The sequence below is a fragment of the Ictidomys tridecemlineatus genome, chromosome X (genome assembly GCF_052094955.1).
Source record: "Ictidomys tridecemlineatus isolate mIctTri1 chromosome X, mIctTri1.hap1, whole genome shotgun sequence".
NCBI lineage: Eukaryota > Metazoa > Chordata > Mammalia > Rodentia > Sciuridae > Ictidomys > Ictidomys tridecemlineatus.
In genome coordinates, this window is record NC_135493.1 from 72,284,323 (window position 1) to 72,428,501 (window position 144,179).

Consider the following 144,179-nt stretch of genomic DNA (forward strand, 5'->3'; position numbering starts at 1 on the left):
ACAGGTGGTAAGATGGGCTGCCGGACAGCTGGACAAGCCGACGGGTCAGCTGGCCTTCATCAGAGTGCCTCGGGCCATGGCTGTCTTCCCAGAAGTAATGATATGCTCCCAGCTGACAGCTCTGCAGTGACTGACATTTTGTAAAGACTCTCTAGCAGGTTCTCCGGGTAAATCCCCACTACCATCCCGTGAGGGAGGCATTCTTTTTTGGGGGGGTTGGTACCAGGGATTGAACTCAGGGGCACTCAACCCCTGAGCCACATCCCCAGCCCTATTTGTATTTTATTTAGAGACAGGGTCTCACTGACTTGCTTAGTGCCTCACTTTTGCTGAGGCTGGCTTTGAACTCACAATCCTCCTTCCTCAGCCTCCCAAACTCCTGGGATTACAGGTGTGTGCCACCATGCCCAGTGAAGGAGGCATTCTTAACCTGAATTTTTTTTTTTCAGATTAGGAAACTGAAGAGGTTCAGAGAGGCAAAGACACTGGAAAGAAGACACACAGACTTTTTTGAACTATGCTAATAGTGTGCTCTGTCAACACTACCAAAACCCCAACTTCATATGAAGGCCAATTTCTTGGCATATGAAATGGAGTGGCTGTTGCAGCTGAGAAATCTCCACACAAGAAGGTAGTAGGCCAGGCAAGCTTTTTACACACAGGGATGTAGGTGGGCCTACTTGTGTGTCTCTTAGGTATGGTTGCTATGGGAAGAGGGTGGGAAAGCTGCTGTGGTCACGTTTCCAGAGGTTAACCTCACCTTCCCGCTGGGCTATGGGCCCCTCCTTCCCCCTTAGCCCGACATTATAGCCACTGCTCTAAGGATAAGGAGCTCTCTCAAGTACCACCCACCCCTTTCTCTTTTCCCAGATCTGGTCCTACCCAGTAATGGCCCTGGTTATTCTCTGTGGAAGCCTGTTCTATTTGAAACCAAGCCACCAGGTTCTCTTCTCCAGAGCATCCTCAAGTCAGAACTGAAACCTGGAATCCCCTTTGAACAAGTCCTACCAGTGGATCCTCCATTTTTGACTGAGCCAAGCTGGCTCCTAGGCCCATGTCCCATGACCCCTGTACCAGAGAAAGCCAGGCTAATGACTTGAAGCCTCTTGGTTTTTTTCCAACATCATCATCCTGCAGAACATCTGGCCTTTCCCAGTCCCACAGCATCATGCTCCCAAGGCCTTTCTTTCCACCCTGCACCCTGCAAGCTTGGTGGATGACGTCAGCATTCTCATGGACTTTTGCTCACCCTGACTCTTATTCATCCCACAACTTCCATGACTTCCATGTTATTTCTGTGCAAGTTCCCCACTGGCTTAGACAGATCTTGAGCCTTGACATTACTTGTAGGTTTCAGCACCATGATTTCCAACTTTTAATTCCCCCAGCCCTACACTTGAGATGATTGGCTCCCTCATGGCACCTGAGCCTGGTCTTGGTCCCGGAACTTAGCACTGAGCTCTTAAGTAATCACATATTGAATGAATTAAAAACATGAATGGGTATCCCCACCCTCAAGCTCTGAAGCTCCTCCTTACCATCCCAGCCCCATTCCCCCAGCCCATAGCCTTCTGCCGGACTCCTTTACTTTCCTGTTTTATCCACTCTAAACCTCGGCATTGGTAATGACCTTCATGACTTGGAGCCATTCAAGCTTTGTGCACCTTCTGCTGGTCCTGCCTTCTGCTGTCCCTAGCCCTGGCCATTTAGCTACTAGCACTTAGAAGTATGCCAGCCTCAGCAGGAAGCCCCCACTGATGTTCCAAAAATCCTTTGGAATCATCTCAAGGAGACCGCCATTCCCATCTTTCACTTTTCCTACATTCCAGCCCCACGACGGCACCCTCCTAATGTCTGGCTTTCAATTGTTCTAAGATTAAAAGTGTTCATCTCAGAATCTCTCTGTATGTTCTCTCTCCCTCCCTCCTTCTATCTCTCCTCCCTCCCCTTTTCCCTCCTTCACCGTCTCTTCCTTTTGCCTCCTGGGAAGATGTGTCTATCCTCCTCTCCATACCCAACCTCTAACTCCATCAATTATATCCTTTCTTTTATATCTCCCCCTCTCCCCCTTGTATGAGTGCTATTTCCTCCTCAGCCTACAAGGATTTCCAGCTCTCCCCCATCCTTCAAAGGAACCCGCCCTTGACCCTGCCTCCTCTTGAAGCTCTTGCCTTCTCTCCCCTTCCCTACTCGGTCAAACTTGTTGGAAGGATTGATTCCTCTCACTGGCTCGGCTTCCTGGCCTCCCACTCTTTCTTGTTCTCTGCAATATGTCCTCTCCGTCTCTCCCCTGAAATTGCTCTTTTAAAGGTCACCAATGACTCCCTTGTCGCCAGATGGAGTGACCTTTTCCCATCTTTATATCTGGCCCTGCCAACTGTCCCTTCCTGCTTGCCATACTCTCTTCCCTTGGCCTGGGAGTCACTGAATGTTCTCTCCCCTCTCTTCCTGCATCTCGTGGCCCCTTTACTCGTCTCTCTTGCCATATAGGCACTCATTTTGTTCTGTATTCTGGCTTTAGTTCTCTTTTATCTCTACGTTCTTTCCAGAATAGTGAAGTCCAGTCTGGCTCTCTGTCATTGTGATGATGCCCCACTCTCCATTGCTAGCTCTATCATTCTTGAGTTCCACCCTTGGGTCCCAATGTCCCTACTAGTTGTGTCTATTTTATGTTAGACAGGATCTTCCAACTCAATGCATCAAGTGAAAAGAATCTAGTAATGTTATCCCCAAAGCTGGCCCCCTCCCATATTACCCAGGTATTTTGTATATCTGTGTTACTGGGGATTGAACCCAGGGCTTCAAGAATGCTAGGCAAGAGCTCTATCACTGAGCTACACCCCCAGCCCCCCATATCATCCTGTTTAATAACTGGTACAACTGCTTAGCCCATCAGGCTCCAAAATTGGGGGTCATTACTGCCCCTCCTTCCCTTACCCCCATATCCTGTCCTTCAGCAAGTCTCATGGAATCTACTTCCTCCATCTCGCCAATTTATCCTCTTCTCTCCAGCCCCATGTTTTTAAATTCATTGAGCCATTCATTCAACAAATAACTGTTGAAATCTTTGTAACAGTCACTGTGCTAGACTCTGGAGTGACCGTGCTGAGTAAGAGGGTCAAGATGTCTCCCTCATTGCACTTGCATCCTGAAGAGGGAAATAGGCAAGAAACAAACCAATATATAAGGAGCCACTGAGTGGGTAAAATAGATCACTGTGCTAGAGACTACTAGGAGAGATGTATTTTACATGGGATGTTCAGGGAAGGCCTTTATAGGGAGATGATATTTAAGCTAAGATCTGTAGGCCCACAAAGGGTCAGCAATGGGAAAGTCTGAGGAAAAGCACTTTCCAGGCAAAAGAAACAATTGCTAAGATCCTGAAGCCAGAAAGGGCACTATGTAGTGTGGGAAAGACCAGGAAAGTGCCAGTGTGGTTACAGTGGGGAGAAGAGGGCCAGCGGCACAAGATAGGGTCAAAGAGGCAGGAAGAGACCACACCTCTTGGGAACAGCTTGCATTTGGTATTTTCCTGTTGTTACTGTGCCTGGTGCTGGGGATTGAGCCCAGGCCCTCATACTTGCTAGGCCTGGGCTCTTCCACTAGGCTACAAACCCAACCCCTTGCATTGGATTCTAACCACACTCAGTAACCACTGCTAGTCTTGAAGTTAGGGAGAGATGTGGTTTTATATATATATATATATATATATATATATATATATATATATATATATATATATATTGGAAAAAACAGTTGCTCTGATGATCGCAAAGAGACTAGACTGTAGCAGGGGAAGAGGAAGCAGGCAGAGGGGTGAGGAGGCCTACACTTGTCCCCAAGAAAAGATGGTCATGGTGGTGTGGGTAGAGGGTGTGGACGGATGAGATGTAATCGAGCTAGTACTGAACTTGTGGATCAGAATGAATGTGGAGACAGAGGGGAAGAAAAGAATCAAGGGGGACTCCTGGGGCTTTGGCTTGAGGAACTAGTAAATGGTGCCATTACTAAAACAGGAAGCCTGGGGAAGAACAGGCTTTAGGGTGAATCAATACCACCTATTTAGACCTGTGAAGTTTGGCCTATTCTTGAACTACTGAAGTAAAGATATTGAAGCAGGTTGTTGGTTCAATGAGCCTGGAGATCAGAGAGGCTTGGGATGGACATGGATGTTGGGGAGTTAGAAAGGTATCAGTGGCATTTGAGGTCATAAGAAAGGCTGAGCTCACTGAGTGCAGGTAGAAGAGGAGAAAGGTCAGAATTTTTTTTTTTTGTACTAGAGATTGAACCCAGAGGTGCTTAACCCCTGAACCATATTCCCAGCCCTTTTAAAATATTTTATGTAGAGACAGGGTCTCTCTGAGTTGCTCTGTACCTCACTATGTTGCTGAGGCTGGCTTTGAACTCACAATCCTCCTGCCTCAGCCTCCCAAGCTGCTGGGATTCCAGGTGTGCATCCCCACCCCCAGCCAGGATGGGTTTTTAGGGAATTCTAGTATGTAGAGGTTGGATAGCAGAGTGAACTGAGGGCCCATGAGAGTAGGAGAAGGAACAGGAGAGTGTTTTCACAGAGCAAGAGAAGAGATTTCTCATGGAAGGAAGAAGTTGGTTAACACTAGGGAAGTCTGCTGAGAAGTCAAGTCAGATAGGAGCCATAGAGGGAACTAGCCTGTATAGCACACCGCCATGATACCAAGCACTATGCTGAAGCACTTACTGTGGGTTAGCTCATTCAAGCCTCACACCAACACTCAGAGGAGAGGGCTATTATTATCATCTCCACTTTACCCATTAATAAATCAAGTCTCGGGGCTCGGGCTAGTGCTCAGTGGTAGAGTGTGTGTCTAGCACCTGCAAGGCTCTGGGTAAGATTCTCAGCACCACATAAAAATAAATCATAAATAAAATAAAGGTATTGTATCCAACTACAACTAAACAATAATAATAGTTTTTAAAAAAGAAAGAAATCAAGTATTATGGTGACACTATCAAGGCCACATAGTTCATTGGAGGAAGTCAGAATTCAATCAGAGGCAGGCTGGCTTGCTCCAGAAGCCATAATCTTAGCAACTCAGTTCTAATATCAGCTCTTAGAACCGCCCACTGGAAGCCAGGCACTGTGCCTGTAATCCCAGCAGTTTAGGAGCTGAGGCAGGAGGATCGTGAGTTCAAAGCCAGCCTCAGCAACTTAGCAAGGCCCTAGGCAACTCAGTGAGACCCTGTCTCTAAATAAAATATAGAAAAGGGCTGGGGATATGGCTCAGGGGTTAAGTGCCCCTGGGTTCAAGGCTTAATACCAGAAAAAAAAAGTGCCTGTTGGATTTGGCTACCTGGCCGTTGTTGGTGATTCTCTACAAGAGGGGTGTTAGTGAAGGGGTGACAGTAGAAGGGAGAATGGAGTGGCCAATGGATGAGTGGGCGGTGAGGAAGTGACAGTGGAGGGGAGACAGCTCTTTTGAGATGTTTTCTGGGAAGGAGAGCATAGAAATGGGGCCATAGCTGGAAGGAGACATGGGTCAAAGAAAGCCTTGTCTTTTCTTATATTGTCATTTATTTTTGCAGTGCTGGGAATGGAACCCAGGGCCTTGTAAATGCTCAGCAAGTACTCTACCAGTGAGCTACACCCCAGCCCTTCTTTTCTTTTCCTCCTTTTTGTTTCAATTCTTTTCTTTTATCCCTTTCCTGTCCTTTTCTTTATTGATTTTTCCTGTCTTGTCCTGTCCTGTAAAGACGTAAGATACTGAACTTTTTTTTTTTTTTCTTAAAAGGGAATGAGTCAACAGAGAGAAAAAGGAGTTAGGTGAGAGAGCCTCAGGAAGGTGTAAAGGATGGGCTGTGGAGTACATTATGAAAGAAGCATCTGGAATCTGAGAAAGCCTCCATCTTCCATCTTAAGAGGAGGGAAGAAGGGACAGTGGGCTGATGGCAGTAGGACTGTAGGATTTGTGGGGATAAAAGGAAGTTCCTTTCAGATGGTACATGCTGTCCTACTAAGGTGAGGTTATCAGTGGTGAGAGGTGGAGACTAGGGAAGAAGGAGAGGATTGAGAGAACCAAGTCCCCATCAATTGCCCCCTGAATACTGCAGACCTTGACATTGCCAATCTACCACCTAAGCTTCCATGCTTCTGGATGCAGAGGGCTGACTTTCAACCCAGGTGTCAGCCTCTATAGGTCAGCAACACCATAAAGTGAGTGGCAGAGTTGAGATTCTAACACGGGCCTCTCTACTTTCAGAGCCTGCTCTTTGAAGCACTCTGCTGGATGCTGACCACTCACAGTGCTATTGACTTTGGCTGCACATAAGACTCACTTGAGGAACTTTATAAATTATTGATCTCCCCCAGAGATCCTGACTCAGTTGTTCTGGAGTAGAGTCTGGTCCTTGGGGATTTCTTCAGTGTTTCCCCCAGAAGATTCTACTGCGCAGGCAGGATTGAGACCCATTGGCCTAGAAGTCCAGTCCTTAGGTCCAAAGCTAATGCTGACGTGAGCAGGCTACCTCAGTGTTAGTGGGTTTGGGGGATACGAGTGTGAGTGGGGCTGGGAATAGAGGCAGGACAGTGGGCAGGTTGGGGTAGGTGGGTGTGATAGGAAGCGTATTTGGAATTCTTCTTGTTCTACAGGCTGTAGTGCCTAAAACTGGCAGAGATTCCTAGATCAACTTGTTTATATTGTAACTTCCTCACTAACCCCAGCTGTACACAGGTCCTGTTTGACTCTCAGCAGAGTGCATCTCTTCCCTACAGGCTTGTGCTCTGTCCAAAGCCCCCACCCAAAGCCTTGCCAGTGGCCTTCCAGATCTGGAGGCTACTTCCTGCATGTTCAAGCCCTCATTAAAATGCTGTTGTCCAACTCGGAACATCTAGATTCTGTGCTCTGTTGCCAAAGACAGTCATATTATCCCTGGACCTGCCCTGACATGGAGTCTGATCAAGGTCAGGGGCTACGCTTTGTTGGTCCAAGCTTCCTGCCCTGGAATCACATCCTGGGCACAGTATCCCTAGAATCTGGCTTCCCCCTTTCCTACCAACCTTGGTGGCTAAGGTGCCTTGTACAGCAGCCCCATAAATTATTAATGATGGCCAGGTGCAGTGGCACATGCCTGTAATCCCAGCGGCTCAGGAGGCTGAGGCAGGAGAATCGCAAGTTCAAAGATAGTCTTAGCAACTTAGCAAGGCACTAAGCAACTCAGTGAGACCCTGTCTCTAAATAAAATATAAAAAAGGGCTGGGGATGTGGCTCAGTGATAGAGAGCCCCTGAGTTCAATTCCTAGTACCAAAAAAAAAGAAAGAAATATGAAATGCTGGAGTCAAGCAACCTTTCCCTAGAGGCCTGAAGTGCTCTCTGGAGGGCACTACCAGGCTAGGGTAGTCCTGTGCTCCCCAGACACTGGCTTCTGCATGTCTGTGTGCCAGGATGGGGTGCCCCTGAGGTTGTAGAGGGCCTGGTGGGGGTAGGAAGGCTGGGAGTTGCTGGGTGGGCCAGGTGGGTGTGGAGGAATTCTCTGTCCAGCTGCACATCTTTATTCATAATGCTTGATTGTTCCTGGCTAGGGAGCTGATCATGCTGTGTGTATGTGTGTGTGTGTGCGCACGAGCGCGCGCGTGTGCATACGGGGAGGGGGGGAGCCCCGGGCAGGCGAGTAGGCGGTGGGCTCACTCTTCTCCCTTCTTTTATAACTGCAGTGGGAGTGGGGGCGGCCACGAGCCCTGGGCTGTCAGGCTGCTCACAGCTGGTCCCGATTTGCGGACAATGGGAACTCGGCTTGCAGTGCATCCCATCCTAGCCCCAGCCCAGTCTGGGACTGCTTGAAGGCTTGCACAGGAATGTGGGGAGGAAAGGCTCTGAGGGCGTGCTGCAAAAGAGGCTGCAAGAAAAGGCCGCCGTGCCAGAGAGGGGAGTGAATAAGCGTGGGGGAGGCTGGCCAGCTGACCTCCCTGAGCTGGGGGGATCCTCGGCCGTGACCTCCAATTTTGCAGCCATCTCACTGCTGGGGAAGTTGCTGGGGGGAGTGCGCGGGGTGGCTGACCCCCATGTGGAGGCAGGACTCAGCTGAAGGCACATGGAATCCCTGGAAAATCTGGGGCTGGCAGCCAGTTCTCCCAACCCCAGGCCATACCCTTCCTGCTCTTGGATTCTACTATTCCCTGTGCTGAAGTCCTGGTCCCTCAGCTCCGTGGCTGGGCCAGCCTGAACTCCTGTGACCCTGCCCCACCCACCCCTAACCCCATGCCCTCCACAGAGCACAAGAGGACTCCCAGGGTTGATGTTGAACCCTGCAGTCCTGGCCCAGCAGGGCCTTCCTCCGTCCCCTCTGCTCTGCCAGGCAAGAGGTCACCTGGTAGCTCTGAGGGGGTTTGGATCTGAGCTGGGCCCAATGGAGTCGAGATGGTGTGAGGAAATGAAGGCGAGGAGTGCTAACCACGGCCCTACATATTGAGCACGTACCGTGTATGAGGCACAGCACTAGGGAACCTGATTGCGTCAGCCTCACAGATGCTCCGTACACTCATCAGCCCCATTTTACAGAGGAGGAAACTAAGGGCTAAATGGAGAGTTGACTTGCTCAAGGTCTCATGGCCAAGGATGGGTAGCAAACGTTTAAATCCAGGACCATCAGACTCCCAGATGAACATTCCTGCCACCAAGCTGTTTTTATGAATGCTTCCATCTGAGAGATCTTCTGAAAGGGCCCTGAGCTCACCGGCTCTCAATTTGTCCTTTGGAACTCAAGCAGGAGTGTGTGTGCCAGTCACAAGGGGCAGATTGAACCTCTGTTTTGAAAGACCCATCAGGAGCTGGTGGAGGCCCTGCCTCTCTGGATGGCATGAAACCCTATCATGCCTGGTCCCTGCCCTGGGGCAGCCAGGGGGAGCAAAGGTTACGTCATCCCCGCAGGAGGGAGACAGAGTCTCAGCTAGCATAAGGTGGGGTGGACATTCCAAGCCTAGGTCTTCTCATGTGCCCAGGGCCTGGCTGAAGTGGTGTGAACGGCAAGCTTGGCACGGAACTGGGCTCCTGCCTTGGGAGATGTGAGTTACTAAGAAACCAAGAATTCTAAGAGAGAAAGAAAGCTAGACTTAGTTCATTAGGGACACTTGGGACCTTTGTGGAGCCGCAGAGGCCTCCCTGCCCCTGGGCAGCTTTGTCTGTTGCCCAAGCAATAGTTCATGAAAGCAGCCCGGTGCTGTACCCCCCGCTGCCCCCCCCTCTGAGAACGGCTCAGAGGTGGAAGGCTAGCCAGGCCTGACCCTGGGAGGGCACAGCCGAGGGAGGCTTGCTTGCTGGGCCAAGACCCTCCTGAGCTCTGTCTGTGCCCAGGCACCCCTTAGGGTTCTTTGTACACACAGCTCCCCATTCTTCTGCTGGCCAGCCTTGCTCAGTTGGGCCTGGGCTTTCTCCTGTGACAAACTGGAAACTGAGGTCCCGGGAGGAGATTAGCCCAAAGCCCAGAGCTTGGGAGGAGCTGAGCCAGGACTGGAATCTAAGTGTGCTTGGTCCTGAGTGCCACAGCCCTGGGCACCGGAAGGCAGGCCCAGGCTTCTGGGCCTAAGTTGGACAGTGCCAGGCTGGTGCAGGGCAGGGCCAAGCGCGGGAAGCACGGGGCGCAGCCTGCCAGGAGGGAGAGCTGTGTGTGTTTGCGTGTCTTTTTTGTGGGCGTGCATGTGCCTGTGCGCTTGTGTGTGTGTGTGTGTGTGTGTGTGTGTGTCTCGGGCGGCTGTTCTGCTTCCTCAGCAAGCCTCTCCCTCCCCCTCCACTCGGGTTTTCTTTCTTCTTCTCCTTATTCCTCATTGTCGTCTTCTTTTTTTAATGAGACTTAATTAGCGTCGAGTTCCTCCTCCTGCTCCCTCCCCGCCCCCTCCCCGCCCCTGCCCTCCCCCCCTCCCCCCTCCCTCCCTCCCTCCTCTCCCTCCTCCCCGAGGTACAGGCCAAGCGATCTGACAAATGCACTTGAGAACAAAGCACCAGGCTAATTCGGGGCCTGCTCAGGAAGCAGGAGCTGAGCTGAGATAATGGGTCTGAAATAGCCCAGCATGATTATGCTTCCTCAGCCTGTGGCCGGGCGGGTGCAGGCTCAGGCCGGCAGGCGGACGGGCGGGCGCCGGACATTGCTTGCCCAGGGTGGTGAGGGCCAGGCTTTGGTGAGGGCCAGGCTTCGGCACCCAAGTCAGTCCTCTTCTGGCCTTCTCTGGAGCCTCTCACCTTCGGGGAGCCTTTGAGTCCTCAGTGAGGACAATCTGAGGGTCAGCCAGGATCACACACTCCACTACAGGAACCCCACAGGTTAAGAGCAAAGCTGAGGCCAGAATCCAAGAAGTCAGGCTCCCTGGCTTCACTTCTCCTGACTTGGCCATGCTGTGTCCAGTCTGAGTGGGTGGGAGGAATGGCTGGTGGAGACACAGAACAGGGCCTGGGATCCCTAGAGGGTCAGGCAGAGCCCTTCAGGGTGACCAGGGAAGGGGCAGCTGGGACTGTTCTGGCATGTTGAGCAAGACAGAACATTGGCATGATGCCCATCAGAGAAACGGGTCAGATGTCACTTGGATATCCTCTGCCTTGGCTTCCTGGAGCTTATCCAGAGCTTAACACCAGACTTAGGGGGAAAAGGAACAGGCAGGAGGACGAGCCTAGGATGCGCAGGAATCCCCCTCCACAGGCCAGTCCTCCCAGCCTGCCTCCCTGCCCCCACTGACAAGCCCTCACCCTGATGCCAATCATGGCCTGGGGCCTGGCTGTGAGGATATCCGTGAACCTTTACTCCTTGACCCAGTTGTCAAGTTGACTGTTCTTCCGAGACCCAGGTGTGAACATGTGTCCACTTGGCTTCTCTCATCCACCCAATCCGTTACCTGCTCCTGTAGAGCCAGGCTCAGAGGCTCTTAGTTTGGTGGGAGTGACAAAGAAACTGAGAGAAACCATGTCTGTGTGGTGACACTTGGAGTCCAAGAAGTCATGGGAGCTGATAAGATGTCAGGGCTTGGCATTACGGAAGGCCCTGCAGAGAAGGTGATATTTGAACTAGGCTTGAACAATCAGTAGGTGTAGATGACAGAGGATAGAAATGGGTTCCCTTCAGCCTTGGGAAAGCGGGAATATGTTTCGCTGTTCTAGTGATTATTCATAACTTTGGGATCCTGGGGCCAGAACAGGCACTTGCCAGACCAGGCACATGGGCTGGGCTGCACTTGAACGCAGACCCCGGTTCTCAACCACCTCAGGCAGTGACAGGACCTAAGACGGGACCATCAGCCCTTTCGCACCTGACTTCCCTATTCCTTTATCAATCGTGGGCCCAGACCACCTGATGTGACCTCAAGTTCAACACTGCACAGACTCCCAAGTCTTCCTTTGTTTTCTTTTTTGTTTTTGTTTGGTACTAGAGATTGAACCCAGGGGCACTTAAACCCTGAGCCACACCCTGGGGCCCTTTTTTTAAATATTTTATTCAGAGACAGAGTTTCAGTGAGTTGCTTAGGGCCTTGCTAAATGCTGAGGTTGGTTTTGAATCCTCCCTCCTCAGCCTCCGGAGCTGCTAGTACCATAGGCGTGCATCACTATGCCTGGCCCCAGGTCTTCCTTTGGTCTTCATTGTGAACCTTATCTCTCTCTGCCCATTGCTCCAATCTGTTCCCAACCCTGGACCCATTAACTACAGGAATTCCAGAGATGGAAGGCCCTTTCCATCTTCACATTTGTTTCAGATGCAGCCTGAAGATCACCTTCCTTTGGTGACTTTTCACCTCCTGAGCTGTTCCAGGACTTAACTATAACCTTCTTGGATTTTTCTTGCCATAGGGACTCCAAGTAGAATCCAGTCCCGGTTTTCTGAGCATGCTTCCCTAGGCTCAGCCAGGGCCACTGTGGTCCAGGTTGCAAACTGCACAAGGTTCCTGGCCAAGGGCGACTGGGGGCCGAAATCCGACCTGCCTTCTGCTTACCAACCCTGTGCCCGCTGGTCCAGATGGCCTCTGCCTACAGAGGGTGCCCTTTTCTAATGAGCACAAAGGTGCTGAACGGGTGGGTGGGGCCCTGGCTCCTCTTCCCACTCCCATCCGCACCACAGGGCCCCAGAGGAGGAAGGGGACTGGAGATGATGAACTCTGCAAGCCTGTCCCAGCTGAGAACCTGGGTTTGTGAGCTGCAACACAGATCTGGTGAGCCGAGCCAGCTCGGGACAGAGGCTGTTCCGGGCTGTGCAAAGGGACTGTGTGTGAGGATTAGTGAGAGGAAATGAAAATTGGGGATGGCCCTCGGGGGAATTGAGTACAGATGATGTCAGAGAGGAGGTGGCCTCCTGGAGAGCAAGGGACCCGGATGGCTGCAGAATGGCGTGGTGAGAGGGGGGCAGGAGGTGTGGGAAGGAGGGGCTCTCTCCACTGTCCCCAGCAGTGAGGCAGGCAGCTACCTTTAGGCCCCACTCAGACCACCTGGCTCTTTGACCCCTAGCCGCCTCCTAGCTCTCCTGGCGCCTGGGGAACTGGGGAGGTGCATTCCTGTGGAGGGCCTCAGGCTGGGAAGGCGGGGAGGAGGGGAACCTCAGGATGGCTCTCACCTTCTGGCAGCACACTTCGCAGCTTGCACAGGGCTGGCTTCTCCCCGCAGGGTCTCTGAGTCGCTTTGTACAGTGGGTCCTATCATTCCTGCTTTTCGGAAGAGGAAACTGAGGCTCAGGGAACTAGTAAGTCACCTCTTTCAGATCGCTCAGCTAGTCAGCTACAGAACCCCTATTTGAACTCTGAACCCCAAGCTTTTTCTGTTCCACCTGCCTTTGGCCATGAACATGAACTGAGGACCAAGGGTTACCTATGAATGATTTCAAAAACTCCAAACAGCAGCCAGCTGCTGTTGCATGCCAGTAGCTTGGGAGGCTGAGGCTGGAGGATTTCAAGTTCAAAGCCAACCTCAGCAATGGTTGGCTCCATCTTCCAGATGAGGAAAAGAGAGGCTACACAGAATAAGTAAGTGGCAGAGCTACAAGAGTTGCCAGGGATAGCCTTGGAGGTGTGTAGTGGAGGGGAGATAGATATTGAGAAAAAGAAAATGTGTGTGTGTGTGTGTGTGTGTGTGTGTGTTTATGCACACGTGCATGCAAGTGCTCATGGACAAGGACCTGGGCTGCATCATGGAGTGCCCCTGCAGCTGGGGAGAGGGATAGAGAGAGGGAGGCCCAGCTGGAGGTGGCTTCTGGATGGCTGGGAGGGGTTGGCTAGTGCGTGGCTCTGTGGTGTGGCTAGAAGGGGGTGCTGTGGAGAAGGCCCGGCTCCATTTAACGAGATTTTTTTTGCCCTGAGTTAGAAAATAGCTCTTTCTTCTTTTTCAGGGAGGCTGGGCTTTCTCTCCCAAGCACTGCCACAGCCTGCCCCCACTCTGGGGGCTCTGCCTGTCCCCAGGTCCCCAGCTGGAGCCCCCAGCCCTGCTCCCTAATTCCAGCGGGGCAGGCAGCATGCCCACATGCCCAATTGCCTCTCCGGCACACACAGGTAATTCATCTCAGCCTCCCTCCCCGGCCCCTGCCCCCAGATGTGCGGCCTTCCCAGCAGCCAGAGGCCAGCTCACCCCACCCATATCGCCGGCCAGCTGCAGCCCCTCATTTCCCGGGGAAGAGAGAACTAATAAAGGACAGTCTCTGAGCTGCGGCATCCCCCCACAATTCTTTCTTGCCACAGCCGCCCCATAAAACTGAGGAGAGAGATATAAAGGGAACAAGAGGGAGTGGAGATAGAGTTTCCGTCTGAGAAGGGGAGTGCAGCCGAGGGACGAGTGGGCTGAGGCTGGGGCCCAAGCAGAGGTGGCAGGCCCCTGGGCACAGCTGCTTGGGCCTGTGCTTCCTCTTCAGGAAGGGAGAGCAGTGATATGGGAAAGAAAAGGATGGTAAGCCCAGTGGTTAGAGAACGCCAGGTGTGCCAAGGTGGTGGGCTTGACGAGGGCACCAGAGGTTGGGGGGCCTGAAGGTATCCTTTGTGGCTTCTCTTCCCTGATTCCCAGCTTGAGCCCAGCAGGAGAGCAAGAGCCCTGGCCTCCAAGCTGAGCTTCCCCACTGACCTGCTGAGTGACCTTGCTCTTTTCATCTTTTCCCTGGGCCTCAGTCTCCTGAGCTGTGAAATGGGCTCCAAGCACTCTGCCTTCCAAATCACCTGCACGTGTATGACTTAGGGCCAGGATGTGCTGTTGGCTATGCTCCATGGAGTACAGGGGAAGCCCCCATGTTTCTCACCCGTTGGGCCTGGCAGGGCCTTTGGGAGAAGTCAGGGCTTTGCAGGGCTGTGCCAGGTGCTCTGCATTGGGCATCGAGTGGGAATTCTCTCTTTCTGCCAAGGAAAAGCAGGTGGGGAGATCTTAGGCTATAAAGCTGTCTTCTTTCCTCCTTATGGAGCTTCTCATATAACGTTGTCATTTATTGAACAGAATAATTATTTATCGAGTATCTTCTATGTGTCAGGCATTTTTGAAGAAACTAAAGACCAAGCAGTGAGCAAAATGCAAGAATTCTTGCCTTCATGGGACTGAGATAAATAGGGGACAGAGAAATAGGAAGCAGGTGACGTTCCTTAATAAGCCAGTTCATCTGGGTATCGGGTGCATACTGGCAACCCCAGTGACTCAGGAGGATGAAGCCAAAGGATCACAAACTGGAGGCTAGCCTCAGCAAGTTAGTAAGGTCCTTAGCAATTTAGTGAGACCTTGTCTCAATAAATAAATAAATAAATAAAAGGGCTGGTGATGTGGCTCAGTGGTTAAGCATCCCTGCGTTCAGCAATTAAAAGAAAAAAAAAAAGCCAGAGTAAGGGTTGATGGCAGGAAGCAAGGCCAGGCGTCTCTGGGTCATGCCAGGTTCTCTCCTCCTGGGTATGGCTCTCAGAGGGGAGCCCCTCTGCCCTTCCCCCAAAAAAGCCCCTGTGCCCACATGAGGCCAGCCAATCCCTGTGTCTGGGTCCTGGAAGGAAAGATGGCCACTTTCATTACTGGGAACACGTTCCTCCCCTGCCCACGGTGCTCTACCTGTTTGGAAGAGAGGTGCTGCCCTGTGAGGTGGCTCTGAGCGGGCCCTCATGTCAGTCCCGTGCTCTTTACCAACTTTCTTGATCACAGAGGGACTGAGCTGCTAGGGCCCCTGATGCCTGAGAGACATGGTGGGAAGACTGTGAATGAGGGCTCAGATGAGCCAGCTCTAACTCCTCCTGCCATTCACTCCCCAGCACACAGGGGGCAGGAGATGGATCACTGTTTACATTGCTTGTCAGGAAAATGGCAAATGCCATGATGTAGGAGAGACGACTTTGCAAATGGCAACTCTTCCAGACATTAGCGTCTATTAGCGTCTGTCGTTGCATTTTCCCAGGTTCTGCCTTGAAGTGGGACTTGCATAATTCTCTGTGGACTGAGTCCTTACTTTATGCAGCACCCCCGGGCTCCTTGACCCAGAGCCCCTGGGTTCCCAGTGCAGCTGGAGTGCAGACAGTCCAAAGCAGTGGGGGTTTGCTCTGCAGACTTGACCCTTTCTTTGGATCTGCCATTTGCCTCGTTGTATGTCCTGGGCCACAAGTCCTTTGGCTTCCTGAAGCTCAGGGAATATAGAGCCATTTTTTGTCCTCCCTCAAGGTTTAATTGGGACAATTATTCCCAGGGCCAGATTCAGGAAGGATCTGGCACAGCAGGAAGGGGACTTCCCAAGAAGAGCCAGGCCTGGTGCCACCAGCCAACCATCCATTCTGTCGTGGCTCAGCATGGCCCCCAGACATGGGTGGAAATCCCTGAAAGTGTCACTGGAGCATGTCCCAGAGATTCCTGCTCCCTCCAGGGAGAGGCGAGGTGAGGGTCATTCTCAGCCCTCACAGGGAGCACGGAGAGCAAGGGAGGGCAACTTGGAGAGGAGGCCAGATCCAGAGCTCAAGAGAGAAGAAGCCCCAGCCACTGAGAGACAGAGAAAGGTCAAGAAATGGATGTGGGGAGAAAAAAAATGGCATGAGGTGTGCAGACAAGCAGAGACTGGGGGAGTTGGGAGACTGAGCAAGGGATCAAGGCAAGAGAAGGATCTGGAAGAATGTTATATACTGATGTGTGTGAGACAGAGAGATGGAGAGAATGGGAACTCCTTTGAGTCATTTGTGCCATGGGGAGCAAGCATGAGTGTGAATGTTCCCATTAACGAAAGGCTGAGCTCGGCACAGCTGTGCTTACTTGTAACCCCAGTGACTTGGGAGGTTAAATCAGGAGGACCAAGAGTTCAAGTCCAGCTTCCAGCCTGTGTCAAAATAAGAAAATAAAAGGGCAGGGGATGTAGCTTAGTGGCAAAGTGTCCCTGGGTTCCATTTCTTAGAAAAGACAAAACAAAACAAAAAGACAACAAAGTAAGAAAGCCATGATGATGATTCCTTTGGCCTGCAACATGTGGTTGCATCCCACCACTGCAGTGAAAGATGGAGAGGGTGCTGGAAGGAAAACAGAGGTGGAAAGTGGAGGAGGGTAGAGCTTGGCACAGGTAGGGGACTCTGCAGGGTCAATTGCAGAGGTTCTTACCCCTCTGCTTGCAGGCTTTTTTTGCAGGGAATGGGGCAATGGAGATTAAACCCGTGGGTGCTTTACCACCAGACTACATCCTTAATTATTTTTTTTTGAGACAAGATGTCAGTAAGTTGCTAAGGGTTGCACTAAAATGCTGAGGCTGGCCTCAAACTTGTGATCCTCCTGCCTCAGCCTCCTGAGTGCCTGATTACAAGCTTGTGTCTGAGTGCCTGGTTCTGCTTGCAAGCTTTTTCAATGTTGCTGGAAAGCGGTTGGGATCTTCTGCCAGTGAATCTGCTGCCCCCCTGAACAAGCTGAGGCTTCTTCTGGGCTTAGGGCTTAGCTTCTGTGGGGCCCGGTTTCACCCCCTGATTGACCACTTGTCCTAGCCACACTGATGTCAGTCACCAGGATCAGGAAGATGGTGAGAGTTGGTGGTGATTGGCAGAGTGGGCCAGGTGGGAAAGGCTGACAGCTAAACCCCAGCCCTGTTGTCCTGCTGCCAAGGAGGCCTGGAGGATACCCCAGCAGCTGTCTCTGAGTGTTCCCGACCCAGGACAGAGGATCCAACACTCTTACTTTCCAGGTTCATGAACGAAGGCCACAGAGAGATCCCAGCCCCACTCTCGTCACTGTCTTCACTTGGCAGGCGAAGGTCATTCTGGTTGGCCTGGGGCCCCTGTCAGAGCATGCCTGTCCCCCAGAGGCTTTGTTTCTAGAAGGTGCCAGCTCCTTCCCCTTGGTTCTCCATCTCCCTTGAGGATCCAAAAGAAAAGTTGGTTCTGCAGCAAACAGCAAGACATGTGATAGTGCAGTGCCCAGCATGGAGGTGCGAACACTGCGTCTCAGGGCCCGGGTGATGTGTGCACAGTCACACAGCCAGGGACAGCTACAGCCAGGACAGAACCTCTGCTTGTGTCGCTCCAAATCTGCCAATTTTCTTGGTTGGTTGCTTTCTTTTGTTTCTTCATTTTTTTTTTGAGGGACAGAGGAAATGATAAAAATAATGCACACTTTCTATAGAGATTAGAAAACCACACACCAGGAAATAGAACCTAGAGTCCTACTAACCAGGGAAAGCCATTGGTAACTTTTTTTCTTTTTATTGGTCTGGGTACTCAAGAGTGCACTACCATTGAGCCACATCCCCAGACCTTTTCATGTTGAGACAGGACTGTGCCAAGTTGCCCATATTGGCCTTGGATTGGTGCTCCTCCTGCCTCTGGAGTAGCTGTACTAACAGGCATGTGGCAATGCACCCAGCTTAACTTTTTTTTTTTTTTTGGTACTGGAGATAGAACCCAGGGACACTCCACCACTGAGCCACATCCCAGCCCTATTTTGTATTTTATTGAGAGACAGGGTCTCACTGAGTTGCTTAGCACCTTGCTTTTGCTGAGACTGGCTTTGAATTTGAAATCCTCCTGACTCAGCCTCTAGAGCTGCTGGGATGACAGGCATGTGTCACTGCACCTGGCTAAAATCTTCCATCTTGCAGGACTGAAACTCTATACCCATTGCACAGCAGCTCGGCATGCTCCCTCTCTGCCAGTCCCTGCAGCCATCCTGTTCTCTGATTCTATGAGTTTGACTATTTCACATTCCTCATGTGAATGGGATCCTGCAGGTTTTGTACTGTGTGTGGCTTGTGACACTATGTCCTCAAGATTCACCCATGTTGGAGCATGTGACAGGATTTCCATCTATTTTAAAGTTGAATAATATAATGTTGCATTGTGAATGTGTGTATTTGAGAGAGAGAGAGAGAGAGAGAGAGAGAGAGAGAGAGAGAGAGAGAGAGAGAGAGAGAGAGAGAGAGACGGAGAGAGAGAGAGAGAGAGAGAGAGTCTGTTTCCACATCTAGGGTTCCAATATGTTTGGAGAAATCTCCAGAAGCAGGCTTGCTGGATCACCTGGTCATTGTATTTTTGTTCGTGGAACCTCCATACTGTTTCTAGGTGACTGCATCCTTGGACACTCCCAGCCACAGCCCTCCCTTTTCTCTTCGTCCTCCCCAGAGCTGGCCACCTTTTGCTCATTTTGATGGTGGCCCTCCGAACAGGGGCAGGGCGGTATATGATATTGGTTTTCAATTATGTTTCCCTTCCCATATACCTGCAGGGCATTCATTTCTCTTCTCTTGGACACCCCCTCTTGTACCCTGATGTTCCCATATGCCATCTACCACAAACATTTCTCCACATACTCTTTGCTCTGTGGCCGGGCGCAGTGGTGCATGCTGGTAATCCCTGCAGCAGCTCAGGAGGCTGAGGCAGGAGGACTGTAAGTTTGAGACCAGCCTCAGCACCTTAGAGAGACCCTGTGTCTAAACAAAATATTGTAAAAAGATGGAGCTGTGTATGGCTTAGTGCTTAAGCACCCCTGGGTACCCCAAAACAAAACAAAACAAAAAACTAGGGCTGGGGATGTGGCTCAATCGGTAGCGCGCTTGCCTGGCATGCGTGCGGCCCGGGTTCGATCCTCAGCACCACATACAAACAAAGATGTTGTGTCCGCCGAAAACTAAAAAAAATAAATATTAAAAATTCTCTCTCTCTCTCTCTCTCTCTCTCTCTCTCTCTCTCACTCTCCTCTCTCACTCTCTGTTAAAAAAAAAAAAACTAATACTGGTTCTATACAACCCTTTCCAGGAAATAGAAGAGTAAAGAACATTTCCCAATTCATTTTTTGAAACTAAAATCCTGATTCTAAGATCAGACATACACAGAACAAAAAATTAAAAACTAAAGAACAAAAATGCTGCTGGACACAGTGATGCACACCTGTCATCCCAGCGGCTCAGGAGGCTGAGGCAGGAGGATCGCAGGTTTGAAGCCAGCCTCAGCAACTTAGTGAGGCTATAAGCAACCTAGTGGGACCCTGTCTCTAAAAAAGATTTAAAAAGGGCTGGGGATGGGGCTCAGTGGCTGAGTACTCCTGGGTTTGATTCCCAGTACAAAAAAAAAAAAAAGACATTTTTTTTCTTTGCCCCTTCCTTCACCCTGAAGGCAGGGATGTGAACTTGGAGAGCCTAGAAGCCCTGTGACGCCTCTGTCAGTTCTGGCCCAGGGGCAGTGGGGTCAGGCTGCCAGGGGGAGAGGTGGGAATCAATCCAAGGCGGTCTCTGGAGCACTCAAGCTGGGAGGATCAACTCTGGTGGCAGACAATCCGAGGTTCAAGTCCAGATTTTGCCACTTGCAGGCTGCCCGGCTGTGGGCCAGTCCGTTTGCCCGCGACCCCTGGTTTTCCCATCTATAAGATAGAGATAATGGTGCCCTCCAGTTCCTGTCCCTTGTGTGTAGCCCTGCTTTAGCTAGTGCATGCCACAGCCTCACCCACAGGGAGGCCCTGTGGAAGTCAGCTGTTCTTACTGTGGGAATGGCACAGCCTGGCCAGTGCCCACAGCTCTCTTGCCTCCTTTTCTTCACTCCTGCTGTTGTGATGGATGCGGTCTTTGAGGCCTGGTTTTCTCGAGATCTCCATGAACAGAGGCAGGAGGGAGGCAGATGCTGTGGACAGGGTGTTTCTGCCTGTCTCCTCAATCCGTGTGTTGAAACCTTCACCTCCAATGTGATAGTATTGAGGCCCTCATGATGACATTGTCACCCTAAAAGAGACACCACCCTAAGGAGCTTGCTTCCTCTCTAACATCGTTCATGCGAGGATCCAATAAGAAGGCCATCTCCAGACCAGAAGGCAGGTGCTCAGCACACTGGGGCTGTCAGCTCCATGATCCTGGAGTTTCCGGCTTCCAGAACTGGGAGGTATCAGTCCACTGATGGGAGAGAGCCATGGGCAGAGATGGTAGGTGTGAGGCACGCAGGACCCGCCAGTCCTCCTTCTCCTTGTGGGTCAGCCTTGCTCCAGCAGCCCGTGTCCCTGGGGTAGAGGCTCATCTAGGCTGTCATCCAGCGGTGACGTGGTGGGGCCTCTGGCCAGAGAAGGGCTAGGCTGAGCTCCACTGCTCTAGAGAGCCATGCTGTGGGTCTGGGTTCCATCCATCAACACCCCGGGGAATGCAAGCATTGGATTTTGGCACCTGTAGGGAGAGTTACAGGAAAGGAGGAGGCCAGGGCCCCTGAGGCTGGGATCAAGCAGAACTGAGTTGGCCTCGCCCCATTTCAGAACCAGTTGCTGAACTTAGCTTTATAATGATAGAGGCAACATCTCATAAAGGATTACTGCCAGCTCTGCTCCCATGTTATAGATGACAAAACTGAGCTCAGAGACGGCAAAACACTTCCCTAAGGTCACACAGCTAGTCAGTAACCACAAAGCTGCAGACAACCATCACAGTACTTCCAGGCAACAGGGTCATCACCTTTGAGCTCGCCTCTCCGAAGATTTTTCTGTTGTAACTGTGCCAAGGTCAGTCTTGGAAACTGGCCCTCCTCTGGCTTGCAAGAAGAACTTCAACATGGGAGAGTGCTTGGAATATGTTGAATCTAATTCTTCCCATTGCACAGTTAGAGACACTGAGGCCAGGAGAGGAGGAAGGATCAGTGTACATGAACCCTCACTTCCATGTCACCAGTTAGGACGCAAAGGTGAGGAGTACTGCTCTAGCTTCTCTGGAGATCACAGGTAGAACTAAAGGGTACATGGGATATAGGTCAGATAAGAGGATGAACTTCCCTGCGAGGTCTATGATCATACAACCTTAGCATGTCCCCGCAGAAAGGAACCAGAGGAAGATTCTAAGGCATAAGTTTGAAAACAAGTTGCAGTCACTGCATCACTTGAATCCTATGCAGGGAACCCCACTCCAGCATCATTATCAAATAGCCTGTCCTGCACAGACACTTAAAGCTATGGCTCTGAGTCCATGTCCCTGCATCTCTGTATCCATTGCAAGAGTCTGCATGGACCCTGGGTGGCCGGCCAGCGGGCAGGGGATGGGGAGGGCATAGGCAGAGCCATGGCCAGGGCTCTGACAGCTGTGGCCATCTGGAGACACGGGCCTGGCTCCCCCTGCAGTCATGGTACTGTGCCCGGGGAACTGCTGTTTGTCTTTAGGCCATAAGGTACACTAAGGCAGGACATGTCAGTCCACACGGCCACCACCTCTGGGGCCAGCGGGCTCCTGCAGTCCCCGCAGGTGGTGCTGGGAATTGCTGACATGAACAGTGCAAGCAGGAGGCTTTGCATTCCTCATCAAGTTCATTCAATTACTTCCCCTCCCCGCCCCCTCTGGGCATCGAACCTAGGACCTCTGAGCACGTGGGGCAAGTGTTCACCGCTGGGCCACACCTCTCGCCCTAGGAGACCATTTTTCATCCTTCCTTCTTGAGGCCCAAGAGTGTCTGGGCCCCTTTCTCTGGGTCATATTCCAGACAGAGAAGGAGACTAAATTGGACAAACTGAGCACCTAGTATGTGCTGGGTTTTAGGTCAGGTGCTTCTCTTCTATGTTTCTCTTTCCTCCTCAAACCCATGAGGCAGGTGTGATGGTCCCCTTTTAAAGATGAATGACCCACAGCCTACAGGGGTTGGACACTCTTGTCTAAGGGCACCTGGAGCACACAACTGTCCCCAAGCCTTCCCCCACCTCCACCGCCCCTACTAAGAGGCGAGACCCAGCAAGCTGCACGGGGAAAGGGGAGTAGGAGGAGGAACAGGCTTGGAAGATGCAGAGAGCTGCCCCCAGCCCCAAAACGGCCAGTTCGGCCTCCTGCCCGGAGGGGTGTGGCTCTAGAGGGACCTTCAGGGAACAGAGAGAAATTCATTAGCAGATGTGCAAGTCCCCAAGTGATTAAAGATTTATACTCTGGGCTCCATCAGCAGGGGGTTTAGGTTTATTATCCAACTTGGCCCAAAGGCCACCCAGACCCACCTCTCCACACTTCTTTCCCCTCCTCCTGAGATGCTCGGGCCCACTCCGTCTGCCTCATCCCAGGCCTCTCTTTAATCCACACAGCCTAGGCCAGTTCCCAGGACAGACACACTGGGGATGGAAGTGGTGGGGAATGAGGGGTGGCAGGGTGCCAGGATTACCTCCTGAACAGCAGGCTCACTTGCTAATCTGAGCTTTGTTCATTTCAGGGACCAAAGAGGACTTCATTTCCATTTTGGGATAGGCCAGAAGGAAAGAGAGTGGGGTACTACAGCAGGAAAGATAAAGGATGGATAATAAGAGGAACTTCCAGTTGCCATCAAGCTTTGATTCCTGGACTGGGGTACACGTTCTGCTTGACTGTGGGAAAAGGGCTGGAATAGAAATGACAGAGGCTGGGCCTGTAGCCAATGGGAACTTCCCTGTAGAAGATGCCACTTAAAAGTGTTATTAAACCCTCAGGACTCTTAAAGCGGAGAACAAGGTAACTCGGAACACCCTTTAAAGAGATATTGAGAGTTCCCAAGAGACGGCCGTGTCTTTCTCACTTCCCCCTGCCTTGGGATGGAGACATGTGGCTCCTGCGACGTCCCCCTCCCACCAGTTTCTTCCCTGTCTTCCAGCCCAGCCCCTACCCACCCTGGGGCCTTGAGCCAACAAGTCTGCATTGATGCAGGGGCTTCTCTGGAGGAGAGATAGAGGCTGAGCCTGGCTCCGTCTGCCGCAGTTGGATTCTAGCAATTGAGTGGTTTTTGGGGGAAGAAAAAAAAAGCAGTAGTGACCATGGGCTTCCACCTCAAATCGGCAACTTTGACCTTGGGCTGGGAACATTCCTGGGTTCCATTGTCTCCAGACTAGTAGATTGGAAATTAGGTGGATGGCTACTCCTATAATCTTGGGAGCCAACAGAGAAATGTCACCCCAGCCTCTCCTTGCCTAGCTCTGATGTTACTTCCCCATCCATAGGGCTTCCAGCTCTTCAGTGCAGGAGACTGCAGAGTGCACTTGGCTGGCTGCCTCTGTGGGGAGTCTCACATTCTGGAAGTCCTTCTTGATGTCTGACATGAAGCCTTCTTGCTGCAACCAGCTCATTTTTTTCTCCTCATTCTGTCCACAGAACTATAAGAGGGAGTCTTCTTGTTGAAGATCACGCTGTGAATGGAACTGAGAAGACTGAGAAGCATAGGCCGGACTAGGAAGCCTAAAGAAACTCAACAGTCGGACTGGGGCTGTCACTCAGTTATAAAGCACTTGCCTAGCATGTGTGACACAGTGAGTTCAATCTTCAGGACCACATCAAAATAAATAAAATCAAGAGATTGTGTCCATCTACATCTAAAAATAAAAGTTTAAAAAAATGAAGAGCAGAGTCTGCTAGCGTGGGAGCCTCTCCTTAGCTTAGTGACTTTGAACAATGCTAAGCCTACCGTCCTCGGCATTGGCTCCCGGTTCAGCATGCTGTCACTCAACAGTCTCTCCTGCTACCATTAGTCCTGCCTGTTAGTCAATTATTCAGCCAAGGGCTGTGTGCTCCTCCCAACGCTTGGCACTACTGGGGGTAGGGTTGGCACTGTCAAGGAGGGGACCCGTGTGGCCAGGCTGTAACCTCCAGGGTCTCCCAGCCTAGCGGTCCTGGCTGGCCTCACCTCTTCCTCCACCCAGGCTGGGGGTGGGGGCGAGAGGTGCTTCCAGCGCAGCTGAATTGGATCATTAAAATCACTCCTCTACCCCTGACCGATGACCTCCAAGGTCCGTTCCAGTCCTATGATTCCATGATTCCAGCTGGGGGGATCCAATTAACCCTTGTCATGCTCGGCTGGCTGTGTGGGCTATAGAGTGGGAAGGGGTGGGGTGGAAGAGGCCTGAGGAAGGCCACTCTAGCACACACCAGCATACACTGTCCCCTTTCTCCTGTCCCTCCCCTTCTGCAACAGGCCATGCTAGGGTGCTGGCCTGGGAATTCAAGTGCCAGAGGAAGGAAGGACAAGACTCTCAGTGGTTGTGCGTCCAGGCCAGCTCTGGCCATGTGTGGGCTGCACCAGGCCTTTGGATCAGGCTCAGGCAGAGGGTGTCCCCACCTTTGAAGAACAGAGATAGGAGGAGGTGGGGGCTTTGGAAGGAAAAGAGAGAGCAAGATCCCTGGCCAGTAAACGGGCCATCAAGGGGCCTGGCATCTTGGACCATGTGTCGCCACCCATGCAGTGCAGGTGCCAGGTGGCTTCCTCCTGGTGGAATATTGTACCACTTCTCCAAGGGCATGACGTTGGGCAAGGTTTGGATTCTGCTCAGGATGCTGGAGGAGCTATCCATGTGCCAATGGTCAGAGCTGAGGTAGGCCCCAGAGACGGCCATAAACAGGCACCTTATGGGCCACTTAAAACCTTCTGAGTGTCTCCTTTGGCTCCCATCATGCCTACAGCAAGAACAAATGATTGGCCATCATTGAAAATTCAGGAGTTTTGTACATAAAAATCCAGATTTATAACTTTGAAAAAAAAAAAAAAACTCTTGACAATCTAGTAATCCTGGGCTCACACTCACAAGGCCATCGACAGCTGGAGCTGAGTGGCAGCTGTCCCCTGAGCCAGGGCACATACTCTCGGCTTCTCCATGGCCTTCACCTGCTTGAGTTTGCTCTTCTTGAGAAGAATGGGGAAATCAAGGCCCACAGAGAAAGGAGGGCCCTCACTGGAGGCTACCCCAGGGTGAGGGACAACCTTCCCCCTTCACCTTCCTCCCCAGAGCTTGGCCAGAGGCTACAAGGCCCCTCTGCCACCACCATCCCCCTCTGCTTTGGAGGACCGGCAGCCTCTGCGGCCAGGCTTTGTCTGGCTGCCTTCCTGCATAGCCCCCTCAGCCGCCCGGGCCCCAGCCCAGGCCCAGGCCCCCTTCGGGTAGGAGCAGAGGCGCTGCGGGGCCTCCACAGCTCAGCCTCATCTCCCGCAGCTTGGAACAAGAATATCATTAAGTGCAGGGGGCGCCGCCAGGCCTGGGGCGCCCTGACCACAGAGCTGGGGCTTCCTTCTGCAAACAGCCCTGACTGGCCCAGCTGGGCCGGCCCTGTGTCTGTGAGCCGAGGGGGCACTGCGGCCACCCATCCTGGCCACCCAGGCCTCTCTTGCCACCTCTGACTTCCTTGGCCCCTTCTTTCCTGTGACCACCCCAGTCCTGTTTCTCTGTCTCTCTTCCCTCTGCTGCTCCTCCTCTCTCTCAGCCAGGCTTGCTTTCTGCCTCTTTCTGTCTTGGTTTGGCCGTCCTCTCTGGCATGGGCCCTTGCTCTTCTTCAGGGTCCTGCCTGCTGGCTGGGTCTGTCCACTGCAGGGCCATCTTGCTGACCCACAGGGGTGCCTGTCCAGCGTCTGTCTCTTGCTCTCTGTCTCTGAGCTGCACCGTGTCTCTGCAGCTCTGCTGTCCCTCAGGTCTCCTGCACTGTGGGCCTCTGAGTCACCCGTCTCTCCCTCACTCCATCTCTCAAGGAGGGCTTCTGGGAGGTTGGCTGTGCTGGATCAACATGGCCCCAGCAGCAGGGTAGGAGCAATTCTGCTGACGGAGCTTGCCTCTGGGGTTGAGGAGGGGCAGTGTGAACCAGCGGCCAGAGGCCCCAAGGAGAGGGCAGTGTCCTTCCCCTGCCTGTGTCCCTTGCCCCAGCCAGCTCAGGGTATGTCCCCAGCTGAAGAAAAGGAATAGCCTCCAAGGGGCTGCTCCCCACCATTGCTTCCTCACCACTGATGCCCCCCAGAATAGACACAGTGCACACACTCCCGCCAGCACCTCCAGGCCAGCACCAACAGGATGGAATTCAGGCGTGTGTTTGCCCTTGCCTGGCCTGCCTAGGCCTCGATACCAGGGGCTCTGGGGAAAGCAAACCACCCAGGGGCCCCTGAAGCAAACCATTGGGTACAAAGAGCTCATGGCGGCTGACCCTCCTCTCCCAGATGACACCCTGCTCTTCACAACTATTCTAGATTGAAAGGCTCTGCTCCTGAGGAGGAAAAGTGTGTTGACTTCCCCTCTCACCTATCTCTGAGGCCTGATGCTACTGTGGGGCAGCAGGTGCCTGAGCCAAACTGAAATCCTTCCTGCTGAGGTTCAGGTCAACAGGGTGTGTGTGTGTGTGTGTGTGTGTGTGTGTGTGTGTGTGTGTGTGTGTGTAATGGGGGTGAGTCCATGTGCCTAGACAGAGTGGAAAAGCAATGGTCAATGTGTGGCTGTGTGGCAGGGACACAGGGTAAGATGGGGTATAGGGAACCCCGAGGAGAGACGATGGGTCCTGTGGCAGAGGGACGGAAGGGACAAGGCCTAGAATGACAGGAACACCTGTGGATGCAAATGCAGAGAGAGGAAGAGGATGGAGAATAAGATGCCAAATGATATAAGGCCAGAAGTTTCTTGAAGAAGAATCAGGAGGATTTGTGGGAGGAGTCTTCTACACCCCAAAACAATGTAGGAGTTCTGTGGGGTGGGAGAAAGTCTTCAGAGACACACAGTGGAGCCTACTATTTGCATGACCAGTGTGTCCCCGTTTGCCAGAGACCGTCCAGATTGGAGAACTGAAGCTCCCATTTCCCAAGAAACCCCTCAGGCCCCAGTGACCTAGGATGAGGGAGTCGCCCAGCTCCCTGCCACCCCTGCTCACCAGGCCGTGTGCACCCGGGGACAGCTCATTTCCACCTCCAACAGCCCTGGGCCACGGCTCACAGTGTGCAAGCCCCATTTGACAGAAGAGACCCTGTGAGGACCTGGCTCTAACGTCATGTGGAGAGTGGCCGCTGTGAAGTCAAGGTCTGCTGTCTGTCTGCCTTGGACTTTTTATCCTAGTCTCAGAGACCTTCAGGGACAAACTTAGTAACCTCCCTCCTCCCACACACACATTCCAACCTCAGCAGTTTCAGAGTCCTGACATGAGGCCTGTCATCTGGACCTACTGCCCAAGTTCCACTGGGGCTGCGGCTGGGAATGGGGGTGGGCTAGGAGAAGGGGGGCCTGGGTCCCCTTCAGCCCAAGGCCTCCCAGGGCTTCACTGGGGACTGCCACCTGTTGATTTTTTGGCTTCTCCCCCAGCTGGGGGCAGGACCAGCTGCTGGGGAGGGGGGGTGAGGGTGGGAGGCGGAAACTGGGGGGAGTGCTGAGGGGGGTGTCTCCAGGGTCTGGCTGGGTCCCTGGGCTCCAGGTGGTGGGTCTGGGGAGGGCTGGCCCAACCTCTGAGAGCAGGCTGGGGGCTGGCCCCTGGAGTCCCACGCTGTTGGTCAGTGCCTCCGGTGTGCTGGGGTGTGAGGAAGCGGCTACAGAGCAAACAAACAGAGCCTGTGAGGACAGGAAGCAATTACAGACCACCCGGCTTAGGCTGCTGAGGAGCCTGGAGTGGGGGGGGCAGGCTGAGGCCAGCCTAGGCCGCCAGCTAGGTGTGGCCTGGGGCAAGGCCAGCAGAGCACAGGGAGTAGGCTCTAAGCTGTGGAGATTCTGGGGAGGCCATAGCAGGTGTCCCCTGCCTGGGGATGCATCCCTTCCCCTTAGAAGCAACTCCAAGTAAGGGACGACCTTGATGAACTTGGGATACTGGTTTCCTGTCAGGAGACCTCGGTCCTAGGTCTAGCCATGGCCTTCATGAGCTTTGGGGATTATCTGTTCTGCCCTCTGAGTCTTAATGTGGCCAACTGTATAATGAGGTGATTGGAATAAGCAATCCTGAACAGTTCTCCCAGAGTTCATAGTCCATAATACCATAACGTTGCTGAGAGCTAAGGATTTTTTTTTGGCTACGGAAGATTTCTTGAGTGTTAGTTGGATGTATTCTCTGGCTTAATTAGCAGCATCAAGAGAAGGAATTATTTATCTACTTATTTACTTACTTATTTATTGGCAGTGGGGGCTTAATCCAGGGATGCTCTACCACTGAGCTACATCCCATCCCTTTTTATTTTTTTTTATTTTGAGATAGGGTCTCACTGTAGGGCCTTGACAAATGGATGAGACTGGCCTCAAAATTGTGATCCTCCTGTCTCGGCCTCCTGAGATGCTGGGATTATAGGCATGTGACTCTACCTGCCTATAGGTTTAGGACACAGGCTCTCTCCTTAAAGAATAATGTTATCTTTAAAAATACTATATGTTAGGCCAGGCACAGAGGTGCACACCTGTAATCCCAGCTGCTCAGAAGACTGACGCAGAAGGATCCCAAGTTCAAGACTGACCTGGGCAAGGTGGTGACACTGCGGTGGTACAGTGCTTGTCTAGCATGTATAAGGCCCTTGGTTCCATCCACAGAATGTAAAAAAAAGCCAATAGCTACACAGTAACTATTTACATGGGCTAGAAGTTTCACTGAAATTGTCTCATTGGGGAATTTTCTCCCAAATCCTGTAAAATGGGTATAATTATTATTGCTTTCTAGAGACAAAGAAACTATCACTAACAGGTGTTGAGTGATTTGCCTAGGTCTGCTGGTTGAGGAAGCGGAAACCACAATTGTACTTACCTCAACCAGACTCCAAAGGCAGCACTGTGAATCATGACTCTAAATGACTTCTCTGGCCGATGAGGAACCAGTAACTGTCCACATTCGCTATGGTGGACTTTCCCACTCAATAGCTTTGTTTGGCTTTACAATAGGCCCGTGCACCTGCCAAGATGATCCCCACTTTCCAGAGGGACATGCTTTTCCAGTTGGCGCTAGGCACCTTGTGGGCCAGCTCAGGGCTTTGACTGGACAGCTGACTGAGACAGAGGACAGTCGCCTAGGAGGGCATAGGGAAGGGAGGGTCCCAATGTGGACCTCCTCCCTCCTGCTCCCCACTGTTTCCTGGTGCTCCCACCAAAGTGAGGCACCAAGGATGTGACAACGTCCCCATGTGACAATAGGGGATATGCAACAGACCTAAAGGTATGGGGAAAGAGAAGTCTAGAAGGTTGGACAAGAAACTCTTCCCAGTGGCTATTGCTGGGTATTGGTAGAGTGGAGGAAGAGAAGTGAATTTTGGCTTATGCCCTGAGGCGTTCTGTGGACGTTTTTTTACAAAGAATGTGTTTCATTGAAAGAAAAATAGAAATGTTTTGAAAAGGAATCATTCCCTGTCTTTGGTGGGGAGTGTGGATCTCAGTTAAGATTTCAGACAGCACTTTGCAAATTGAGGGGCTGGGGTAATGGATGAGAGACATTTCCACCCCCTCTCGTAAAAAAGGCCCAGGCCATGTCCTCAGGCTGACTACCCCCAGCTCAGCACGCTAACTGACCTGAACCCAGGGAGGTGACCAAACTCAGCTTCCCTGGGCTCCTCAATTTACCCTGATCCCATCAGCCTCCTGGAGCCAAGCAGAGTTTGTACAAAAGGGATCTCGAGTTGTAGGCCTTTGCTGTGGCCCTGGGCATCAGTGACAAGCTGAATGGTATAATAAGTTAATTAAAGCTATCCCATATGTATGTGATACTAGGGCAGAGGAAGAGTTTTGACCAGGAAATCACATGGGACACCTTGACCCCTGAGCCCCAGACTCCTTGAAGAAACTTAGGCCAGTTTCTCCCTGTGTCTGCCTCAGTTTCCCCATCTATACAATAAGGAGGCCGGAAGACATGGTCTCTTTAGGCCATGCCAGCACTAACGTTCCAGGAGTCTCTAATTAAAATTGTCCCCTGTGTATTAATCTTCTTGTCAAGTTTTAATTAATGGCTGATGGAGTCAGAGCAGGCACCAGCTGCCACTCCCCTGCTGGGAGGCAGGGGACACCCACAGGATGCTTGACCTGATAATCACCGCTAAGTGGCCTTTATCCCCATACCCCCACCTCTCCACCTCAGACCTCTCCTTAAAGCTCAATGTTTTTTTTCTACTATGCTACACCACCTAGGGTTTGAGGCATTGTGTGTGTGTGTGTGTGTGTGTGTGTGTGTGTGTGTGTGCACGTGCGCTTGGTTTGTGGAAAAGGGTCTAACCTTCATCTCAACTCAAGCTACTAACTAGTTCTATGATCTTTTTTTTTTTGTAACTGAACCTCCCTGAGCTTTGTTTTCCTCTCCCATCAAATGGGAAGAGCATTTGGCCTCAAGTAAATAAAATAAAATAAAAGGCTTACATAATAAGCTCATTCATTATCCCACAGAAGTCCTCCATGAGGGTGTTTCAATAGTTGGTTTATTCAGAATCCAGGAGGCCAGTTCCCTCCATCCTTCTGTTCTTGACTTCTGTCCTCAAGCCTGTCTCCTCATAGTCATAAGGTGGCTAATCCGCTCCCAGGATGGCACTCTCATTCAATAAGACCCCAAGACAGGAAGAAGTCATGGCTTTGCTTTGGGTCACTTTTTCAGAACAAATTGACCTTGCCCAGTACATTCCAGCAGCTTTCTGTTAAAGCCTCTCACTGTATAGAATTGTCACATGCCAAACTGAAGCCAACCACGTGGCAAAGAAGTTACAATTATCTTGGCTGACTGAGATCAGTACTCTCCATCCTGGCTACCCATTAGAACTTCCTGGTATGCTTTAAAAAAAAAATACCAGTGCTCAGACTGCTCTCCTGGACCAATTTAATCTTTGGAAGTAAGGCCCAATTACTACTATTTTAAGAAAACCTTTGCAAGTGAGTCAAATATGCAGCCAGGGGAATGAACCACTGGCTGAGACTAACCAAGATCAAGCCCCCATAGTGCAGCCTCCCACATGATGGTTACTCAGATGAACAGATTGGGGTCTGAAAGGGAAGAGGAAGTGGTGATGGATGGTTAGCTAGTCCATATCCACACAGCCCCTGCTCCCTTGTTATCACAGCAGTAGGGTTGAAATTTGTGGAAATAGGTATCCTCCAGAGGTATTTCTTCCCAGGACTGGCCCTGCCTTTGGACTGGAAGACTCTGGCTACCCTAAGCAGTTATTTCTAAATCTGGCCACATGCCAGATTCTCCTGACATGCTTGTTAAAAGTAATGATCCCTGGGCTAGGGTGTGCTTCAATGGTAGAGCACTTGCCTGGCATGCATGAGGCTCAAGGTTCCATCCCCAGAACTCCCAATGAAACAACAAAAACATTAGTCCTCTCTGGGCCTGTCTATCATAGACCCAAACACACACACACACACACACACACACACACACACACACACACACACACGTTAATTGCTCAAGTGGGTCTTAGGCAGCCTGTCCATAGTGATGTTTTGAACTCACTGCTTCACAAATGTCCCTCATGGCCTTGAAATGGGCCTGGAACTCCATCATCAGGTCTGCTTTCCCAAGTCACCATTTCTATTACCAACTCCCCTGCCCCCAATTAACTCACCACATTCTTGATTTTTAAGGAAAGATAGTTGGGAAGATGCTGTGCCTCTCTTGCCTTTAGTTCTTTTTCTTGAAATGAGGGTAATAATGGTCGCCTCATTTGTAATTGCAAAGGGCCCATGAAACAGCAGAAAGTAGTTTGTCACCAGAACATGCAAAGGGCTGGTGAGAAAATACTTGTGCCCTGGGAGACTGGGGGTCAATACTCGAGTTTTGTCCCCAGGTCATCTGGGGTCAGACCTTTCTGTTCTCCCACCCCCTAAGCCCCTATGATAATTTCACTGACTCATGAAGGGCTTGGTCTGTGGGTGGAGTCTTCTGTTTTGCGGCATTCTGAGTAACAAGAAGCCCCTCTTCTACAGAAATCTCTTGGCACTTTAGCAAGTGGCCTTGCCCTGATGGGTAGGACAGAAGTCATCCGGGTTTCACAAGCAAGGGCAGAGGGGAAAGGCTGCACTGGGGAGTTCTTCTCAGGGGAGAAAGGCTGGGGTGGTGGTGGGGTCCAGGATGAGGGCTATTTCCAAAGACCCACGTCCCAGGCCTCAGGATTTCTGCTAAGAGTCTGCGGGACCCTTAGCTCCATTCGCTGGCATTCCCAATGTCCCTGCTCCAGAGGAAGATTTTTTTTCCTCCTTGTCTCCATGTGATCTATGGAACACCTACTATGTGCCAAGTTTTTGAGGGGTTCACCAGGTCTATGGATCCCAGCCATAGCCCCCAGGCTCTGCAGCCCCCCTCAAGTCCCTGGATCTCCCATTTTCCCACTTCTCTTTGCTCCGCATCTGGCTCTGGGTCAAATGTGGATCTCCTTTCAGCCTGAGAGCATCCATCTGTAGAGCCAGAGCCAGAGCCAGAGGCGGTCCAACAAGGAGCTCATCCATCAGCTGAGTCCAGGCAGGGGCTGAGAAAGACCACAGGGTGTCAGACCACCCAGGATGCTGAATGAAGAGAGGAGCTTCTGGATCTCCTGGCCAGGAGGTTGGTTCTGGCCCAAACATCCAAGGAGTGGGAGGATCCAAGACGGAGCATGAGGAATCCTGAGTCTAGTTCTCAGAGGACCAATAACGCTTTGTGTGACCTCAAACATTCCCTGCCTCTCTCTGGGCCTCAGTTTCCTCATCTGTAGCATGAACAAGTTGAATTCAAATGCCAGAGTCATGGACTCTCAGGGTCGAAAGTACCTTTCGAGGTCATCTAGCTGCAACCTCCACCCAGGGGTCAGTGGAGCTCTGCTGGCACACCTCTACTGATGGGAGGCTCCTTCCTTCCCCTGGCATTCTGGGATCAGTCATTCCAAGTGGTCTTCCTGTGGCTTCCACCAACAGGTTCAAACTAGCTCTGTCTCCTGCAGCTACACATGGCCTGTGCCCTGTGACAGCCCTTCCGATGGCTCAATCCCAAGTTGACTCTATTCCAAGCCAAATGGTCCCTTCTGCTCAGACTATTCTCACAGAGCCTGCTCCGTGGTTCCTCACTGGTTGAGGCCTGTCACTGGACAAAGTCTCCCAGGTATGGTCTCGGCAAGGACTCAGAGGGCTAGAACATCACCTTGCTCCTTTCAGACACAATAGGCCTTACAGCTTGTCACCTTTTTAAATATTTAGTTTCTAGTTATTTTTATTTATTTATTTTTATGTGGTGCTGAGGATGGAACCCAGCGCCTCGCACGTGCTAGGTGAGTGCTCTGCTGCTGAGCCACAACCCCAGCCCCAGTTTGTCACCTTTGAGGGGTCTCTTTGGGGGTCTCTTCTAGCTTAATAGCTCCATGGAGAATGGTTTTCTGATTTCTGTCCGTTATCCCAGTGTCTGGTTTAGGTATGTGTGCAGACCTGTATTTGGAACGTAAGCAACTCCTGGTTCAATCCCTGGTACAACAACAACAATAACAACAAAAAGAGACCTATGAGAGCCGGAGGCCTGTGGGTGCATGTGTGATCACACGTGTACGTGTGCATATGCTTGCCCCCAGAGGCAGCCTGAACTGCACGTGTGTACTGGGCCATGGAAGGCCCCAGACTACCCAGATACATCCAGGCAGCTCCAATACCTGCATTCCTGCTATATTCATCACACAGTGAGGACCTGGAATAGGGGCCTGGTAACACTGTGTTCATCAGTTCCCAAGTCCTGAAGAGGCTGGTTTCTATCTATGCAGCCTGGGACCCAGAGTGTCCCTTGCAATTCTATGTGCAACTGCCCATGTTGTTTATGTCTTCGAGAGGTGGCTGCGTCCCATCTGTTGGCAGGGGTGACGTGGAGATGTGTGTGAAGCTGTAGGAAATGACTGTGCCCTGTCAGTCGGCAGGCGTGTTCCTGGGTGGGAAGAGGAGGTAGGATGGAGGTGGAGCCCTGTCCCTTGATAGGGGTATTCCCAGCTTTCTGCATTGTGGGGGCGGGAAGCTGCCCTGGCAGGTGACTGGGGGATCCTGTCCATACCTGCTCTGACGTGGCTCATCGATGTGTGTCTGTGTATGTGTGTCCTTGTGCCACTCAGCTGTCATCAGCCCCAATCACCACAAGAGAAGTCAGCCTTGCCAGAACTCAAGGTCATAAGAAGGACACTTCAATTATTCCAATGTCATCTGCCTGGGTCCCAGTGGAGAGGACAGACTCAGGCTTCAGGGCTGGCTGTAGAGAGTGTGTGCCAGAGACGAACAGGGCAGATGAAAGGAAGAAGAGGGAGGGCCAGAAAGGGAGCCTATTGGCCATCTTGAGCAGAGGGAGCCAGCAGAGGCTGTCCAGACACACAGTCACAGATGGGGCATTCTCAGAGCCAAGAGACACAGTTGCTGGACTGGCAGGGGCAAGTGTGGGTTTAGGAGTCAGATAGTCCTGGTTCTGGCCTGGTTCTGCTGCTTTCTGGCCACTTGGCCCTTTTCTCACCTGTGAAATGGGGTGGCAGGGCAAAGGTGTGGCCTGTGGTACACGCCAGGAAATCCAAGGCCCCTTCCTGCCTTTCCCTCCCTCTGCGGCTCTCTGAGAGAGGCAGAGGGTGGCTGGCCATTGCCTTTTGGGGACCTCTACCACGCTTGTCTGCATTCTAGCCCAGAGTTTTGATTCTCTTGGCTCAGTCCCCTTGACTGGGAAGCCTCGTTGACATAGAATGAAGGAAGGGACCAGAGTCTCTGTGAGTGACTCCTTGGTCGTTTGGCTCACACTTGGGGATTACTGTCATTCCCCGCGTGTAGGATCTTTCTAGAAACTCAGCCAAAAAAGGCTCTTTCTTCTTCCATCCCTTCCCCAGAGGGGAGAATGAGTGTTGAAACCAATGAGGAAAATGAGGCTGTGCTCAGTGAGTTCTCTCAGGTCACACAGCTGTGGGACAGACACAGGTTTCGAATCTACCAGACCACACCCATTGTTCCTTTCATCTTCTATATCATCACGCTACTTCCCCCATCCCACCCCCAGCATCCGAGGCCCTGGCCACGACACACTGACTACTCAGGATTTCCAAAACACTCCCGGTGTTTTCCTGCTTCTGTGTTTTTTTCCTCACTCCAATTCTTTGGCCTGGAATGTTCGTTCACCCAGTGCTGCCCTGACCCCCCCACTTCCACCCCTTCTCACCTCCTGGGCCTGTGCAAATCCTCCTTATTCTTCAGAGCTGCAACGCCTCTTCTGATTCCTGGAATCTGGGGGACTTTCTGGGCTCCCAGAGAGCTTTGCTCCTCTCTTCTGTCACTAGACGCCGTGCCCACAGAACAAGATGAATCTTGAAGATCACTGAGTCAAACCGTCTCTGTGCTCGGAGAAGAAACCCAGGAGAGCCAGGGAAAAGAGGGGGCTCAAGGGCACACTTGCTCTTCTCCCCAACCCTCTGACCACTGTTTCAGTCTCTTACCTGTTGAAGGTCCTCAGGCCTCTAGGACCCCTCCCTCCTCTGCCTCCCTTCCCCCACCTCCCCTTCTCTCACCTCCTCAGCTCTCCTTTCCTTTTCCTAGCCCTTCCTTTCTTCTTTCTCTCCTTATTGGAAGTTCATCTATGATCAAGGCCTTAAGGAAAGTATTTCAGGGGTCAGGGGTACTAGGGATGGAACCCAGGGTTTCTGTCCATCTGAGCTACATCTCCAGTTCTTTTTATTATTTATTAATTAATTAATTTATTTATTTTTATTTTGGGATGGGGCCTCTCTAAATTGCTGAGGCTGGCCTCAAACTTGTGATCCTCCTGCCTAGGCCTCCTGAGTTGCTAATGAGATTTTGAAGCACACCCACATTTGGGCTCCAGCCAAGATAAATTAGAACAGAGCTTCTGGGCCTCGGGCCCAGGCAATGGCATTTTTATAAGCTCTCCAGGTGATTCCAATGTGAAGCCAGGACTGAGAATCTCCTCTTTGGGGAAACTTTAGAAGGATAGACCCTGAAGATATGTTCGAGTCACCTAGGATAGCTTTTGCCTTAAATGTCTGTTCCCCCTATCAAGCTCTGGGGCTTGCTGATCATTTTGGCAAGCCTGGCTGCTGAGTGTATGGGGTACCTCCCAGCCCTGAGAGGCCAGCTGTGCCCCCCTCTTCCCTCCCTTCCTTCCTCCTGCCCATCTTTGAAGGAGGAGGGGTGCTGATGCAGAAGAGGCAAGGGAGCTGAGAGCACAGCTGGGATTCCAATCACCTCCAACCACAAAAATCCATATCAAGCCATCTCTTCTCCCTCCCCCCAAGCTAGGCTGTACAGAAGCACCCCACTTCCTGAAAGCAGCCCAGAGGCCCCAAGTTGATACAGGGAAAGGGGCTCTGCATGTGGATATTAAGGAGAAGGGGAGGGAACCCCCAGCTGTCCCTTGTTTGGGGGGTGTGTGGAAAGCTCTCTGAGTACCTTGAATCTGATCAGCCCCTCAGTCCACACAGCCTCCCTGGCCAAGAAAAGGAAGGTATAGGGGCCATGAGGGAAGGGACAAATGTCACCCTTCCATCTAAAACAGCGACTTCCTGGGAGCAGATCGAGCTGAACTGGTTCCCTTCTTCTTGCCAAGATGGACCTAGGTATCTATCATGGAGTGCAGGCTGTCTCTTCCAGGAACACCCCTCCACCAGCCTCCTTTCCTTACCTTGGCTAGGCAAATCCAGATGACCAACTAGAAAATTCCATCTGATGCTGCTGGGTTACCAAGTGTTGAGAGCAAGGAAGGCCTGAGAAAGGAGGGGCACACTTTGATAGGACTCTTGGCCCAGGAAGATTTTGCAAAGCCAAGGGCTGCTGGGATTGGAGACTGGAGAAACCACAGTTCATCTAGGGTCTGCTCAGAACCTGCAAGGAAATGCATAGGCTAGGCCTGATCCTGGGCTTCAGGAAGATTCCTGGGGCCTCAATGGGCAAGCTGTGGCCAGAGGGACAGAGCAGGGGCAGAAACAGAAGGTGACAGGCAGATTCAACATCTTTATCCTGAAAGCCCTGGGCGGTACAGATGTGTAGGTGCTCCTTGACTTACAATGGCCAGGGCCCAATACACGCACTGTAAGTGGAAAAGAATCCTAAGTCAAATATGCGCTCACTGGGCCTCCAGAACATTGTAGCTTAGCAACACAGCACACTGTAGAGTATCAGTTGTTTCCTCTCATGATCATGTGACTGAGCAGAGGCTTCTGCTCACCGGCCCTGCCCAGCATCATGAAGGGTATTGTATTGCATACCACCATCCCAGAAAAAGATCACAATTTGAAGTGCAGTTTCTACCGAATATGTATCAGGTTTGCACCATCATAAAGCCAAAAAAAGCATTAGTTGAATCATCATAAGTTGGGAACTATCTGAACTTGAATGACAGTAGATAAGTGAGATGACAAATTGGAGATATATGTCTGGGTGTGCTGGTGCCCATCTGTAATCTCAGTGACCTGGGAGGCTGATATAGGTGGATTGCAAGTTTAAACCCAGCCTCAGCAACTTAGTGAGAGTGGTCTCTAAATATAAAAAATAAAAAGGGTCTGGGATGTGGTTCAATCCCTGGTCCCATATTTTATTTATATATATATATAAACATTTTTTTTTGCCTTCATGGTTTTCTTGGTTGAGGCTGGCTTGGGGCATGAAGGGTTGAAGACCTGAAGATGAAGTACCATCTGCAGACTGGCACAAAGGTCTCAGTTCATAAGGTTGGTGAGACAGTCATGAAAGAACTAGAATTTTTTTTTTTAAGCAGAGATTGTACCCACGGGTGCTTAACCACTGTACCACATCCCCAGCCCTTATTTATTTTTTTTATTTTTAAATTTTGAGACACAGTCTCACTAAGTTGATGAAGTTGCCCTTGAACTTTAGATCCTCTTGCCTCAGCCTCCTGAGCCACTGCCCCTGGCTTAATGAAGCAGTTTGAATGTCAAGGTGAGGAAGACTGGGCAATCTTTTGGATATTTATGGCACAGTTTCACTTGCTCACTTAACATGTTCTAATGGCTCCCAGCATTCTTAGGATACAGGCTAAATTCCCTCCAATAGCCAGTAAGGCCTAGGTGCTCAGGTGCCTAGCGATTTCTGCAGGCTCATCTCCTACCAGGTAAGACCCTATCCCCCAATTTATAGCTTTGCCTCTCTATATCCACAGCATCATGTGATCAAGTTTCTCAATTGCTGAACGTTCTCTTTTACTTCTGGCCTTTGTACATACTCTTAGCTCTGTGAGAGGACTTCAATGATCCACATACAGGATTTGATTAATCCCTTCCTTCCTTCCTTCCTTCCTTCCTTCCTTCCTTCCTTCCTTCCTTCCTTCCTTCCTTCCTTCCTTTCCTCTTTCCTTTTTTGGTGATGGGAATTGAACTCAGGGATACTCTACCACTAAGCTACATCCCCAGTCCTTTGTATTTTGTATTTTAAGACAAGAGTCTCACTAAGTTGCTGAGGCTGGTCTCAAACTTGCCATCCTCCTGCCTTAGCCTCTTGAGTCACTGAGATTACATACATAACCATTGTGCCTGGCCCAATACTCTTCTTCTGGATTCCCTCAGCCCCTGGGATTACATCCATCTCAACTTCTTGTCAACTGATCAGTGATTTTCTGGTTACTTATTGGATGAGACTATAAATTGAAGTGGGTGCAGGGATTGTGACTTGCTCACTGCTGTCCCCCAAAAATGATGTCCGGCTGATAGGTGGTGACATTATTCCTAGAGTCCAAGGATGAATTGTGTTTTAGGAGTGGGGCTGTGGGGAAGGGGAAAGAAGAGCTTTGCTTTAGAATTAGTTGAGCTGGAGGTGTCTGAGGGTCACCCTGGAGGACACGTGCAGGAGGCTGTCCACTCTGTGGGCCAGGAGCTCAAAAGGAGCAGTTTGGACTGGAATGGTCTGCTGAGAGGTGAGAGCTAAAACTGTGGGAATGAATTTGAAACTTGATGTTTTTGATTCCTAAGTCAACAGCCAGCCAAGAACCAGTCTATTTTGAAACACTGGTGGCCAAGGACATGACAGGAAGAGAGGGAGGGAGGCAGTGGGAGGTGGCGCCCTCCCCCTGTGGGGTTCAGGGGGATCCCTCCTCTGGAACTGCCCCAGCTGTCACACACCTCTGCAGGGAGAGAGGGCCCGGCTGGGGAGGTGGCTTGGGAAGGCAGGCTGGACAGAGTAGAGGTCCTGCTGGCCTCTCTCTGTACTCCCCACCCCTCCAGGTTCTCCCAGTTCTCCCTGGGGCCTTCCCCTGGCTGGAGCCCACGGAACCTGGTTTGTGGTGTGTTCCCCCATCTCCACGGGCTCATGACACCCCTTTCCCTCCTGCCTCTTCCCTGCCCTAGGCCAGCCTCGGTAACTCGATGCGCCTTCTCTTTCCTCAGCAGGGCCAGGAACCATGCCAAGCGCTGTGCTTCCTGGCCTGGGGTGACTCAGGCTTCCCTCCCCAGACCCCCCGCCCTCAGCCCCAGAGTCATGCCATACGCTGAGCAACAGAGGAACGGAGGGCCGTGGAGGCAGGCCCAGACCCCGACTCCTAATGCCAGCCAGGTGGCATTCCAGTGAGGGGTACAAGGAACAGGGTCAGAGCTACAGGTACTGCGGGCAAACTGTCAGGACTGGGGACAGCTCGGAGGCCTGGCAGGCTAGCATCAGCACATCATGACCATACCTTAGAAACCAAGGAGTCCAGAAGTACGGATTATGTTGCAAGGTCAAGCTCATTTTGCAGCAGGCCAAGTCTTCTCCTGTCCAGACTCTGAGTTCTCCACTACAAATGAAGAAGACATTTGAGATCCATGGGCCTAACATCAAGTCCTGGTACCACCTCTTCCTTGCTGGACAACTTGGAGCAAGGAAGTCACTTTGCTTGTGGAAACCTCAGTTTGCTCATCTGTACAATGGGGACAAGAATAATCCCTTCCTCCCAGGGTTGTTGTGAAGATGAGAAGCACATGGGGAGTGCTTTGGGAACAGTCAGGGGCTGTCATAGGAGGGGTGTTATATTTATCTACATAGCTTGGATGGAGAAGAAACAGGTGGCTTTTTGCTTCTCTGTCATCTGGGGGGCACATTCCCCAGTTCTTTCCACTTGATACAGTGGGATTCCTTGAGGCCTTGACCCATGGAGGGTCAGGACTCAGAACGCTGGGTTCATGTGTGGCTGGAGGATCTTCTGCAAGCAGCTGGACTCTTTGGAGCCCCCGAGAGGTGTACAAGGAGGGGCAGGGAGAGGGCGATCTTTCTCCTCTCCACTTCCCCTCCCAACTGCTCTCCCTCCTTGTGGCTGACATGATCAAAGCAGAGGTTCACACAGAGGTGAGGCTCAAAGGCCCAGCAATGCCCTTCCCAGATGTGGCGTGGGGAGGGGGTTGCAGAAGAAATGTGGCCATGTGGAGGGCTTGTGCGTGCGTGATCAGAGAACAGGGCTGGGTGGGGCAGGGGCTGGGGGCGAGTTCCTTGCATTGCTGAGGGTTTGCTCTTTTCTCTTGGTTGCTGGGAGGCCTTGGTATTCACCCCTCCCCTGTGCTCCCTGCAGAGCTGTGCCCGAGGTCCCCACTCAGGCCCAGTAGGAAAGAAGAGCAGGCCATCTACCTGGCTGGCCACAGAGTGCATTAGCAGGCCACCCACCTGAGCAGCTGTGCAACACTCTGCCCCCGGAGTGCCACCTTGCCTCTCAGTTGCATGTGCACCCACGGGAACCCTCGATTCCTGGGCCAACCATTGGAGAACTCTTCTGCTGGCCCCTGATGGCACAAGCGTCTGACGTGTCCCACTGCCTGGGTTTTGCCCGCCCCTTGCATGCATAAAAAGTGGCCTGTGCTAGGGAGCAGGGGTGTCGTCCTCCTGGCCCAGAACAGGGCCTCCTGTGTGGCAGGAGGGCTGTGCACTGGCCTGGGCTGGCTGGAGAGGCAGGGCTCAGCTCTGCAGCTCTAAGGCCTCCTGCAAGGGAAGATGGGAACAGAAACCGTTGCTTTGTTTTAGAGAAGAGGAAGAAAGATGCTGTCCCTCCTGGGTCCACTCCAGTGTCCCAGGGGCTTGTCTGCCAACTCGACCAGGAAATGTGCCTTCCAAACAATGCCCAGGCCAGCCCGCCCTATGCCCCACTTCCCATCCTTGGTGGAGATCTTGGGGGAGACGCCTCTGACCATTGTTTCCAGAGACAGCTCACTAGGGTCAGGCCTAGGACAGGCTGGGGTCCTCAGCCCCCACACCCTATAGGGAGGCACATGATGTCCCAGAGAAACAGTCCTTCCAGCCTTTGTTCTTGGCTGGGCAGGAAGCCACACAGGACACCAGGGTTGGGTGAAAGGCAATTATTAGGTAGACCGTTTCCCTTTTGATTTCCCTTGGGAAGGGTTTTGAATGAGAGGAGACCGAGGTAAGGAGCAGCTACTTGGCTCAGGATCATGGCAGAGTTAGAATGGCACCTTAACATGGAAGGAACCCTAGAGTTGATTTAGTTACCCGATTGAATTTTGGGGAATGGGTTTGTCTTGATCAGGGTTGTGTCCTCATAGATGAGAACCATGCCTGGCACAAAGTAAGTGTTCAATAAATATTTGTTGGGTGTATGACTCTCTCTGCATTCCAATCTGATTTTCCACTCACATCACCGAAAGCTGACAATTCTCCTGGTGCTCTGGACTGGGAGTTCTGTTATGTCCCTCTCTCCCTCCCTCCCTCCGCCCTTCCTTCCTTCCTTCTTCCCCTCCTTCCCTCCCTCTTTTCTTTTTTTTCTTTTCCTTTTCTTGCTCTTTCTTTCTTTTAGCACTGGGGATTGAACCCAGGGGTGCTTTTCCACTGAGCCACATCCCCAGCACTCTTTATTTTTTATTTTGAGACAGGGCCTCAAAAAAAGTGGCTGAGGCTAGTCTCCAACTTGCAATCCTGCTGCCTCAGCCTCCCCAGTCACAGGCCTATGTCACTATGTCCGACTAGCCACATTACTCTCTAGCCACATTGCTTTTTAGCTAAAGGACGGCAGGACTTGGTTTCTTTCTTTGCAAAATGGAGATAGTTGTTTCCATCTCTAAGTTGTTGAGAGTCATTTTCCTGAGGTACCTTTGGGAGTTGTCCTTGGTGCATAGTTTAAATATTATTCTTTCCCCTTTCTTCTCTCTGAGTCTTCTGTTCCAGCAGCCTTAGACATTCCTTATTATTTCCTTTGATCCTCACAACAAGCACTATCAGACGTGGTGTTGGCAAGATCCCCATTTTACAGATGTTGAAACTGAGGCCAGATGAGAGCCATTGTGGTCATACAGAATGGGCGAGTCAGGGTTTGAACAGCATTCTATCTGGTTCCTCATGTTATTCTCTGATGTAATACATGCCCCTTCCCACAGATGATAGCTTCTGTCTGACTCTAGCCTTGGGATGTCAGGCCCTTCTCTGTATTTCTAGGGCCTTGCTTTCTTCAGCTATCTGATGGGAACAATTATCCCACATGCCCCACCCTTGATGACAACCAAATTGGACTGACCACTGGTTGCCATCCCTCTGAGTGACTTGGACTGCCCTCCTCCAGGCATTCTTGGGGAGGTAGCTGAAACCCCCACCCTTTTGTGCTCTTTCCAGGAAATATATCCAAAAGCAAGGGAGTGAGAGGGACATTATTAGCGGGATAATAATTGGGTCAACTGTTGTTTATTAAAACAGCAGTAAATCATTTTAAAAACTATCAGCAACAAATGACTTTTGACACAGTACAACCGATGAGGACACCCCAGTGCACTGCAGCTCCTCAGGGAGAACTGCTGGTGTTTCTGATTGCTCTTTCGGGAATGTGTAAAGTCCCATGCAAATGCGAGCAATGACTAGCATTGTTCTTATAATTAGCATTGTTCTTATTCTGGGAGGGAGGGTATCCTGTAAAGATTAAGACCAGAGGCTCAGAAGCCAAACTACTTGGGTTAAAATGCTGGCTCAGCCACTTCCTGGCTGTATAACACTAGGCAAGTTACTTGTTAGCTTGAGACCTCAGTTTCTCCACCTGCTAAATGGGAATAATAACAGTATCCACTTACCAGGGTTGTGTGAGAATCAAATGAGATATGCTAAAAGTGCTTTGCACGGTGGCTAGTTCAATGGTTCACAAACTACAACTGCCGGGCAAGTCTGTTTTACTGCCTGTGTTTATAAATAAAGTTTTATTGGACATAGCCATATTGATTAGCTTACCCATCATCCATGGCTGGTTTGTGCTACAACAACAGAGATGAGTGATTGCAACATTAACTCCATAGCCTGCGAAGCATAAGATGTTTATTCTCTGGTCCCAGGCAGAAAGAAAGTCTGCCAACCCTTGTGCTAGTTCATAGGTGAATTACCCAGTTAATATTAGCTGCTGTTACTCCACTTCATTTAATTCTTCCAACAGCTCATTCATTGTGAACATGAGGATCCAACTCCAGAGAGGGGAAGTGACTTGTCCAAGGCCACACAGCTAGGATGGTTCAGGACTGGGAGTTGAACTTTCAGCTCCAGGAACTTTCTAGAATGTGATACTGACCAGGGATTCTCCCATGCTTGGAGGCCTTGGGCTTTGAGTTCTTCCTAAATTAGGACTTAGGAGGAACTGGCTTAGCTCCCTAGGCCAGGAAGGCCCACTGCCAAGCCCAGGGACACCTCCTCCCTCTCTGTGCCAAAGGCTCTACCCAGCCAGCAGGCACAGAACAGCTTTTTTGCACCATTTAGGCCTTTCAACAGCCTTGTCTGCCTTCCTCTCCTTGGGCCCATGCCTTGCTAGGCTGGGCTTCAGGGGCCGCCTCCCTGGGTGATTGATGTTTCTGTTCCCCACTCAGGACTCTGGTATCTGCTTATTGGCCTTGCCCTTGTTCTTGTAATGGACTGGTCTGAGGCCATTTCCATTTCCTTTGGTGTGTTCTTCTGTCCGATAGCAACTATGACATAATTATGTTGTTCTCCCTTATCCTTAATCCTCTCAAACTGCCTTGTTATCTTTAATTTCCTGTCCATTTCCCATACCGGGGAGTTAAATGGAGCTAAGTCAGGCCCGCAGTGATGGAGTAGCGTGGGAAAGCTCAGAGATGCTCACCCTGGGTCCCTGGAGCCCAGAGAGGTAGCTTGGGCCCCGGAGCCTATGGGGGCTGGCAGGATACACCACCCCCCAGGCTGGACCCCCGCTGCTCCAAACCAGAAATCATTAGCAGACAGCAGATGGGTCTCTGGGATCTTCCTCCCACTTGGGCAGTCTAGGTTCTTTTGAACTAGTAGGATCAATAACCTCCAACGTTTCCACCTCCCCTAGCCACCTATATCAAATAATCCACTCTCAGATACCTGTCCCAGTGTCCCTAAGTCTCATGGACCCACAATGACAGGCCCAGGACAAATTCTACCTAGACTGTGCTGTGTGTGTGTGTGTGTGTGTGTGTGTGTGTGTGTGTGTGTGTGCATGCATGCATATATGTGCAGTCTTGCACGTGTCCCCATGACCACAGACTTCCTTTGGCACAGAGTCTGGCATATGCTAGACACTCCGGATGTGGCATTTCCTGCCTCTCTTGGGTGACCATCGTGCCTAAGGTTCAGCAGAACTAGTCAGATCAGCACACCATAGATATTTATTAAATGACTAGATTGATGAAGCGTGTTCTTCCTAAAAGTGTCCTCTGTGCGTGTATTCATGTGCATATGTGTGCGTGTGTGTGAAATGGCTGCACCCTGGGCATGGAGTGTGTGTACAGTATGTGTTACATGTAGGCAGCAGTGTGCACGACATGTTGCTCTGTTTGTCCCCAGGGGTTTGGGTGCAGGCAGGAAAGCACAGTCATTCAGAATCTGGGGCGCATACTCAGAAGTCAGAGTGACCCAGACTTGAGTCCCAGCTCTGCACTTTCTCATGGTATCACCTTGGTCCCCTCAATCTATGGAAGTCCTAGCTTCGCTTCCTATAAAAAAGGAAAACATATTTCAAATACCAAACTCACAGGGATGTAGGGAGCTTTAAATGCTCCAGTGTAGATAAAACTCCTACTATGTGAATGACACATACTGAGTGCCCTACAGGGGACAGTGGCTGATGGTGAGGATGATAATTAGGATGTGGAGCAGCTTGCCTGTCAGGGGCACATGGCGGTGCCCGAGTGGGAATGCAAGCGTGTGCATGTGCTTGCTGTCGTGGGATGTTGTATGATGACGAGTCTAGAAGGATTGGGTAGCCCCTGGAGACGCCCCTTGGGAAGGGAAACTCAAAAAGCAGGGGCACAAGTAGCTTCAGGCACAGGGTGATCTGGGAGCTGCTGAGACTTGGCTAGAAGTGTCTGATGCCCTTTTCTTTTTAATACTGTGACTTAATCCCAGAGACACTTTACCACGGAGCTACGCCCCAGTACCTTTTAGTTTTGAGACAGGGTCTCACTGACTTGCTGAAGCTGCCCCCAAACTTGCCATCTTCCTGCCTCAGCCTTTCCGAGATGGTGGGATTCCAAGTGTGTGCCACTGCGTCCAGCAGCATCTGGTGACTCACTGACCATGTTCCCTCTGAGCAGCAGAAGGAATGGGGTGGAGTGGGCAGAGGACTGTTGAGCTGGAGACTCAAGAAGCAGCCTCCAGCAGGGCAGCCTGAGTTTCCCCCGAGGACCTCCGTGGCTCTCCCCAGAGCACGTCAAACCTGGGCTTATCCTGGAGAGGGAAGGAGAGCCAGAGAGGGCGGGCAGGCTGCAGCACGGGCTGGCGAAGGTGGAGAGTGTGCAGGGCTGCAGGGAGGAGAGACTGCAAGAGGCTGAAGAGCAACAAGGAGCAGCAGGGAGCAGGGGGTGGGGAGGAGACAGAAGGGAAAAGGAAGGCCCCTCCCCCTCCCCTTCACCTCTGCTGTCCCCTGTAGGCTTCCCTTAGAGCCCCCCAGAGCCACCGGGCCAGTCTTAAGGGCCACCTCCAATGCCTGAGCTGCAACTGAGAACATGGAAGGGAACCAGAACAGCAGGGTGACTCAGGGGTGCCAGAATATGTGGGAGGCATGATCCTTAATCCAGAACAGAATCTGGGAGCCAGACACCCTAGCTCTAGCCCCAGTTCTCCTCCAGGACATTGTCCCGCTGTCAGGCCCTCTCCTGGGGCTTCCATATCTCAGGGCACCATCATCCAGCCTGACTATGGGCCCTCGTCACTTCTGAGGCTCTGCTGAGGGTCATCTGGGGTTTTCAGGTACTCTGGATGGGAGGCCACTGCCCTTACTGTTTGCAGTCCTGTCCCACTCTCATGCACTCTCCAGGATAGACCTGCACTCCGGCAAGGGATGCCTTCTTTGGCCATAGTTGATGTGGACATTAGAGGCCTCCATACTCCCCCACTCTGGGTCTTGACCCTCACTGTCTTTATTTTCTGTCTTAGAACCTATCACTTTTCTCTAGGCCTTTGAATGCAGGGGCCAAACTGATATATCTCATTAATGATAAAAAAAAAAATAGTGATGATTTTTGCCATTCTCAGGAATGACGGTGATTACCACCAATAAACATGGTGAAAGTGTCAATGGTGGCGATGAAAGTGTCAGTAACAATGGCATTGATGGTGGCGGTGGTGATGAAGGTCATGGTGAGGATAACAACAGAGTCAGTGATGGAGATGATGAGAGTGGTGGCAAGTGTGCTGATGGTAATGGTGTTAATGGACTCGGTAATGTTGACAGAGGTAGTGATGATGGTGGAGGCGATGGTGGAGGCGATGGTGGAGGTGATGGTGGGGGTGATGTTGGTGGAGGTGATGAAGGTCAAAGGGATGATGGTGGTGGAGGTGATGACGGTGATGTTAGAGGTAGAAATGGCAGCAAGGGAAAGGATGGGGGTGAAAACGATGATGGAGATAGTAAGAACCATGGTGATGACAGACATGGGGATAAGAGTGCAGATGTGGTGATGGTGTCAATGAAGGTGGTGATGATGGCGGCTGTGGTGCTTGCCGTAGTAGTAGTAGCAGTGCTGATGGTGCTGACTGACGCACATGTCTGGGAGCAGTGAATGAGACAGTGTCAGGATAGTGGAATTGGAGGTGAGAGTGGCAACGCTAATGGTTGTGATAGCAGTACAAATGGCGTGGAGGAGAGAAAGGGTAATGGCAGTGGTGATGACAAGCAGAGCAAACACAGAGGGCAGTGATGGTGATAATCTGATAACCGAGGATCTAAGAAGTCTACTTCCTACGCCTCTCATCATCCCTCTTCCTCTTCCTCCAGTGATTTTTGTCATACCCTGTATCTTACTTTGACTTTACTTTCCATGTTTCACCATCTCTGTGGAATTAGAAAATGGGGCCAATAAATAAAGCTACTGTGTAGCTGTTGGTTTTCAAAAGAGAAGCTGGGTTCCCCTGATCTCATTTGTTATTGCGGGTGTGTGAATTTAGGAAGTGGTGTCCCCCATTTCCACTAAAGTGAAAACAGAGAAGAATTGGCATCAGAGACTCACGTTGGGGGTTATGAAGAGCCTCGTGATGGTGGGGCAGGCCACACTGGAAGGTGATGTCAGGAAGGCTATGGAATGTCTTGCCTTTGAGATGGCTCACAACAAGAGAAGGCCCCCACTGGTGTCAAGGAAGCACGATGAATGGCTTTGGGAGTCTGAATATTTACCTTGCCAGGCAGGGACAGGAAGTAGATTTGTCTACTAAAACCTTGGGACGCGGGCTGGGGTGGTGGCTCAGTGGTAGAGCGCTTACCTTGCACACGTGAGGCCCTGGGTTCGATCCTCAGCACCACATAAAAAACTAAATCAATATTCTGTCCATCTACAACTAAAAAAATATTTTTAAAAACTTGGGATCCATCTCCAAGGCCAACAGGAAGGAGATGAGAAGAGGAGGTCAGGGAAGCCACAGGCAACCCAGCCTCGTGGTTTGGAGAAATGCTGGAGTTCTTGTACAGATCTCTTGTGGTTCTGAGTGGGAGGCGACCCGGGATTTGGGCCTCTGTGGCGCTGCCTCTGGCCCTGCATCTGCCAAGAGGCCACCCTCCAGGGACATTGCTTTCATTCCCCTGGCAGGCTGCGGTCAGAAGGAGGGGAAGAGGAAGGAAAGAGGGAGGGGACCCTGCTGACAATTCCCGGGAAGAATCTGATTTCTCCCACAAACTCTCTCGCAGCTCTTGCCTCCCCCGCAGTTCCCCTTTCTAGGCCCTCACCTCAATTCTGAAGGCCACTCACTTAGAGCCTTTGCAGGGACAAACTTTCTGTACCAAATGGAAGGGTACCTAGGCAGCTGGTCACATGGCGAGGGTAGGGGACACAGAATCCTGCCTCAAAACATGGGTTTTAGAATCATAAGCAGGGCCAAGTCCTAATTCCAATACTTACTCACTGTGTGACTTCAGGCCTAGAAATGTCACTCTGTGAACCTCAGTTCCTTCCTCTGTAAAATGAGAGACTATCTTACTGAGTTTATCAGGATTAAATGAGATAATATACACAAGGTACCTAATACACTACTTGGCCCCTGGTAGACAGATATTTGGGAAGCATTTGTCTTCGTTCCCATATTCCTATCACTTTCAGAAGAGAGCAGATATGCCTGACTCCTCTACCAGGCACCTTCCCAGGAGGGGATGCTGCCCACCTCACTATGACAGCTGAGTCTCTTCCCCCTGAGTCTGGAAAAGTCCACATCCTAAGACTAAGGGCCCAGGCATCCTGGTAACCCAGATGCTGGATTTGGAAGTGGTGGGTGGACTTGCTGGTGGTGTGACCTTGGTAATTGCTTTGCTTCTCTGGGTCTCCGTTTCCTCATCTGAAAATAAGGTTAATGCTCCCTGCTCTGCCAGCCTCACAGGGTTATTATTGGACTTGAATGAGATCATGCTTTGGGAACTGGAAAATGCTGGATATGTGTGGGTGAGAGGGAGAGAGAGAGAGAGTGAGAGAGTGAGGAAGGTGAGGCTTAGTCCTTGGAGACTGTGTTAACACCCAACTCTGGGGATTTCCCCTTGGAGATAACATTGTCAAAGTATTTGGGGGTTCAGGGCTGGCTGGGGATATGGATTTAAAGCTCAGTTCTGAGACCATCTGTGTTCTGCTTGTGAGGAGTGGGATAGGAGAGTTCATTTATGTCCCTTGGCCTGTGTCACATGTATGTATGTCAATTATGGGGTTTGAGTCAACTGCCTGGAGACATCTTGAACCAGGTGATGACCCAAAAGGCCAAAGGCCCCCCTCCTTCTTGTCCTCCCACCTTTTGGTCCTACTGAGACCTGAACTTGACTTGACCAGGCTGATCCTTCCCCACCCATCACAGGGCACTGTGGATCCCGTCCTTCTGGATGACCCAGAGTCAGAGGAGGGTTGTGTCCAAGTTGGGAGTTTGGAAGAGCTGCATATTCTTCTGGCATCTTCTGCCTGCAGGATGCACACAGGCCCTGCGTCTGAGGCCTGGCTGCTGTCACCATTAGTCCCCTTTCTCGCACCTGTCCTCACTAATGGTCCACTCTTCCTTCACACGATAATGGCCAAGTGCTTCACACCTTCAGTTCTTATCAGTGGATCTTCTTTCTCCTGACTAATGTCTCATTCTCCACTGCAGCATCTGGGCAACCAGGGTGCCCTGTGCCTACAATGTTCCCCCTTTGTAGGAGAGCACTGTGGTGGGGACATATCCCATAGCTGCCAGTGTGATGGGAGTGTACTTAGAGACTTGGGTATCCCAGTGCTGGTGTGTGGTGGGGACATGCTGGCTGTCACCACTTGGCCTCTGAGTGCGTTTCTTTGTCTGCTGTCCCAGCCTCTCCTTGAAAGTCTGATTTGTAAACCTTGTCCTGTGCCACCTCACAGCCCTGGCTCACCCTGTCTCGCCTCCCAATCCCTGTCACTGTCATCCTCCTCTGGTGAGAGCCTGCAGCTTCTCCTTCCACCCTGTCCACCCACCTTCCCGCCACAGCACCCCCCTCATCTCAGGACTCAGCTTCTGTCTCGGGCCCCTGCTGGCGAGGCCTTCTGAGGCTCCCCCATCCCCACCCCAGCAGCCTGAACTCTGGACGCCCCCTCACCCTAACTCAGCTTGGGCCCTGCCTGGTCCCCACCCACCCAGCTCCATCCCATCCGCCCTCCCCAGTGGGGTGTCCCGCCTCAGCCAGCTGCTGGTGGGGACCACAGCCCAGCCACCCTTGAGCTGCCATTCCAACGGGGACCTCCTAGCTGTGTTTGATCAGCGGAGGCCAAACCCACAGCCTTCTAGGAAATGGCACCCCCAGCTCAGCCCAGCTCTGGAGCTAGGGTCCCAAGGCCAGCCTGGCACGGCCCAGCCCCGGGGCAGCACAGGGAGGGGACAGCCAGGAGGGGGGGGGGGAAGGGGAGTTCTTTCCCATGTGCGTGCATGTGTGTGCGTGCATGTGGCCAGGGAGCGGTGAGCGGGGGATGGTGACGTTTGTGTTGTTCACTCTGTTGGAAACTGCTGGGTGCCACAAGGGTGTCTGCTGCATTGTCACTGTTAGGCACTTTTGGTATGTGCTGTGTGGGGGCAAACTGGAGTCATGCAGTGTGTTCATGCTTTGGGGATAGAGAGAGAGAGAGAGAGAGAGAGACAGAGAGAGAGAGAGAGAGAGAGAGTGTGTGTGTGTGTGTGTGTGTGAGAGAGAGAGAGAGAGAGAGAGAGAGAGAGAGAGAGGGAGAGGGAGACGTGTGTAGGTCTGCTGCTACCCCCATTGTAGGAGAGCACTGTGGTGGGGACATGTCCCATAGCTGCCAGTGTGATGTGGGTGTGCTTAAAGACTTGGGTGTCACAGTGCGTGGTGAGGATATGCTGGGTGTCACTACATGTCTATGTCCGTGACCTGTGTGGCTAGAGGTTCATGAACCCCTGACCCAGTTCCCAGTGTGTTCGGCTTAAAGCCTGGAGTGTCCAATTTCAGGTGAATTGGAGCCAAATTTTTATATAAGTTGTCCCACTTCCCACCCCCTCCCCCTGGCCCACAGGTCGGGTCACCCTCAGTTCCTGTGGCTTAATCCAAACCATCAGCTGAAGTTCCCTGAATCCTCTGCTTATGATGACCAGAGTGGGAGGCAGAGGGAAGGCAAGGAGGGGATGGGGGAGAGGAGGAGGAGCAGGGGATAGAGGAACAGGAGAGGAGACAGGGAGGGAGAGAGAGAGGAAGAGAGGGACAGGGAGAGAAAGAGAGACAGGAGACAGAGGGAGAAAAGAGAAAAGAGAAAGAAGAGAGAATGAGACAAAAGAGAAAGGAGAGAGAACATGTGTGAGAGAGAGAAATAGAGAGAAAAGAGAGTGAGAGAGGGAAGGAGGGAGAGAGAGAGAGAAAGAGGAGAGAGAGAGAGAGAGAGACAGAGAGAGAGAGAGACAGAGAGAGAGAGAGAGAGAGAGAGAGAGAGAGAGAGAGAGAGAGAGAGAATATATCAGGGAGCCTATTAGAGGGACTGGCCAGGCCCAGACACTGTTCTAGGCCCGCAGATGCAGTGAGCACCAGGGGCCAGGTGAGGCCCACCCTGTGGTTCTGGTGAGGCACACGTTGTGGAGGAAGGGATGTTGGAGCTGATGTCTGCAGGTGTGAGGTGTGGGAAATCTTGTGACTTGAGCACTTGGGAACATTGGCACGCCCTTTCTGGGTCACCCAGGCTCAAGCTGAGGGTGTGAGGTTTGGACACTTCCTCTCCCCCCATTCAACCGACTTAGCCGATGTTGCAGTCGCTGGTGTATTTAAATCATTCCCTCGACAAACACTCCTTGTGCCTAGACTCGGCCTGGCAGTGAGCCAGGGCTTGGAAATCAATCCGTCCACAAGCCAGCAGGATGGGACGCCTGCTCTCCTGGCCTCTGCCTGTGTCTCCCAGCTGCCCTCCTGCCATCACGGCCCTGCCTCAGGCTTCCAGGCCTCCCCTGTAGAGGCCTTCTGCAGCCTCCCCACCACTCTCCTCACCTCCAGACTCACCAGCCCACTGTCCAACTGTAGCCTGGGGACTTTCCCATGAAGCTGTGCTTACTCAGCCAAAGTCACGGTGGTCCTACCGCCGGTCAGGCACGGTTCTAGGCACTCGGGAGCCATGAGTAGAGCAGGAAAATAAGCAAGACAATTTTATCGTTAGTGAAGGATGTAGTATGTGAGAAGCTGGCATACACTTTAGAAAAATAAAAGAGAAATATAACAGATGCAGGAGTGTGAGGAACAATGTGGAACTACCTAAGTGAAATAAGCCAATCCCCAAACCAAAGGCAGAATGTTCTCCCTGCTCTGTGCATGCTGACTCTCAATAAGGGTTGGGGGCAGAATACAAGTTCACTGGAGCAGACACAGGGGCAGGAAGGGAAGGGATGGGGATGGGAATGGGAAAGACAGTGGAATGAATGGGACAGAACTTTCCTATGCCCATATATGAACACACACAGTGAAAGTCCACATCATGTCCAACCACAAGAATGGGGAGCTATACTCCATGTATGTATACTATGTCGAAATACACTCTACTGCCATGTGTATCCAAAAAGAACAAATAAAACAGAATTAAAATAAAACAAACAAAAAACCTCAAACTACCTAAATGGTCAGGGCAGGCCTCATGGAGAAAGTGCTTTTTGAACAAAGACTTCAAGGAGGTGAGAGAATGGGTCATGTGAGCGTCTAGGGGAGGCTCATTCAAGGCAGACGGAACAGCTAGTGCCAGGGCCAGGAGGCAGGGCAAGCCTGCGTGCTTAGACAACAAGCCACAGCCCAGTGGCAGGGGCTGAGGAAGCCTACCCTGAATGCAGACCTTTCTGTTCAGAACATGCCTAGAGGCCCATCCCAACCTCGGAATGCATCCAACAAGATATTGTTCTTATTGCACATTGATCACTACTCTTTGGAATCCTTGCCAAGCACTGTCTTGCATACTTCACCCACAGTCCTGTGCAGTTAACATTTGTGTTCTCACTTTACAATAAATAGGAACAGTGGCTGGGTGCAGTGGTGCATGCCTGTAATACCAGCAACTTGGGAGGCTGAGGCAGGAGGATCACAAGTTTGAGGCCAGCCTGGACAATTTTGCGATACCCATTTGGCAAAAAAAAACAAAACAAAACAAAAAAAAAACCAAAAAAACAATGGCTGGGGATGTGGCTCAGTGGGAGAGTGTCCAGTATGGCAAAAAGGTTACAAAACAAAACAAAATCCAGCAATAATAATAGCTGCTGTTATTACGTTTGGATACTAGGTTTGGATACTTCCTCTCTCCCACATTCAATCAACTTGGCAGATGTTGCCGTTGCTCCTGTATTTAAATCATTAAATGATAGATTTGGGGGCCAGATGGCTTGACTCTGTTGTTTACTTGCTGTGTGACTTTCAGAAAGTTGCTTAACTTCTCTGTGCCTTAGTGCCCCTATCTGGAAACTGGAAATGATAGTAACAGTATGTAACTCCTAAGCTCATATATTAAATGAGCCATATATGTAAAATTTATTTATTTATCCTTTCTAACAGCTTTGTGTATATCAAGTCATTTGATCCTCATGACTACTGTAAGATAATATAAGCCCCATTATACATATGATGAAATTAAGGCATAGAGAGGTTGAATAACTTGCCCAAGGTCACACAGTTTGGTAAAACAGAGAGCCAGAATTCAAACTGAAGTATTCTGGCTCCAGATACCTGCTCTTAACCCTTAGGCTATCAGGAAATGTACAGCTCAGAGACGGAAGTGACTGGCCCAAGGTCACACACCAAATCACTGATGAAGTTTGCCTTTGTGTTAACATTCTTGCCTCACAGCCCAGGATCCCTCCAATGTGCCCTGCTTTTCTTCAGCTTTTCCCTCTAACACTGCAAGCTGACACAGACCGTGAAGGTCTAGTGTTATCTTTGGACTCTATTTTGAAACATTCTTCTCATCTTATCGCCTCTCCAACCGGCATGTTTCCAAGCAGACGCAGGGCGCTTTCACACTGGCTGTGCCCTGAATGGCAGAGGCCAAGAAAGGAGGGTGAGCTTCCAGTCAGGTGGGCGGCTTTTGCTGAAGGCATTTTTCCATTTCATGGAACCGGGAAGGAGTGACCAGAGGGAGCAGTGCTGCGGGCTGGCCTGGAACCATCCCTCCCTAGCCTCCCAGGAAGTGGCGCTGGGGTCTGAGTGTTCACGCATGCGCTTGCCTTATTCACGTGTGTGCCTGCCTGAAAGTGAGCAGAGAGAGACTGCGCATGCGGGTCTGGATGGATGGCCTTCTCGGTGCATGTGAGTAACTGTGGCTGGTGAGTGAGGACATGGGAGTGTGTGCATGATGGAGGGCGTGCGCATGTGCAGATGGGTGCGGGGAATTCTGGGGCATGGGGCTAAGCACTGGGCCGCTCTCTGGATCTGGCTGGCCTTGGCTTGCCTGGCCCAGCTCAGGCACACCTGTTGGCCCAGTTCTGCACTCACATCAGAGATCACCTGGCGCTAGGCTTCAACTTCAGCCTTCTTCTCCCTCCTTGCCTGGCTCCCAGCCTCTCCCTTGAGGCCTTCAGGGCTTGTCCTGGGGAAGCAAAGAGCATGGCGAGGGAGACAAGCACCTATGAGGCCCTGAGACTTAGCGTGATGGTGTTCCTGGGGCCTGCACTCTCACCCTGGCTGCCCAGAATGAGGAGGGTTAACAGTCCTGAAATAATCTAACCACTCTGTTCTCCCCCATGGCACAGATGGGAACTGTCTGTCAGTGTGTTGTCAGGAAAAGCGGAACCAGAAGTCTTTTAGTAGAGGGAATTCCATCCAGGAGGGTTAATTCAGGTAGCATAGGTTTGGGGGCCAGATGGCTTGACTCTGTTGTTTACTTGCTGTGTGACTTTCAAAAAGTTGCTTAACCTCTCTGTGCCTTAGTGCCCCTATCTGGAAACTGGAAATGATAGTAACAGTATGTAGCTCCCAGGCTCATATATTAAGTGAGCCAATCTATGGAAAAGTGTTGAGAGCCACACTTGCCACACAGCAAGTGCGAGAAGTGGGGGGGGGAGCGAGCAGGATGGTGGCTGTGGAGTACACATGGCATTTGGGGGTTTGTGGGATCTGAGCCCACCTTATGCAGGCACTTTCTGCTCTCTGGATCTCGACTTGCCCCCAGCATCTGGTCAGGAAACCCTTGCAGCAGCCCCGGACACCTTGATGGTATGATAGCAGAGACACACAGCGGATGGCACATTGCCACCTGGCCCCCAGCTAGGGTTTCTGCCATCTTTTTCTCAGAGCTCCTTGACCATTCCGCTTCCAGAAATGCCTGCCCATCTGGATGTACACCAAGCACTCAGCCCATTCCAGGCGTGGCCGCAACCCTGTAATCTCAGCTCCTTGGAACATCCCGACACACCTGCACAGCGGATGATTCACAAAGGGTTCACCAGCCATTAGCTCATTTGGCAGGCATGACAGTCCTGGGAGACTGAATTTCTTTTAACTTTTTTTTTTTTCCCTTGCAGATAAAAGTTGAGTCTCCGAGAGGTTAAGCGACTTGCCCAAGGACACACAGCTAGTATGTGTCAGAGCCAGGGCATAAATTCACAACTGTGTGACTCGAGACCCACATTCATAATCATGCCAATCATGGCCCTTGTAAGTCTGTGGACACATCTTCCTCTCCCAGGGAAGTCCAAGCCTTCCCAGATCTCTGCATCCCTTTTCCCAGCAGTGCCCAGCAATGTCTAGCACAGAGCTGAGTTCCCAATGGGGTGCCCAGTGGACATCTGCAGAATGTGAGTGATCGCAGACCTGCCCGACTCAACCTACAGTGATGTTTTGTTTACTTAAGAATGCTTCCAGGAAGCCGAGGATGAGTCACCAGGCTTACAAAATAAGGCCATTTGACATAAAAATCCGGATTTCCTGGTTTTCTGGAAAAATTCAGGAGTCCTGGCAACCTTAGACTTGTGTTCCAACATGGCGACACTCAACATTGTTCGTGGAGCAGCTGCTGCTGCAGACAGGGCACATGCTGGATCCTTCACAGGCCCCACCACCCTCTGTTGTCCCCACAGCTGCCACCCCTCAACCTACTTGTACTGTTGTTTCTTGTCACTTGTTGTACTTTTTCACTTCCATCCCATGACTCCCCCCCCCCTTTGGTCCCAGGGATTGAACTCAGGGGCACTTGACCACTGAGCCACTTCCCCAGCCCTATTTTGTATTTTATTTAGAGACAGGGTCTCACTGAGTGGCTTAGTGCCTTGCTATTAGTGAGGCTGGCTTTCAACTCACCATCCTCCTGCCTCAGCCTCCTGAGCTGCTGGGATGACAGGCTTGGGCCACCACACCTGGCTCCATCCCTTAACGGGCATCTGGGCTGGTGACCCCTGGAACAAAGTGAGCCCAAGAGAAACTCTGGAGGTCTAGGCAGATGTCTATACCACATAGGCTTCTCCTATGAGTAACACTATTCAATAATCTGCTTGCTCACCTCTCCAGGCCTGTCTCCCCCCACCCTAGAGGCAAAGGACATAAGCCAGGGACTCAGACAGTTCCATTGCCCATAAATGAAGAGTTCAGGGCCAGGCACACTGGTGTGCACCTGTCATCCCAACAGCTAAGGAGGCTGAGGCAGGAGGATCATGAGTTCCAAGCCAGCCTCAGCAAAAGGGAGGCCCTAAGCAACTCAGGGAGAGCCTGTCTCTACATAAAATACAAAACAGGGCTGGGGATGTGGCTCAGTGGTCGAGTGCCCCTGAGTTCAATCCCTGGTACCCACCCCCCAAATACTCTCAGCCGGCTGGACGGCCTGTTGTCCTTCCATTGTCCCCTGCCTGCACTGGCCTGCACTGTTCAGCTCACTGCTTGGGTTCTGACTTTTCTCCTTCTCCCACATTTGGCTTCGTTGTCCTCTCCAGGGCTCCCAGAGCTCCTGGGCTCTGCCACAGCCTGGCCCTTTCCCCAGATGCCTGCTACTGCAGCACCTTCCTCAGTGGGCTCCCCAAGTGGACAGGCAGGGCTGAGGGGCAGTAGATGGCAGCAGTTCTGAGTACGGACTTTGGTCTCTTACTGCTTGACTTTGAAACCTGGCACTGCCTTGTGGTAGGTGTGCATACTTGACTAAATCCCTTTACCCCACTAGGCCTCAGTTTCCTTGTGTGAAATGTGGATAAGGAGAACTTCAGCTTCCCAGCAGACTTTTGTGAGACAGAAGAGTCCATATGAAGCACTCAGAGAAGCACCGTCTTGTAGTAAATGCTCAATAAATGCAGCTCTGTTCATTCATTTCTATAGCCCCAGGACCTGGCCCAAAGGAGCCATTTATTGGATGGTTGAATGAGTGATTGGGAGCGTCCTGGGTCAAGGGCCACTAGGCTTCTTGGAAGGGGGGCTTAGCTGGAAGATGAACTCCTCTCTACTGTCTGGGGAAGGACTGGGCAGACGGGGCGCCCAGGGAGCTCTTATTGGAAGCACTGCAACTTCAGAGCTAATGGTTGCTGCATGTGGCAGCTCCTATCTGGTCCAGTCGCCAGCCTCCCCCCATCAATGTGGTTCTAATAGTCAGCTGACACCTCATTAGCCTAAGTCCAGGTCCAATTCTGCTGCCGCAGTGAGTGAGCAAGCCACTGGGGGGCCGGAGTCTCGTTAGGGCCAGGCCTTCACCAGGGCCAGAGGGCCCACAACATGATACCGGCTCAGGGCCCAGTCAATGTGTTTCCAATCAGCAATTAGTCTTTAATTAATGGGGCTGCGAAATGATTGCTTTCCCGTCTGAATGGCGGCGTGGGCAGGGAGCCGGCAGGAATGGCCATCTGGGGAGTGTTAAGCTGGAGTTACAAGAGGAGACATAAAGAAAGGAACCAAACACCCCAATTTGGGCCTGAATCATGGCCCTGGGCAAGCTGCATGGCGCCCAGCCCAGTGACAAATGAAAGCCAGGCCTAGGCTCCTGGTGGCACCTGCTCTTGTCCATGTTCTTGTGTCCCTACTGGATTTGGGAATGGCCAAGAGGATACCGTCTCAGGCCTCAGTTTCCCCAGCTGTACCATGAAAGGACCCTCAAAGCTCTGGTGCTCTGAAAACGCTTGTCCTGATGTCACATGACTTAGTGGGAAGCACGTCTGTGGGAAGATGCTCCCTGACAGCCCAGCCGGACTTCATTTGTAAAATGGAGATAATCATTTCAACCTCCTAGACTTTAGACTTGTTGGGGTGGAAAAGAGTTGTGTAAACTGTGAAGTGCTGTGCTTGGCAGCTGGGACTGGAGGCTGGGAAGTCATGCCATAAGCTCCTGGGGGTTCTAGAATCGGAGCACCTTGGAGCCTGGTTTTCATATCTTGTATTTCCACCAACTAACCAGAGGGGGCAGAAGTCATGATAACAGAATCCACCCTATGAATCCAGCAACTGCTGGACTTGATCATGTGCTTTATCTCATCGAGTTCTCCCTAGAACCCCATAGAACATGGATTGTTCTTACCATTCTCAGCTGACAGAACAGGATCTGATCTGTAGAGCAGTTAACTGACTGAAAATTAAGCCCAAGCAAACTTGACTGTGAAGCTATTGCCCAAGGGCAAGAGAATCGCAGATCTGATGGAGCCATTGGGTATCATGGACTGAAGAAGCATCCTGGGTCAGGCCACTGAGAGCTGGTGGGCTGATGGTGCCTTCTGATGGTGCAGGTGGGGAGACTGAGACTCACAGAGGACCAGGGACATGCCCAAGGTCAGACAGTGTATTTCTAACTTGAGATCCAGTTTATCCAGGTCCATTGGGTGGGTACACTATCTCCTCCCCTTGAACACCTCCCTCACTGTGTTGATTGTGTCTCCTAAATATGCTACTGACCCACCAGCGTCAACTCTCCACCTACTCCGTGCCTTCCTGGGGTCAAGTTCTCTCCTACTGCCCCCATGCTGGTGGCTCAGCTGGGGCAGATCAGATCCAGATGAATCTTCCAAGTGCACACTTTGGATCCTCTTGCTTCCTTGCTTAAAGACCCTCAATGGCTTCCTGTGCCTGCTGAATGAGTCCCAAACTCCTGTGCCATCCAGGGTCATCTACATAAAGCTTCAATCTACTTTTGCAGCTTTAACTCTTTTTTTTTTCTGCTTATAAATCTTATGTCTCAGCCAAACTGGACTCATCAGAGATTGATTTCCAGCTCCAGAGAGTTGTTGTGAGGATTAAATGAGTTGCTGTATGGAAATCCCTTGGCAGAGTGCCTGGCACAGAGCAAGTGCCATAGTGGTGTTTGGTGAGCAGACACAAAAACAAATATGTGGGCCTGACTCATCTACACTCATCTCCAGGCTTCTGCCTACCAGGTTCCCTTGGCCTGCAGTGTCCTCTCTTGTCCCTCTCTGCAAGTCCAAGTCCTACCCAGCTTTCAAGTCTCTCAGCTGTTCCGGGATACCCTGTCCAGAAAGGCTCTGCTGAAATCCTCTGCCTTGGAATTTCACCAGGACTTGAATCCATTCTTTCTAGTGGCTGCATGGCCAGCCTCACACTCTCACTGAGTTACGTGCATATGTTCCTGCGTAGCCTTGAAACTCCTCAAGGGCAGGCAGTGTGTGTGTGTGTGGGGGGGGAGCACAGGTGAGGTCATCAGACTGACTTGATCTGAAGTCCTGCCATTTTTCCAGTGGTGCAACTCTGAACAAATAACCAAACATTTCAAAGTCTCACTTTTTTTCAGCAGTAAAGTAATCCTTACCTGACAGAGGGTTTAGAAGGATTTGGCACCCAATGGGACCTGCCACTTCCTACTCTTTTGTGCTAAGGAACTAGAAAGGAGCCCTTTGGGGGTTAAGGGCTGAGGCTTGGGCCGCTTCTGGCCTGGGAGATATTTCACAAGCTATTTCCCATGCTCCATCCCATATCCTGACATTCAGGTGGCTGTATCATTCCCCAGTCTTTCCCTGGTCTAACACTCACAGACGGAACCAGAGCTGATCACAACAACAACCAGCTGCCCTTATGTTCCTTTTATTTATTTATTTTTAAGTTTTGGTGCTGGTATTGAACCGCAGGGGCCCTTGACCACTGAGCTACATCTCCAGCCCTTCTTATTTATTTAAAAAAAATTGGGGAGGGGTTTACCAGGGATTGAACTCAGGGTCACTCCACCACTGAGCCCCATCCCCAGCCCTATTTTGTATTTTATTTAGAGACAGGGTCTCACTGAGTTGCTTAGCACCCCACTTTTGCTGAGGCTGGCTTTGAACTCAAACTTCTTGCCTCAGCCTCCCAAGCTGCTGGGATTACAGGTGTGTGCCACCACAGCTGACTACCTTTATGTTTCTTAAAATGGAATTTGCTATTGATTAGGAAGGGATGACTGTTGAGTCAGGACCTTCTTGCAGTTTCCTTCCAGTCACTTCCATTAGGATCAAGGAGCAGAAACCCTAGAAATCCCTTAGGGGTACCCAGGCAGCCCAGCAGCTCTCAGTGGCCTGACCCAGGATGCTTCTTCAGTCCAACTTGGGCCAGCCCTGCCCCTGTTCTTGACTTACTTCTGCCTCCCATTCTAAGAATGGCCATGAGGTCGGCCTTCAGAGCAAGGCAAGAGGCCTAGTGGCAATTCTCACACCACCAATGACTGGCAGTGAGTCCCTGGACCAGTCCCTTGCCCACTCTGATCTTTATATTTTCAGTTTCTAAAATAACATAGGCCTTCATTATCTCTCATCCGGATGACTGCCCCTACCCTCACCACTTCTCCCTTCTTCCATTCCTGTTCCCTGCATACAGTCCACCACCAGCGCAGAGGCTGCTGGGATCCTATCAGAGCATAAACTCCATCATATCATGCCCTTTCTCAAAACCATCTCTTGGCCTCTCATAAACCATGATCAATGCCAAAGGTCTTGCAATGATCTAAAAGACTCTCTATCATGGGTGTCCAATCTCAGCTACACTTCATATTTACCTAAGGAGTTTTTTTTTAATATTTAGTTTTTAGTTTTAGATGGAAACAATATATTTTTTAAATTTTTATGTGGTGCTGAGGATCGAACCCAGTGCCTCACACATGCCAGGCGAGTGCTCTACCACTGAGCTACATCCCTGGCCCCACCTAAGGAGTTTTTAAAAATACTGGTACCTGGGTTTTAGGCCCAGAGGTTCTTGTGTCACTGGTCTTGGGTGTATCCTATGTATGGGAGTTTGACAAATGAAGCTAGATGTGTCCAAGGTTGAGAACTACTGCCCATGTGATCAGTCACCATCACCACCCCATCTCTGTGACTTTGTCACCTACTCTTGCCTACTCCTCCCCATCAAATCTCCTTTTCTTCCTCAAACACTCCAGAGACATCCCTGCCTGAATGTCTTTGTGCTTACTGTCCCCATTGCTTGGGATGATTTTTCTTTTGCCACCTGTGTGTCTACCTTCCTCACTTCATTCAGATTTCTGCTCACATGTCACTGTCTCAGATATTTCCTAATTGAGCTAAAGTAGCCCCTCCCATCACTTCCAGTACTCTCTATCATTGTCCTCCTTTGTTTTCCTTATAGCATTCATAACTATCAGTCATATTGTTTATTCATTTATAGGATTATTTGTCTCCCTTCACTAGGAAGAGAGATTTATGAGAGGAGGGGCTGTATCTTGTGCATTGCTATCTGCAATAGTGCCTAGCATATACTATATTTTTAATAAAGACTTCTTAGATAAATAAATAAAGTAAATGAAAAGGTGACTTGGAAATGAGATCCATATAGATTAGAAGTCCCAGCTTGCCTCTTTTCTAGTTCTGTAAACTTGGGCAAAGCCTTGAGCCTCTCTGATCCCCCGTTTTCTCCACTGTTAATTGGACTTAGAAGGGCCTACTTCACAGAGTTATTGTAAAAACCCATTGTTCTGGAACAAGTGATGATAGTTTTAGAGACCACAAGGCAGCCAAGTCAGGTGACAGGCCATTTGGTAGCCCTCCCTTAACATTCCTTTAGCTTTTTTACTTTGTAATAATTGTAGATCCATTAGAAATTGCAGAGTATAGAGAGATGTCAGCAAGAATGACAATATCTACAAAAATACCTTTTTCCATAAAACAAGAACACTGATAAGAGTGGTCAGGATCAATTTTCAGAACAATAGAAATTAACCAAAGGATTCCAGCAATCTAAAGAGTATATTCCAGCAAAGAGAATTAATTTTGAAAAATATAGTGAACTTTGTGACATTTTAAATGGCCTTTCCCCCCCCACCCATTCTCCTCAGCTCCACAGTTGTCTTGAAAATGAATAGCCAGAAATCACAGTGATAATCAGCAGCCTGGTAACCACTGGAGAAGGAAGAATAGGGCTAAGGGTCTTTCTCATTCCCAGAGAACTGTCATCACTTGACCTGTCCGTTGGGTCCTATGAAGACACCACTCACAAGACTTGTCTTTATTTAACCAGACCTAAAGCTCACCCAGTGGTAATAGGTTTTGCTGAAAATAATCAGTGGCAATTGTTTAACATCCTGGCTCCCTGAGGTGGGGGATTTAGCTGGAGGTAGATAGCCTAACCAATAAGATTAAAAGGATGAGCTGGAGGATGAGATAGTCATAAAAGGATTTGGGAAAGCTATTATTTTCCTAAACATGTAGCAGGCCAACCTAAGGCTGTGCCCATTCTCCTGAAAGAACTGAGCTGTCCCTTCTGGCTGACTTTCAGACTATGCATAAGTAAGCGGGCCAAGGTGAGTTGTAAACTGTCTGACTGAATACTTACTATGTGCCATTGACATGCACACAAGGACTTTTGAAAGGACTAGGAGACATATAGCTTCAGTCCTTTAAGGAAATCTCTTTGTATCATTAATTGACCACCAAACTGAGGAGAAACTTCAGTAACCACACAAGACAAACAGCGCACACTTTACAGAAGTAGTTTAAAGCCTAGTTAAAGGAAAGAGTCTGATTTTCTTAATTGCAATATCATGTGATTTAAAATGTTCAGTTTTCAACAAAGATGTGAACATGCAAAGAAACATGAAAATATGTTTTACACAGAGAAAAAAGCAGTCCATAGAAACTGTTCCTGAGGAAGGCCAGATATTGTACTTAGTAGACAAAGACTTTTATAATATGTTCAAAGATTTAAGGGAAACTAAGCCTCAATAGAAAAAAGTTGAACAAAGATGTCTCACCAAATATTTCCTATTTGGAATATATATGGAAAAAGATACAGTACATTAAAGAACAATATAGAAATTCTAAAGATGAAAAGAATAATCAGTAAAATAAAAAATTCACAAAAATCAGTCAATAACGTATTTGAGAAAGTAAAAACAATAATCAGCAAACTTGAAGATATGTCAGGTAATATGATGTAGTCTGAAGAACAAAAAGATAAAAGAATAAAGAAAATGGATAGAGTTTCAGAGGCCCTTGGAAAACCATCAAGCACAGCAACATACTCAAGATGGGACTCCTAGAAAGATGAATGAGAAAGAGTCATAAGGGATGTTTGAAAAATCAATGGCTTAAAATGTCCCAAATTTTATTTAAAAACAATGATATATACATTCAAGGATCTCAATAAGCTCCATGTAGGATAAACTCAAAAAGTTTCACACATAGACATATTATCAAATGGTCAAAAGCCAAAACCAAAGACAAAATCATGAAAACAGTCAGAGAAGTGAATCATTACATAAAAGGAATTATCAATCAGATTAATACCCAATGTCTCATTAGAAATAATGGAAGCCAGAATGGAGCAAGATGACATATTCAAAGTGCTGTAAAAATAAAGGTTTTTGACCAAGATTTCTGTATCCAGTCAAACTATTCCTCAATAAATATAGAAAATCAGATGTGGAGGTGCATGCCCATAATCCCAGCCACTTAGGAGGCTGAAGCAAGAGGATGGAAAATTCAAGGCCAGCCTCACCAATTTAGCAAGATCTCCAGCAATTTAGTTAGACCCTTTACCAAAAAAAAAAAAAAAAAAAAAAAAAAAAAAAGGCTGAGTATGTAATTCAGAGTAGTGCAAGTGGGTTCAATTTTCAGTACTGCACAAAGAAAAGAAAAAGAACACAAAACAGAAAATGCTGAGAAATTAAAACATTCCAAGATAAACAAAAACAAAACTAAAATCAAGCGAATTCATCATTAGACTTGCCCTACAAGAAATCCTGAAGAGATTAATTTGAGCAGAGATTAAAGGAAACTAGACGGTATTTTGGATCCATATGGATAAAGAACACCAATATTTTTGGTTTACAATGTTTTTCTTTCCTTTCATCAGATTTAAATGCATAAAAATTTAAAATCTGTGCTGATGGGCATTCAATGTATAAAGATATTTGTACAATAATAGAACTATAAAAGAAGAGGGAAAAACAGAAATGTAGAGGAACAAAGTTTTTGTATATGATTGAAATGTATTAATCTGACCTAGATTATTACATACTGAGGTGCCAATTATAATCTGTAGGGCAACCAATAAAAAATAATTTTAAAATATAGCAAAACAGGGGCTGGGGTTGTGGCTCAACAGTAGAGTGCTTGCCTCGCATGTGTGAGGTTCTGGGTTTGATCCTCAGCACCACATAAAAATAAATGAAATAAAGGTATTGTGTCTAATATATATAGCCAGGGAATATCAAAACAACATACTAGAATTTACTTATATAACACAAAAGAGGTATAATGGAGGAATAGAGGAACAAAGACACAAGATATATAGAAAATAAATAGCAAAATAGCAGAAATAAATCCTGCCATATCAGTAATTGTATTAAAGGTATATGAGTTGCATACTCCAATATAAAGGGAGCAATTGATGAGACATATTTTAAAAACATGATCCAGTTACATGCTATGTATGAGATTCACACTTTAGATTCCAATACAAATAGGTTAAAAGTATCATGATGGAGAATGATACCATTCAGATAGAAATAGGGAACTGGAGTGACTATATGAATACAAAATAGATTTAAGTCAAAACTTGTTCTATAAATAAAGAGGAATATTTCATAATGATAAAAGGGTCAACCTACCAAGAGGATATAACAATTATAAACATAAACACATCTAACACAGAGTCCCAAAATACATGAATCAAAACCTGACAGAATTAAAGGGGTAAGTGGGTAGTGATAATTCAAGACTTTCCATAACTTAATTCTCATAACAAATAGAACAGACATTCAACATGGAAATAGAAGACTTCAGCAATGTTATAAATCAACTAGACCTAACAGACATCTATAGAATGTTTCTCAACAATAGGAGAATACAGGCTCTTTTCAAGTGCACAGTATTAGATTATATTAGGCCATAAATCAAGTCTTAATAAATTTAAAATTATTATAATAAAGCAAAGTATATTCTACAACTATAATGGAATGAAATTAAAAACCAATTAACAGATGAACACACTATATCACTCCTTGGTATTTATCCTGAAGAATTAAAGTCTTCTTACTACAGCAATACATGCATACCTATGTTTTATAGCAGTAGAATTCTCAATAGCTGAACTATGGAACCAGCCTAGGTGTCCCTTGATGGTTGAATGTATGAAGAAAATGTGTTGTATATACACAATGAAGTTTTATTCAGCTATAAAGAAAAATGAAATGATGGCATTTGCAGCCAAAAGGATGGACCTTGTGAACATTACGTTAAGCGAATTGAGACAAACTCAGAGTGTCAAGGATTGTATTTTTTCTCATATGTGGAAGCTAAAGAGGAAAAGGAAAAGTGGGAGGATCTCATAAAAAATGAAGGGAAATCAGTGGAGGAAAGGAACAAAGAACTGGGAGGGCAAAAGAGGAGGAGAGTGCTGGGGAGTGATATCGGCCACATTATAATGTTATATTGTGTGCATGTACGAATATGCAACAACAAATCCCATGAACATGTACAACTATAATGCACAATAAAAAATGTGAAAAATGTCAATAACAGAAAGAAATTTGATGACATCACAGACATATGGAAATTAAACAACACAATCCTAAATAACCAATGAGTCAAAGAAATCACAAGGGAAATTAGAACATGCATTGTGATAAGTGAAAACAAAAATACACCACACCAAACTTATGGAGTGCAGCTAATACAGTTCGTAAAGAAAAATTTGTAACTGAAATGCCTATATTAAAAAAAAATGAAGAAAGATCTCAAATTGATAACTTTCAAACTTAAGAAACTAGGAAAAGGAGAACAAGCTAAACACAAAGAAAGCAGAAAAGCAGACAGAAAGAAATAATAAATACTGGAGCATAAATAAATGAAATAGAAAGTTAAATTTCTGGATAACATCAAAGCACCAAAAAAATTGGCACTTTGAAAAAATCAAGAAAATTACCTAACTTTTAGGCAGACTAAGCGAGAAAAAAAGAGAGACCTCAAAATTAGTAAAATGAGGAATGAACAAGAATACATTACTACTAGCCTTACAGAAATGAAAGCAATTATATGGATATCTATCAAGCAGCTGCATGCTAACAAGTGAAAAAACCTAGATGACAAATTGGACAAACTTCTACAAAGACTGAAAGTAACTCAACAAATCCTAAGAAAGCCACAAAACATAACTACTACAACAAATAGACTAGTTTAGTGAGGTTGTAGGATACAAGATAAATATTATTATTTTTCTCTATACATTTGCTATAACAATCCAAAAATGAAATTAACAGAACAATTCCAATAGCCAGCTGAGGTAGCAAGTACTTCTATTCCCAACAACTTTGGAGGCTAAGGAAGGAGGATGACTTGAGACCAAGAGTTTGATCAAGGCAGCCTGGGCAACACAGAGAGACAGCATAGGTGGGGAGGGAGATGAGAGGGGAGGGAGAGAGGAAGAAAAGAAGGAGGAGAGAAAGAGAAAGAGAGGGGACAGGAGGGAGGAGGGGAGGAAAGGAAGAGAAAAGCAGGTATGAAGCCAGTCCTATTTACAATAACATAAAAAAAAACAGTTCAGAATAAAAAGACAGAATACTACAAAATTCAAATGGAATTAAACAGGACCTAAATAAGTGGAAAGACATGCCATTATTTTGTATGGGAAGACAATATTATCAAGATGGCAATATTCATCAAATTGATCTACAGATCAATCTCTGTTGTTTTTTGCTTTTTTGTTTTTAGAAATTGACCAGATGATATCAATGTGTAAATGGAATTACAAAAAAATGAGACTAAACAAAATGATTTTTTAGAAACAAGTTTGTTCTGGGGTTGTGGCTCAGTGGTAGAATGCTCACCTAGCACATGCAAGGCCCTGAGTTCAGTCCTCACCACCCACGTAAAAATAAATAAACAAAATAAAGGGATTGTGTCCAACTACAACTAAAAAATAAATCTAGAAAAAATAAAAATAAAAACAAGTTGTTTTTTGACAATTCCTGACTTCAAAACATACACAAATCAAGACTATATAGTATTGGTACAATGATAGACATAGAATAGAATTGAGAACCTAGAAAAAAACTCATACATGTAAAACATGATTGGAAACAAGGGCAACAAGACCACTCAATGTGAAATGAATAGTCTTTTCAACAAATTGTCCTGACACAAATGGGCACCCACATGTGAAAGACTGAATTTGGATTTCAATCTCATACAACAAACAAAAATTAACTCAAAGTTGATCAAGATCAAAATTTAGAAGACAACAGAGATGTAAAGTACCTTGAGGGTGGATGAGACAATGGTTTATTAGATATGACACCAAAAGATTGTTTGTAGCTTTAGGATATTATAAATAATGCTGCTGGGAATGATCAGTCATACACAGATTTTTGTGTGGACAAAAGAAAAGAAAAAGATAAATTACAGTTCTTCCAAATAGAGTCTTCTGTGCTTCAAAGGATGCTATCAAGAAAATGAAGACAACTTAGAGGATGTGAGAAAATATTTGCCAATCATACATCTGATAAGAGACTGGCATCCAAATGATAAAAAGAACATTTAAAATCAAAGTCAAAAAGACAAACAATATTTGTAATGTTGTTCAATGGTGTTTGTGGCATTTTGAAATGAACAAAGAATTAATATAGGCATTTCTCTAAAGATACATAAATAGCCAATAAGCACACGCAATGGTGTCAACAACATTAGTCATTAGTGAAATACAAGTCAAAATAACAATGAGATCCCACTTCACATATGCTCTAGGGTAGCTATAATCAAGAAGTAAGATAAACACAGATACTTACAAGGATATAGAGAAATCTGAAACATGATTCTTTGCTCATGGTAGTGTAAAAAAAGGAACAGTCTTTTTGGAAAATGGCCTGGCCATTCTGGAAAATAATTTACCATCTAATCCAACAATTCTGCTCCTAATCTATATACCTGAAAGAATTGTAAACCTGTTGACACAAAAACTTGTATATAAGTGTTCATAGCAGCATTATTACAATACTCCAAAAGTGGAAACAGCCTCTATGCTTCATCAACTGATAAATGGAAGACTAAATGCAACATATATGTACCATGAAATATTATTCAGTCGAAAGGAATGAAGTACTGCTACATGCTAGAATATGCATGAACCTTGTAAGTATTATGCTAAGCGAAAGGAGCCAGCCAAGAGGACCACAAATTGTATGACTCTGTTTATGTGAAATACTCAAAATAGGAAATTCCATAGAGATAAAAAGCAGATTAGTGATCGCCAGGGATTAGGGAGCTTAGAGAGAAATAGAGTATAACTCTAGGTTCAGAGTTTTCTTTTGGGGAGATGAACATATTCTGGAATTAAATAGTGATGATATTTACATATCATTTTGAATATTACTAAAAATACTAAATTGTACATTTAAAGGTTAAACTTCATGGTATAGGGATTATCTCACAATAAAAATCATATAAGAAAAGAGAGCACAGGTAGGGTCCATGTATCTTTTTTATCTTGTGTTCCCCAATGGTTACATCTTACATGATTACAAAAAAAAAAAAATCAAATTGAGGGCCTGGTAGACTCTTGCCTAGCATGTATGAGGCACTGGGTTTGATCCTCAGCACCACATATAAATAAATAAATAAATAAATAAACAAACAAACAAACAAATAAATAAATAAATGTCCATGGACAACTAAAAAATATTTTTAAAAATCAAATTGAGAAAAGTGACTTTATTATAATGCATTAACATAGTTCTATGTCATTTTATCACATGGTAGATTTGTGTAGTACCCACCACAATCAAGACACAAAACTCTTCTATCACCACAAAGATCTCCCTCTTTTTTCTTTTCCTTCCTTCCTCTCTTCCTTCCTTCTTGCCTCCCTCCTTCCTTCCCTCCTTTCTTTATTTGGTACTAGGGATTGAACTTAGGGGTGCTTAACCACTGAGTCACATCCCCAGCCCTTTCTATTTTTTTATTTTGAGACAAAGTCAGTTCCTAAGGGCCTTGCTAAGTTGCTAACGCTGGCCTTGAATTTGTGATCCTCCAGCCTCCTGAGCTGCTGGGATTATAGGCATGTGTCACCATTCCCAGCTCATACTAGCTCTTTATAATCACACCCATCACCCTTCACCCCACTATCTTTGACCTTTGACAATCACTAATCTACCCCACAACTCCACAGTTTTATCGTTTGAGAATGTTATGTAAACAGAATGATATAGTATGTGACATTTGAGATTCACTGAAGCATGCATTAACAGATTGAGTTTTTTTCTGTTTTTTTTTTTTTTTTTTTGATGCCAGATGCAGTGGTCAATGTCTGTAATCCTAGTGACTCTTGAGGCTGAGGCAGGAGGATGGGAAGTTGGAGGACAGCCTCAGCAACTTAGTGAAACCCTCAGCAATTCAACAAGACCCTGTCTCAAAATAAATTAAAAAGGGGGGAGGCTAGGAATGTAGCTGATTGGTAAAGTGTCCTGGGATAAATCTCCAATACCAAAAAGAAAAAAAAAATGAAGAAGGATTTGTTTCTTTTTATTGCCGAGAAGGATCCTGTGGCATGAGTGTACCATTTCATTCAACTGCTCACCTGTTTAGGGTCATTCTGATTGTTTATAGTTTTAAGTTATTATAAATAATGCTGTGGTGAGTGAACACTGATGAACAGGTTTTTGTGTGAACGACTTTTCATTCTCTGGGATAAATGCCCAGGGGTATAATCGATGGGTTGCATGATAAGTGTGTATTTAGTTTTTTAAGAAACCACCATACTATTTTCCAGAGTGGCTGTAACATTATATGTTCCCATACCATCAACATATGAGTTTTAGTTTATCTTTATTCTCACCAGCATTGTGTCTTTTAAGGAACTGGTTCATTTTATCCATGTTACCAAATTTGTGGGCATATAGATTGTTGAGAGCCACAGCCAAAGGGGCCCCAGCAAACTTCCAGCTGCCAGCAAACTTCCAGCTGCCGGCTGATGATTGGCTCACAGTGGCCCCAGCAAACTTCCAGCTGCCAGCTGATGATTGGCTCACAGCGGCCCCAGCAAACTTCTAGCTGCCAACTGATTGGCTCCTCTGCTGTGATGCTCATTGGGTTGTTTCCCCGCCCTTTCAGACCACGGAGCTGCTCATTGGGGGACTTTTTTGGCTCCACCCATGCAACCCAGCCAATCGGCCTCAAGAGCAGGAGGAGTCGGGGAGGTTGAGAGGCTTGTGGGAAGCTGGTGGTGGCAGTTGGGCTCTGAAGGTTTTCCTGAGGAGCTGTGTGGGTGTGTGTGTGTTCTAAAAATAAAGTTCGTTTCTTTTGACAAGTGACTCCTGAATTGTGCCCAGCCAGACTGCAGCAATAGATATTCATTAATATTCATTTCTTAGCCGTCTTTTGTACTGAGGATTGAACCCAGGAGCACTTTACCACTGAGTCACATTCCCAGCCTTTTTTATTTTTTATTTTTAGACAGGATCTGGCTAACGTTGCTTAGGGCCTCTGTAAGTTTCTGAGGCTGATCTTGAACTTGTGATCCACTTGTCTCAGCTTCCTGAGTCTCTGGGACTACAAGAGTGTGCCAGCATACCCTTTCTTATCCTTTTAATATCCATGCAATCTTTAGTGATGAGCTCTTTCATTTCCTTTTTCATTTCATTTCATTTGATAGTTTGTGTTCTCTCTTTTTTTACTGAGCCTGGCTAGGGGCTTATTGATTTCATTGATCCTATCGCAGATCAAAAATTTTGGTTCTGTTCATATTCTCTATTTATTTCATTGATTTCTGAATCTTTTCATTCATTTCATGAATCAATTTCATTGATTTCTGCTCCAATTTTATTTTTATTTTTTCCTTATTTGGGAATTAACTTGCATTTCTTTTCCTAGTTTCCCAAGGTGAAAGCTTAGATGATTGTCTTTGGATTTTTCTTCTGATCTAATATACATTCAATGCCATAAATTCCCCCGAAAGCACTGTTTTTGTTACATCATACAAAAGTTTGTAAGTCTTAAATTTTCACTTATTTAAAAACAGTTTGTAATGTTTTTGAGATTTTTTGCTTTTGATTTATGTAGTTTTGAAAAGTATATTAATTTTCAAATATTTGGGAAATTTCTTGCTATCACCCTCATTGATTTATAGATTAATTACATTGTGATCTGAGAGCAGACATTGTAAAATCTCTGTAGTTTTAAATTTGTTACAGTGCATCTATGGTCCAGAGTGTGGTCTATTTTGATGATTATTCCACATGAACTGAAGAATGTGTATTTTATTGCTATTGGCTGAAGTAGTCTACAGATGCCTATTGTATAAGTTGATCAATAGTATTGTTGGGTTCAAATGTTCTAGGGCTGGGGATATAACTCAGTTGGTATAATGCTTGCCTGGCATGCACAAGGCCCTGGGTTCAATCCCTGGCACCCCCCCCCCAAAAGAGTTTAACTGACGAATCTGTCACTTAATGAATAGAGAGTGTTGAAGTTTGCAAATATGGTAGTAGATCCATCTATTTATTCTCACAGGTCTATCAGTTTTTGCCTGACATATTTTGACATTTGTTTGGCACATAATCATTAAGGATTACTGTGTCTTCTTGGAGAATTGACTCTCCATCACAGTTTTGATTTGGTTCATCCCCACCAAAACTCATTTTGAAATTTAATTGCCAAAATTATGGTACTGAGATATGGTGGATCAAATTACCTTTCAAGAGGTAATTTGATCACAATCTTCATGTGAAGAAATTAATGTAGTTTTTGCAAGAGTGGGTTATTATACAATGAAGCTGATGCTTCCTGTCCCTCTCTTCCACACATGCTCTTCTGTGCATGCATGCTTTTCCTTAAGGCCTTTAGACCATCACCAGAAGCTGAGAAGATGCTGATGTCATGCTCTTGTACTTCCAGAAGAAGGAGCTAAATAAATCTCTTTTGTTTAAAAATTATCCAGCCTCAGGTATTCTGTTATAGCAATAGAAAACTGGACTGAGACATAGCATGATGCAATGCCCATCATTACCCTAATAGTTTTTCTTTCTCTTATATCTGTTTCATTTAATTTGACTACTGTTGCTTTCTTTTGACTAGTGTAGGATATATCTTTCTCCATCCATTTACTATTAATCTAAATGTGTCTGCATTTTAAAATGGGCTTCATGTAGACAGAATACAGTTGGATCTTTTTTTTTCATTCATTTTGAAAATCTCTTTTAATTGGTGTATTTATACTGTTGACATTCAAAGTGATCACTGACATAGTTGGATTAATCTCTACCATGTTTGTTACTGCTTTCTATTTGTTGCCCTTGTTCTTTGTTCCTGTTTGCTTTTTCCACTCCTTTTCTGCCTGATGTGATTTTAATTAAGCATTTTATATGATTCCATTTCCTCTAGTCTCTAAGTACATTAGCTGTATTTGTCTTTTTACTTTTTTATTACTTGTCTAGAGTTTGCAATATACATTTACAAGTAATCTAGGTTCACTTTAAAACAATCCTATACCACTTCATGGGTAGTTGTAGTTCCTTATAATAACAAGATGATCCTAATTCTCTTTCCCACTCCTTATACCATTTCTGTCATTCATCTTGTTTATATGTAAGTATACATAATCACACACACACACATGCACATACATATAGTACATATGTGCATACCTAATTGAATGCATTGTCATTATTATTTTGAACATTTATCTGTTAAAAACAATTGAGAATAAAAATAAATTTTAATTTTACCACCACTTTCTCCTCCAGTGCTCTTCCTTTACGTAGATCCAAGTTTTTAACCTATATCATTTTCCTTCTCTTTGAGAAATTCTTTGACATTTCTTGCAAAGAAAGTCTATTAGCACTAAATTCCCTCAATTTTTTTCTAAAATAGTCTTTATTTATTCTTTACTTTTGAAGGATAGTTTCATAGGATACAGAATTCTAGAGTGGTGTGTTTTTTTCCCTCTCAACATTTTAAATATTTATCTCCTCCTTCTCCTTCCTTGCATGGTTTTTTAGAAGTCAGGTGTAAATATTATCTTTTCTCTTCTATAAAGGGTTTTTTTCCCTCTCAGATTTCTTTTTAAAAAAATCTTTGATTTCTGTAGTTTGAAAGTGATAACCTAGTTGTTTTTATTTCTTTCATTTTTGGAGGTTTCTATTGTCATATCTTCTAGCTTAGAGACATTTTTCCTTATCCACATCCAGACTACTTATGAACCTATTAAAAGGATTTCTTCTTTTCTGTTTCAGTGTTTTTGATCTCTAGCATTTCTTTTTGATTATTTCTTAGAATTTCTATCTCTCTGCTTACATTGTCTATCTGCGCTTGTATGCTGCCTGCTTTATCCAATAGAACCTTTGGCATGTTAATCATGGCTGTTTGAATCCATGGTCTGATAAATCCAATAGCCCTGCCATATTGGAGTCTGGTTTGGGTGCTTGCTCTGTCTCCTCAAACTGTTTTTTTTTTTTTTGCCTTTTAGTATATCTTGTACTTTTTTTCTTTATAGCCATATACATATGATGCACTATTGTGTAAAAGTAGCTGCTGTAAATCGTCCTTGGTAATGCTGTGGTAAGATATGGGGAAGGGGAAATGTTCTATGGTCCAGTGGTTTGTTTTTAGTGAGTTTGTACTTCTGGATTGTGAAACTCACATGTTTTCTTCAGCCCCTCTCCTCAGACAGAATGGCTAGAGCAAACAAGAGTTGGCATTTACCTTCCCCAGTTCAGTTATTGTTTTAGTCACCTGTTTTTGCCACTGTGACCAAAAGACATGACAAGAAGAATTTTAAAGGAGGAAAAGTTTATTTGGGGCCCAAGGTTTCAGAGATCTCAGTTCATAGACAGCCAGCTCCATTGCTCTGGGCCCAAGATGAGTCAGAACATCCTGGTAGAAGAGTGGGAAGGAGGAAAGCAGCTCAGAACATAAATCATGAATCAGAGACAGAGACAACTCCACTCAACAAGGACAAAATATAAGCCCAAAGGTACACTCCTTCAGCCACGCCCTACTTGCCTATAGTTGCCACCCAGTTAATCCATTCAAGTGGGTTATTGCACTGAATAGATTAAGGCTCTCATAACCCAATCATTTCACCTCTGAATATTCATTTTTATATATTTACTTTTTTAGTTGTAGATTAACACATAATCTTTGTTTTGTTTATTTACTTTTATGTGGTGCTGAGGCTCGAACCCAGGGCCTCACACATGCTAGGCGAGTGCTCTACTGCTGAGCCACAACCCCAGCCTCTCATTTCTGAACATTCTTATATCATCAGACACAATTTTTTGGGGGGACACCTCATATCTAAATCATAAAACGTATATTCTGACAAAACCTTAGCAGGTGAGGCTCTGGTTAAATATCTTCTACTGAATGCAGACCTTGTTAAGAAACACCAAATGCTCTCTGGTATATGAAATGACATCAGCAAGATGACAGAATAGGAATTCTATCACCTGCATACAGTGCAACCACCCACAGATGAGTATATCTTTGTGAAAGTCCAAATATCCAGTAGAGAATTATCAGCACACCACTGGAGGAAAAAAATTCTGAGAACAGATGCATTAAAGATGGTTACAATAATAGTTATGCTTTACCCTTGCCTCCCCTTCCTCCAAGATGTCATAGCTCAATATCAGGAATCAGAGACACCTCATCCCATGAGATACCACCTCATCCCATGATTTGTCTCATGGAGGAAGATGAAAGTGTACTGAATGAACCACAGCATCCCCAACTTGTTGGATACTGCCCAAAATGTGCCTTTTTCTCCAAAACATAAGGGTGATCAGCACAGTTGAGTGGTTGGAAGAAGCCATAAATAGAGAAAAGACTCACAGCACTCAGGCCTGAAAAATCAACAAAAGAACATGTATCCCACTAACTGCTCCATGGTCTCAATCAAAAGGCACCCACGCATGCCATTTATGGTGCCTCACTTTTTGCACCCCTCAAGTGGCCTACAGGCACCACCAACACTTTATATGCCACCATTAATTGTTGGCATCTCCATGTGCTCACTGGACATTGTGTATGAGCCTTCGTTGATGGCTCACAGCCATGGCAGGGTTGGGAGAAGACACACAAACTTGTCTGGGTATGAACACTGCCCTAGGGAAAACAAAAGGGAGGCTCTCGGTACCAGCATTACTCATTTTTTTTTTTTTGGATGAGGAAAAACACCCGAGAAAACAAAGGAGAAAATATTTATTTTGTCTTATAGTTTCAAAGGTTTCAGTCTGTGATTGGCTAGTTCCATTGCTTTGGGTCTGAGGTGTACAGACGATCATGGAGGAAAGGCATGACTGAGGAAAGTTGCTCAGCTACCTACAGTACTACATTCAAATGATTAATACAGCAAATTGATTAACCCACAAATGAGGTTAGAGCCCTCTTGATCCAATCAATTCTCAAGGCCCCACCTTTGGATATTGCTGCATTAGGTACCAAGTCTTCAAAATATGATCTTTAGGGGAACTAACTATAAAACTATCCATCATAGCTTTGTGAAATCAAGAGAAGGCATAAAATCTTGAGAGGAAAAAGAGGTGTAAAGTGGCAATATCCATAGAAAGATATGAGAGAACTTCATAATTCCTAGCCAGGATTACTATTCAATGAACTTATAGCAATATAAGACTTCAAATAAAATGAAAAATCAAGGAAACATGGCACGATCAAAGGAACGGATATCTGAATTTCCTGATACAAATTTCAAATTGTTTTAAGAAAGCTCAGCTAGCTATAAGAGAATATACACAGACAAATCAAAGAAATCTTGGAGCTAACAAATACAATAAATGAAATTAAAACTTCAATAGAGAGTGATCACAAAGAAAAAGAATCTGTGAACTTGAAGATAGGTAAATTGAATTATCTACTCAAAGGAGTAAAAATAAATTAAAATGAAAAATAATGAAATAAACAAACGAAATTTATAGTATGCCATCAAGAGAGCTAAATTTGTGTTATGGGAATCTAAGAAGAAGAGTAGAAAGAAAGAGGCAGAAAGCTTATTTAGAGAGATAATTGATGAAAATTTCCTGAATCAGAGATAGAGATACGAACATCCAGGTACATGAAGCTCAAAGATCTCAAAATAGTTTCAATTAAAGGAATATTTAACCATGAGATGTTATAATAAATCTGTCAAAAATTAAAAATAAATAGAGAGATTTGAAAGCAGCAAAAGAGGCTTCTCAAATCCAATGGAAGCCTCAATATACCACCTGTAGATTTCTCAGAAGAAACCTTGTAATCCAAGAAAGGGATGATATATTCAAACTGCTAAAAGAAAAAAAAACTACCAACCAAGAGTGTTTTACCTGTGAAAATTGCCCTGCAGAAATGAAGGAGAACTACATTCACAGACAAACAAAAACCAAGGGATTCATTAGTAATTACACCTGCCTTATGAGAAATGCTTAAGGTAGTTTTTCAAGATGAAATGAAATGATGTTAGTTAGTAACATGAAAACACAAAAACATAAAACTTGTTGAAAGGGAGTAAGTATATAGACAAATTCAGAACACTCTGATACTATAATGAGGATGTGTAATTCACTTTTAATTTTAACATAAAGATTAAAAAACCAAAGTAATGCCAGATACAGTATAATCCCAGTTCCTTGGGAGGCTGAGGCAGGAAGATCCCTAGTTTGAGGCAAACCTGGGTCAGTTAGTGATACCCTGTCAAAAAATAAAAGAGCTGGGAAAGAAGCTTAGTGGTAGAGTGTTCCTGGTTTCAGTACACAGTATTGCAAAAGGTGAAAAAAAATGATAAAAGTGTTAGGAATGACTCTCACTATAATAATTTGTTACTGAATTCCAAATATAAAAAGAAAATTTGAAAACAAAAACTTAAATATTGTGTCTGTGTAAGAGTGTAGACTTTTTTTTTTTTTTTTTTTTTTTTTTTTTTTTTTTTTTACAAAATGAACTTTAAGGTACTATCAACTTAAAATAGATTCTTATACCGATATCTTACATGGGCTCCATGTAAATGGAAACACAACATATTAAAACTTATGAGGCGCAGGAAAAGAGTTCTTTGTAATGATAATCACAAAGAAAATATGTATAGTAGATATATAAAAGAGAAAGGATTGAAAGCAAACCACTATATAAAATCAGTAAACCATAATGTAAAATAGCAAGAGTGGAAAAAAGAACAAAGGAACTATAAAACAGTCAGAAAAACAATGAACAAATTAGCTATAGTAAGTCCTTACCTATCAAAAGTTTTAATTGTAAGTGAACTAGATTCTCCAATCAAAAGACCTAGAGTGGATGAATGGATAAAATTCAAGACCCAACTACAAGAAACCCACCAAAGTCTTAAGGACACATGTGGGCTGAAAAATGAAAGGATACACAAAGGTATTGCATGTGAATCAAAAACAAAAGAGAGCAGGTATAGCTATACTTACACCACATAAAATAGACTATAAATAAAAAACATGACCAGAAACAAAGAAGGTTATTAAACAATAAAAGGAGGTCAATTTACCAAGATCATATAATAATTATAAATAATTATACATGTTAATACACTAAATATATGAAGCAAAAATTAATAGATCTGAAGACAGAAATCAATAGCAATACAATATAGTAGGGCATTTAAATGCCCTACTTTCAACAATGGATAGATCATCCATACAGAAAATTAACATGGAAATTTGGACTTGAACCACATTTTCAACTAAATTGATGTAACAGACATATTCAGAACATTCCTTCTGATAGCAGCAGAATACATATTCTTCTGAAGCTCACACAGAACATTTCTCAAGGGTAGATCAAATGTTAGGCCACAAAACAAGCCTTAACAAATTTAAGAAGATTGAAATCATATCAAGTATCTTTTCCAACCACAATGGTATGAAACTAGAAATCAATAACAGGAGGAAAACTGGAAAATTCACAAATATGTGGAAATTAAGCACACTTCTAAATAACCAATGGGTCAAAGAAGAAATCGAAAGGGAAATAAAAATATCTTGAGACAAATGAAAATGGAAACACAACATATCAAAACTTATGAGGTGCAGGAAAAGTTCTAACAGGGAAGTTTACAGTGGCAAACACTGAGAAAAAAATAATCTCAAATAAGCAATCTAAATTTACACTTCAAGGAACTAGAATAAAGAATAAGCTAAGCCCAGATTTAGCAGCAGAAGAAAATAATACAGATCAAAACAGAAGTAAATGAAAAAGAGTTGACAAAACAATAGCCTGAAACTAAGATTTGTGGGTTTTTTGAAGATAAACAAAATTGACAAACCTTTAGCTAGAAAAAACTAAGAAAAAAGTGAGAAGACAAAAAAATAAAATCGAAAGTGAAAGAAGAGACATTACAACTGACACCACAGAAATGCTAAGGATCATAAGGGACCACTATCAACAATTATATGTAAATAAGTTGAATAACAGAATAAAATGGATAAATTCCTAGAAACATACAATCTCCCAAGACTTAACAAATCATAAAAAATAGAAAATTGGAACAGACTAGTAGGGAGTAAGGAGATTGAATCACTTATCAAAAATATCCCACCAAAGAAAAGGTCCACAGAAGATGATCTCACTGATGAATTCCAAAATACATTTAAAGAAGAATTAATGCCAACCCCCAAACTCTTTCAAAACATAGGAGGCAGGGAACATTTCTGAACTCATCTTATGAAACTGATATCACAGTTAGACAAGAACACTTCACAAGAAAAAAATTACAGGTCAATCTCCCTGATGAATATAGATGTGAAACTTCTCAAGAAAATATAAGAAAAACAAATTCATCAGCATATTTAAAGCATTATACACCATCAAATTGGATTTATCCCTGAAACATAAGAATGATTCAACATATACAAGTCAATAAATGTGATATCCTACATTAACAGAAGGAAGGATAAAAATATCCTGGTCATCTCAATAGATTACAGAAAAAGCATTCCAAGAAAATTCAACATCCTGTCATGATGATAAAACTCTTAAGAAATTGGTTATAGAAGGAATAGAAATTAAATAATATGAAAAGCAGATGACTAACATCAAACTCAATGGTGAAAGATTGGTAGCTTTTCTCCTAATAATAGGAACAAGGTAAGGGTGTTCACTCTTGCCACTTCTATTTAATATAGAAGTAGAAGTCTTAACCTGAGAAATTAGGCAAGAACAAGAAACAAGGTGTATTTCCCAAATTGGAAAGTAAGAAGTGAAATTGTTCCTATCTGTAGATTATATGATTTTATCTATGGAAAACACAAAGACTTCACAAAAAAGTGCTAGAATTAATTTATAAATTCAGTAAAATTGCGAGGTACAAACTCAACATATAAGAATCAGTTGTGGGGCTGGGGATGTGGCTCAAGTGGTAGTGCGCTCGCCTGGCATGCGTGCGGCCCGGGTTCGATCCTCAGCACCACATACCAACAAAGATGTTGTGTCCGCCGAGAACTGAAAAATAAATATTAAAAAAATTCTCTCTCTCTCTCGCTCTCTCTCCTTTCTCACTCTCTCTTTAAAAAAAAAAAAAAAGAATCAGTTGTGTTTCTATACACTAACAAAAACAACTATCCAGGGCTGGGGATGTGGCTCAAGTGGTAACATGCTCGCCTGGCATAAGTGAAGCACTTGGTTCGATCCTCAGAACCACATAAAAAATAAAAAACATAAAGATGTTGTGTCCACCTAAAACTAAAAAAAAAAAAAATATTTAAAAAACACAACTATCCAAAAAAGAAAGTAAGAACCCAATATCATTTATAATACCATCAAAATAATAAAATATTTAGGAATAAATTTAGCCAAGGAAGTGAAAGAGGTGGACACTGAAAACTACCAAACATTCATGAAAGAAATGGAAGAGGACACAAATAGTTGAAAATATCATGAATTGGAAGGTTTAATATTGTTAAAATACCCACATTAGGTGCTGGGGTTGTGGCTCAGTGGTATAGTGCTCACCTTGTGTGTGTGAGACACTGAGTTTGATTCTCAGCACCACATAAAAAAATAAATAAACAAAATAAAGGCATTATATACAACTAAAAAAAATTAGAAATACCCATATTACCCAAAGCAATCTATAGATTCAATACAATCTCTTTGAAATTCTAGTGGCATTTTACACAGAAATAGAAAAGTCTATCTTAAAATTCATATGGAACCACTGAAGATCCTGAGTGTCTAAAACAATCAAAGAAAGAAGTACAAACCAGGAGGCAAAACACTTCCTGATTGCAAATTATACCACAAATCTCTTGGTAACAAAAACAGCATGGTATTGGCATAAAAAAAGACACACAGAGCAATGAAACAGAATAAAAATCCCAGAAATAACCCACATATATACAGTCAACTAACTAATCTTCATCAAAGGTACCAAGAATACATGATAGGCAATGGGTAGCCTCTTCAATATATGGTGTTGGTAAAACTGGATATCCACATATGAAAGAACAAAATTGAACCATTTAAAAATTTTATTTATATTCATTTATTTACTTCCTTAGGATGATTTTATCAAAATTCTGAAATATAACAAGTGTTGTCAAGGAAACAGGAACATTTGTACATTGTTGGTGGGAATGTAAATTGTGTAAATTGGTACAGCCTTTATGAAAACCAACTTGGAAGTTCCCCAAAAATTAAAATGGAACTACCATATGATCATTAATTTCACTCTAGGATATATAAACTAAAGGAAATAAAATCATTATCTTGAAGAGATTCTGCACTCTTGTGTTCATTACAGCATTGTTTACAATAGCGAAGATATATAAACACCCTAAATGCCTATTGATGGATAAATAAATAAAAATGTTGTGTGTATACATGTATACAATGGATATTGTTTCACTTTTAAAAAGAAGGTAGTCCTGCCATTGTGACCACATGGGTTAATTTTAAGGACATTATTCTAAGTGATATAAGCCAAGCATAAAAATAAAAATATTGTATTTATTATACATATTTGGACTCTGAAGAAGTCAAATGTATAAAAACAGAGTAGAACACGATTACCAGAAGCTGAAGGGTGGGGGGAATGAGGAGATGTTGATCATAAGTTAAAAGATAAATGAATTCTGGAGATCACTGTACAATGTAGTGACTACAGTTAGTAATACTGTATTGTATATTTGAAATTTGCCAAGAGAATTGATCTTAAGTGCCTCACAAGACAACTTTTGAGGTGGTTTTTATGTTATTAGTTTTATTGTGGTGATCATCTCACAATTATACATATAGCAAATCATTATGTTGCACAAAATAAATATATACGATTTTTGTTGGTCAATCAGACCTCTCGTAAACTGAGGGGAGAAAAACAAAAACAATTTTCTGTGCATACACATTAAAAAGGATAAAATAGTCAATACACTTAACTAAGCAGTTTCTAGATTTATGATTTGAAATATGTAGAACATTCCTGAACTAAATTCAAGAAGACCTACAAAAAAGGAAACAAACACCATGTTCATGGATTGGAATACTTAACATTAATAATATTGCAACATTCTCTAAAGCAATCTATAGATTTAAGGGAATATCTATCAAAATCTCAATACTCCTTGTTCAAGAAATGCAAAAACTGACTCCAAAATCGTATAAAAGTACCATTGATTACAAATAGCCAATATAATTTTGAATAAGAAAATGCTAAAGAACCCATTCTTAGGCTCCAGTATTCAAAATGGTGTAGTATTCACATAGAGATATAGGTTAGTGGGATAGAATTAATAATCCAGAATTGAATGTATTGAAGGCCAATTGACTTTATTTAAGAGTGCCAAGACCAGAGTGCCATTTTACCATCTGGTTAAAACTATGTTTTCAATATATGATGCAGAAATTGTGTATCCATATGCCAAAGAATGAAGTTGAACCCTTACCTTGCACCATATATAAAAATTAACTCAAAATGCAGGAAAGATTTAAATTTAAGAGGTAAAACTATACAAAAATTTAGAAGAAAACATAAAGATAAATCTTCATGACCTTACTTTGGCAAGGAATTCTCAATTATGATACCAAACATAAGTGACAAAAGAAACAATGGAAAAATGGAGTCTCATAAATATCAAAAACCTGTGTACATGAAAGGACAGTCTCAAGAGAGTGAAAAGACAAATTACAGAATGGGAGAAAATATTAGCAAAGTATAAATCTAATAAGGGTCAAATATTCAGAATATATAAATAACTCAATGTGTAATGGTTAGTCTTATGTGTCAAATTGGCTAGGCTATAGTATACATTTGTTTAATCAAATCTTAATCTTGGTGCTGATTCTAAAGGTATTTTGGAGATATGGTTAAGATTTGCAATTATGCAACTTTAAGTTTTTTTTTTTTTAATTAAGGAGTATTTCAGAATTTTTTCTTCTCCTCTCACCCTGCTGGATATATGAAGGGATCTCTCTCCAATATTCATTGTGAGAATGTGGTACATCTCCAGGAGGCAAAATCACAAAAATGCACTCTCCACCCCCATGGCTAGGATCCCATGGAGTTTTAAAAATTATTTCTCAGACTTCCACACTGAGTCTTCAGCAACTTTTCAATTACAATTCAGGTTTTGCTAACCAGGCACTGATTCTGGCCAAGTTTCTACCTGTAGATTTCTATTTCAGTAAGTTGTGGTTATTGATATTTTCCTATTGGTCTCTTCAACTTGGGGAAATGATTTTCCCTGTGACCTTCTGTTACATATTTAAGAATAGTTGCTTATTTATCAGTTTTTTCTAGCTTTGTACTTATTGTTGGAAGGAATAGTGGCTTCTAGGATTCTTACATACAATACTTTGCTTTTATACTAGAAGTCTGCTCTTATTTTTTATTATTACCTTCCTTCTGCTTGCTTTGGGTTGATTTTACTGTTTATTTTTCTAATTTATTATTATTTTTTGTTTGATATTTGCCTGTTTTCTAATATATGCATTGAGTGCTATTAATTTCCTTCCCAGCACTGCTTTAGGTGCATTACACAGATTTTTACATGTTGTACACATTTCCAGTTTTATTCAGTTCTATCACCATGTGCCATTGTCAACATTTCACCACTTCAAAGAGAAGTGTAGAGACCTTATTTCCTTTATAAGTTTCTCTACATTCCCTGCTTTTCCAATATATACCCTATCCCTACATTGAGAGCCACATTTAGATATTGTTATAATATTTGCTTCAACTGTCAAATATACTTTAGAAAATTCGAGAAGGGAAGGAAAGGCCACTGTTTATGCCCATGTTTTTATCTTATTTCTTGTTTCCTGATATTTTAATATTCCTTCTTTTGCCACTTCAGTTTTATTTCAAGGACCTCCTTTAGCTATTCCTTTAGAGTAGGCCTGTTAGTATCAAATTCTCTTGATTTTCCTTCATCTGAAATGTCTTGTTTTTCTCATTAATTTCTGCAGGATATTTTTGCTGGTCAACAGTTCTTTTCTTTTAACTCTTGAAAATCTCTTATCAATTTCTTTTCACATCCATTGTTCCTAATGATAAATGGGCTATAGTTGGAGTTCTCCCCCTGCCAAGTAAGTTGTCATTTGTCTCTTATTGATTTGAATTTTTTTCTGTCTTTATTTTTATAAGTTTGATTAGATGTGCCTTGGTGTAAATTTCTCATCTATCCTGTTTGGAGTTTGCTCAGCTTGTTAGATCTGCATGTTTGTGTCTTTTGCTGGATTTTGAGAATTTCAGGTGATTATTTCTTTGAGTAAATTTTTAGCTCCCACTACATCCTCTTCTCCTTTCATGACATGAAATCTAATGATATGGTGATCCTGTATTTATGTATGAGTCCTTGATCATCTCTTCATTTTTAAAGTGTATTTTGCCTGTGTTGCTAAAATGAGCAATATTCACTCCTCTGTCATCAAGTTCATTGATTCTTTCCTCTGTTACCTTCATTCTTTCTAAATTTATCCATTGAGTTTTTCATTTCAGTCATTGTATTTTTCCATTCAAAAATTTCCATTTTGTTTTTCTATATATATTCTATTTCTTTACTAATAATTTCTGGGCTTTTTAATTTGTTTCAACCATATTTTCTTGTAATTCTTTGTTGAATATTTTTTTAACTATGGCTGCTTTTAATCAGATAATTAAATATCTGTGATAACTTGGTTTTGGCATATATTGACTTTCTTTTCTCATTCAAGTTGAAGTTTTCATTGTTGAAACCTAGATATTTAGTGAGTAATCTTATGAGATTCTTATTTAAGTCTTCTCTTTTAGCAGGAATTCTCTATCACTATGCTAACAGGGAAAGGAAGATATCACTTCTTTATTGCTATTTATATAATAAAAATCCAGATTCTCAACTCTGCCTTTGAAGCCCAAGGATGGGAGAGTGCCTCTTTACTATAGGTAGATATAGGAGTTCAGAATTCTTGTAAGACTTCCACACACAGTGGGAGCAGGGAAGACCTTATTACCACTAAAAAAGGATAAAAGTCCTTTAACTTTCTCTGATATTATCCCAGTGGCCATGAAGTGACAAGCAAGGAGATAGACTGAGGCACCATATTACAGCCTGGTGAGGGCAGAAGTCACTCAGCCCATGTTACTGTGGATACAGGGTCGAGCCACTTTTTTATTTTGTGATGTTAAAATGGGGTGGATTGATGGTGTCTAATTGTTTTTTGCCTTGCTATGCATCTCTTTTCTGGCTTTTTGGTTACAGAAAGCAGACTTTTGTTGGAGTTGAATTTTTTTTTTTTTGCATTCAGTTTGGTTTGATTTTTTTGTGTGTTCCCATTGGTATTTCTGATTTCTGCCTTCTATAATACTCAATGAATTCAAAATCACATTGTTCCTTGGGCCCTGAGTTCTTTGGCTGGTCTGCCTTCTCTCCACCTTTCATTGTGATATAGATATAGATAAGAAGATCATCCAAGGTTTTTAGCTGTATCTAGCAGGAGGAAGAGAATTGTATCTCCTCTTTCTTATCTTGAACCAGAAATTCCTGTTATCTTTTTCTTGTACTTGAGAATCATCTCTAATCGACTTTTACAAAATGAAAACTACAGGAAATAATTCACAATTCTTGAGTTTTTAATTTTAGTGAATAACAAAGAGCTCATAATACTCAATGTGTCTTCACAATGAACTTCACAATAAAAAGATTGGATGCTAGCACTCACAAAAGAGGAGGCTGAGTTGGTGATTTTATTTCAGTACATGCAGAAATCAGTTCCTCTCCTACCTTCTAAAGCTGGTTCCAGAAGAACCTATGCCTACCCACTTCTGGTTGAAATCTTCAGGTGTGCCCAGAGAGCCTTAGTACCTGGTGTCCTATGTCCTGTGAGTGTGGGTATAGGGAACAGAGTAGGAGATGGAGGCCCAGTGCTTCCTTCCCAGGCTGGTCTCCAGGGCAACTGCCTGGGGCCACCTACCCCTAGCAGCTTTGGCCCTTGGCTTTATCCCTCTTGTCCTTCTACAGTCTATTTTTCTATTCTCAGTCCCTTCCCTGCAGACACTCCTCCCCCCATAGTAACTGGCTCCCTAATGGTTCAGGGAAGCACATTCCACACTCCTTCTTGGGGCTGAGGCCAATGAAGTGGTGGCAGCTATTCAAGAATGCAGGTTGTGTTTGTGTGTATGTGAAGGGGAGGCTGCCTGCCTGCCTGGCCTGGAGCCGGGGATTGGGAGATCCCCAAAGGGCCACAGTTGTGAGGGATGTTGGGAAGGCTGGGAGCTGAGGCCAAAGAGAGGGCAGCAGCATGTGTACACTGATCCTTAAAGGCTTTGGTCTGGGGTGGTAGCACTGTAGTCCTGGGATCATTGAGGCTACAGTGGTCCCTCTTTGGGGGATGCTTGCCAAACAATTTTGGGGCCCAACAGTACCATTGGGCCTGGTCAACTAGGCCCCTTGGGCCACTCTTATACTACAGCCTCTGTTTTTCCACTTCCAAAGGGGGGCAATATTGTAGGCCCCTTCCTGTTCTGATTTCAGATCATGAAACAAGCCTCCTTCTTTAGAGGCTCTGTCTATCTTATCCTGACACAATCCCAAATCCTAACTGGTCTGATGGCCTTTTGACTGGATAGATAACCATTACTATGACTGTATTGAAAAGCTAGCCGTCTTTGGGTTTAAAGTGTACAGATTTAAATCTGCTGGAGGAAATATACATAATTAAAAAACCCCTAACACTCCATCACACATTTTTGCATGCCTTGAATTTTGGACCTACCCACAGATCACTTGAAGGTCCCATAGACCAACACTATTTCCTGGACCACCCCTGGAGAACCACCATCTCAAAGGAGGCCTGTGAATACGGCTTAGAAACTAAGGTGTGGCCTGGTGAGTTTGAGGAGGGAGGTTTTCTGAGACAAGGACGTTTTTCAGGGTGGAAAGAAGCAGAATTCTGGGGAGGGGTGGCAATAGCCATCAAGCTAACTTGGATCAGCCTACTGGGAAATGGGATGGGTAGCCCCACAGGAAGGTCAGACACTGGGTGGGATAGATGGCAGCAGCAATGAAGACCCAGATTAGCCTGCTCAAGGGATGATCTCAGAAGGAGGGGACTTCCGGTGGAGAGCATTGCCCCACAGGGAGTTGCCCATGGGACAGATACCAAGTGATCAAAGCTCTAGGGGAGCCCAGAAAAGCTTGAGTGCAGGCATTCCACACTCTTTGAGGAAAGCTTGTGCCACCTGGAAGAATACAATGTATTCATCCTTCAAAAGTTCACCCAACATCTATTACATGCTAATCTCCGTGGTAGATGCCAGGGATATCATTATGAGCTAGACAGACCCACCCTCAAGACACTCCCAATCTAGTGGGAAAGATAAGTCAATGATTTCAGAACAGTTGGATTAGAGGGTTGCGGGAGTTCATAGAGGGGCCAACACAGATGTGACATCACAGAGAAGGTGAAGTCTAAACTGAGAACTAAAAGTGAGGTAGCATGATCCAGTGGAAAAAGGTCAGAAAGGGGCAGTGGTCTCAACACAGGCTTGGCATGTGCAAGGTCTGGAGGTTATAGAAAGCCAGTGCGCATGCTCTAACATTATTGGCTCAGTTCCTAAGCCTGACAGGTTTTGTGATGCTCCTTTCCAGGCTTCTGGGTCACTTCCTGCCAAGGATGTCAGGGATCCTGATTGAAAGTTCCCCCACAGTAGGGTGAGGCAGAGCTGGTCCAGAGATTCCTGGGGGCTGCTGGTAAAGTCTCAAAGAAAGCAGGGCCAAAGCATCTGAGAATCAAGTCCAATGTCTCTTGCCTGAGGCAGGATGTGGGCAAAGGAATGGACATGCCTGCCCTGGTGCATCACTGTGTGCAGGGACTGCATCCACCACCATTGTCTGGGAGGCTCCAAGTGGTCCTGAGAGCCATGCCTAAAGCAAGACTGGCCATAGCTGGGCATAAGGGCAACTGCTTTGAGAAGTCATGTCCTGATTAAGGTTTCTTTATGATGAGGACTAGGCCAGGCCTTGACACTTCAGTCTTTCACTGGAAGCCCTAGTCTGTGAACTCAAGAAGTTGATGGGCTGCAAATGGACATGTTGGGATAATGAGGACGTGAGGAAGGACATTTTGGCTGCCTCCAGAAGTTGTGAAGATGCATCTCCATCCCCCTCATAGAACATGTCGGAGGGGCAGCCCAGAGAGCACAAGCAGCTTACCCACAGCCAAGCAGCAAAAGCAGAGTGGGTCTGGCACCAGCGCACTCTGGTGGAGAGACCAGCTGTGCTCTGCAGATGAGAGGCCATAATGGACCCAGTTTGGGCAGCAGCCTGGAAGGCAGAGAGTTTCCGTTCAGTTCCTGACTTGGCCATCCCATTGTTGTGTGACCTTGAACCTGTTTCCTGTTCTGCAAAATGGGGATAATAAACAAAGCTTAGATCCTAGGCCTGGGAAATTCAAAGAAGCCAAAGGACATGAACTAGGTCAGGGGTGAGAGAGGCTGAGGGAGGAGCTGGAAAGGTCCATAAGGGCTGATGGCTATGAGAGTCCAAATCCAGACTCCTCACAAGGCATCATCTCTGTTTTCAGATCACCTCCTCAGAGAAAGGGAGTCATAGCTTCCCTCCAGGATTTATTATCAGATCTCCTGAGGCCCAGGTCTGTCCATAATTTTTCTGATTGGCCCCAGCTCTGGGGATGGGAACATCTTTCCCTCTGGGTTGTCTTGCTCCCCACTTATGATGTTGGGGGTCTGCCTGAAACCTCTGAGTGAGATGGCCCTGGTGGTAATGGTACCACTCTTACTAACTTTCAACTCTACCCCCTCAGCCTCCATCATCTGTGGGTACCTGCACCAGGATGTTGGACCTCAGGGAATCTTACATTTGCCAGAATCCTGCCCCTGGCCTTCTGGAACTGGCCCCTTTCCCTGTGTTTCCATCTGCACTTTGTAAACAGCCATTCCTCCCTGTGTACTCCATGGTATCCCTCATCTTGGGGCCTGTCAGTTTCCAAGGAGCCAACAGTTACTGAGGGCTTAGTACAACAGCTACCATCCATTTACCAAGCCTTCGTGCTAGCCCAAGCATGGAGCTGAGCACTGCACATTCACCATCTGGATCGAGCCTCACAGGATTGCTATGAGAAGAGGCTCTATGGAGTGGTGCTTCTGGAAACAGACTCTGGAATCCAACATCAAATCTCAGCTTCACAGGAGAGGTACACTGTCCCTCTTCTCTCTGAAAGGGCCTACTATTTCCCTTGAGATTGTTTTCCTTCCTCCTTTCATATCTCTTCTAATAAATGTATGCCCATTACACTGAGAAAAAACTCAGCCTCAACCATTTCCCAGCCAGGTGACCTTAGAAAAGTGACGTCACTTCTCTAGGCCTCAGTATCCCCATCTGCATAACATCATACTGATATAGTTATACATAGTTTAATGACTGAAAAATGCATTGATATGTGATTTTGTCCTTAGCTGAACATCACAGAGTGTACTTACACAAACCTAGCTGGTCTAGGTTTGTCACTTGACATGGTAAAGATAAGAAATATGAGGCTGCTACAGGTGTAACATGTCATACTATTTTATAGGGAATGTTTTTATTTGAGTACAACTGAAATAATGATTGAAAGTATAGTATGATAAATACATAAACACAGTTGTTTACTATCATTATCAAGCAATATGTATTGTACATAGTTATATGTAATGTACTAAACTTTTTATGTAGTGTGCATGGACATAGATATTATATATGCTTACATATATATATATATATAACTTTTTGTTACATATCATTTATTGCATATTCATTGTATAAGGCTATAAATATTTATGTTATAATATTAGGGGGATACAAGCATTACTTATTAGGTATGACTATAAATGAATAATGTGTGATGTATATAATATAAATAATAAGTATAAAATGTAAATACAGGACTGGGGCTATAGCTCGGTTTTTTGTTTGTTTGTTTGTTTATTTTGGTACTGGGGATAGAACCCATATGTGCTTAACCACTGAGGTAAATCCCCAGCTTTGAACTTGCAATCCTTCTGCTTTAGCCTCCTGAGTCACTGAGATTATAAGCGTGAACCACTATGCCCAGTTGCTAAACTTTAATAGAACTGGCAGCATAGTAGTTTATTATCAGCATCACACAAATGTATGTAACGTTTTGTGCTATGTACATTATGACAGCTATGACATCATAGGTGATAAAAATTTTTCAAGTCCATTCTAATCTTTATGAAACCCTTGTTGTTCCATAGTTGCTTGCAGCATTGTTATGTAGCACATGACCATAGTAATGAACTCATGGGATTGTTGCAAGGCTTAGTCCAACTAACACATTTTGGTAATACTCATAAATGTGAGAATATTGAATCAAAATGGAGCTGCACTGGATGTGGTGGTGCACCCCTGAAATTCTAGCTACTTGGGAGGCTGAGGCAGGAGGATTGCAAATTGGACCACTTTGCAAGACCCTATCACCAAATAAAATCAAAAATAGGTTAGGGATGTAGCTCAGTGGTACAGTATTTGCCTGGTCCCTGGGTTCATTCCCCTATCACTGGAAAAAAAAAAGGTGTGGATGGGATGGATTGGGGACCACAAGATATCCCAGTTACTACTGTACTACACTCAAGCTGCCATGAGATTTGGCAACATCTTATCACCAGGGACTTGGATAGGATATCAGTTTCCTGGGCTGTTACTAGAGGTTGAGCCCTGATCTGAGTCCCACCAGGACTGCCTCACTCTCTTCAGCTCCTCCCCTTCCCTTCCCTTTGTCCCCTTGAACTTCCCCTACCCCATCAAGGGTTTTGAGGATGGGTACCAATGGTCTCACATGAAACATCCCTTTGGCTGTGAGACCTCCATTGACAGGCCCAAGCTTCTGCCTTCCCATTCTTCCCACCTTCCTGAGCACTATAGTTCCCTTCTACTCCGGAGGAGGCCCTCAACCACACTCAGTTTTGCCCTCTCCCTTGTCTTATAGATGGGAGCAATTTTGCTCAAAATATGCTTTGGGAACCAGCCCATTTGTAATGGTGACACTTCCTGTTTTTCTTCATTTATTCCCTAAATCTGAAATAGCTTCTCACTTCCATTTAACTAAGTTCCATTCTCCCTTCTTCTAACCCTTCCTGGATAAAGTCTCTCACAGGTAGCTTGTCAGAATTAAGAGGCCAGAAGGTAAATGGTTTTAAAAGCATTATCAGGGCTGGGGATGTGGCTCAAGCGGTAGCGCGCTCGCCTGGCATGCGTGCGGCCCAGGTTCGATCCTCAGCACCACATACCAACAAAGATGTTGTGTCCGCTGAACACTAAAAAATAAATATTAAAATTCTCTCTCTCTCTCTCTTTCTCTCTTAAAAAAAAAAAAAAAGCATTATCATCTATCGGTAAGGAGCTGTCCTCATAGTCAAAAATGACCCACGAGGATTTAGTTGGCATTTGACATTCACCTTCTATTTCAAGGATGGTTTGTCTCAGAATGTGAGTTTTCTAAAGACTGAGGATTGGCTGAATCCTGGGAGATTCCCACCGGGCAGCACTTCCTCACAAGAAGTGTCTGGAAACAGCAACAATCTGGTCCCATGTGTAGAGAATGGCAGGGCCCAGGCTCTGGGTCCCCATTTGACTTAAGTGAATGTCTGCTGGAAGTCAGGATCATGCGTTACTTGATACTTCAAATCTCCCATCAGTGAGACTCATCAGAATATTTATGATCAAAGGAATACTAGACCAGGAGTTAGGCAGACCTGATGAGACTCCCCTGTCCAGCTTATTTGGTCATGCCATTTGGTCTCTAGATGTCTTGATATGAGGTTATGTGTGCAAAGTAGTTAAGGCTGTTCCTGGCACATAGTAGATGCTCAATACATCAAGCTATTATACCTCCATTGCTTCCCCTTCATCCCCACCCCATCAAGCCCAGTCCAGATCCAAATGCTTTCAGAACAGCCCAGATCCCCAAAGGGAGCTGGGCCACAACTGCAGGAGACCCTGGGACTCCTTCTGTGCTCTGCAGTGGGCCTGGGGGACTAGGGTCACAGGAGCTTAGATTGGCCCAGGCATTGAAGCCAAGAATCAGGGCTTTAGCACAAGTAGTTGGGTCTAAGAGTAGGAAGGATGTGTTCAGTGTTGAGGGGCTTGGCTGCCAGCCCCAAAGATCCAGAGACTCCATCTTAACTTAGGTGAGTCCCTGGTCCTGTCTATCACGTGAAGTTGGGGCTGAAGTGGCTATAACAATGACCTCCAAAGTAACTCCCAGCTTGACCACTTCATGGGTGTGAAAAGATTGAGGAGAGAGAGAGTTGGGGGAGCCAAGGTCTCCAGCTTTGACACCCCAGCAGGGGGCAATGCAACCAGAGCCTGGTGCCAGACCCTCTGAGGAATGAGTTACTACAGGTATCGTATCTTGCAGGTGAAGCAAGGGCAGAGCAGGAAGCCATCCTGTTGGCAGGCATGTTGCAATGGAGTGAGAGGCAGAGGCAACCAGTGACCCATCAGTTTCTTGTGTCTGCATCCAGAACAGCTTCCCCTTGGCAAGAGCAAGAGTCACCACACAAGGGCCAGGGCAGCCTCAGCTCCGTGCAAGCTCCCAGGGCCAGGCAGTGCTCCCTGGGGACCCCAGGTAGCCTAAGTGTATTTTGGTCAGCCACTGAGGCCTCTTACCTCTCCATCTTTACACTTCTCTCTTTTCAGAACTGTTCTGAATTGTCACGGAAACCAAAACTGGAGTCTCCTCCTGTTTTCTGAGCCAGGCCTGCTGATGGGGCCTATTTCCAGCAGTGTAGGTAGACGGGGCCTGTTATGGTTTGGATATGACATGTTCCCAAAAGCTCATGTGTGAGACAATGCAAGAAGGTTTGGAGGAGAAATAATTGGGTTATGAGAGCATGAACCTCATCAGTGAATTAATCCTTGATGGGATTAACTGAGTAGTGACTGGAAGCAGGTGGGGTGTGGCTGGAGGAGGGAGGGCATTGGAGGTGTGGCTATGGGCTTCATATTTTATATCTGGAGAGTGGAGCTTCTTTCTTTCAGCTTCCTGATCATCATGTGAGCTAGTTCCCTCCATCACACTCTTCCATCATTACCTTGAGCTCCAATGAATGGAGTCTTCTGTTTATGGATTGAGACCTACAAAACTGTGAGCCCTCAAATCAACTTTTCCTCTTTTACAACTGTTCTGATTGGGTCTTTCTGTCACAGCAGCAAAAAAAATGTTAACTAAAACAGGGACCATTCCTTACCTTCTCTCCCTCATATGGCCTCTCAAACCAAGATTTGAATAATGTTTGCCTGCCTGCCAGTCTTCCATCTTTCCTTCCTTCCTTCTTTCCTTCCTTCCTCACTTCCTTCCTTCCTGCCTTCCTTCCAGTACTGGGGATGGAACCCAGGAGTGCTCTACCTCTGAGTTATTTCCCCAGTTCTTTGTATTATTATTTTTAAGACAGAGTCTCCCTAAATTGACCAGCTGGCCTTGAATTGTGACCTTCCTACCTCAACCTCCCCGGTAATCAGGATAACAGGAGTTTGCCATCACACCTGGCAGAAGGATAAATGGTTGATCTTCCTGGCTCTGGCTGACTCTAGCCCAGTGCAAGTGCCCCAGATGTACCCCTGGGGTCCTCCTTGAGCCTCAGTTTTCTTGTCAATAATCTGACTGGAGGGAGTAGGACAGTGTTGAGCTCCAAGGGCCCCTCCAATTGTGAAATTCCCAGAGTTGGAAGTTGCATTCCACGTCTGGCTTTCTTTACCTGGTTCTGGAGAGAATGCTGAGCCTGAGACTCTTGCCCTTCTTTTGAGGGACCTGCAGCCATGCTGATATCACTTTGCAGTTCCCTACCCGTCCTCAGCCCGCCTATACATTCCTCACTTCTGGGGGATCCTGGACCTCTTAAGGGTGTGTTGCACCACATGCTCACACTCATACCCCAGTGTGCCACCCACCCTCATCCACATCTGTAAATGGAAAAGGAAAGTGCTAATATGTCTTGACCTTTGTCCATCCACATGGTTTCCCCCAAATGGTGGTAAACACATACCTGGGGCCCAAATTCACAGTCATCAGGCAGACTATATGTGGAACTTAGGCTTTCTTATTTTCCCTGTCTGTAAAAACTTTCACTTCATTAGGACTTTATGAGATATTTCATTCATCCATTCAGCAAATATGCATGGAAAATTTACTGTGGGCCAGGCACCATTCTAAATGCTAGAATAAAATGAGATAATATATATAAAGTGCTACGTCCTATGCCAGGCATTTGGCAAGATCTAGTCAATGTAAATTTTCCCTCCTTTATCCACATAGTTATAGCCAACATCCACTGATCACCTACTATGCATCATGCACTGCTTTATGCAATTTTATTTGTATATTTCTCACAATTCTTTGAAGTAGTCACTATGATTATCCCCATTTTCCAGATGAGAACACTGAAGCACAGTATGGTGAAGTGATTAGTTCAAGGACACATGGCTAGTAAATGGCAGTCTGGCCTAAAGTCAATGCTCTTAGCCACTCTAATATATATATCTGACTAGAGCTTACAGATTTTTTCTTCAATTAGGACTCAACTCACAGCTCCGCATGTACAAGAGAAATGTACATGTACAGATGGACACGTTGTGCACACATTCATGCTGTAAGTGTTATTGCTCATGCTCAGTGACCCTGGCCTTTTGCTGGTCCCATGAACATGAAAAGGTCCATCCTCCATCTATGTGTGATGCTCCTCTTCCCACTAGACCACAGCTTTGAACTCCCAGGGACCACCTCCTCATCCCACGGACACACAAGCATGTGCGTCTCATATGTGCACTGCTTCCTCTGCTTCCATGGCCAGAGGAGGGGGAAGAAAAGAGAAGGAATGTTATCTGCAATTGGAGGCTGTGCTGTGTGGTGGGCAAGGTCAGCAGGAGGAGGGAGCAGGAGGGGGGGATAGCTGTGACCAGAGACAAAGGGCTGGGGAGGGAGCCTGCAGCAGCAGCAGGAGGAGGAGGAGGGAGAGCCCCGTATCTTGATAAACCATGCAAGGTCGGAGAGGGGGGATGTGAGGATTGGACTTGCAAGAACTTTCTCAAGCCATAAATTTTCACTGGCTGCCTGAAGCCCGGAGCCTGGAGGCCAGAGGCCAGAAACCTGAGCAAGCCCCGAGACAGCCAATCTCAGGATCAGCAGGGTGAGGTCCAGGCCCCAGTGGGAGGAGGAGACATTGGGCTGCCCAATCTTTTGGGATTCAGCACTATGCCTCCAGCACCTGGAGTGAGAGTGGCACCCTGCTCTGGAGGTTACCAAGGAGTGCCAGCTCCCTGTGTTGGTCTGCATTTTTCTGCTATTGCGGGCACTCCTGTGTCTGTGTGTCTGTATATGCAGTGGAGTAGCTGAGCAGTTAAGAATGAGTGTCCAAGCCAGGCATGGGGTGCATGCCTGTAATCCCAGTGACTCAGGAAGCTAAGGCAGGAGGATCACAAGTTTGAGGCCAGCCTCAGTAAGTGAGGCCCAGTCTCAAAAAGTCGGGGGCGGGGGCTGGGGATGTAGCTTAGTGGTGGAGCACCACTAGGTTCAATCCTGAGTACTGCAAAAGAAGAAAAAGAAGGACAAGGAAGAAATGTCCACATCTGGCTCCATAGCTTACCAGCTGTATGACCTGAGAATGCTATATATCCTCCCTGACCCTCTGTCTCATCTACAAATACAGATAAGTATTGCTACCTTATAGGATTGGAAGGATGGTCTGATGTACTGCATGTGGGCCTGACACACAATAAGTGCTTAATAATTGAAGTGTTATTTTCATTACACTGAACCCACCCACCTAAGAGACCCCCAGACTCAGTTCAGCTCCCAAAAGGAATGGCTGCCACCCCCACACCTCCTCCACGGTCTTGTGTCTTCATCAGTGAGCATGACTAGCACTCTACCATTCCGACACATTCTCACCACCCAACAAGGGCCCAATTTGCAGCCCAAGAGCCCATCTGAGGTAGCACACACAGAGGATGCAAGCACGCATTTTCACAAAGCATTCATGAATCTACCTACACACATCTGCACATAACTGCATGCACAGGTACACTCACATCCCTGCATGGATCATGCATATGAATCCATGCATGATTGCTCAGGAACACATACACTAGCTGGAACACACACACACACACACACACACACAAATATATTTTTGACACTTGGAATTAAACCCAGGGGTGCTTAACCACTGAGGCACATCCCCAGCCCTTTTTATATTTTATTTAGAGACAGAGTCTCTCTGAGTTTCTTAGGGCCTTGCCAAGTTGCTGAGGCTGGCTTAGAACTTGCAGTTCTCCTGCTTCAGCCTCCTGAGCTGCTGGGATTACAGGCATGAGCCCTGCTGAACATGTATATTTCTAATTCTGATGTTCAATAACTTGCTGCTCCTCTTCGAGTTCAGTTTTCTTACTTGTAGAACAAGTATAACATTGATCCTTGCTTTAGCCACTTGACCTGAATCTTGAGTACATCCAATTTGATATTGCCTGTGGAGTATACTTGGAAATTTCTATGCAAACATTACCACTAGTCCTGTCCACTCTGCCACCAAATTAACACCCAAATCCATTCCCTATACCCTATTCCCTATTCCTACTTTAGCCCAAGCCACCATCTTGTTTCATCTAGATCCCTGTTTGCACCTTTGCCCCACTACAGATCTCTGTCCACCCTGCCATGATGTGCTTTTTTTTAAAAAAAATATTAATTCTAATCAGTTATATGTGACAGTAGAAAGCTCTTCGATTCATTGTACACAAATGGAGTAGAATTTTTCACTTCTCTGGTTGTGCATGAAGTAGAATCACACCATTCATGCAAGCATACATGTACCTAGGGCAATATGTCCTTCTCATTCCACCATCTTTCCTAGCCCTTTGCCCTCTACCCCCTGCCCTTTGCCCCATCCAAAGCTCCTCCACTCATCCCATTCCCCCCCCATATGAATTAGCATCCACTTATCAGAGAAAACATTCAGCACCTGGTTTTTTGACATTGCCTTATTTTGCTGAGCATGATATTCTCCAACTTCATCCATTTACCTGCAAATGCCATGATTTTATTCTCTTTCAATGCTGAGTAATATTCCATTGTGTATATATGCCAGAGTTTCCTTATACGTTCATCTATTGAAGGGCATCTAGTGCTTTTGTTAGCTTGTTACCCATGGGATTTCTCCCCTACTTAAACCCTTGATGGTTCCTTTGCTTCTAGTTTCCCAGTGTTTCAGAAGAGCGGTGAGCACAGAGGTCAGGCTCTGGAGCCCAACTGTATCCTGCTTCCTAATGTGAATTTGCACTGGGACTGTGGGCAAATCACTTGACTTCTTTGAGTCTCAGTGTCCTCATTGGAGAAATGAGGCTAATAATAGACCCTGCTCTTAAGGTGATTTAAAATATTAAATGAGCTACTACTAAAATGGGACTTGGCACCTCCTTATAATGGTTAAGACACAGAACTGATTCTAGAACACATCTATCTGTCTTCCATGGACTCTTCCAGCTATAGTTTGAACAGCACTTCCTCTAGAAAGCCACCCTGAATCCCTGTCTACATTAGACTGCTCAGAAGAAAGCACTCCAAGCTTGGTCTAATAGCGCTGCCCTAGCCTTAACTTTTTGTTCAGTCTGTCTCCCACACTCCCCTGGAAGCTTCATGAGGCCATGTTTATTTCTGCCCACAGGGCCCAGCACATAGTAGATGCTCTCTATGTCCTTGACGGATGGATTTGCTTGCTTTCTGATACTGGGCATCAAAACCAGGGCCTTGCACCTACTAGGCAAGCATTCTACCACTGAGCTACATCCCAGCCCTGGATGGATGAACTTTCTAATATATGTCTTGCACCCTCAACAGAGGACAAAATTTTTGAAGGAGAAGATTAAGGATAGGCAAGGTATGAGGCTGGGGCCCAGTATTCAGGTGATAGCCACATGCAAAAGAAGACTAAGGAGTTTGGAAGAGAGACAGTAAGGGCATCTGTATTCCTCATCTTGGCTCAGAGCTTAGATTTTTGTACTAAAAGTGAGTCTTTATTTTACTAAGCCCCAGCCTCGTTCCCTAAAAAAGGAAGGTTTCCAATGGAAGATAGGAATAGAACTTATTTTTTGTGGTTCTGGGAATTGAACCCTGGGCCTTGCACATGTTAGGCAAGTACACCACCATTGAGCTGCATCCTAAGATGTTTTTATCATTTTATTTTGAGATAGAGCCTCACTAATTGCCCAGGCTAGCCTCAAGTGTGTGATCCTCCTGCCTCAGCCTCCTGAGTAGTTGGGATTATAGGCATGGGGCCACCATGTCAAGCTGGAATTGGAACACTTCTAGGGTGTCTACTGTATTTTAGAAAGAATGTTAGTGTGTGTTATTCTCATATTGTTCTTTGGAGTCTGTGGGTCACTAAAATTCCTGCTGTCCCAGACCAGCTAGCTACAGGGAGTCTAGTACTGGACCTGATATCCCAGAACAGTACTGGTTACAACTTCCCATGTATTTCCTCCAAGGGAAGACCAAGTACAGACATGGAAATCCAGAGAGTGAAATAAACCTAAATCAACAAAAGTTGAGACAGAAACTCCAGGGTGCAGTGGTGCATGCCTATAATCCCAGCTGCTTGGGAAGCTGAGGCAGGAGGATCACAAGTTCAAAGGCAGCCTCAGCAACTTAGTGAGGCCCCAAGCACCTTAGCAAGACCCTGTCTCTAGATAAGATATAAAAAGTACCAGGGATATGGCTCAGTGGTTAAGCACCCCTGGGTTCAAAAAAAGAAAGAAAGAAAGAAAGAGAGAAAGAAAGAAATTTCAGGGAGCAGGTCATGCAGAGAGTAGAGAAGAAAGAAAGACTGGTGCAGGGAGAAGAAAGAATAAGAAGTAGAAGAGGAGAGGGAAGAGAGAGGGGAAATAGGAAGAGTCAGTGTATGGTGCTTCCTTCTGGCACCTTCTCAGGCTGTGTCCACTCTGGTAATGCTATAGCGACGCTGCATAAATACATCAGAGGTGACTTCTATTCAACCATGGGCCCATCTGCATGGAGAGCAAAATGAGGGGACCAGGAATCTGAGGCTTAGAGCCAACTTATTGCTATATGTTCTCAGGCCTGGTGAGCCAGGGCTGTGGGCACTGGCTGGCGGTCACCTGAGGGCAGGCACTGGTGCTCTGGTCAGCAGCAGGAGGTGGACACACTTCTGCCTGTGGTAGACCTTCCTACTTTTTCAGTTCATTCTGGAAGAAGCTCTTTCAGCCCTGGCCCTGTGTTGCCCCTTCCCTTCAGGATACTGAAAAGTGCCAGCCACCAGCTCCTAAATTCATGTCTCTAGGGTATGCAGAGCATTCAGTGATGGGCAGTTCTTGGTTTCTTTGAGTATCTTGTAGCCTTTTCTTCTTGCCACACCTATTTCCCAGGCCAGGCATTGATGGAGACACCCTGCACACAGGCCTTGTTTCCTTCTTAGAATCACTAACAAAGAAGGTCTCAGGAGCTTCATATATTTTATTTTATTTTGTTTTTAAAAGTCTATTACAAGTAACCAGGTGTAGTGGGGCATCCTGTAATCCCAGCTATGCAGGAGGCTGAGTGAGGTAGGAGGATCACAAGTTCAAGGTCAGCCTTGGTAAATTAGTGATACCCTGTCTCAAAATAAAAATAAAAAGGGCTGGGAATGTGGCTCAGTGGTAAAATGCCCTGGGGTTCAATCTCTAGTACTGCAAAGAAAGCTATATCATAATTTATTAATTTTTTAACAGTGCTGGGGTCTTGTACATGTTAGGTAACTACTCTGCCATTGAACTATACCCCCACTCCAGTAGTTTCATTGCAGACTCGAAGAGTGATTCTCTAAAAAGAAAAGTAACTTTCGCAGAGTCACCCATGCAGGAAGCAGCAGATCAGGGACTTCAGCCAAGATCTGACCACTAACAGAGTTCATGGCTCCAATCCACTATCTCTTTCAGAGAAAAGGCCAAGGAGTCAGAGGGGCAGATGTCCCATGCCTGGAAGTCCCCAGGTAATGTCTCACAGGGATGTCATGGACAGAAGGAGCCTCAAGGGTGATTTGTTCCTAATCGAGTTCCTCATTTAAAAGATGAGGCCAACAGAACCTAGGAAAGGAGAGGGTTTCATTTGTCAGGGCCATACGCCTATTAAGTGACACAACAGAGACTGGAACATAGAAATAACTCAGATACCGACACCATAGTGTGAGTCCACAGGTGCCAAGAAACCCTTTGACATTTGCATACCAAAATGTTGGTACTTGAGGCTCATTTTGATGTTTTTTTCGTGGAGTAAAGAGACCGCATGTCGGGATTTGGGATGGTCCTGGAACATTCGTGCTGCATAACATTGACCCTGGAACAGTGCCAGTCCTAGGAGCTGGGGTGAAGGGAAGCACTCCTCTTGGATGCTGACATCTTAGACTCAAGATGGCTCCTACAGTTTCATCAAAAAGCAGAAGCTCAGAGGGGGGCAGAGAAGGCATGTCAGGAGTCACTGCAGTGCCACTCAGACAGGGAAAGGGCCCCTGTGTGTGCCTCAGTTCCCTTGCATCAAGTAGAACGAATGGTCCAGTACCTTGGTCTCAGAGGACTTAGACAGATGGACCCAAAGTGGCTGTCCTAGTTGAGGCAACCCTTGCTTTGCCTCTAAACAATGAGCGCGGGGCCTCCTGGGAATTTTGCTTTGAGCTCCACCAATAAGGCAGAATTGTCCTGAAGTCCCTGCCAATCTCTGCCAGATGTCCCCAACCCAGCTCACACACCCAAAGATACATCTTCCCAACTGGGTGCAGGGGAAAAGGTGGGCAAGAGGACCTGTGAGGGACCCCAGGACTCGCTGCCCCAGTGGGCATGTCCCCTGTCTCAGGACCCACCAGGAAGGGAAGCTGGCACTCAACAACCACTCTGCCCCAGAGCAGAGCCCAACCAGGAGATTGTCCTGGTTAGGCCAGTCCAAGCCAACCCCATACAGGCCTGAGGAGGTGACAACCCTATCGACCAGCTCCTCTTGGCCCCCCATTTACATCTTGATTACATTCCTTGGGAAACCGTCCAGGCCACATTCCGCCTGGCAGGCTGCTGGGAAGACCCACAGAGCACTATGGCAACGCTGGAGGGGCCAGGCCTGGCGGCCAGCAAGAGCAAGAGCCGCAGGGCTAGGGAACCTCCCTTCTAGAGCCAGCCTGGATTCTTCAACCGCCTCCAACACCAGCCAGCCCCCACTCCATCCAGAATGCCCCTGCCCCCAGCCCACTCACCCCCTGCCCGGCCCGCAAACCCATGCACACCATGCCCTCTGCAGGGCTTGATGTACTTCCAAGTCCAATGCCCAGCTCCCCAGGCCCTAAAGCCTCTGAGGAGGACTTGGTGCTGCCTCTCCTGAGCAGGCCAGAGCTAGAGCTTTCTAGCTTTTGTTAGTTTTCTCTCCCTTTTGGAAAACACAGTTCTTCATCAGGCCCCCAGTGAGTTACAAAGAGCAAAAATCAAAAAGTTCCTCAGAGTGTTTCCATAGTCATAATTTGGTAGACAATATTTCATTATTTGTGGAACCCAAAAGCACATCCATAGACCTTCTAAATCCTCAGAAAGTTAGATCACCAGCCCCCACCTTTAGCAGCCCTCCCCAATATCCCTTCCCAGTAAAAGCAATGCACCTTCTTATTTGATGCCTGCGCCCCTGGAGGCCCACAGGGCTGTAGGAAAGGCCACGGCACAGAAGGCAGCACAGCTTAGAGCCCCTCCAGCTCCCTCACTGATCTCCCTGTTTGGGAGTCCCCCAATTCCCCCTCACTCCCTTCCTTCCCCCCTCTTTCTTCTCCTCTCCGTCTCTTCCTTCCCATTTTAGCTACAGAAACCTTCCATTAAGCAAAACCCCATGTGAAAGCTCAATGTTCAATCAGGTCACCAGGTGTCATTCTGGTTGAGAAGCAATGGGACTCAACAGTCCCACCTACTGGGCTCCCACTTGTGCTTCAGAGGCCCTGGAAGCATCCTGAAGCATTCCAAGGAATGGAGTTTGAAAACCACCAGGGTTGGCCAGGTGTGGTGGCACACGCCTGTAATCCCAGCAACTGGGGAGGCTGAGGCAGGAGGATTGTGAGGCTTTGGGGATGTGTCTCAGTGGTCAAGTGTCCCTGAGTTCAATCCCTGCTACACACACACACACACACACACACACACACACACACACACACACACTGCGGTTGTCAGCTCGGGCAGTCTAACAATAGGTGCCTTTTCTTGCTCTTAACACATACCCTTCTTCCTTGCTCATCTCCCCTCCCTTCTTCCTTCCTGTCTTTGACCTTCCCCGCTTCTTCCCCCCTCTTTGCCCCTCACACTATGCATGGGCCTTCCTTACAGAGCTCTAGGTCCAGTGTGGCTCTGCTTTTCCTGCCTGGGGTGAGTGGGCAAGGGCTTTTTGCCAGCTCTGGGCTGTAATTTTGGGTCCCTGGCTTGGCCAGACAGTGCTTGCCAGTCACATGAGCAAAGGCCCTGGAGCCAGGCATCCCTGCCCAGACCTTTAAACTGTAATCAAGGCAAGAGTGGTGGCACCAACTGCAAAAGAGAATTGGAGACTTTCTGTTGTTGTCTGGAGGGACTAGGGAAGGTCAAGCACAATGTCAGGTGCAGACACATCCTTGAGTTAAATATCCCTCCCCACTTGCTACATGGTGTGGGACCAGATAATTGAGGGAATTAAGGAACAGAATCCTGATTACATACCAGAGTCCTCAAACCTGCCATCCTGCAATGGAATCCTCCAGAAAGAACCCCCAAAAAAGGGCCCTGTTGAGGCTACAGACAATGGAAGCAAGGATAATTCAAAGCTGAGTGCCGAGGTCTGAGTCCAGAGCCTTCTCTGGCTTCCCTTTCCCCAGCAGGGCTCCAGAGTGACCTAAACTGTCTTCTTTCCTTGGATGCTATGTTCCAGGTACAGTGCTAGACACTGGAGATATAGTTGCAAACGAATAAGCACATATCTCTGTGTCATGTGCTGACTTTCAAGACAGGGAGGACAGAGAGTAAACCAAATGGTTAACTAGAAAATACTATCAGACAGTAAAAATGGAATTAACAAGGGGCATGGGGAAGTAAGGCAGGGGCAACAGAGGGTCAGGAGGGTCTCATCAAGAAGGTGGCATTTAAGCAAAGACTCAAAGGACGTGAGGGAGGAACTTGAGTATATACCCAGGGGAAGAACACTTCAGGCAAAGGCCCTGAAGTGAGCACTTGCTGGTGTGTTTGATAAACAGCCAGTATGGCTGCAGAGAGCCATAGGAAGGGTGGGAGGAGATGAAGACTGAGAGATAAAGGGGAGGAGGAGACCCTATAGGGCCACATGAGTCATTCAAGGAAGTTTAGCTTTTGTTCTGAGTGAGATGGCAGGATTTAGAGGAGGAAGAGGGATGGGATCTGATAGAATTGTGTTAAGACACTCTTTCTAGTTGCTGAGGTCCCAGGGCACTGGGAATATACTGTAGTGATCCAGGCTGGGGAGAATGAGGACTCAGAGCAGGTGGGCGGTATCTAGACATGGTTTGAGATCAGAGCTAAAGAATATGAGGTGGGCATGGGGGACAGGAAGCCCTGGACCAAGGTGTGTGTGTCAAATCCTAGAGCAAGCACAGAGGCTACTGAGCCAGGGCCTGACCCTCCAGGAGGTCACAGTCCAGTGGGGCCTATAGATCCAACAGGATGTGCTGCTGGCACACAATCCCAGGAGGCTGCACAGCATAGGGGGAACACTCTGACCCTGAAATACTGAGAGGCAGAGAGAATCCATCTATAGGGCTGGAGATTGACCAAAATACAGTTGAAGGAGACTGAAGAGTCCTAGATAAGGCAAAAGAAGCAGCATGTCTAGTCTGCGGAAGAGCAGGCTGATTTGTGTATTGAAGTCAGAGTTTGATCTTCTCTTGGGGCTAGATGGAAACTGAAGCTAGCCCCCTGGGGTGGAATGTTACGGTTTGGATGTGAGGTGTCCCCCAAAAGCTCATGTGTGAGACAATGCAAGAAGGTTCAGAGGAGAAATGATTGGGTTGTGGGAGTCTTAACTCAATCATTGAATTAATCCCCTGACAAGATTAACACGGATAGTAACTGAAGGCAGGTAGGGTGTGGCTGGAGGAGGTGGACACTGGGGGCAGGCCTCTGGGGTATATATTTTGTATCTGGTGAGTGGAGTCTCTCTCTTTGTCTCCTGATCATCATGTGAGTTGCCTTCTCCTACAGCGATAGGTCACATAGACCCTGGGAGTCAGGGCCAGTGGCCTGGGGACTGGACTAGCAGTTCAGGCTAGTTTTCCTATCAAATCCATCTCCCCTATCAGATCCCTCTTCCCCTTTCCCCTGGCCAATCCACTCCACTCCTGGATTCCAGTTTCTGCCTCACCTCCAACCCCAAGGAATGGAGATAGCTATCTATGGACTAAGACCTCTGAAACTGTGAGCCCTCAAATAAATTTTTCCTCATGTTAAAAAAAAAAAAAAACTACCCCCCAGGGAAATCCTCTGTGGTGTAATCCCTTGGTAACTGCCTTATTTGTAAGTCAGTCAACAAACATGGATGGACTAAGCTTCCTGAATCAGGCCAGCCAGTCTCTCCTATCATAGAGGACTTAAAGGACTTCTTGGGTTATAAGAGATGGAGTAGAGGTCACCTACAACAATAGGTCATGTAGACCCTGGGAGTCAGGGCTAGTGGCCTGGCAACTGAACTAGCAGCTTGGGCTAGTTTTCCTATCAAATCCATTTCCCCTATCAGATCCCTCTTCCCCTTTCCCCTGGCCAATCCACCCCACTCCCTCATTCTAGGGAGGGCAGGGATGGGAAGCACAGGGCTGTACCAAGTCCTGGGAGAGGAAGGAGCCAAAGTTACTTGGCTTATGCAAGGAGGTCTGTGCTCCTCAGGCCACAGGGATATGAAGGGCTCATGGGTCATACATCATTTAGTTGACCAGTACATGCAGAGGGCCTGTGGATCACCATCTGTAATCATACTTGTAACTGAAAATATTAGTAGCTCCAGATTTCAGAAGACCTGGTACCAACCACGGCAACAGCCATAGCTATCATTTATTAAACTTTTTTACTTGTTAACAGGATTGAACCTAAGGGTGCTTAATCATTGAGCCCTATCCCCAGCCCTTTGTAATTTTAATTTTGAGACAGAGTCTCACTAGGTTGCTTATAGCCTCACTAAATTGCTGAGGCTGGCTTCAAATTTGCAATCCTCCTGCCTCAGCCTCCAGAACACATGGGATTACAAGCTTTTGCATCACCATACCCAGCTATTGAACTTTTCTGTATGCAGGCACTGTGCTAGATACTTTCTGTGTATTATCTCATTTAAAGGACATGACAAACCAGTGAGGTATGTGCTAGCAGTATGCCCATGTCAGAGAGGAGGCAGCTCCCACCCAGAAAAGTTGAGTTCCCAACCCACTGTATGTAACTAGGAAGAAGCAGAGCTGGGATTTGAACACACTGAGAAACATATGCTTATTTTGACTGTGGGCGATTTAACCATGAACTTGGAGTTGCATAACCAACATCCCTTGACTGGTGGTGCTAGGGAAAGAGAGAAGAGGACAGGAGCCCCTCTTCCTAGGACTGTCCTTCCCTCACTTTCCCCAACCATCCTGACCCACCTGCCCTCCCTCCTCACTTTACCTCTTCCTCTTTGCTGGTTCCAATGAGGCAATGGGGGCTGGGGCAAGGGCTCTCCATCAGCCAGATCTAGAGAGGCAAGGCCTGGGGCTGGGGGACCCAGGAGGGGAAACTATTTGGCTTGAAGATCGAGGGGAGAGGGGAGATGGAACAGGGGGCTGTCCTGGGGAAGGAGGATCATGCTCCAGACTTGGGTGAAGCCCCTCAAATTGTAGTGAGGGTCTGACCTGGCTCCAAACCACTGTGGTCTGGCTCCTTCTTGTTAGCAAGGAATGAGGAATTTGAGAAATTACTGGAAGGATGGAGGGAAACAATGAATTTCCTCATCTACACTCAGGGCAGGTTTGGGGTGTAGGGAGGCCTCCCTAAAGGCCCCAAGCCACTGTCCTCAACTCCACATCCACCCTTGCTAACCTTGCATTCCCTAGTCCTGTCAGCCTGTGATGGCTGCCATGATAGGACAATACTTGCCAGGAGCTCAGCAGGATTGAGAGGGGACCCCACAAAGGAGCTCCCAGAGTCAGGTCAGTTGGGGCTCAGCAATGTGGGACTGAGCTGAGGGCTACTTTGGGGACAGCAGGATAAAAGTACATTCTTATGCAACGTTGCTGGAGCCATTTCAGGGATCACGAGTTCAAAGCCAGCCTCAGCAACGGTGAGGCGCTAAGCAACTCAGTGAGACCCTGTCTCTAAATAAAATACAAAATAGGGCTGGGGATGGGGCTCAGTGGTCGAGTACAAAAAAAAAAATTCAGGGAAACTTGCTCAGCTAGGCCCTCAAGGACATGTGCCTCCCGTGCCTCTGAGGGGGGTTAAATACCTGCTGATGAACCAAACTTCCTAGGTTCAAGACTAGACTCTTCTACTTACTATGGGACTTGGGGCAACCTCCTTAGCATCTATGCCTCAGTTTCCTCACTTTAAAAACACAAACAGTGGTGTATCCTTATTAGGCTTTCTTTTTTGGGGGGGGGATGAAATAAATCACAGAAAGCACTTAAAGTGGTGCCTGATGCATAAGAAACATTCACTTAGCTTGACATCATTTCTACAACCCCACCTTTAGGACCAGCCCCATCCCTGCCATCCATTATGACACTGGGCAAGCCAAGGCCCACTCTGCTAGTCCAGTATCTGCCTCTCTTCCCGTCTTCCCTCCAGTCTTACCCTGCTTCTGTGTTCTGGTCCTTCTCTCCTGTCTTGTTTCCAGGCTCTGACTGATAATAGTGTCCCAGTACCAACCTTATCCACCTCTGCTCTGGTCACTGGTGACCTTTCCAGTGCCTTGGGGCCCTTCCAGCTCCATGAAACCCTGGGGACTGGGATTTACCTTGTCTTTGCTGGGCCTCTTCAGGACTAGAGTCCTAGTTCCCCAGCCCCTACTTGGGTTCCACTGCCTGCAGACAGATTTCCAGCTGCTACCCCCTCCATAGCTGTGCCCTGACTGTTGGGCATCACCTGTCCCTGGATTCTGCTGGTTGCTGGTTGCAGGTCCTCACCCCTGCCTGGATGTCTCCCAGACCTCTCCAGAGAGCCTGCTGTGCAGAGGACAGACTCAGTTCCCATCATGCCCTGTGTTGAGACGGGGGAGTGGCAGCACATCACCAGAAGAAGGAAGTTGGGGGTTTCTGTGGCCAAGTTCAATGGCTCCACGCTTAGGTGGGAGCCCTGTGTGCACTTGGCCATCCAGAAGAGCCCTTTGTAGTCACCACTGCCCTATCGTCAGTCTCCCTCCCCTAGGCCCTTTGGGGAGGAGGACTAGGAGGTTGCTCCCCTGCTCTGTCAGCCACATCTAGTTTGTGCTTGGCTCCAGAAGGTAGAGGTCAAGTCTCAGCCACAAAGAGCAAGAAAGAGGAGAGAAGAGGGAGGAGGAGGAAACGGTACTGGAGGAGAGATCAGAGTCCACTGGTGGAGAAGCTCAGGGCAGGGCGCCGGGGAGGGGAGGGGAAGCTAGGCCCGGGGCTATTTCTGTACAATAATACAGGGGAAGAGGGCCAAGCTGACAGGACAGTGATTAGTCTTCAGGGAGCAAAGGCGAAGACTCTGCCGGCGAGCCTGGGGCTGGAGGAGTTGGCCTAGGGCCCAGTCCGGTGGACTGGAGCAATGATTTCAGAGGCCGGGAATCTGAGGCGAGCTGGGCCCAGGGACTAGAGAGCAGGGAAGGTGGGAGTGGGTAAGAGGAGCCAACCATCCTCCCTGCCCCACCTCCAGCACAAGAGGATGGGAAGTGGGGTGTGACAGGCCTGCCCCAGCTCTCTGTCTGCCACCATGGGGTTATCTGGCTGGGCGTGGGGGCAGAGGTTCTGAAATGCACACTTCCTGGGCTCTGGCCTGTGAGGGAGATGGCGTGAGAAAGAGGCAGGAACACAAGGCTCGGAAACCTCAGGGGAAGAGTCAAGCCGTCATTTTCTTTCCCACGGGATCTCCAGTCATGGGGGTGAGGAGAGGGAGTGTTAGAGGGTCAGGTCACGGGGAGGAGCAGGGAAGTCACATTTACCAAGTACCAATTCTATTTTGTGCCTCTTGCCATACATTAGCACGTAGATGCTTCCTGAAAACCAGGTGAGGGAACAGTGATTCATATTTACATCAAGGAAACTGAGGTTCAGAGAGGTGAAGTGATTTGCCAAGCGTCATGCAGCTACAGAGGCGAGTAGTCAGCAAATACAGAACTGTCATGCTCCAAAGCCTGGCTTTAGAAGCGATATTGCAAAGTGAGGGGCCACAAGTCCAGGCTTTGATCTAAGACTGCCTGGCTTTGTGTCTACTACCTGTTCCCTGCCAGCTGTATGACCTTAGGCAAGTGACTTCATCTCTCAGCCTCAATTTCTCATCTGTAAAGTGGAGCTAACAATAGAATTACCTTCAAGCTAGGCCCAATGGTGCATATTTGTAATCTCAGAGCCCTGGGAGGCTGAGGCAGGAGGATTGCAAGTTCAAGGCCAACCTGGGCAACTTAGTAAGACCCTTTGGCAAAATAAAAAACAAAAAGGACTTAGGACATGGCTCAGTGATAAAGTACCCCTTGGTTTAAGTCCCCTGTGTACACACACACACACACACACACACACACACACACACACACATAGTATATTCTTAACATTGTTATGAAGAGTAAACAAATTAATATGTATAAAACATCTAGAACAGTGCCTGGTACACAATAACCCATTGCTAAGAAGCATGAAATGAGTATTTTTCTTCTGTCCTTCATAGATCTCCTTAGAGGAAAGAGTGTGAGCAAGGCAAAAGAACTATGTGGGGAAAATACAGGGCAGAGGGTCACTCTAATTCCCTTAGAATTGGAGTCCTCCCACATTTGGACAATAGTATCAGGAGTCTTCCAACCAGAAGCTCGTGTGACCCAGCAATTGCACTTCTGGGAATTCATCCTAAGGAAATAATGGGTCAAGAGAGCAAAGATGTACGTACCAGGATGTTCATTGCCAGGCTGTTTATTATAGTGAAAAAAAGCAGCTTGCTTTAATGAATTATGCTGAATTCATACACAGCAGCCATTAAAAACAACAATGTCACTGTTTTAAAAATATCAATTCAGAAAGAGATTCCTGATATAGTTAGTTGTTAAGAGAATAAAAGCAGGTAAGTACAGTTTGAGAGAGGAGATACTGGAGGGACAAGGTTGGGGAGGAGAACAACTCCATCTTATTTATGGAGCACATAAAATTGTTTACTGTGGACATTCGTTACTTTTTTAATGAGAAGAAAACAAGCAGTAAAACAATTTCCACTTGGGGGGAAAGAAAAAAAAACCTTAAAGGTTTAGAATGTCCAGCTAGGAAGCAGTCATGAGCCTGGAATGGCTGGGCCTTCAAAGGAGGATCTCTCTGCTCCTTTGGGAGTGGGCCCAACATTTTATCCTCTTCCATCCTTCTCCCTGCCAAGAAGCAGGGGTCGGGTAGGGAGCAAAAGGGCCTGGTGGGGTCAGACATACCCCACCAGGTCTGTGGTATTCAACAGGCTGGCATTTGCTGTTAAAACAGTTTCAAAACCACTGGCCAACGAGCCCTTCCATGTTCTTCTGCTCATTTATTCATTCACTCAACAGGTATTTTTTGAGCATGTGCTCTGTGCCTGGACTATGTGATGCAACTGGAGTCCTACAGACAAAGAGTAAGTGTTCAATAAATAGACAAAAAAGTTTGTTGTCTTGGAGCTTGTGTTTTAGTGAAGGTACACAGGTAATTCACGAGACAGATTGTATGAAAAGTCTACTAGATGATGAGAACTATACAGACAAATCAAACAGGAAGAGAGAAGAGTGAATATGGGATTTGGGGGTGGGGTGTGCCATTAAAAGTAGAGGAAAACCCAGTGTAATCCCAAAGCTTGGGAGGCTGAGGCAGGAGGATCCCAAGTTCAAAGCCAGCCTCAGCAATTTAGCAAGGCCCTAAGCAACTTAGTGAGATCCTTTCTCAAAATAAAAATTAAAAAGGACTGGGGATGCTGCTGCTCAGTGGTTAAGCACCCCTGGATCCAATCCCCAATACCAAAAAATAAAATTAAATTAAAAAAGAAAGAAGAAGGAAAATCAAAAAAAGTCAAGGAAATTTGAAGTCAACTCTTGAAGCAGTTATAGGAACAAGCCATGGAGAAAGAGTAGTCCAACCAGAGGGAACAGCAATTACAACAGCCCTGAGGCAGGAGGGGTGTTTGATGGGCTGAATGAAGTACAGAAAAGATGCCAAATAGGCAATAGGATTAGTGAAGTAGAGAGTACTAGATGAATTTGGAGAAGAAATGAACATTAAAGGGGGTAGGATTGGGCAAGCTATGGTGAGGTTTTGGCTTTTACCCTGAATGAAATGGGGAGACAGGACAAGGTTTTCAGTAGATAAATGACAATCACTTGCTTAGGTTTGAACAGGATCACTTTGTCAGATGACATGCATATAGGCTGAAAGGAGAAGGGTCAAAGAGAGAAGTTGGGGACTGACTAGGAAGCTACAACAGTCATCTAGATGAGAGATAATGTTGGCTTCAACCAGAGTGGCAGTGAAATTGAGAGAAGTAATTGCTAACATAGTCCCTTTTTGCTCTGACCTATTAGGTCTGGAATCTTCATCACATGCCGAACAAGCTAATGCAGTCATTTTGTTTTAGTAAGAATAAGGCATACAGTGTGTGTCACTATAGAAATATCCTTCTTAGTCCTGAAGATCTTTGTATTGTGTTACCTGCTACATCTCCAGTGCCTACAATACTGTTTGGTGCTCACTTGGCACTTAGTGAATGAATGAATGAATGATGAATGAATGAATGAATGAAGGCATTAACTGTCTAGATAAGGTACCTAGGACTTGGACTGAAGGTGGGAGGAGGAGAAGGTAATGTTGGCTCAGAACACACATGCAGGTGTATCTGATCCCTTCCTCTCTCTGCCTGGCTGAATGTGAGTGTCAACATTAGTATTCGTAATTTTGGGCCATTTCAAAAAATGAACCCACTTACGAAGAATCACTCTCATTTTATTTAAGAGAAGGGATGCAAGCCCCGGGAAATGGATAGAGTTCCTGATTTGGGGACAAATGGAGTCCAAAGCTTTGGCCCATGTCAGTTCTAGAAAACCAGAAGCACTAGCTTTTCACTTTGCTCTTTTGGCACAACCCTTCCAGCTCTTCTAGAAGCTTCATTCCCATTCAACAGCATGTCTTCCCAATCTCTTTGCCCTCCTGCCTGCTGATTCTTCCAGGGCTATCCACTAGTCCTCTGATTACTTTGAAATCCTCACTGCATTCAATGGAAACTCCTCTTAATCTTGAAACATCCCAAATCTTCTTTATTAAGCGATACCCTAATTCTCCGCAGACCCTATCCCTCTCATCTCTGTAGTCTGATATGGAAGCTTAACTTTCCCTCTAGCTCAAGAGAAGGGTAGATTGACTGACTCAGACCCTGGATAGCCCATTTTCCTTCTTTATCATCTATAGGTACATCATAAATCATTATTAAGGTAACCTGGGGAAGGTCTTGCAAAGTTTAATCAAGCACAGTGCAAATAAGAGAGGGAAGAAATAGCATCTCCGCTGTTGTTTCATTGCACACCTCAGTCCTTCTAGTTTAAACACGGCAGATAGATAAATATTCTAAATGGAACTAGTGCTGTTTCTTCCCTCAAAGTCCCACCAAAATGGCAGCACAGAGGTTTTGAAAGGTCCTTCAGTTAAAAGACTAAGGCAGAAGGATAGAGACAAATGCTACAAAAGATTGGGAGCGGGACTGAGGTTGTGGCTCAGTGGTAGAGCACTTGCCTAGCATGTGTGAGGCACTGGGTTCCATCCTCAGCACCACATAAGAATAGATAAATAAAGTTCCATCTATGATTAAATATATAGTATATAATTTTATATACATATAATTGTATATGACTGGGAGCTGAAAAATAGGTATGAAAATTGAAGAAAGAGGAAACCCAAGTTGGCAGTGCAGGGAGCTCAGAAGCAGACCAATTTATTCAACAAACCTCAGAAACATTCAGGAATGAGGCACACCAGCTATCTCTGAGAGCAGGAGTGTATTTGGACTGAAAACAAGTGGTGTGGTTTAAAGTTTGTATGAGAAAAATTAGACCTCCAAACTTCTTCTCCCAGATGGACAGAACACTGGAGACCTTTGTCCCAGAAAGGCTGGACATAGAGATACCAAGCACGTTGCAGAGATCACTGCAGCAGAAGAAAAGGATGGTCCACATGCTACACAGCAAGGTGTTCATGCCCCCCACTCAGCTCCAGGAACATATGCAGCTGTGACTCTCTGTTCCCCTGACAGAGACTGGAGTCTTCCTCTCTGGGGAATAATATTTGGGAGTCCCCTAAAAAGTCCAGGAAATTCTAGCTGTGCCTGGTAGCACACACCTGTAATCCTGGCTACTAGGAAGCTTGAGGCAGGAGGATCACAAGTTCAAGGCCAGCCTCAGTAACTTAGTGAGACCCGGTATCAAAATTTAAAAAATAGAATAAAAAGGGTTCTGGTTGTAGCTCAGCAGTAGAGTACACCTGGGTTCAATTTCCAGTACCCCCCAAAATCAAAACTGACAAAAGTCCAGGAAACTCACTCTGCTGTGTCCAGTTGAAAACCCCTACAATCTGCATACAGAATTGCAATAAGCTTTTAGTTCTTCACTCTTAGAAATGAGTGGACAGTTAAGGATGACCAGACATTTGAGGAAATCCTTTAATGTGGAAGACAAAGACTAAGACAAACAGAAAATTTAATTCAGAGGAAGTAGACACAAAGCAGGGAACAGAATAAAACTAAACACAAACAACTACGACATCTCCATGGCTTGCAACAACAAAGAGTGACCTTTTACTCATGCCATATATTATCTGCATGTCTCTTCTGTTGTCTTCCCTCAGGATCCAAACCAAAGAAGCAGCTTCCATCTGAGGTATCATCAGGCTCCTAGCAGACGGGAAAGCAAGATGAAGGCATTGCACAGTGACTCTCAATGCTTCTGCTCAAAAGTAGAACATATCTCTTCCACTCATATTTCATTGACCAAAACAAGTGATGTGTCCAAATCTGATGTTTGCAGTGCAGAAAATATTATTCTGCTGCATAGACAGTCCTGATAGACAGGATAGAAAACTCTTTAGCAATACCAGAATCTACAGGAATCCATAGAACAAAAACAGGAGGCAAAGAGAAAAGAGAGGAGAATTAACAAATTGTCAATATGATAAGATAAAAGCAAAATTAAATAAATTATGAGCTCGAGGGTGCACAACTATAATACCAGCTAACCAGGATGCTAAGGCAGGAGGGTCACAGGATTGAGGCCAGCCTGGGCAACTGAGTGAGATTCTGTCTCAAAATATAAAATAAAAATGATTGGGGATATAGCTCAGTAGTAAAGTGCCGTTGAATTCAATGATTCAATTCCCAGTACTGAATGTGTGTGTGTGTGTGTGTGTGTGTATGTGTGTGTGTGTGTGTATGTGTGTAGTTGATGGCAAATAGACAAAAGTACAAAGAAATGGAAAATAAATAAAATTAAAAGAAGGCTCCAAGAGGCTCAATATGTGAATTAAAGTAATACAATGGAGGGGGAAAAAAAACAAAGACAAGAGAGAGTAGGAAAATATTAATGAAATAATTCAACAACATTCCTCTTAGTGAAAGGACAAATGTTTCTGAAATGAGAGGGCACAATAAGCACACTAGATAAAAAAGACAAATAACAGGGCACGTTTTGGTGAAATTTTAGTATACTTTACAAAGCGGCCCTAAAGGTTCCCAAAGAAAAGCAAGTGTATGAATCAGAATAGCATCAAACTCCTCAACCACACACTGGAAGTTAGAAGATAATGGATCAGTGTCCTTGAATGTTTTACAGTAAATGGTTTGCAACGTAGAATTTTATACTCAAATGACCAATAAAGTGTGAGGATAAAACAAAGACATGTTCAGATGGAAAGGTTCTCAAGACATATACTTTGCATGCAGCCCTCTCAAGAAGCTATTAGAGGATCTGATCTGTTAAAATGAAGATTGAGATACTTCCTACCATCTTTCCATGACAACATAATGATGTGCATGAATGTCGTGGCTGATGCTCTCAAAGGCATCAAAAAAGGGAGCTGTGCATGGTGGCACACATCTGTAATCCCAGCAACTCAGGAGGCTGAGGCAGGGGGATCATGAGTTCAAAGCCATCCTCAGCAATGGCGAGGCACTAAGCAACTCAGTGAGACCCTGTCTCTAGATAAAATACAAAACAGGACTGGGGATGTGGCTCAGTGGTTGAGTGCCCCTGAGTTCCATCCCCAGTACCAAAAAAAAAAAATTTAAAAAGGAGTGGCAAATGCCAGGTATGTAAAGTTGTGCTTCAAAGTCATCATGTGGCTCCTAACTGGGATGACAAATTTGAAATCAGTGATGACCACAGAGCTGGATGGTCAACCCCAGATTTGATATACAAAGACATAGAAAAAATGGCAGAATAATCTCCTCCCATTCCATCAAATTGACTTCATTGTATTGAAAACCTCAGCTGGCATCACAGACCATGAAGAAGCCAGACAAAAACACACAGGAGGGAAAAATTGAGATTCTTTTTCTTGGGATATAAAACATACATACTATTAAAATATGTCAATAGATCAAATAATGAAGAATGATCCAAAAATGAGGGAGATCTAGAAGCCAGAATGCAGGGAATCTAATATTACAGAAAGGTGGGGATGACCCCTAGGATGAAGGTAAGTCCCCAGACTTCCCTTTTACCATCATCCTTTCTGTATAATAGGTAGCCAAGCTGCAATCCTGGAGCCCCAACAACAGCAGAAAAAGGATCATGGAGAATTCTAGAAGAGATACTTCTAAGAAAAAAATGCTAGGACATATTGAGATGAGATTTACTTCTCTGGCAGACAGTTTGGGGTTGAATTAGTTATAGGTACACAGAAGACGAAGCAGGCACAAAATATTGAAGAACATAAAGAGTATTCAAAAAAGGCCATATAATCATAGGAACTTCATATTTTTATTGGTACTTTTTATTTATACATGACAGTAGAATCCTTTTGATATAATTATACAAGCATGGAATATATCTTATTCCAATTAGGATCCCAGTGTTGTGGGTGTGCATGATGGTGAGATTCACTGTGGTGTATTAAATTCTATACATATATAGGAAGGAATTCCATATTAATAGAGCTATATCAGGATGATGGGAAGAAGGGAAGACTTGTACGACTTTAGGTGGATGAAGGGAGCTGTTCTTTTAGAACAAGAAGTCAGTAGATAATATATAAAACTGAAAATCCAGTATATATCAATATATAATTTAGAAATGTAGAGGAAAATATCAGTAAAATATTTTTCATCTAAAAGTGCTGAAGCCAGGCATGATGGTGCACACCTGTAATCCCAACAACTGGTGAGGCTAAGGCAGGAGGATTGAAGATTCAAAACCAACCCCAGCAACTTAGCAAGGCCCTAAGCATATGGCTCAGTGGTTAAGCACCCCTGGATTCAATCTCTGGTACTAAAAAATAAACAAGTAAATGAATAAACAAATAAATAAATAAATGGGCTAAAATATTAGACTCTAAGGAGTTGGAATTAGGTATAGAAAGGTTAAGACAGGGACACTCTGCTTTTTGCCATAAACAGTACAAACTATGTACATTAATTTTTTTTGAATTTTATTTTCCTAATTAATTGTGAAGCTGAATATCTCTTAACATGTCCATTGACTAGTTCTCTTTCTGCATATACCCTATTGATAACCTTTTGTCTATTTTGGGGGGAATGGTTTGCCTTATTTTTAGGAGTCTATTATAAATTATAAATTTGTACATTAATTCATTTAACAAATATTCATTGAGCATCTGTTGTATGCCATGCCCTGTGGTAGGCACTGGGGATACAGAAGATACAGAAAATCAGAGAACAAGTCTGTTTAATGGGCCTGACAGAGAAGCAGTGAACAAATACAGACTCACTTTCTTTTTTCTTTCTCTTTTCTTTCTTATTTATTTTTGTACTGGAGATTGAACCAGGGGCTCTTTACCAATGAGCTCCATCCCCAGTCCTTTTTAGTTGTAATCTGAGATGGAGGCCTCGCTAAATTGCAGAGGCTAGTTTTGAATTTGAAATTCTCCTGCCTCAGCTTCCCAAATGGCTGGGATTACAGGCAGGTGCTACCATACTCCTGCCCAGACTCACTTTCTGGAACAGTTAGTGTTCTGAGGAGAATAAAAAGGAGTGTCAGGGTAGATTATGAAAGGTGGGGGTGGCTGCTTGTATTGGACTGTCAGGGAAGGCATCTATGAAGAGATGAAATGCAAATCAGTCAGATCTCATGAGAATTTAAGCACAGATGCAGCATTTCAGACACTAGGAATAGAAATTTTACATGTGCTAAAGCAAAAAAAAAAAATTAAAGGGGGTGTTAGAGAAACAGAAGGAAGACCACCGTGGATAAAAGTTGCCAATCATGTCTCCCAATCTGTCATTTGTGTTTTAATTTTGTTTATGGTGCCTATTGTTATACAGACATTTCAGAGTTTTGATGGCATCAAATGTACCAGTCTTTTCATTGAGAGCTTTTTTGCTTTCTGTGGTTTCTTTAAAAGAAGGTTTTCCCCTACATCAATATTATAACCATACTTTTCAATATTTTCTTATAATAGAGTCATATTTTATATTTTATATTTCTGCTTTTAATTTGTCTGTGATTTCACTTTTAAATGGTGTGAAGAAAGGATCTAAATTTTTTCCCAAATGGATAGCCAATTGCCTCAATACTATTTATTGAATAGACCATTCTTTCTCTGCTGATTTGAAAAGCCGCCTTCATTAATTACCAGATTACCACATACACATCGATGTGTTTCTGGTCTCTATTCAGTGCCATTGTTCCCTATCTCTATCCCTGTGCTAGGTCTGATTATTAGGCCAGTAATCCTGCCTCAGGCCAAATTGGCTATTTAGGGCCCTTGTCCATTCTGATTGGTCTGAATTTATGGCATACCCATTGTTATCTACTTTGAATAGAGCTCTAGCACACAGTTTTCATTCCTAGAAATGTATGAAATATTTGGATGTCTGGTCAAGCAAGTCTCCCTTTCCATTGTTCTTCCCTTTCCAAATTGTCTTAGCTATTCTTGTGCATTTTCTCTCACACATGAATTTTCTAATCAATTTGTCAAGTTCTGTGAAAACTCCTGCTGGGAATTTGACTGTGATTGAATTAAATGTATAGATTAGCTTGGAAAGAACTGATATCTTTACAATATTGAGTTTCCCATCCAGGAACATGAGTGTATCTCCATATATTTAGGTCTCTTCAAGTGTTCTTTTGTAAAATTATACAGTCTTCTTTTTATAAGCCTCTCACACTTCTTATTTGGTTTTTTCTTAGGTATTTTATACTTCTGTTGCTTTTGGGAAAGGAACTCCTTTGTCCGATTTACTTTCTAATTGCTCATTGCTGGTTTATTTTGATTTCTTTTACAAGAAACTTCATTTTGTAATAGTTTTAGATTCATAGGAAAAAAATTCAAAGAAGGATAGGGATGTAGCTCAGTGGTAGAGTGCTTGCCTGGTGTGTGTGATTCAATGGATTCAATCCTCAGCACCATTAAAACAAAAAATAAGAACGGAAAGAAAGAAGAATTCATTCCAAAGATAATATAGAGAGTTCTCATAATCCATGCCTCATTTTAAAAAATTTATAGTTGTAGATGGACAGCATGCCTTTATTTTATTTATTTATTTTTATATAGCGCTGAGGATTGAACCCAGTGCTCACATGTGCAAGGCAAGTGCTCTACCACTGAGCTACAGCCCCAGCCCTCTATGCCTCATTTTTATATTATGAACAATTTACATTACTATACACACTTAATGAATGAATCAATGCATTATTATTAACTAAGGTACATTGTTTATTCATATTTCCTTAGTTTTTACCTAATGTCCTTTTTTTCAGTTCCAGGATGCCATTCAGGATACCACATTCCATTTAGTTATCACATTTTCTTAGGCTCCTCTCAGCTGTGACAGTTTCTCAGACTTTCCTTGTTACTCATGACCTTGATCATTTTGAGGAGTACTGCTCAGGTACTTCCTGGAATCTGCCTTAACAGAGATTTTTCTTTCTTTCTTTCTTTTTTTTTTTTTTTTTGAGACAAAGTCCTTTATTAGAAAATATATCAAAATCCCAGCCCCCTGAGCCAGGACCAGAAAAGGGAGCTACTCCAGCACTGGCAGAAAGTGCCCAGGGAGGGGCTTCCTTCACCAAACAGCTTCCTGGAAACCATAAATAGAATAAATATTCACAGAGGTCCCAGGAGAAGCCAGATCACTCTTGGAAGAGAGTGGTCACCATGGAAGAGGAAGGGACTTGGGGTCCAGCCCTGCTCCTACCCCAGAGGCAGGGGACTCCCAGGAGTTGTCACATAAAAGTATGACATCAAGGATTCACAGTCATAAGCCCTGGCAGGTGACCCTAGAAAGAGGGACCTCCAGGTCTAGAGGAGCCCAGCTCCATTCTAGCAGTGAGGAAGGCCCGTGCCCCCCAACATAGCACTAGAGTTCAATTCCCCCACATCCCTCTAAGAGCAGTGAGGAGCTGAGGGTAGGGAGAATACAACCCTTCTGATTCAGTTTCATGATTAAGGTGGGCAAGGAGGAGTCAGTGTGGACCACGGCGGGCTGTGTGGTTGGCAGTAGGCAGAGGGCCAGGCCTAGCGGGGGACCGGCGCTGCAGCATGTCTTGACGGAAGGCCTGGGAAGAACCAGGTGGGTAGCGAGGACCAGGAGGAGCCTGGGGACCCCGAGGGTCAGTCCCAATGTCTGCTGTGACGTTGGTATAGAGAGGACCCAGTTCTCGAGCCAGCAGTCGGTATGTCAGTGAGTTCATCCCATCTTGAGTCTAGGAGTTCTGAGTATGGACCAGGGGGTCAAATCTGTGGGGATTTTCCTCGTTGCCCTTATCTCCTCGATGCTTTACCATCTTATAGTGTCCCACAGATGTGGGGGGCCGAGAGATCTTCATCCCAGCCAGGTGCACCCTGGTAGCTAGGTCATCATCCTCACCACCCTAGCCCCAGTATTCATTTGGGAAGCCATTCATCTTCAGGTACTGGTCAGGAGTGAGGGCTGAGACTCCTCCGAAGTACTGGGGGTACGGGAAGCTGTATCCAAACTTGTTCATGGCAACAGCAACATGGCGGGGTCCTGGAGGGTCACACACATAGAGATTGTGGTCATTTTCTGGCAGGAGGTCCACATCATGCAAGAACAGGCAGTCTCACTCTTCATCACGCAGTGCTTCCCGCACCCCAATATTGAGCAGTTTTGCCCTGTTAAATGTTCCATTTCCAGCCTGGTGGATGACATAGATTCCATAAGCAAGCTGCTGGCGTTGCAGGAAGGGGTGCAGGTGGTAGAGCAGCAGGCGTAGGTGGTGCTCCCGGGCACGATGGGGCACAATGATGGCTGTCCGGGAGCGGGGGTTCACATCCTGCTGGGCGGTACCTGTCTCCAGGTTCTACCCAAGGATTCTGTTCCACAATCTCTGCTTTCGATGGTACTGGGCTAAAGGACACCGACACGGGGCCCACTAAGAGAGGAGATCTTTCAGGACAGTAGGGTAGGCCTTGAGGAGCTGAAGGACCCCCTGGAGCTACAGGGGCCCCAGGCAGATGACTGAGGTTACTGTAGACATCTCGGGGGTGAGAATAGTCAAAAGTAGGCCCCTGGTCCCGGCCAAATAGGGCACTAAGGCTCCGGAAGCCCCCTAGTGACAAGTACATCATGACGGCCAGCTGGGAACCCACAAGCAGGGCCAGTGTGCAGGGCCGCTCCAGCAGCCTCCGCAACATCCTGAGGTGAGGTCTAGATTCAAATTGTCTTCCTCCAGATCATGGGGGCTCCAGGGGGTCCCAGGGGGACAGAGATGTGAGGCATTATCTAAAATTGGAAATGTCTCAGAGGACAGAGAAAGGCTCCATCTAGCACTCCAACAGCGAATATGGGACCAACTGGAACAGAAGTGATCAAGAATAGCCAGCCATCTGGTCTTCTGTCTACCTCGTCACCGCCACTCAGACAGCCGGGCGGGCATCTCTGCCGCCATCTTGGAAGCCAACAGAGATTTTTCGGATATTTTTCTCATGATTCAACTGAGGTTATAAATCTGGGGAAGGAAGATCACAGAGGTAAATGCCATTTCCATCACATGATAGGAATATATGATCAACATGACTTGTCGCTGTTGATGTTTCTGTGATCAACTAGCTGAGGCAAAATTTGTCATAAGTCTCCTCCATTATAAAATTACTTTTTTTCCACCTTCCATAGTGTACTCCTTAGGAAGAGTTACTATGGGCAGGTCACACTAAAAAGTGTGGAGTGATGCTCCACCTCATTGAGGGTATAATATTTTCATAAATTACCTGAAATTCTCATGCCCCGGAGATTTATCCATTCTGCTTGATTTGTATCAGTATTGTCTCATGAACATTTATTTTTATATTTGGGTTATAATATAACACTCTTTTAGATTTCCTCAGATCACTGGGAACTCTTTCAAATAGATCCTATGTTCTTCGTATCCCAAAAATGTGTTTTTTATTTTTATTTATTCCTGTGTTTGGGTTTAGGTTTGGGGGGGGTACTCCCATACTTTCTGAAACCATAGTATATTCCAGTCCTATTTTGTGCATTTCCTGCTCCAGTTGTCAAACCAGCCACTTCTTCAAGGATCCCTGTTTCCTTTTATTGGAGGATGGTATTAGAAACCAAGATCTAGGTACCAAGTGTGCTCACTGCTATCACGATGTACTTGCTTTTAGGCCTTATCAGCCAACAGTACCAAAATGTTTGTGTGTATTGTAATCTATGTATATTTATAAATATTTCTGTATGTAACTATCAGTATCTATATAGTAAGCTAAACATGATGATGACTTCAACTCTAATCTGTAATCATGTGGATGATTTTAGTCTACTTCTCTTGCTTATCTATAAACTACAACAGTGATGAATCAGGCTCCAACTATCGAACATCCATTAACTTAATTATATTCTTCCAGTATACATGTGTGGTGGTATAAAAATTGTTAACCATACCCTTGTGGAAAATAAATTTCTCACAATAAATTTCAGTTTCTTTTACTTTCAGGTTTAGAGATTGCAGATTTTCAAAGTTACTTAGGTTAATCCCCCCTTCCTCTCACCACCCTACAATTTGATTCTTTGGTCACATTCTGCATTCCATCCTGGAATCCCCAATCTCCTAAATGATTTTTTAAAATTTGCTTCATTAAGATTACTTCTTTATGCTGTAAAGTTCTGTGACTTTTGAATAATGCTGTGTCATGTAGCCACAATTTCAATATTATACAGAATGGTTTCACCACCTTTAAGTCCCCTTTGCTTCACCTATTCATCTCTTACCCTCCTCACCTGGAGCCCCTGTGACCACTGATCTTTTTATTATATGGTCATCACTATAGTTTTGCCTTTTCCAGAATGTCATTTCCAGATTGTTTGGAATCATATAATATGTAGCCTTTCGGAATGACCTCTGTTGCTTAGTTCACCCATGTTGTTCTGTTTCTTTTTTTGTGGGGGTGAGGGGTGGGTACTGGGGTTTGAACTCAGAGACAATGAACTACTGAGCCACACCCCCAGCCCTATTTTGTATTTTTTATTTAGAGACATGGTCTCACTGAGTTGCTTAGTGCCTCACTTTTGCTGAGGCTGGCTCTGAACTTGTAATCCTCCTGCCTCAGCCTCCTGACCGCTGGGATTACAGGTGTACACCTCCACACCTGGTTTGTTTTGTTACTTAATAGCTCATTTATTTGTAGCATTGAATAATATTCTATTGTATGGGTGTTTTTGTTTCTATTCACCTATTGATAAGTAGGTGAATGTATAGTTGCTTACTAGTTTGGGCAATTATGAATAGGTAAATCAAGAACAGGTGGATCTATTGTTGCTTCTACTTTAGGGCAATTATGAGTACAGCTGCTATAACATCTGTGAGGAAGTTTTTGTGTGGGCACAAATTTTCAAATCAGTTGACTAAGTACCTAGGAATACAATTACTGGATTGTATGTCCAGACAACACCTAGCTTTGTACAAAATCACGAAATTATCTTCTAAAGTTGTTGTACCATTTTGCATAAGCAATAGCAATGAATGAACATTCCCATTGCTCCACATCTTCACCATCGATTGATATTGTCAGTTTTTGGACTTCAGCCATCCTATATACATATGTGGTATTATTTAAATTTGCAATACCCTAATGGTAAATGCTGTTGAGCATCTTTTCATGTGTTTGTTTGCCATCCATATATCATCTTTAATGTGGCATCTGTTCTAATTTTTCACCTATTTTAATTGTGTTATTTGTCTTGTTATTTTTGTATTTTAAGTGTTCTTTCTACATTTTGGATATAAGTTTTCTACTGTATGTGTTTTGTAAATATTTTCCTCCTATCTTAATTAAAATTGAAGACATCTATTCTGCAAAATACACCATCTACTCTGCAAAATACACCATTTGGTGTATTTTTCAGAGTAGATGTCTTCAATTTTAATTAAGTGTAACATCATTTTTTTTCCTTTTATGTATTGTGCTCTTGGTGATATGTTTAAAAACTCACTACAAACCCAAGATCACCTTGGCTTTCTCTTGTGTTTTATACAATTTTTACTGTTTTATGCTTTACATGTAGGTATATAACCCATTTTGAATGAATTGGGGGGAAAGGTATAAGGACTTTGTTTAGTTTTTATGAGTTTTGGTTTTGTTTTGCTTATAGGCATCTATAAGCAAATTTTGCTAAATTATCCTTTTTCCACTGAATGATCTTAGTTCCTGTATCAAGGAACGACTGACTATATTTGCATGGGTCTACTTCTGGACTCTGAATTGTGTTTTGTTGATCTTTGTGTCTATTTGCATAGATGTGTGTGTTATTTCACTAACACCACATTGTCTTTCACTACAGTTGCTTAATAGTCAGTCATGAAATTTGGTCATATGAGTTCCCCAACTTTGATTTTTCAGCATTGTGTTGGCCACTCTAGGTCTTTTGCCTTTCTATATAAGTTTAAGTGTCAATTTATCTATACAGAATAGCTTGCTGGGATTTGGTTTAAGATTGTATTAAACTGGGTGCAGTGACACATGCCTGTAATTCTAGCGGCTCAGCAGGCTAAGGCAGAAGGATCATAAGTTCAAACCAGTCTCTGCAACTTAGTGATGCTCTAAAGCAACTCAGCAAGACCCTGTCTCTAAATAAATTTTTAAAAAGGACTTGGGATGTGGCTCACTGACTAAGTGCCCCTGGGTTCAATCCCTGGTACCAAAAAAAAAAAAAAAAAAAAAAAAAGAAATCTATAAATCAAGTTGGAGAAGATCTGACATCTTAACAGTATTGAGCCTTCATTAATCAAAGAACAAATTTGTATGTCATTTAGATCTTTGATTTCTTTCACCAGTTTTATGTTTTTCCACATATAGAAACTATTTTGTCAGATTTGTATTTAAGATTTCATTTTTGTAGCTATTGTGAATGGTATATTTTATTTCTAATTTCAGTTATTTATTTTCTTGTATATAGGAAAGCAATTGACACTTGTTTATTAACTTTGTATCCTACTTCCTTTTAAAACTTATTAGTTTCAGGAGGATCATTTGTGGTATTGAGGATTGAACTAGGGCCTTATGCGTGCTCAGCAAGTGCTCTATCACTGAGCAACATCCCCAGTCCTTCCAGTGGTTTTTCTTTTGGTCAATTATTTGGTGATTTTTACATAAATGATCACATCATCTGTGAACAAAGACTGTCTTATTTCTTATTTCCCAATCTCTCTACTTTTCATTTATTTTTATATGTTACTGCACTAGCCAAGACTTGCAGTATGGCATTGAATACAAGTGGAGGGAGAGGACATCCATTCCTTGTTTCCAATCTTAGGGAGAGAGCATCTAATTTCTTACCATTAAATGTAATGTGAATGTAGGTTGGTGTAGATGTTCTTTATCATGTTGAGTAAGTTCTCTGCTCTTCCAGGTTTACTGACAGTTTTTATCATGAAGCAGTGTTACATTTTGTCAAACATTTTTTTTCTGCATCAATTGATGTACTCATGTGATTTTTCTCTAACTTGTTGATGTAGTAGATTACATTGATTTTCAAATTTTGGACTAGCCTTGTATACCTGGAAGAAATCCCAGTTGCTCACTGCGTTAGCTTTTCATCGCTGTGACCAAAATATCTAACAAGAACAATTTGGAGGGTAAAAGGTTTATATTGAGCACATGATTTTGGAAGTCTCAGTCCATGGTGGGCCAACTCCACTGCTCTGGGCCTGAGATGGGGCAGAACATCATGGCAGGAGGGCACAGGAGAGGGAAGCTGCTCAGCTCATGGAAGCTATGAAGCAGAGAGAGAGAGCATATGTGTGAAAGGCCAGGAACAAAATATAAAACCTAAAGTTATGCCCCCAGTGGCCTACCTCCTCCACCACAGTCTACTTTCCTACACTTATAGACCTGGTACAGTAGTCCTTTCAAGTTACTAATCCATTAAACAAATTAATGAACTGATCAGGTTCCAGCTCTCCTCATCTAATCATGAACTTTTATGTCTACACCTCATATCCCAACCCAAACACTCATGGTGTACAATTCCATTTAAACATTATTGGATTCAGTTTGTTAATATTTTACACAGAATTTTTGCATAAGAGATATCAGTCCATAGTGTCCCTTTCTTGTGATGTCTTTGTTTTTGGAAACACTGTAATGCTGGCGTCCCAAAATGGGCTAGGACATTTACTTTCTATTTCTTTTTCTGGAAGACACTGGAGAAAATGTGTATCATCTCTTACTTAAGGATTTAAAGTTTTGAGAGCATTAACCAGTGAAACCACCTGGGCGTGGTGCTTTCTATTTTGGAAGGTTATAATGGTTTCATTTCTTTAATAGATATCAATTTGTTCAGATTAGCTGTTTGGATTTCCTAGTTTGTGTTTTTCAAGGAATTGGCCCATTTAATCTAGTTTATCAAATTTACAGGCATATAATTGGTCATAATATTTATTATAATGTCTAAGAGATCAGTAGTGATGATTCTTCTTTCACTTCCAATCTGAATGATTTGTGTTTTCTTTTTTTCTTCTTCTTCTTCTTCTTTTTTTACCTCAATCATTAATTTCAAAGAACCAGTTGCCGAATTGGCTGATTTTTCTCTTTGGTTTTTCTTTTATTAATTTCATTGGTTTCTATTCTGATTTTTTTTTCTTTTCTGCTGCTTTCTTTAGGCTTAAACTAAATATTTTCCTATTCACCACGGTGGAAGTTTAGACTCTAGATTTTAGACTATTTGCCCTTTCTCCTGTATACATCTAATACTCTAAATTTCCCTCTACCTACTGGTTTTAATTTTTTGTTTTTATTTAATTCAAAATACTTTCACATTTCTCTGAGACTTCTTTGATCTGTATGTGTTATTTACAAGTATGTTGTTTGAGGTCTAAATATTTGGGGACTTTACCATTGATTTTTAATCCTGATATCTTGTCTCTTCAGTAGAGATGAATTTTCCCTATTCTTGATAATGGCTTTTCTTGAATTCTCTGAGTAGACATTAATTCCATCTGCAAATAATAATGATTTATATCTTATTTTTGAATACTTACAATAGTAGCATATTTCTCACTAAATTCCCTTGATCAGAATCTTCAGTACAATGGAGAAGAAGCATGGTGATGGTGGGTACCCTCGTCTTATTCTTGAGTTTGGTAAATAAGGCTTCTAATAATTAACCACTAAGTTTGATGTCTGCTGTAAATCTTTGATATCTTCCAGTTTTCTAAGAGTCTAGTTTAAATGAGAAATGGGTATTTAATTTGTCATATTTTAAAAAAACATCTATTAAAATGATGGTGTAATTATCTCTTAAAGACAATATAGTGAATTACTTGATAGATTTTCTTAATGGCAAATCAGCATAGTGAAATGGATTCAAATCTCAGTTCTTCATCCATTTTATTAACTGTGGACTTATTATTAACTGTAATTAATACATTTTATTAACTGTAACCTCTACTTTCCTCAGTTTTTTAAACAATAATAACTATCTCATGAGGTTGTTGGGCAAGTTAATATATATATATTACATTTAATATATATATATATATATACATTTATAACATATATGATTAATCTAGAACTTAGAGCAGTACATGACAAGTATGAAATAATTTTTTAAGTTGTTGCATTCTTGGAGGTAAAATCTATTTGGTTTTGATTCCTTTAGTATGTCAGTAGATTTCATCTGTTAAATGTTTATTCATGCCTTTTACATCAGTGTCATTAGATTGTAATATTCTTTATATAACCTGTTGCTTTCTGTCATCAGAGTTATGGAACTTTCTAAAGTGAATTGGATAGTTTCTCTTTTGGTATGCTCAGGAACTATTTATGTAACAAAGAATATCTGAACCTGTTGCCTATATTTATATTAGTTACATATTGCTGTATAACAAGTTACCCCAAAACTTAGTGAATTAAAGCAAAAGACATTTTTAAAAATACTTTTTAGTTGTAGATGGACACAATATCTTTATTTTACTTATTTATTTACTTATGTGGTGCTGAGAATGGAATCCAATGCTTCACATGTGTCAGACAAGCACTCTATTACTGAGCCACAACCCCAGCCCCAACAATATAAACATTTCTGACCTCACAGTTTCTATAGTCAAGCCACCAGGCACAGCTCAGGGCTTGCTTCTGGCTCAGGGTCTCTCATAGGCTGTGATCAAGGTGCTGACTGGGGCTGCTGTCATCATGAGGTACAAACTGGGAGCAGAGCCACCTCTTTGCTCACTCACGTGGCTGTTAGCATGATTCAGTTCCTGGTGAGTTTTTGAATTGAGGACATCAATTTCTCACTGGATATTATCCAGAGGACTCTCTGAAGTTCATGTCATCTAGACCATTCCATAAGTCAGCTCATGATATACAGTAATGTGCTTCATCAATGCCAACATGGGAAAACCAGAATGCCACCAAGCTGGAAGTCAGTCTTTTTGTAACCTAATCTTGGAATGGATCCACCATTACTTTTGCTGCATTCTACTCACTAGAAGCAAGTCACAAGATCCAGTCCACGTTCAAGGCAAGAAAATTGAGGAAAGATGTGAATATGAAGAGGTAGAAACTATGGTGGGCCATTTTAGAAGCTGTATATCACCATTTTTAAGGGTAGATATTTGATCAGGCTCCTAATTCCTTCTGTGGTTATTGGGCTAACCAGTATTATACTAATTCTTTACCAGTTTTGGTATTTTATGATTTTCTAGAAAATAATTTTATCTAAGTTTTCAAATTTATTTGCGAAATGAAAAAATCTCCTCCAGGGCTATTAGTCTTATTATTAATTATATCTTCTCTTCCTTTATCAGAAAGAACATTCATTTATTTCATTAGTCATTTCAAAGGACCATTTTTCACTTATTGATTAATTTTATTTTTATTCCTTTTATTGGTTTATGTTTTATCTTTATTAACTCCTTTCTTTTATTTTCATTTGTGTTTAGTTGTAGTTTTTTCCTAGCTCTTGAAGTTTGATTTTTTTTTTTTTTGGCACTGGATCTAGAACTCGGGGGTACTCTACCACTGTGTTATATCCCATGTCCATTTTTATTTTAGTTGGAGACAGGGTCTCACTAAGTTGCCTGGGAATTTATGATAGCCTCCTAAGTAGATGGGGTTACAGGCACACCCCACTGTGCCTAGCTTTCATGTTTGAATAAGTGCATGTTTCATGTTTAATTAAGGCCATGCATTTTTCTCTGAGTAGTTATTTTGTTACATCCTACTGGGTTTGTTATATAGAGATTTGATTGCTTTTCATTTTCATTGGTTTATACTTTCCATTTTAATCCTTCTTTTTTATTTATGCATGACAGTGGAATGCATTACAATTCTTATTACACATATAGAGCACAATTTTTCATATCTCTGGTTGTATACATGGTATATTCACACCAATTCGTGTTAATTCTTCATTAACCCGATTACAAATGTGCTTTTTCCCCCTCTTATTTCTGGGAGCATAGATTTCAAAGCATTATTTTATTATTAAACCATTATATTATTGACCCCAATGGTTACTATATGACCATATGTGATATTATTATTTCAAATTTATTGAGCTTTCTATTTTGACTTAACACATCATTAATTTCATGAGTATTCAATGTATATTTAAAAAGTGTGTGCCTTTTCTGTTCATATAAACATACAAATGTTCAACTTTGCTAATTTAATGACTTTAATACTGATGTCTTTATGTAGTTAGCAGGTTAGTGATGTGTTGATTTGTGAGTAAAGAATATTTTTGCCCTATGATTATAATTTTCTGATCTCTATGTTAAACTGTGCTATAAAGGTTCATTGCAGTTTTATCTTTGTCATGGATTATACCTATTAGGAACTAAATATTCTTTATTTATTCTTTAAATCTTCTTCTGTCAGGCATTGGTATTACTACATCTACTTCCTTTTAGTTAACACTTGAGTATATTTTCAACATTTTTGTATTATTTTGTTTTATATATGTCTCATAAACGGCAACAGCCTAAGAGTCTTTGTCTTTTAACAGGGTAATTTTAACATTTACATTTATTATGATTGCTTATGTACTTAGACTAATTTCTGACATCTCATTTTGCATTTTTTAAATTTGCCTTCCTTCTTACTGTTTCCATCCCCTTTGCTGTCTTTTGTTAAATGGACAAAATTCTCTTCTTTCCATTTCATTTTCAGCAATGATTTGAAAAGTATACCTTTTACTTTAAAGCTTCAAAAATTTGCCCATACATTATACATATGCATTCTCTACCAGCTTTTAACATTAATCTCCATGTCTTCTCTCTCCAAACAAAGCAAGAAGCTTGGTATATGGTTTCTTACCTCTGTTCCCTCTTTGCTATACTACAATCCACCCCTTGCCCTATGCTGCCACCCCATCACATCCTGTGTTGATACATTCTCTTATAGTTTATTCATTTCTTTTTAAATTTTTTCCGAATTTCTTTTGTAGTTGTAGATGGACAGAATACCTTTATTTTATTTCTTTATTTTTATGTGGTGCTGAGGATCAAACCCAGTGCCTCACACATGCTAGGCAAGCGCTCTGCCACTGAGCCCCAGCATCAGCCCTTATTTCTTTTCTATTATTCTTATATCCCTCTTCTTGTGCTTGAATTCATCATTTTGTTTCTTAGTGTGATATATTTCTATCAATTATGTCAGAAAGAATGTGTAACTAATAACATTTCTGAGTGCTTGAATGTCTTAAAAATGCCTTTCAATCACCCTCCCTATTGTCTTTAATTGGTCACTAAGTGTATTCCACAAACTTAAATTTCCATTTTAAATAATATTTACAATCTATCATTTGTACAGATTTGAGGTATGAAAAAGGAGTCTATTTCATATAGTAAGCCCATCATTTTACTCCCCTTATACCTGCATCTTAACCCAGGGCTCACTACCTATAAGTCAGGTTTGGAAAACTTCCTTTTATCATCCCTTTCTTTGCTCCCCTATTCCCACCAGAAAGAGAGGTCAACTATCAAGACATTGATGGAACTACCTTTAATTAGTGAATGAAGTCACTATGCATCAGCTGTCAGAAAAAGGGTGTGAATTGCTTCTTTTTTTCTTTTGCCCATATGACCAGAGCTCTATGTAGACTTAGGGACAGATTTTCACTAGCCATATACTTTCATTTTTGTTTTTGTTTTCCATAAAATTGATAGGAGGGAGATAATATCCAGTATCATGTTTAATATTGTGATGGGAAGAAATATCTCAAGGCTCATGGCTAGGCTACACAATCCTAGCCAGTGTGAAAGAGCTTACATTGAGGTGTGAGGTCCAAAGTCCAGCTAAGGATGAAGGGAACCGTTGCTTTCCTTTGCTGTTGCTCTTTGTGCATATATCTCCCTTGGGAACCTTGGGTGAAGAGCTGGCTTTGGTCTAGAGCAATATTTTGGTACACCCAGGTCCCTTGGCCACAATAAAACACTCATTACACCAGATTTCCAACAATAGCTTCATGGTAATATTCTTGCAATTCCAATTCTATAAAGGTAAAAAGAGTAAAGATGAATGTGCCTTCAGTGATGAAGAATGACAAGAGTATCAATTGCAATGTGCTTCAGCCCTAGATCTGACATATAAGTTTGCAGAGGTTATGGACTATGCAGCTAGAGGGAACTCGCTTCTCAACATACACTTTGCCAATGGCATCCCTTGGATTGGTGCAGAATCTTTAGAACTCTATGAGGTGTCTCTACCCAGCCCTACCTAGATGCCCCTAAGGATGCCAGACAATCCCTTTGCCCTTAGCAAATGATCTGTAAATGTCTGTTGTCCTAAGATTCAAAGGTGTGTCATGGTGCCTTATCCCTTCTCTTGGGTTAGACATTAGCTTTTGGAAAACTTGGGTTAAACCTGAGGCTTTAGAAAGGAAGGTTTTCCATGAATGTGTGGGTGCTCACCTGTAATCCCAGCTACTAATAAGGCTGAGGCAGAAGGATCACAAGTTTGAGGTCAGCCTTGTCAATTTAATGAGACCCTGTCTCAAAATAAAAAATAAATAAATCAGTAATCGATTAGAGATGTGGCTCAGGGGTAGATACACACTCCTGGGTTTAATCTCTAGCACTTATAAATAAATAAATAAATAAATAAATAAATAAGGTTTTCTTAGATTATATAGATTGTAGATGCAAAAACCAATGTTCAAAGCCAGGTCTAAGCTTATACACTCTTATACACTCTCTACTACAGGCAAGCCAGCTGGAAGCATTCAGCAGGCAAATGTCTGAGGTTTAGTGCCAGACCATGAAAAGCATGGTTATCTCCAACATTTATTTATTCATCACGTTTTTCCTAAGTCTCTACAGGACAGTCACCCTAAGGTACCTTCCAACTCTGCCATTCACGATATAGGATATCTCCAGTCTCTCTTATATCAGTGGGGCCTCTTTCAATTGAAAATGGCAGGAATCCAACTCAAACTGATCTAAGCCAAAAGGGTATCTTATTAGTTAACATAAATGAGAAGTACAATCATGTGGCACATAGCATTTTGGTGAATGACAGGCTGCATATACAATGGTTTGTCCCATGAGATTACATCTCCTAGTGAGGGAGTCGTCATCTTAGTGTGGGTAAGCACACTATATGATGTTTGCACAACAAAAAAAAATCATCTAATGGTGCATTTCTCAGAATGTATCCCTGCCATTAAGCAATGTGTGACTGTGCAAGGGTCACGCTGGGTCCTGTGCTTAAATGAGGTCTATTCATCTCCTGAGTGCCTGTTTCTCTCTCAGGCTGGTTCTTCTCACAGAGCTCTTGAAACTCTAGGCTTATGTCTTCTACTGATGAGTCTTCAATGACTCTTTTTTTATACCTTCATCAAAAGTTCCAGGGAGGGGGGCCCTGTGAGGTGGTGCACACCTGTAATCCCAGTGGTTCTGGAGACTGAGGCAGAAGGATTGCAAATTCAAATCCAGCCTTGGCAATTTATTTAAAGCCAGCCTCAGCAATTTAGTGAGGCCTTAAGCAACTCAGTGAGACCCTGTCTCTAAATAAAATGCTTTTTTTAAAAAAGGGCTGGGAATGTGGCTCAGTGCTTAAGTGCCCCTCAGCTCAATTCCCAGTATCAAAAGAGAAAAAAGTGGGGCTGGGATGTGGCTCAAGCGGTAGCGCGCTCGCCTAGCATGCGTGCGGCCCGGGTTCGATCCTCAGCAGCACCACATACCAACAAAGATGTGTCCGCCGAGAACTAAGAAAAAATAAATAAATGTTAAAATTCTCTCTCTGTCCCCCTCTCTCACTTTCTCTTAAAAAAAAAAAAAAAAGAGAAAAAAGTTCCAGAGAGGGTTTGTATTGGCCCAGCGAGGGTCACATGACTACACAAATCAATATCTCTATCTACTATGATCGAATGCTATGGTTGGCAAGAGTTGAGTCTTCATCTGTCAGCTCTTGGAGCTGACTCATATGGACTCACAGTGAGGGAGAGGTGATTTCCTGAGAAAATTTTGGCAGCTGTTATAAAAAAGAAGCAGTGGATGCTGAGCAAATGAAAACAATGATGTCTTGCATTTCTCATTTCACAGATGAGGAAACTGAGACTCAGAGAAGAATAGCCCGTGATTACATGGCCCTTCTATCTGGAAACTTTTATGCAGTACTAGGGATTGAACCTAGGGGGACTCTACCAGCAAACTATATCCTCAGTCCATTTTATTTTTTGAGACAGTGTCTCATTAGGTTTCTGAGGCTACCCTCAAACTTGCAATCCTCCTGCCTCAGCCTCTCAAGCAGCTGGGATTACAAGTGTGTGCCATTGTGCCCAGGTTATATCAAGCAATATTAAATATTTACGTAGGCCATCCATTAAGAGAAGCCACCTCTGGCTTTTGTCCCAGCATCTAGAGATGGTAGGCCATCTGTGGAGGCAATTTGAAGATTTCAAGGCCAATGCTGCAGATGGGTGCTGTGACCAAAACACTGTGGAATGACAATCAGGACACTTGGGCCTTCATCCTGACTCTGCCATTAACTTGCTGAGTGAATTTAGGCTAGACCATTCTTCTCCTAAGCCTCAGTGTCCTCATGTAGAAGCAGAGAGTATTGGAGTAAATGGTCTGAAAGCATGTTCTAAGTTGGTGCTTTGGTTTCACTCTTGGGGAGAGAGGGAAGGAGAGAAGTCGGCAGGCTGAGGGAGTCCCTCCTCTCCATCTGGAACCATGTGGAATTTCTGCAGTGGAGACATTTAACCTGACTTTAATTGGAGTTGAAACGCCTGATATTTCTGATAGTAATAACATGCCCTGGATGGGGCCAGGGGGAAAAAGGCCCCCTGAAAAGAACACCAAAAAGCCCTCTCTGTTCCTTTTCTTGAAGCACAGCCCCCAGCAGGCGGGGGTCCCAGCACCAAGGCCCAGGGAAGCGGGGGTTCCTGAGAAGCCAGTGCTGTAGGAATCCATCTCAGGCTGGCAGGCGGCCATGCTGGCTGCAGAGCGGGCTTCTGCACCTCCTTCTCCCTTCAGCCTGCCCCATCTTGCCCTGATAGGCCTGGTGGCTGCTTCGGGATGGGCCAGGGGCTATGGAACACCAGGGAGAGAGCCAGACAGTGGGCGGCGTGTGAGGTCCTACCTGCAATGTCGCACAAGTGGCCTGGCTGAGCAGAGATGCTTGGTGTCAGGGTGTGTGTGGTGGCGGGAGGTCTGGGGTTGGCAGGACACTGCCCTGGTGGCCACGGCTGGGTGTGTTTGTCCCTCCCTAGATATCCATCACCCTCATCTTCCTCCCCCCACGGAGTCCATCTTTCCATACAAGCATCTCCTCCTCCGTGGGAGGTCCCCTGGCTGCCACCCCAGCCTCTCCTGCTGTGACACAGATGTTTCATCTTAACCCTCCCTCTGTCACAAAGTAAATCCTAGCCTAGATAGGTGTGGGGGAGCAGGGTCACTCATTCATTGGGGATCCAGCTAAAACTTCTCCACTCTTTTCCCTACCAGACCGAGCACACTATGTGTTAGACAATGAACATGGATGTCCTGCCTGGTGTCTAGCTTTGGCCCCTCATACTGTATTTATTCTCTGCAGGAGATAGTGAACTGCTGGCCAACCGCCACTATATAAATAGCGCCTGGAGTCAGTGACTAAGTGGTGCCCTTGCCACCCCTCCTCCAGTATCCCATCCCACCCCTGGCCTGTTTTCCCGCCTTAATGATCCTTCTGTGATGGGGCGATGAGTGGGCAACGGAGAGCCCATGCTGACCCACTAGCCCAGAGCAGGCAGCCGTCCCATTACCCACAAAGCTCAGGGGAGGGCCAGGCGGGGAGTGGGGAGCTAGTGCTTTCTTCCCCCCCTTTAAATATATATATTTAAGCAAGGAAACAGATTTCACTTTCAATCTTCTCTCCAAGAGATTGTTATAAACAAAAGCAGGTCTGGGGCAGGAGGAGGAGGGGGAAGAGAGGAAAATGATTTGGGAGATTAAGGAGGCGGCCACGACAACGTCCCCTTTTAAACCTCAATAAGGTTGTTTTTCTTGGTCGTTTTTTCCTCCTTCCCTCTCCAGCCAGCGTTACTTAAAAGGAACATTATGTTATCACAAATCAGATTTCCAAACATCATCTCCAGGTCACTGTGAACAGCTCAGCAATTTGGCTGCAGATTCCTGGAGAAGGAGTCCCCTTTAACCTCCAACTCAGGAGGGAGCTGCCCCCATGGCCAATGCTGGGGAAGCCCTCCCAGTTGGGCTGGGACAGAGAGTAGCCTGCGGGGGAGGGGGTGCAGGGCAGGAACTGCTGTGCCGGTGGGGGGGGTGGAGCCCATGCCATCCCAACTCCACTGTGTCCTAAGGGGCGGCTGGAGCTCTAGCTGCCCACTGAGGACACCCCTGGCTCTGCTGGATGGGAGCTGGACCCCGGTGGGGTGATGTGGGTTTCATTTTTCCTCTGCCATAAACTTGGGGCTTATCCATGCCACAGAGCTGCCAGGGGAGATTAGAGTCAGGGCTGGCGCCCTGGTGGCAGTGCACAGTGAGAGACCACACTATTCCAGCTGGGGTGCTGAGGCCTGCAAGTGATGAGGGTGAGACTGAGGGTGTGGGGCAGCTGAGGGCTTCTGGAAGAATCATGCTCCCCCTATTCTGTTCCATCTGTCCAAGGGAAAGGCCACCCTTGGCCCTCCCCTCCTCCTTCCTCTGAGGACAGGGCAGGAGTTGAGGGAGAAGAGGAGAGAGGAGACTGGTTAGGCGGTGGCAAGTTGGTATACACCTGAGTAGGAACCTCAGCAGAAGGACCTGGGCTAGACACAGAGCATCTCCAAACTGGAGATTCAGGTCCTATGGAGCAGTTTTCTCTCATAGAGAACTGGGAACAGAACAGAGTTGGGGTATCTTGGCGTCTCACCAAATGGAAAAAGCTAAGTGACAGCAATTGGAACCGGGGTCCCTGAACATTCTGTGTGTCTTGTGTTGCCGCAGAACTGAGCCCTGCCAAAACGTTCAATTTCAGGTCCTCAAGCTGAAACATTCTTTCTAGGATCCTATTGCCATGAATTTTTGTGCACTTCCCAGTAGCCCTGAGGTGTAAGAATTTAAAAGTCCATTTTAGAGACTGGAAAACAGAGGTCCAAAGAGGACTTGCAAAGAGTCCATGAGAAGTGAATTGAGGAGTTGAATCTAGATGTGAGGTCTTCTGGCCTTCAGTGCCAGGTTCTTTTCTTGGGCCCTTGACACTGTGGTGTGGACCTTTGCAAACCACCCCTTACTCCAGGAACGTCTAAAATGAAGCAAGTGACAGACTAGGCCCAAGAGTGCACTTGTGGCTTTGATGGGAGTAGACGTAGTGGAATAATCCAAAAGGCAAAAGAATTCCCCTGAAAACAGAGAAAATGTAGAAGAACTCCAAGGTCAAGGCTGAAATTCAGTCCTGAGCTAGGAGAGAGGCCTGCCTAGGCAGAGATGGCTGGGGGTAAAGGACAGCCCAGAGGCTGAAGGTTCAGTTAGGAAGAACCAGAAAGCCACCTCCACCTGGCCCAGGTGGCAAGGGCCATGATGCTTCCACAGTGACTGTGAGGGAAGCCCTTGGGGTTCTGGAGTGAAGTTCAGGAGAAACAACAGGCCAGAAGGTCCTCCCTCTGAAATCTGTCCTGCCAGGCCTCATTGTGCCCACCTGGCACCCTTTCCTCAGTGCAGGGGAAGAAGAAAGCTCACCTACTGTGTGTCAGTTCCTTGCACATCATTATCTCATTGACTGACATGAGCAAAGATTTTGCTTTCCTGTTTAGGATGGGAAAGCGAGGCCTAGAGAAGGGAAGGGGCTTGTCCAGGACTCAAAAATAACACAGCACACAGCCTGGGTTGAACCTGAGTCTGTCTCCCTCAAAACTTTGGCTCTTTCTGCTAAGCCATGACCTCAAGGGCACAGGGGTCACCACGGAAGGTGCCCAGCAGAAGCACTCAGGTCACCCTCAGTTTGGAGAGTTCTGGACCTTTGGTCATCTAGGTTTCCAACTCCAGGGGCCTTCAGACTCTCTGACCTCAGGAAGTGGACCCAGGAGCCTGGCAGAGCAAAGATGGAGAATTGGGGAGCTGGGGGATGTGGATGGGGAGAGCTTTCTACCATTCTCCTCATCTCCACACTCCTCCCTCCTCCTAGGTTCCCTAGCAGTCCCTCCAGAGCACCCAAGAAAGGAGACACTGAGGAGGGATTCAACGTTTTTCTTGTGCCACTGGTTCCTGGGCACCTGGCCCAGGCACCCTCCCTTCCCCCGTTCCTCTGGGAGGAGGGTGGCACAGCACTCACCACAGCCTTGGGCAGACAGACACTCGGCCCGCCACCCCCACCACCAACAGGGGCCGCTTCAAACATCAGCTCGGAGCATGCAGAGGCCTCTCCCTCACTTGCTTTATTTATCTTGGCCCAAGAACGACGAAGCCCGGATCTGAGGGGAGGATGGAGAGGCCATTTCCAATATTTCCTCCCGGCCTCTCCATGCCCCTGAGTTGCCCCTTAGTACCTGGGAGGAGAGGGCAGAGGTCTATGGTCTGAAAACAATGACTTGAAACTGGAGGGGGTGCAGGGATGAAGGGAGAGAGAGAACTCAGAGCCCACAGCCCTGTGGTGGACTTGCAGGTAGTGCACTGCACCCCAGGGGGGCTGTGCTCACTGATGGGCCTCAGCCCAGCTGTGGATACATGGGGGTGGACTCTGGCCTGGTTCCCTCTGCCTTCAGGGTCAGGCCTGCACCAAAGTGTCAGCAACTCAGGAGGCTGAGGCAGGGGGATCATGAGTTCAAAGCCAGCCTCAGTAACTGTGAGGCACTAAGCTGAGAGCCCTCTGTTCAGGTCAGTAAGAGGAGGGGGTGGCAGGCCTGGCCTGGTGTCCAGGGAGCTCCAGGCAGGTATCCCCAGAGCCCAATTGCCTCAGCAGAGCTACCCCACCATGGAGCTCCAGGTCTTCCCCCTCTTCAGCTTGTCTGCACTGCTGGAATCCCTGTCTCTAGTTATCATGTCCCCCACCACACCCAGCGCTGTCCCTCAGCCAAGCCACACACATGGAACTGCTTTCATCTCCCTCCTCAGCTGGGCCTGCCCTTCCCAAGGGCGCAGGGACTTTGCTTCTCTGAATTCCCTCCAATTTGTCTCCATCACTCCCATGCCTGGGGACATTCAGCTGCACAGTGGCCTCAGAGGACAGGCAGGAGGCATGGGGGTGGCAACAAGCTGGCTTGCTCCTGAGAGATATCAAGGAGGGGAGGACATTTTTTCTTTCTCAGCCTCCCTCCTTCCTTCTGGGTTCTGTAGGGCTGTGAGGTGTCAGGGGGTGGGTAGCCTTAGGCTCCATCAGCAAACGTGTCTGAACATCTCCAGTGTGGGTGATGAAAGGGGTCGGACTTGGTTCCTGCCTATGAGGATTTGTCAGACCAGTTGCTATGGTTTCAATGTGTCCCCCAGAATTCATGTGTTGGCCCCAATATGGCAGTATTGGGAGGGGAAGCCAGAGGGAGGTGTTTGGGTCAAGGGGACAGAGCTGTCATGAACAGAAGAATGGGGTCTCGTGGGAGGGAGGAGTTCTCACTCTCGTGGGACTGCATTAGTTACCACAACCGGGGTTGTTATAAAGAAGCCTGCTTCTTGTATTCTCCCCGTCTGTCGAGTGCCTGCTTGCCCTTTCACTTTCTGCCATGAGCTGAAACAGCACAAGACCCTCATGGGTGCCATGCTCTTACACTTCCCAGCCTCCAAAATCATGAGCCAAAATAAACCTCTTTTCTTTACAAATTACCCAGTCTCAAGTGTTCTGTTATAGCAACAGAAAATGAATCCATAAAAGAGGTCATATTAGTAATAACAGCACTGATAAGAGCAATATGGTACTTTCCCCATGGCAGACACTATCCTAAGTATTATACAGATTAATCTTTTCATTTTCACAAGGGCCCTATGGGGTAGGAACTATACTTATCTTCAATTTACAGGCAAGGAAACTGGGGTTCTTGCTCAAAGTATTCTGTAAATTTCCCTAGGAACTGGATAATGTTCCAGCTGGGATTCTGTACCCAGGAAGGCTCACTCCAGAGCCTATGCTCCAAACCATTGCATTAGACCTGACTGGAGCTAGGCATGGTGGCACAGGCCTGTAGTCTGAGCTACTCAGGAGGTTGAGACAGGAGCATTGCAAGTTTGAGGCCAGCATCAGCAATGTAGTGAGACTCTGTTCTCAAAAGAAAATCAAGGAGGCTGGGGATATAGGTTAATGTTGCACCCCCACTATTGCAAAAACAAAACAAAACAAATAAACAAAAACACCCGGCCATGAAAGCTGGCAGAATGTTTGGAGGAGAGACCTGTTCTTTCCAACAGGAAACTCAGTGGAGGCTTGCTGGAGGAAGCAGCCCTTGTGATGAACCTTGCAAGCAGCTGCACCAGGCAGAGAGCTGGGAGAGAACATTCCAGGTGAAGGCAAGAGGAAAAGCCATCACCAGGGAACAGGGCATTGAAAGTCAGGTCCTAAGATCACAGGGAGCTCCGAGTAACAAGTTCAATGGCAGCCTTGCAAGTCAAGGCTGGGAAGGCAGAGGCTCCTACAATGGTCAGGCAGCAAGAGATAAGCTGGTTCTGTTCTGGAATGGTGGCAGTGGGGATGGAGTGGTGTCAGGAGATAGCACAGATGACAGATTGATAGAATTTGGTCCCCAAATGGATGCCAGCTGTGAGGGAGAGTGAGGTGCTCAGCAAGGAAGACATGAATGCTGGCACTGGAGCACTGTGGAGGAGGGAAAGGTGGGTGGAATGGGGGGTAGTTTGTCATGGACATGGAGTAGTTGAGGTGCTTGTGGGCCATTCAGAAAGGCTCCCATTTTGGCGAACAAGGAGAGCCCTGTATGCCCTCAGTGTGGGATTCCTGCATTTCCATAGTGGGAGATGTTTCTGGAAAGGAAGCTGGAGCCTTGAATAACAAGTTAATTAGTTAGGACTTGATTCCGTAGGCCACAGGGAGCCTGTAAAGGGCCCTTGAGGAGGGGAGTGATGTAATCTGATTGGCCTTTCAGGAAGGTCGCTGTGGTGATGCTGTGGGAGACAGGCTGCTCAGGAACAGAGAGTGAAGGGAGATGGTGGGGACGAGTATGAAGGAGCAAGTATGCTGGTCAGGGGGGAAACAGAGTGGCTGGCAGTGGGGACGGGGGCCTTTGAGGTCTGTGGCTTTCTCCCTGCTTGTTTGCTCCCCTGGGGGTCCTGGCCACAGGTTTGCATTTGAGGACAGAAGAAATGCTTCCAAAGATCGCACCTCCCTCCTGCCACAGGTTAGAGATCTCCAGAGCCAGGACACTGACACACACCTGCTGTAGGCCTGGGCTCCACAGCTGGGAAGACAGGGTTGGGGCCAGCACTTCCCAAAAGATGGGAGCATTGCCAGGTTCTGTTTCCAGAGGAATTCCTGGCTGGTGGGACACCAGAAAGCAGTGACTGTTGGGAGGGGAAAGAGCCCACCCATCCCTAAACAGGTCTCAGCATTTCAGAGGGATGGAGGGGGGTGGTTTCAGGCAGCTTTTTCACTGCTGTTACTAAAAGGACCCAACCAGAACAACTGTAGGAGGAAAAGTTTATCTTGAGGCTCACAGTTTGAGGTCTCAGTCCACATACAGCCAGCAACATCATGGTGGAAGAGTATGGTGGAGGGAAGCAGCTCACATGATGTTCAGGAAGCTGACTCTACCTGCCCAATACAATATGTACCCCACACCTGCCATGCCTCCCCGCCTCCTGATACCACTCAGTGAATCCCATCAGGGTATTAATCACTGATTGGGTTAAAGGTCTCACAACCCAATCATTTCTTCTTTGAACTTCCTTGCATTGTGTCACTCATAAGCTTTTGGAGGACATCTCACATCCAAACCATGATATGGGGTCTTTCCCTAGGAATTAAGCCAGGCAGACTTAGAAGGATGTACCACTGTCAGTGACCGTCAAGTCTGGGGCCACAGCAAGACCAGCACACCGTCCATGTACACACATACTGAGACAGTCTCAGAGCTGGAAGGCCCCTGGCAAATGCTTGAGCCTAGTCCCAACATGTTGACCTCTGGGGACGCAGACAAGGCATAGGGACGGAGTGACAGAGCTAAGCCTTTAACTCCTGGTTCGGGGCTTGCTAGCCCAAAGCTCCACCTTGTACAGGGAGGACATAACAAGAGAGATGAAGATATCTTGGGATGCATCTGTCACCACCTGGAGAGAAGTCATTTCTTCCCTCCTTTTCTGGAGATAGGACTGAGGACTGACTGCAGTCCCTGTCATTGCCAGAGCAATTAGACTTTGGCGATCTTTAGAGGAATTAAATTTGGCAAAAGTGAAGCAAGACTGAAGGCCAAGAGATAATTCTGAAAAGGCCGAAAGAAAGTGGTGGAACCCACTTAGAGAAACTGGGGTGCCAAACAGGAAGATGGCAGGATCTTGGCCGAGGGTGGAAGGGCTTCTGGGAATGGCTATTAGCTGGAGAAGACAGGAGACAGCAGAGAAATGGAGAGTTGGGGAGGGAAAGATTATTAGGAGCCTTGGGAAGAATGCTACTTATCTCAGGGTGTCACCAGAATGAACCATGGCAGGCCAGGTCTCCAGGGAGCACCTCTGGTCTGAAGTCCAGAATTCGACCTGGAGATCCCAGACAGAAAGATTCTGGTTTTCTCAGAGGTCAGTAAAGTGAGAGAGACCTTCTTAGGAGACTTATTCCTTGGTGACCATCTTTAGAGCAAAAGTTTCTGAGAAGAGCCAGGCATGGTGGCTCACTCCTATAATCCCAGCAACTTGGGAGGCTGAGGCAGGTGGATCACCAGTTCAAAATCAGCCTCAACAACTTAGTGAGGCCCTAAGCCACTCAGCGAGACCCTGTCTCAAAATAAAACAGAAAGGGCTGAGGATGTGGCTCAGTGGTTGAGAGCCCTTGGGTTCAATTTCTGGTACCAAAACAAAACAAACAACAAAAAAAGATTTCTTAGAAGAGATAAGCTTGGCCTTGGGCTGAATGGGCAGGGGGTGGCACCTACATGTTCTCCTCATCTTTGACAGACCTGGGAGCTGCAGGCAAAGGCTTGCTGCCCTACCCCCCTTTGGTGCATGGACATGAATTTGGTACACACATGGCCGGTGCTACCCCTCTAATGTATGCATGCTGCACACTCTGCAAATCGATTGCCCAGGCTGCTAGTGTGAAAAGCTGGAATGCCTCTAGGCCATTCTTAGGCAGGATCCCAATGTCTTGGCCTGGACCAAACTGCACAGCCCTCCCCACCCCACCCTGACCTGACAGCCTAGATAGCATTTCTACCATTCATGCCCCAATAGTGGAAAGTGAGGGGAAACTTCCTACCTGCCTCACAGCAGGCCAGGCTAAGGAGTATCCCAGCTTCTTCTGCTGTCCCCCCACAATGATTCCTGACACAATGATTCATTTTCTGAGCCATTTTATTGGTTCCTAGATGAAACTTTGTGATTTACGCCACAAGCACTCTGCTGTGGCCACCCAGAGCCTTGTGTGCTCTTTGTCTTGCTCTGATTTGGCTTCAGCCCTCAGCTTACCCCCTGGGTCCTTTCTCTGTCTGGAGAGATTTCCCTTGTATGTTCTAGTTGTAAAGCACTTTGTTCCCCCTAGGACAGCGCCCCCTTCCTGATATCCCAATGCATGCAATACACACTCCATGGAAACTTGTTGATGCTATAACAGGAATTGACAAGACTGAGGAGCTCCTGATCCTAGGACCTCAAATCCTTCATCAGAAGTTTCCCTGGGGTCCAAGACCACCCCGCCACCATGACCTGGCCTGGCATCCCTCAGAGAAGTAGTTGTTAGGCCAGATCCAGAGGATGAGGGCAGTTGGAGAGTGCAAGGAAGGGACAAGCCACAGAACAGCTTGTCATCTCCTGTTGAACAGTAGGAGCCAAGACAGAACCTCTTGCAACACTGACACTTTGTTTCCAGGTTGTCAACTCTAGCCCAAGGTTATACTCATAGGTAGAGGCAACCACAAGCCCAGCCCGTCATCTTGCTTTGAAGTGTCAGACATTCTTTTGAGAGAGGTAACAATGTGGCCTTTGTCTTTCTCTTCCCTCTCATTCTCACTTTCCCTGTCCGCTGGTTCTTTATGTGGTCATTTCCTGGCCTTCCTCCAAAAGGGGAGAAAAAAAGAAAAAGAAAAAAAAAATCGGCCACCAAGCTAGGCCATAGAGAGCATTAGGGCAGACCTGCCCTTCTTGTGAACCGGCTGTCCTCTGGGGCCCTGAAGGGAGGCAGAGGTGGTGGATAGAGTCCCTCTGCCTGCTCTCTCCTAGAGGAAAGGGGAAAAAAACTGGTCCCCTTTCAAGTGCCCCAGAGTGTTGCAGTTGCAGGAGACAACACCTGGACCCTGGTAAGTGTCTTAATGGGTAGGTGAACATTGAGCTGGTTTTTTAAAGGTGTGTACCTGCCCAGAAGCAGGAGGATGGATTTGGTGGCAACTCAGGTCACTTGTGAGGTCCAGACTATGGCAGGGGATTTGGAGCACCAATTTCAAGAACTTAAGGTTCTTCCCTGGGACTCTGAACCAAGGAAAATTCTGCAGAAACTGTGACCCCCCATCCCATTCTCTTACCCTAAGCTTTTAGTCAAATGTTCCTGTGCCTTTGACGTTCTCCAAAGGTCACTTTATCCATCCCCCAGCCTCCAGGCTGTAAGCCATTTTTCTCCAGCCTGGTTAACAAATTTCTCCCTGCAAGCTCAGGCATTCTGGTCTCAAAAAAATTTTAGTGGGTGACCATGGCATTGGCCTTGGGCCCTGGAAGCCATGTGTGCCTGCTTCTGAGTGCAGGGTTGGGGTGTTCCAGAGAAGGGGAACAAGGAGCTCCCTGGTAGAGTCAGCTGGGCAGCAGGGCCTCTGGGGAGCAAGGCCCCTCTCCTGTTGAGGATCACTTTAGAGGAGAGCCTTTAAGGCTCCTTGGACTGCCCCTGCCTTTCTGGCAGCCTGCCTGCATCTCAATTTCTAAGCAGAGCCCAGGGTCTGGCCTCAGGAGCAACCTGAGTCCCAGCCCAAGGCCTTCTGAGAGCAGCAGAGTAAAACAGCTCCAATCAGCCTTTGGCTGCCTTGCTTCCTGCAGGTGGAAAAATCATCCTATTTATCCCCAAATGGATTTGTCTACTCAAACAACAAACAGACACAGAAACACACATGGAGTTGTAGACATATGTGCAAGACAGATCCATAGATGCACAGCCCCCCCTCTCTGTCTCTCTCTGTCTCTCTGTCTCTCTCTCCCTGTCTTTCCCTCCTTTCCTCCCACTGTCTCTGCCTCTCTCCATCTCTATGACTTTCTTTCTGTCTCTGTCTCTCCCCCACCCTCTGTTTCTCCTCTTTCTCTCCCTCCCCCTTTCCCAAGGCCCCCTCTTGCTTCCATTACAGCATTTATCAAAGTGGCCTGACCTCATGTTGTAAAAATATACAGCGTGGAACAAAATCCACCTTAAACTCTCTTCTAAATATATTAAAATAATAGGAATTCTCATCTGCCTGATTGAATTTGCTGCTTGATATTAGAAGCATGCCAGGCCCTTCTGGGCCCAGTCTGGGGCAGGGAGGGGCTGGGATTCCCTGCCTGAATCCTCTCTCTTGGCCAAGGGATCAGCTTCCTTGGGTGGGTGGGGCCCAGTGAGGGAGTGAGGCTGTGTTCTAGCCAAGGGACCTTGGGAGTCACCTCATTCTGCAGCCTGCACAGTCCACTGAGCAAGTGCAGACAAATATCAGGGCTTCTCTGGTCCACATAGCACCCCATCTTAGCCTGGAAGCAGTGTGAACCTTTGTTTCCCATTCCCATCAGCACCAGGGTTCATAAGCCATCCTGTAGTGGCTCTCATGCTTCCAAACATCCAATTTCTTGGCCCATGGGACTACAAGCTTCTTGAGGGCAGGGGCCATATCTTGTTCTTTGTGTCACCAGGATTCAAAATGGCCTGGTACAGAACAAAGGCTTGGGAAAACATGGGTAGAATGAGCAATTTTGTTCATTCATTTATTTAAGGTGGATTTATTGAACACTTAGTATTTTCCAAGTGCTGGGAACACAACCCAACCCAAATAGATGTTGAATTCTGCCCTCCTATAGCTGTTATTGTAATGAATAAATAAATGGGCCCACTCAGCTGGTGAGAGGGAGTAATTGTTGCCCTG

General features: G+C 45.9%; 1 long non-coding RNA gene and 1 pseudogene across 1 annotated transcript; one reads left to right on the forward strand and one right to left on the reverse strand.

Annotated features, from left to right (window-relative positions):
• The first annotated feature begins 37,948 nt into the window (after positions 1 to 37,948).
• LOC144371630 (uncharacterized) lies at positions 37,949 to 113,520 on the forward strand. The gene is made up of 3 exons (XR_013431583.1): positions 37,949 to 38,095; positions 109,432 to 109,496; positions 112,742 to 113,520. It is a non-coding gene; the product is annotated as an uncharacterized LOC144371630 (long non-coding RNA).
• Positions 113,521 to 117,979: 4,459 nt separating this feature from the next.
• LOC101958451 (beta-1,4-galactosyltransferase 3 pseudogene) lies at positions 117,980 to 119,981 on the reverse strand (annotated as a pseudogene).
• Between the last annotated feature and the right edge of the window lie 24,198 nt (positions 119,982 to 144,179).